The following is a 144,179-nucleotide window of genomic DNA, read 5'->3' as shown; positions in this document are numbered from 1 at the left end:
TTCTCTACCTGGCCATGTTCTATTTCAGTGGAGGTTCTTCAGATCAGCAATTACTCTTCGACAGAGTTTGCAACTATTTCATGCTTCAGTGGTGTTCTTCATTCTCTTATTTTTTGCTCCTATCTTTTGGAACACTCTTGTTTGGAGGCTTCTTAGTCTTTCACTTGAGCTTTCATCTCTTCTTGGAGAGGATTTTTGTTCCCACAAGGTTTTCTCTTTTTTTCTTCACTTTACAGAGATTTTATTGTACTTGGGTACCTCATCAGGCCTAGTTATCGGGACCCATTGTTGTTTTCCTGCATTTTTTACATGTTTTTTTAGTCCTTAGTTGTTTTTTAGCTACTCCCTAAGTTCATATTAAGGGGGGTTGTTGGAGTTATCTTTTATTGGCTAATAATTATTTATTTAATTATTGGTCTATTATACTCCATGCTTAAGCTAAACTTAGGAATCTTATAATTCTTTAGGGTTTTCACCTTTAGGGTTTTGAGTATCCTTTTATAAGGATTATCTCTTTGTGTTTTCATAACAACTATAATTATTGAATTGCATTCTTATTGCACAATCAATATGACTCCTCTTTTTCGGAGCTCTAAATTCTAGTCTCCATAGCCTTTTTGCTTCTCTCCTTCTATGACAGGTTTGCATGCAAGTGATCTTTGGGAGTTGTAGAGTTGATTTTTCCTCAACTCCAATAAAATCTCACACCCTTTCCAAGAGGTTGGAAAGTGTGAGAAGAGTCTACTTAGGAAAGGGATTCAAACTTAGGATTTTGATCACCCACTCTCCATGTTTTTGATACTTAGAATTCTTGTTGGAAGTTTTGGTTTTTGAGTTGCATTTCTAAGCTTTGGAAATAAAAGAATATTGGATTGGGCAACTCTCCTTCAACCTTTCCTCATTCCATTTGCAAGATTAAGGTTGGTAGTATTTCTTCCTTGCATATTGTATTTTATTGTCATTGTGAAGGAAAGATTGTATGTGCATTTTGCTTGTTGTTTATATAGATTGGGAAGTTCAGTTTTGGAGTTCTTCCTTGTGTTATTTTTATGTGTTGTATGGTTTATTTATTTTGGGTGTTTCAAGGCCATACTCACCCTTGGAAGGGTAGAGTAGCCTTGGGGGTGAAGGTTTGCTTGACAACCTATGAGTGTAGAGACTCTCTTTTTGGAAGAGAGAGATACACAAGGGTTATGGGACCCTTGTTGCATTATTTTTTTATGCTTGTGCAAAGGGGTTCATAAGGGGAGATATGGGCTTGTATGCCATGGGGGACATAAGGTTTGTTTGGGGTCAAGTATGTGACTTGAGATGGTTATATCTTTGGTAGCCTTGTGAAGGCATTTGTTCCTCTATCATGCAGATCTCCTCTAGGTAATTGGTCCACCTTCACCCCTCAAAGTAAGTCACTTAGTGACATTGTAAATCCTTGGGTTGGGAGTTCATGTGTTGCTTGAGTTCTTCTTTCTTTCATGGATAAGTTTGTTTGTAACCCGTTTAGATTTGGCTCTCCTAGCTTGAGGGTGGCTTCATGTAAGCCTAGGTTGGGAGGTGAGCCTCCATGGTCATATTCCAAGCTTTAATTGCAGGTTTCTTGTTGAAGTAGGAGAAGAGATAAATGATGTTATCCTTGTGGCAAACTTGAAGAAATGTGTTCTACATATGTATTGTTGATGAGTACCATTTGTGCATCTTGAAGAATTCTGAAAATAAGAGTTGTATTAAGGCTAATATTCTTGCCTTTATTGTGTACAAAAAAAGAGACTTGAAAGTTTATCCTTCTATCATTCATTGTTGTAAAATGAAAATAGAAAAGGAAAAAAAGTGTATTACTTTCATTGGTTAGTTTATTCTAAAACTTTTAAAATAGTTAGGGATGTATTTATGTTTTCAGTTGTAATTCTATGTTGAAGGAAGGAAATAAAATATTCGAAGATTTCTTTCATCAAAAGAAAGAGAAGCATTCAAGTTCCATTTTCTATTTGTTATTGTGAAGTTCTGTTATGAATGTTGGATTAATTGCTAATATGAAATTTGTTGTAGATTTATTCTTGCAAAAAGAATAAGGAAAAAGGAAAAGGGTTTAGATTCAATATATTTCTGTAATAAGATTTTAGTTTTCTAATATTAGTATTAGCTTTTAAAAAAAAAATTATATCAACTCTACTACTACATACTTATTTCTAGCTAGTATGGGAAGGAAAATAACTATTTGTTGAACTTTATAATTCATTTGAAGGCTTAGTGATTTTCTGATCTACATTAAAATATTAGTTTATTTCATCACTAGAAATTTAAAGAAAGTTAGATTTTCACATCTAGGTTATAATAATTTATTTTTTTTCAAAATAGAGAAAAAGAAATGGGAGAATATTTATATTCAAATACATTCCTAGTCATTACATTCTACTTGTTGTCTCTGTTTAAGAAAGAAACCATAGAAGATAACTTTATTTTATAAATCAATTGTTGTGCAAATAATTACATAAATACAAGAACATCATTTAAGCCTAGTTATGGAAATCTATTACCTGGTAATATTTTGAAAGCCCATTAAAACATCTTATATTAAACATTTATTCATTTTTATTCATATATGGAAAAATAAGTAAATGTTGCTAATAAATAAATTAGGCTTGCTCTCTGCAAATGTATCTAGAAACACACACACACACACACACACACACACACACACACACACACACACACACACACACACACACATGCATCATTTAAATAAAAATCTGGTTTGAAGCATTTTTTTAAAGCAAAAAAATAAAATAATAAAATATGGGTTTTGACACAAGGAATGGGGGAGTTGAGTGCTCTAGCCCACCCCCTGCTGTCGTGTGGTTTCCACGCGGTGGAGGTGCGTCCACCACAGTGAGCGGTGTGGCCCGCCACTGTGGGTATCCACAGTGGGGCTCAGTCACCACCTCCACTCTTTCTCTCCGCTGTTCCGCACACCCTGAGTCGCCATGAAAAAAAAATGCCCTGCAACAAAATAATAAACCCTAACTTAGTTAAGGTCATAAAGAAAGGAATGGATAAGTTTGGTGTTTATTAAATTTAAAAAAAAAAAAGAAAAAGGGGAAACTCTAAACAGGGTGAACCTACATGACTTTTAAATATAATTTAAAAATGGGGTTTCTTTTTGCAATTTTTTTGAAATAAAGTTATGAAAGGCTTTTTTTTTTAATGTTAATTTGGAATACATATTGGAAATGTTGATGAATATAAATGAATCCTTAAGGGGAGGGTATTTAAACAAGATGATTAGTTTAATTATATAAATTCTATTATACGTGACCATTTGAAAACTTTAAGGGGAAATAAGCTTCCATTAAAGCAAGATATATTTAATAGGATATATTATTAACAAAATGATTATTATAATGTCTTTTGGACCTTTATATTCAATCGCCCAAATTAATTAATATTAATACAATGAATTTGTATTACTATTAAATTCATGAATTTGTAATTATTCTAATATTGTAGGAAAATATTATTAACCTATAATGTAATCAAAGATTGAAGAATTTATTGGGCAAATTAATGAAGATCAAAGTTAAGGTAACTTTATTGGAATATTTTTAATCAACTTAAATTGACTATGGTAATCAACAGTAAAATTTTTAGAGATTAAAATATAATTTATTAGGAATTATATTTAAGAGAAAATTAAATGGTTCTGACGCAAAAATAAAATAAAATATATATAATAAATTGTAATGACCCTAAGGGGGTTATGTTATTAAATTTCAGAGTGGGTATATAATAATATCAAGTAATTTAATAAATTCCTTCCATCAAAAGGGTAATTGTTTTAATTGGAATGATTAAACCTATTAGGGGTGGTCTCTCTAGTTAAACCTTAAGGACTACGCCATATCGAGGGATGTTGGTGAATTATCCTAGGGGTGGAAATTACCCTGTTTGGATACATAAGCTCATGATACCCCTCGCTTTTAATTAATTTAATCTGGTTACCGTTGCGATTAGTTCATCTAGATAACACTTTTGTTTCATTTAGTGGAACATAGTGAAAAATATTATCTCAACTTTACGTGATCACTTGATATTATGCCCTCTATAAAAAAAAATTGTTGTTGTGTTTTTGCCCAAAAGTTTGGGCATGACAACATGTTTTAATAAAGTTAAAATTGATCATTCCGGTAGAACATTGATTCACCCCCCCTCTCAGTGTTCTTGGATTCCAACAAGTTCTGCCTCGTGCTATTTTGGCTACCAAAATTTCTTTTCAGTAGATTTAAACTCAATTGTTGGCCCTAAATGAATTGTTGCATAACACCACTCATTGTGATTGTGATCTTTATTCTCACCAAGGCCTATCTTTCTCACATTCATAGCTCGTCAAAAACTACTTGCCTAGTCCTTCCATGCTCTGAAGGGTGGTCTTCGCTCCCTATTATGGTATCCTTCAATCCTCTGCCCTCTGTAATTCTAGTTCGACCATGATCTTCTATGTCACCTAAACCGTAGATCCACCATTTCCTTCTACTTTTTGTCTTATCAGTTAATGTGTTGATTTCTAACAAATTGATGACTATCCCTTTTAACTACATCTATTAACATATTGCATGCACATAGATTATTAAATATTTATGATTTTTCATGATTCAACTCAAAATTTATGAAGTAATGATTGTTCTATGTGTATGCTTATGATTTCTTAGTGCATATTATGTATTCATTGAATTATTTGTGTATGGATATCACCACATGGGATGATTCTCAAGATATAGACAATTATTTTACTCATTTGATGACTTACTTTTATATAATATTATTTGCATTAGTGTGTAATTACCAAGACATCAAGAGGATGTCTCCTCCTATTGAGGAAGGATTTCACATCTCCATTTTTGTTTGCATAAACATAGAATTGAAAATGGATGAAAGCATTGAAAATTTGCATTATGTTATTTGATTCATTCATAAATGTGTCTATGTGTGTGAATGATACTTGAATTATTTAGGAAAATGCATGAAATTGAGATTTAAATGATGATGAATTATGATGTTGCAAGTATTTTCAATTATGATTATGGTTTTATGGACTAAAGTATTAAAAAAAAATTGAGTGCAAATGATTGTAATCAATAGGCTGAAGGTGCTCTTTATTATTCTTTCATTTATTAAACCAAATAAAAAATCTTGTTTAACATTGGCAAGCTATATGAGTAAGAATATATTTTTTTTATCCAACACTATTCTTTTCACATTTTTGTGGAACTAAAGGTCAAAGATTAACTTGATTTGTCATTCATATGTTTTCTAACACATCAGTGTAATGGTGAAAAATTAGGGTTTCCACCACAAGAAAGATAAAAACCTCTAATTTTTACTTAGGGACCATTACATTAAAAAGGGTGTAAATCTAATGGATCTAGCCACAAACCAATAAGGATAAAGGCTAAGAATTCTATTGGATATATTGGATTTGATTGGATTGTCCTCTTTTAAGTTGAATTGTGAAAATGCTGAAATTAGGGTAAATTTGTTGGAATTGATATAAAAATGCATGAGCAGTAAGCTGCAATTGTCAGATCGAGCCACAAACTTGGATCTAAGAGTTGTAAGAGTATTCAAACTTGTTTCTAGAAGGAGCTCCTGATTTGTCAAGACTGGGATGGTGGTCACTCTAGTCCTCCATACTTTTCTCACTCCAATGGAGGATTGATTTGTTACTGTAAATAAAGCTAATTTTGAAGATCGTAGCTTCGTATATGCTCCTGGTCATAGTAGAGAAAGGAAATAAGTTGGGAATAGGGGTTTGCCTTAGGTCAAACCTTGGTTTTTAAATTAACCATGAAATAGAAATGAAATACAATTGAATTGCAGTAATGGAAATATTCTCCTTTTTAGGGAGATGCTAAATAATGACTGAAAATACAAATGCTATACCTCCTTGTGAAGTTTTGTTTGTCTACACATGGAATTAGGGTTTCCTGAAGTCTTTAATAGCATAGAGCATGAATACCAACTCCAATGATTGAAAGAAAACTGATTTCTTGCTCACTATCTTGAATGCTTGAATTAGTATGTATGTATTCCCAATTGTGTTGAACGGTATCAAAATGAGAGGGGTAGACCTCCTTTTATATTGGCTTGTCGAAAAACAACTTAATTTTCCAACATGAGCCGACATGGAGTCCAAATTCCCAGCCAAATATTGTGACCATTAAGGGGCCAAAAATTGGGTCATTATTAGGAGAACTAGGGCATTGGGTGCTCTAGTCTTGAGGGGACCAAGGTGCCACACCCTACCAAAACTTGAGGGCAGGATGAAGTGTGAGGTGAAAATTGTGACAAAATTGCATAGTATGAATAGAATAAGGTCCTAGTCAGGCCTCAGAACAAGATTGCCAAGGTGAGGGCCCAAATGTGGAAAAAATTGTAAGGGAGTACAATTTAGGATGCTGCATTTAGCCCCCATTTTAGTGAGAGTATGAGACTAAGAATATTCTTGATAAAGTATAAAGGTTCTCATTGAAAGACATTTATCAAGATACTAAGGAGGCAAGACATACCAAGCCCCTAGTGGACTTTAGGCATCTTGCTACTTCAAGATCAAGACTAAAGGGACATCATAAGAAAGAGAAAGAAAAGATAACCATGACTTCTTAGCCTAGTAAGGTTCACTTACTATGAGTCAAGAAAATAAAAATACCAAAATTATGAAGCAAAAGGCTAAATTTGCAAAGTAAGTTGAGTATAGAGATGTGAAAAAGAGGGAAACATTGAGCGAAGTGTATGCCCCCACGTTAAAGTTATTGTGTACACCTTATTGGGAGCAATTTATTTAAGGTAGTATGCATTCATCCAAAAGAGAAGCACATTATCACATTTATATACCCCCAAGAAGAATACATCAAAGGATAATGATCACAAAACACAAAGCACATAAGAGTTCTACTTAACTCTGGGGTCGATACGCTCTTATGATAAATAATATATATCATGTATATATTTGCATTGAATTGTACTCATCCCCCAAAGAAACTAGAACCAAAATAGAAGAAGGGCACATGTGTCTTTTGAGTCAACATGGGAGAGACCAAAAGAGATCTCAATGCTTTGTATCATCCTTAAGTAAACACTAGGGACAACAAATAGAAGAATTTAGAAACAAATAGAAGAAGGTTACAACAAGAAAGAGAGAGAGAGAGAGAGAGAGAGAGAGAGAGAGAGAGAGAGAGAGAGAGAGAGAGAGAGAGAGAGAGAGAGAGTCTATGACACAAATGAAGATAATCAAGCAATTCATCCACCTCCCAATCTTGCTCAACATTATTTTGGGAAGATAGACAATATGAAAGAGGAGAGATTTCAAACACGGTAGATGGAGTTACCACAAGTTCCAAACAAGGACCATGTAGTAATGATAGATCACTTTGTTTGTTACTAGGAACTAGGATTAATGATTGTGAAAATTGTTTAGATAGATCATTTTCAACATCGACATATTCATTTTCATCATTTAAATCATTAGCATCAACATTGTTAGGAGGAACATTATTTTCATCCCTCTTCATCAATATTAGTAAAAAATAGGATCTTTAATACGAATATAACATGAACCATCATCTTTATTAAGCATTTTACATCTTGGAGATTTAGGCTGAACTTCCTTCCTAGGGTTAGGCAAAGGCTGAATGAATGGGATCATATCAACATTTGGAGTCTTTGGGGAGGCAATGGGTTGAGAAGTAATTTCATGAGCCTTAGCATGACATCTCCATCGATGTTCTCTCATGCAACGGTTTCTTTTAGTTTTAGCTGAAGGTTGTGAAGGTTTAGGATCAATAAGCATAGGCTTCTTCTCTTCCTTTAAAGAATGATGCATGGGAGAAGTTTTCTAGGTTGAAAGATAGGAGCTTCTAGATGCTTCCCTTTGTAAGATGTAGGAGACAAAACCATAGCATATAGAGGAGGAATAAAAGGTGTAGGAAGAAGACCAGGTCCATCATGAGGAGGAGGAATAGGTCTACCATGAAGAAGAGGAATGGGATTAGGATCTCTAGGCTTACTCAAGGATAGAATCATATCATTATTCCACTTTTGATAAGATTGAAAAAGAGTATCACTTCGAGGCTTAAGAGGTTCAAATTGTTTAGACAAAAAATAATCAAGATTAACATGTCCATGTCTCATAGTGGGTTGGTGCATGCTATGATTAATTATTATGATTTTGTCATTAAGAAGAAATTTAACACACTAATGAATAGTAGAAGGAATAAATTTCATGGAAGAGATCCAAGGATGTCCCAACTTCACACAAAATTAATTCGATGTAGGAATGATAACAAAATTGACATCTAGAGACTTAGTACCAACCTCAATGGGAAGAGAAAAATAACCAATAGTGGGACAAGAGAAACCATTAAAGATCTTAATTACCGCATCAGATTTATCATATGTTACTTGATGCAATTGTAAGGCATAAATATATTCTTTAGTTATCACATTCACCATACATGTTGGATCAATGAGCACCCCTCATGAGAGCATGTCTTTGATCCTCACAATTATATATAGTGGGCCATAAGATGCTTCAATAGTCTTGCTAGGATCAAAGGTAATACATAAATCCATAGGAAGTGTAGGTTTATCAATAAGATTCACCATATTATTAGACTCAAGGCCAATATCATTAGGATAAAAGGCTAGATGCTTGGACTCAATCACATTAGTAGAATGAGAAGGCAAACGATTAGTAAAGATTTGGTGGTTTTTATTTGGAGGAGCTATGGAGTTATTTCCTTTGTCATTGACACCAGCTATAGATATGGTATTGTTATCAATAAGGTCTTGAATTCTACTCTGTAGGGAATAACACTTTTTGGTGTCATGATGGGGTTGATGATGATATTGGCAAAAAGCTTTGGAATCATGATAAGGTGGAAAAGGTTTGGATGTGTCAATTGGTTTGATAGGAGGAAGTTTCAACACATTTTTATTCAATAATTGTGGCATAATTCTATGCAAAGATTAAGAAAGAGGAGTAAATTATTTTCTAAAATACTTGGATAAAGGAGGCACACTTGTTGTTGTAGCTGCTACCTGGGTATTGCTGTTTTGATGGATCTTGATGAATCCTTTGTTTGGTTAAAACTTTACAAGAGGTTGTTGAGCACTTTCATTCTTATCAATCGGAGCCATAGAAGGAGATTTCAAATTGACTTACTTGAAGATGATAGTTATAAAAAACTGTGCACAACTATGTAAAGGAAGTAAACTCAGAAAAGAGAAGCCTATCCCTAATGTATTTTTGCAAATTAGAAATATTTTTTTGTTTTTAACATCTTGATTAGGCATGTGATAAGAAATTTGAGAATACAAATGCTTATATCTACCAATTAAATCAATCACTTTTTCTTTAACACCTTGCTTACAATGCATCAAATCAATCAAAGTAATCTTACAACCAATATTATTGTGAAATTGTTGAATGAAAGCATTAGCCAATTTTTGAAATGATGTAATAGAATAAGGATGTAGAGAACAATACCATTGCAAAACTTTATCCCTAAATGTTCTAGTAAACAATTTAGCCAAAAGTCTTTGATCATAAGCAAAATCATTACACAAAGTTTGAAATGCTTTACATGAGTCAAAGGATCACCTTTTCCATTATAAAGTTTCAATCAAGGGACTTCCACATGTTTCAGGGTGACAACATGAAAAATATCATTAGATAATGGGCTCGCTAAATAAAATGTGGTCACATTAAACTTTGATTGGTTCATGGAAGCTATTTGTTGTTGCAAGGATGACACAGTTTGAGCTAGGCTATTGATAGTTTCTTCGGTGGATGGGTTGAAATTAGACATGTTGGATTGGGATGGAGGACTAACATTGTTAAATGAAGGCAGAGGTTGAGAATAAGGAGGCGAGACACTATGATAGGTAGGTATGCGAGATGATTAGGTGACGAATGGAAGACTCACAGAAGGAGTTATGAAAGAATTTTGATTAGCAATGTTTCCCCCTTGAATAAAATGTGTAGGATTAACATTTTGTGTGGAAGTAGCCATGATTTTGGATGTGAAAGTAGGCATACTAGTTGTAGACACCTAAAACTTGCACAACTAATTAAATGAATTTATATTTGTTTAATTACCCTAATCCACCTATTGACTAAACTAAGGTTTAATCAATATCCCTTTTCTTCTAATCAACCATTAATCAAATTAAAGATTTAATTAATTCCCCCTTTCTTCTATCTAAGCCATTTTAATTAAATTCAACATTTAATTAAATATCCCCTTTTAGCCATTTTAATTAAATTCAACATTTAATTAAATATCTCCTTCTAGCCATTTTAATCAAATTCAACAGTTAATTAAATATCCCCTTCTAGCCATTTTAATCAAATTAAACATTTAATTAAAATCCCCTTTCCATTTTAATTAAATTCAACATTTAATTTAAATCCCCTTTCCCATTTAATTAAATTTACATTTAATTAAAAATCCCTATTTTCCTCACCCCACTTGCATTTTACAACATATGAAAGTTGCATCTCCTTTTAGCTAAAATAAATCTTTTATTTTATCTAAAAAATCCTATTTTCCTCCACCCACTTACATTTTCCTACAAATGAAAGTTGCACCACAATTTTAAATAAATAAATTATTTATTTAAAATCCTATTTATCCCCACCCACTTGAAACCTTTAATGGCTTCCTTCTAGAGTCTTATCAAACCTTTAATGGTTTCCCTTGAAGTCTTCTTAAGCCTTTAATGGTTTCCCTCAAAGTCTTCAAGCATTTAATGCTTTATCCCCCTTTTTCTCATTAAAAATAAATTAAGATTTATTTAAATAAAATCCAAAATTCACATTCATATTTAAATAAATTAATATTTATTTAAATATTTATCCAAATGCAAGTTGCATTCATTTTAGTTGAAATAAATCATTTTATTTTAATTAAAAATTCATATTTCTCCCACTTGCATTCTCCTACATTTTCCAATAACTTCCTTAGCATTCTTCTAGAACCTTTCAAAACCCACTTAATTAGTCTAATTCTTCTATCATGGTCATATCCCTAAATTTTGGGGAAGTCACTTCTAATTTTGGAAGAAAGTCTTCTAAATGCATTTAAAGTTTTATCTTTTCAACAAACTAACTTTTTTGAGTTCCCCAAATTTGTAGGACTCTCACAAAAGTCTTGAAGGTTATCTAACTTCCAACAAGATAACCTCCAAGGTCTCCAAAGAGCTTTTAATGCTCTTGCAAAACTTCACATTTTCAACACATTGAGCTTTGCACAAGATTTTGTCCATTGGACAATATCTTTATTCATTTGGATAGAAGCTTTATTCCATGAATTTTCCCACATGGGATTAATCATTAAGTCTTCTAAAGCATTTAATTCCTCCTCCCTCTCCTCTCAAGCAATCTCATGGTGACACTTGTCAACATGGGATTGGGTTGAAAATCTCACATGGATTGATAACTTTCAATCTTGACCCTCCTTAAGCCAATTCAATCTTGGCCATCCAATTCTCCAATTCTTCTTTAAATAGAGCCCATTTCACCATCAATTAATATCTCAATCTTGTGCATCTAAATTATAGTCATTTTGTAGGTTAAGGAGCTCATCTTGTCATCTTCAAGCATTCAAGCCATCTTCAAGCATCCAAGCCATTTAGCATTAGCATTAGTGTTTTAGCTTCATTTTAGCATATCATCTAGTTAATTGTATATCATCTCATAGTATTGTATACATCTTTTTAATGAACTCATCTAGCATCATCTAATCTTCAATTTGGAATAAATTTAACATCTTAATCATCTAGTCTTGCATCTCGCATCCTATCTTCATCCATTATCTCATCTTAGCTAAGATCTTAGTTGCATCCATTTTGATCTTAGCACATCACTAAAATCTCATTCTCTAGGTTGTCATCTAAGAGATGAAGTGCTCTTCCAAGTGAGGGCCACCTTGAATCTTGAAGATATTTAGAGATAGAGGACAATGAGGTGATTTTAGGAGTTTTAAATTCACTAACTTTTGTATGATTTATAACTATAATGCAATGCTTCATTGGTGTGTTTGAAGTGTTTTTCTTCTTGCAGGTTGAAGACCACTTTTTTGGCATACACTAGTGATAGAAGTAGTCATAGGAATAGAAAGATTAAATTCACTAGGAGATTGAGTGTAATCAAGGACTTGGGCACAACTTTTCTAAGGCATGATATTAGTGTCAACAATATGAGCAAGGCCATGCAACAAATCAATGCCAACTTTATCACTTTGAACCATTGTTTTTAATCCTTCAATAAATTAGATAGCCTCACTTTCCAGGTACTATTGACTCATCCACTATTGAAGATTTTCAAATTCATTCTCAATCTTCTCTAACTAGTCAATAGAAACCCTAGTTAGTGATTCACCCTCATCATGAGAATTATGTCAAGAATGGGGATAAATAACATTAGTTATTGGAATAGAAAAACCACCCATATTCTCATGAAATAAGTTAACTATACAAATTAGGCTCAATATCCTCAGTAATTAAACCTTGGGAAGCCTTAATTCTACAACTTCTTCTCACAAGAATGTTATAAGTAGGACTAATGGTATTAAAACTCATGCACAAAGGAGAGAAATTTGAATTTAAAATTGCATAAACACTTAGATCTACGAACATAAATTAGAATTACAAGTATAAGGAGTTGGGTTTACCAAAATGTCAAGGTGAAAAATTAGGGTTTCCACCACAAGAATGATGAAAACCTCTAATTTTTACCTAGTGACCATTACATTAAAAGAGGTGTAAATATAATGGATCTAGCCACAAGCCAACAAGGATAAGGGCTGAGAATTCTACTGCATTCATTGGATTTTATTGGACTTCCCTCTTTTAAGTTGAATTGTGAAAATGTTGAAATTAGGGTAAATATGTTGGAATTGATGTAAAAATGCATGAAAAGTAAGCTACAGTCATTAGATAGAGCCACAAACCTGGATATGAGAATTGTAAGATTATTCAAACCTGTTCCTAGGAGGAGCTCCTGATTTGTTGAGATCGGGATGGTGGTCGCTCTAGTCCTCCACACTTTTCACACTCCATTGGGAGATTGATTCATCATTATAAATAAAGCCAATTTTGAAGATCATAGCTCCGTACTTGTTCCTGCACATAGTAGAGAAAGGAAATAGGCTGGGAATAGGGGTTTTCCTTAGGTCAAACTCTAGTTTTGGAATTAACCATAAAATAAAAATTAAATACAATTGAATTGTAGTAATGGAAATGTTATCCTTTTGAGGGAGATGTTGAATAATGATTGAAATCATAAATGCTATACTTCATTATGAAGTTTTGTTTGTCTCCACATGGAATTAGGGTTTGATGAAGTCTTTAATAACATAGAACATGAATGCCAACTCCAATGCTTGAATCTTGACTTTATCTCTGCTCCAATGCTTGAAAGAAGACTAATTACTTGCTGACTTGATTGAATGCTTGAATTAATGTGTATGTGTGCCCAATTATGTTGAAAGGTATCAAAATGAGAGGGGTAAACCTCCTTTTATACTTTCTCATCAAAAAACCACTTAATTTTCCAACATGAGCTAACACAAAGTCTAGATTCCCACCCAAATTTTGCGACTATTAAGGGGCCCAAAATTGGGTCCTAATTGTAAGGACAAGGGTGTTGGGTGCTCTAGTCTTGAGGGGACCAAGGAGACACACCCTAATCTTTCCTAATCAAAGACCAAAAATTGAAGGTAGGATGAAGTGTGAGGTGAAAATGGTGGCAAAATTGCATAGTATGAGCAGAATCAGGTCCTAGTCAGGCCTTAGAGCACAAATGCCAAGGTGGGGCCCCAAATGTGGGCAAAATTGTAAGGGAGTAAAATTTAGGATGCTATAACTAGTAACAAGTCAACTTAGACTTTCTTGGAAAAAATAAAGAGTGCTTAATTTGATCAAATCTTCTCTTAATTTGTTGTTCTATACTAATAAAATCATTTATTTTTGGGAACTAATCAATTGTTAACAAAATTTGATTAAGAACAATCCAAATCAATCCATCTTTATGAAATTATAAACCCTAAGTCAATGTAATAATAGAGGAGACTCTTTTTATTAAAGGTCTCCATAGGGAAAGGTATGATGATTCTAAGGCTACCATCTATACTCATGATGATCTTTCTCATCCTCCTTTGGGATTGTCATGATTTCATAATCCAACTTATTTAGGGTGAAAGTAGGAATTCCTTGGCTAGTTTCCATGGATGTTGTCACTTTTGTTGTCCACAAATGTTTGAACTTTCCTAATGATGGCATTGCGAATCCAAGATACTAGATACAAACCTCTAGTTTCATGTGGGGGCTTCTCTCTTGTTCATTTCTAGCCTGCTTTGGTTGGACCTATGCTACCTTATGGTGACTTGTTATATAATAAATATTATAAATATAAGACGAGGTAATCAACATCTAAATCAATCATACCTCCTTATGAAACTCTTCCTTTTTGGTTTTCTATTGTGCAATGGTTTGTTTAATTCTCTACTCTTTCATCAAGGGCTAATGATAGGCCCACTCCCTCGAGTATAACTCCTCATTATTCTAAGACCTCATAACCTTGATTGGTGCAACCTATTGTTAAACATGCAACAAGACTAAGAGGTGGGGGCGGATCTATCTAGAGTAAATCTTTTAAATATTTTCAATCACAAATGATTATTAATTAACTCTAATCAACTAAGCACCAACAAAAGATGAAACATAAAATACCAAACACACGAACAAAAAAATTTACATGGAAAACCCAATATGGGAAAAACCATGGTGAGAATAATACTCACAATATGAATAATTGAATAAAATATTTTAGGTACAAGGCCAAGGAAGCTCATTGCTCCTAATTTTCACTTGCAAGCTAAGGCACACAATCTTAGGGCCAGATACAATATATGTGCATTACTGCGATGCATGATCTCAAGGAAAGATACAAGTTTGCACAAGCTACCAAAAGGACTCATTGTCTTCGGACATGCACAAAGAAAAGATGAATTGAATTGAGTAGGATCTCCTGATCATAAACACACCTCAAATTGATATTTGCATTTATGCTTTCACACATATACTTCTACACCACCCTCAATTATTCCACACATCTTCACACCTATATATATCAACTTATTCACTAAAACACTCAACTAGGTTGGCCATAAATAGAATAAAAATAAATTACACAAAGTCGGCCACTATGAGCAACTGTGAAAAATATGGTCCATTCTAGGAGATAAAGGGGAACCAAATACATTACAACATTTCTTTATAAGTCAATTCCAATGAACCACACACACCAACACATACTCCAAATTTGGCATCAAATGTAACATGTACATAGATAATAAAGTGTTAACCTATTGGACCAAAAATATTATCCAATGCAAATAACTTTATGTGGATCTTCACATGCCATGGTAAGACCCATAACAACACCTTAACTCAACATCCAATGCATATTTGCACTAAAAGAGTATGATCAAAATAAGAGAAACCAACCTTGTCGGCCAAAGACCAACACAATAGACAAAGCCAAATGATAGAACATAACTTCACTTATGGAGCAAACCAACACTTGAATTTTAAATTAGAACACTATACAAAAAACATGAACATGTCCTCCAAGATACAACACTTGAACTAACACTGCGGAGCATTCTCCAACCCAATCCTGATAGACAACCTCACTGTCAGTGAATTGCAACAACCGGCTTTAACACCTGAACTACTAGGGACCGGAAAACACAATAGTGCAACATACAAAAAGCATAGGCGTTAAATCTAGAACTAAAAGACATCATCTTCAAAAGTGGATGAATGCATAGCATTCTCCCATAATAACTTTAAATACTCCTTCCTAGATATTTCAACTTCCAATACTATCATCTTCCATAAACACCACATACTCATTCAATATCACCACCAGACATCACAACAACATTCAAACATTCATTTTCGGACCATACATATCAAGAAACAATTAAATTGACAAAAATGATCACAACTGTACTGAACAATTACAACTTCCTCTTCACCTTTTTCATCAATACACACAAGTGTGACATCAATGACAACACCATGCAAACTACCAAAAATCTCACATGACAACAAGTTTGACATCAATGACAACACATACTCATGTTTTCAACACATGTTCCTTCCACTGTGCCTAATGTAGGAAAGGGAAAGGCACTCATATTGTCAATGTCAAAATCCTATTTTTATGAGCTTCCCATTCTTCCCAATATCACTCATCCTATTTTTTATGGCAAGGGTAAGCATGTTGTTTGGGTAGTCCTTCACATGCAACACCTACATCTTAACCTTTGAGGGTTGCATCTATTCCTCTACCTTCTCTAAAATTAAGAGAAAAGTTTCTTGTGGTCAAGGCTATGGACCCTATGTCTGTAGCACCTACTATTTCATCTATAGAATCTCCTCTTAGATCGATGATGCTTATGAAGATGGGTTCACCTATGTAGTAGGAGGTTATGTAGTCTTCTTAAATTTCCATTCCTAGTCCTCATCTACTTCAAACTTAGCGTGTGCATGAATATAATAAACATCAATGTGCAATGTCTTAGGAATGGGAGGTTGCATTGAAGACCAAGGAGGAGTCTTCTATTTCAAATCTTGAGTCTTCTTCTTCCATTCTTGTTCCAATTTTTGCTGCTCCTAACTCTGCTTCTACTTTTTTCTTGCTTTTGGCTAGATTGGGATATGCTAATGAACTTCACCCAAAGAGGGTACGATCATTCATTTCTCCCTCCCTAAAGCCACCTCTTATCACTTCTTTTCCCAATATTCCTCCATTTGTGCAACTCATATACATGTTTCATATGAAAGTTGTATCTAGTGCCGCTTTGTTCACTCCATCTTCTCCACATCTTCATCTTAGATTCTCTGGGATCCTTTAGCCTACCATGGTTGATGCAAGGATTTCATATCAATTGCCTAAGTATAATTTTGAGTAGGGCCCCATCCCTAAGTTCCATCATAAGAAATCTGTTCTTTTGGATCCTCTTTCTTCTTTTGTGCTTATGGTTGAGGATGCTCTTCCTTCTCTGGATTTCATTACCACCCCTCTCACGGAGGTTGGCATTACAATTTCTATTTCATAGCTATCATTTAAGTTACCTCACACATATTCTAAGAAGTGTATATTTAATTATTTGGAGGATATTCCAGCATTGTTAACTATATTTACAAGATCGTTGACCATTTAATCATAGGAACTTGTGGATGGGAATGTTTAAGTAGCCTCATCCCGAGCTTTGTTACAGGTGAGATGCCTGGTACCACTTTAGTTGTTATCCCTTTGTAAGTTTGACCTCTTTCTCCCTATGATCAAGATTGGGAGGAGGGTTATGATTTGTTGGAGGTGATTGAGTAGAGCAATTCCTCTTGATGTTTTTTGATTAGAGTTTTTGTGTTTGTTTGTGTTCCCCTGTACTCACTTGTGTATGTCTGTGCTCTCTCCTGCAAGATTTTAGAGACCCTCATAAGTACTTGGATATAGGGGAGAAAATATATCATACATTTACTCTATTTGTGTCATCATTCTTCTCTTTGTCGTACTTTGATCTTTGACATTCAGGGATGATGAAAGTGTCGGGGCATTTATGACTCTTCATTTTGACCCAAACATTTATTTGTATTTTGTCTTCATGTGCTCCTTCTTCATGATCTGAATAATTTGGGAATATGAAGACAATTCATGTTGGCAAGAGACACTGCATAGGTCATCCGGTGTTGTCATTGACGGAAACCCAAGTCAGTGTACCCATCCGTGTTGTTGTATTAGATCATAGTGAAAGTCAAATTGGAGATTTGTTCAAGTCCAACAAGCTTAGAACAGAATATCTACCAGAGTTCAGTATTTTGGCTAGTATTTCTTCTCAGGTTAATATTTTATATTGTGGATTTGAAAGAAAGGTTGGTAGATGTCTGGAGTACCTTATTCTAAGATTTTAACCTCCAGTGATGATTGGTATGCAAGTTAGAAGATCTGATATATCAGTTTTGGGATTGACAGTTCAGGATGGCCGACTTTCTTGGATAATCCTTATGCGGATTATGTGGAATGATTTTGGTGATTTTTTTTGTGATCGAGAATATTTAGCCGACATATGTGGTAGCGTGTGCTTGATTGTTTTGGTCCGCATTAGTATTTGGGTTCGGATTTTGCTGCCAATTTATACATGTTTGAATAAAGTGTGAAATGTTCTTGAACTGACATGTAGCTGATATGATTTCTTGTTGTGGATATATTAGAGTAATGGTTTTGATCATTTTGGAAGTGTGGAAAGTGTTAGTGATCACTTGTGCATATTTTCACATGTGTAGGTTAGAGATTGGTGCTCCGTATTATAGCAGAATAGGTAAATAGAGCAGGATAAGATAAAGTATGAAAAGTGTGCTTAATGTGCTTAATTGGAACTATAATCAGGCATTTGTAGATGATATTCTTAGTTCATTCACTTTAGTGATCTATTTTAATTCATTTGTAGGTAGTGAGCCTCTCTTTCTTGAGCAGTGAGCTCTAGGTGGTGTGCTTGAATGCATGTGCATTCTCCTGTTGTAATATTTCTATACTTTTGCAAAGTATATTTATATTGTGAGTTCATCCCTACTTTGGTTTTTCCCTTGACCGGGTTTCCACATATAAAAATCTTGGTATTATGGTGTTGTGGTTGTTTTTTTTGTGTTCTTGCATCTTTCTTTTGATTAAATGCATAAGTGCTTGAAAGAACAAATTAAAGTTAAAATTTGTTGAACACTAATTCACCCCCCCCTCTTAGTGTTCCTTGATTCCAACAATTGGTATCAGAGCCTGGTTTCTTGGAATAAGTTTAACAGCTTGAGGAAGATTCAAGAAGGTGGCTCAATGGATTTTGGTGGTCTTCATCAACAACTCCTATTTGTGTTAGAAGATCTTGATCAATCCAAAGTTGAAGTTCGAGAAGGAGACAAACCTTAAGGATGCTGAAAATTTCATTCAATCATTGAAAGAGCAACAGAATAAGTCCGGGGAAAAGATAAAGTAACTTTGTGATTAGCTAAATTAGAAACAAAGCAAAAGCATGGATGATGGTCACCTGAGTCAAGCCTTGAAGGAGAAGAATGAAGAATGTGAGAAGCTTGCAAAAGACAATGCAGTCCTGAAACATGAGATGAAATCTATAATGATGGGGTTGACCAAGGAAATTGAGGGAAGGAAGAAGAATGAAGAGATTCTTAATCAATCCTTGAAAGTTGAATTTGATGAATGCTACAGACTTGATTGTGAGGTTGGCCATCTAAAGCTTGAACTGCAACAATCCAAACACCATGAGGAAGAGCTTGAAAGGCAAATAGTATCTCTTAGGGATGAACTTGTAACAACAAATTAGTACAAGGAGAAGTTAAAGATTAGCTCATCTAAACTTGATGTGCTACTTGAAAGATAGAGGAAGGAAGATAACAATCATGGTCTTGGATCTGAGAAAGGTGAAAGCTCCAAATCTAGTCAAAGCAGTCCTAAGTCAAAAATACAGAAGAACAAAGCTAGAAGGTCTTTGGTAAGGCAACCTAATGCTCAAAAGTTCAATGGTAATTGCTTTGTTTGCAATAAATTTAGTCATAAAGATAGTCAATGCAGAAGTAGAATGAATCGAAATGGTCCATCATTCTCTGGTCAATGTTTCAATGGCAATAAGTATGGACATAAATCAAGTTAATGCAAAAGTATGATGAATAACTCTTTGAATAGAAGGAATATTAGATGTTATGCATGTGGTAGGTCTGAACACATTGATAATCAGTGAAAATCAAGAGAAAAACAAGGGAATTACTGGTCTGGATAGAGAAATGTCGTGTACTACAATTGCAACAAATTCGGTCGCATTGCTAGATTCTACAGAAGCAAGAATGAGAATATGAAGGATTTGACAGACAAGAATAAGAGTGTGTAGATAGATGATAAAGGAAAAGGGAAAATAGATGAGATCACAAATCAAATGAAGAAGACATGGGTGAAGAAGAGTGATACTGATGCAGGAAAGGTCTGCACTAGAACCTGATGCTGGAAATTCCTCCGGGAATCGATTTAAGGCTTCTGGCCTAGGGGGATTTTTCAAGAAAATCCTATTCTCCCCTACCAGCAATTGGTGCCAACATCCGGTAGATTTTCAGAAGTTGCATTAGGTTATTTCAGATGATTTAGAAGGATTTCCAAAAGAGATTGAGAGATATCGAAGATCTGTAGATGAATTTTGTGGAGTAGTCTGAGAAAGAAGGGTTTCCAGAAGGTTTAGGGAAAGTACATTTATTACATCATAAAGTTAAGTATGCGAATAATAAAAGGTAACTTTACCTTCTCATTTATCACTTTTCATGCCAAGAGAAGAGGATAAGTGAGCTCTGCAAGTGAATTTCTGTATGATCGAAGTGTGAAAGACAATTCCATGTGAAACCCTAATCCGACGTGAAAGGTATTTCTTTGTGAATCTTGTGAATTTAAAATTTATGAGAATGGATAATCCTTTAGTTGTTGATATTATAGAGAGATCCCGCCCCAAATTCAAAAAGCACCCATTCAAATTTGTATAAGATGATCCGCTAGGTGCATTTTCCTCGATCTTGTATGGTGTTCTTAATGTCGAGGATATTAGGGCTTATATTCATTTTAATCTTGAGGAGTTAGGAGGCTCTCAGATGTTGAATTTGTATTCCAATTAGTTATTAGGAGAAAATTTTAGAGGGAAACCAAAATTTAAGGTTTTGGAGGAGAAGAACTTTGTGCTGGTCATTAGGTTTCCAGTGTTTGAAGAGAATGAGTGGGTCCAGTATGTATTGAGCCAAATTCATGTCGAATTCATGTTGTTAAGAAAGCCATTTAATATCAGAAAGGATACAATTAGGGTTGTAATAGGTTTGAACTCATCTGGTGGTTTGCCCATGCTCTGATTTGTGAAGAATAAAATGGTTACCAATGCAACCGGCTCCAAATTTGACAAGAGAGCTATGACTATCAATGACATTATCGAGCTAGATATGAATTTTGCCTCTATGGTTGTCAGATACAAGGTCTATCACTCTAGCTGAGATATTTTTGTATCCGGTACTACTATTTGTGTTACATATCAAATTTGTGTGAGTTGTTGCGGAGCCAGCTAATGGAGAATCTGACATCAATAAAGGATAAGAAGAATACATTCAAATATGGTACTTTGATTTTATGCTTATTCTTCTATTTCATGAATGAAGTTCTGGGTATTGGTAATGTGCAATGGGCTAGTGATAGACTAGTGGCAGTCCAAATTAGAGAGCTTCTATATAACATTGGAGATAGTAAAGATTGGAGAACTGCTCTTTGGGGTTATTTCAAGAATTTTGAAAGTATGATGTAGGCCAGGGAAAGGATCCCTAGATTGGTTGTTGAGAAGTACCAAGACTCAATTTGTTTCATGGTTGGCATTGATCAATTCTTGATGGAAGCAGTGGAGCCTAGGACAGTTTGGATCATGCCCATGGAGTATGAGGTTGATGAGAAGATATTGGAGATGTATGCTCAACATTTATTGAGTAAGCCTATTGACACCTCAGAAGAGAGATTTGGTACATTTACTGAGAAGGATTTGCAATTGCATGCTCATTTCAAGAAGCTTGAGATAGTGAGGAAGGTGAGAAAACAAGTAGAGCGTTATGCAGAAAGCATTGGGATTATGGCATAAGCAGTTAGGGAAGCAAGGAAGAGGACAATGTAAGTTTTAGAGGAGAAGCCATTCAAGGAATCTAGTCCAACAACCTCCTCTCCCAGATTAAGACAAACTAGAAGCTCTGCACCCTCATCTAGTTCTCTCAAGCCAGCCAGCTTTGTGAAATCTCAAGCTAAATCATCTGACAAAGATGGAAAGAGGAAGAAAGCTAACAGCTCAAGGGTATATGTCAAGGATGATGAAGAGACTAAATCTGATGAAGTTGTGATGGAACTAAATTCCAAGAGCACTAAAGCATCTAAAGTTTCTAAGGACAAGCCCTCCAATGAAGAGAAAGAAAGCAAGAAAATAAAGATTGACTCAGACAAATCCAGTATGTCAGTAGATGAAGTGGAGAAAGCTTTGACTATGCAAGGTAATCTAAAACCACTTTCTAAGTTTTATGATAAGTTTGATGATGCCGATAAAAGGATTCTTGAAGAAGCCACTGTAAAATATTTGAACAAATTTAATAGGGCTCTTGTAGAGATAATGTCAGAAATTCCTAAAAGTTAATATGATGTTTTGGAGATGAGGAGAGTGAGTTCTCAAGCTAAGGATACTAGACTAAGAGATATTATCTTAGTCAATCTATGTTTGATGATATATGTGGAAGAAATGAATAAGATCTTCAAGGTAGCCAAAAAGGAGTTTAGAAGAAAAATAAGAATAAATAAGCTTATGATTGGGGAGTTAGATATAGTGATTAAAGGGACATAGAAGATCCTTAAGTCAGTTTTGGAGAGGAACAGATTTGATGGTGTCTCAAAAGAAACTCAAGGTGGTGGTGATTCATCTACTTCGGAAGTCCAAGATGTGCACTCTAAAGTTGAATAGGCTCCAGTAGGTGGTGAAGAGTTGAAAATGGATGTAGTTGAGGATACTCAGAATCCCCTGGATCACCCAAAAGTTGAAATATTTGTGGATATTGACACTCCAAAAGAAGAAGCAGAGAAGGTGACTGAAGAGAAGAAAGATGAGATCAAAGCATTTGTTGTGGAAGCAAGAGACATTGTAGGGGCAGTGAAGGAATTTTTGGAGAAGGACAAGCATGAATTGTTTGATCCTAAATTGGTTCAAGGTCCTATCAATCTGGCCACTTTTTCACCCATTCAAAAGTTGTAACTAGCATCACTTGCTTAGGCTAAGGCAAGGGAAGAGATGCTAAAATCTCACATTAAGGACAATGAATTGCCTAGTCTTGAATCTGGTGTCTTAAAGAAGATCATACCTTCATTTGTCAAGGACTCATTTGATACTCCCTTTGGTCAATTAAAGAGATTAATCGACTCAGTAAGAACTCACTTTAAATCTTTAGAGAAGTCAACAAAAGTCAAGGTCTAGAATGAGTTTCATGCAAAAAGATTCAATAAGTTGAAGGAAATGATTGCAAATGATAGAATTTTGTTAGACACTTGTGTTAAGAGTATTCAAGATGTCTTATCTGAAGGAGGTAGCGTCTACAAATCATTCTTATCATTGTCTATATTTTCTAAGGATATTGAGAAGCAGATTGAGGAGCATGAGAAACAATTAGCAGATATTTATCTATCCTTTAATTCTTTGACTATCTCAATGGCTAGTCAAGAAGGTCAAGTCATATCCTTGCTTGAAAAGATTAAGAGCTTAATGCATGATAAGGTCAAGGTTGTTGGTAGAGTTGGTGAGCTTCGAGGTCTAATTCATCCTAAGATGGAAACAATGCTCAATTATTTGAATGAAGCTCAAGATGCAATGGTTATCAAAGAATTGGGAGATCTTTAGATGCTAGAGATGCAAGCATATCATTTTAGCAGTCACATTTCAATTTTGGAGAATCTCAAGAAAGGTTGGGACAGTGATTTGAGTTTATTGAAAAATATTTTTGCAAATGTATTTAAGTTCATGTAAGTTAGAGGAATTTGTTTGTACATATGCAAATTGATCGTAAGATTTTTGTACAATTTTTGGTTTGCAGAACCCTTCCTTTGCCATTGATGTCAAAGGGGGAGTGTAGGGAAGTGAAAAATGGAATATTCATATTGGGGGGAGTTTGGATTTTTGGGTTTTTGAGTTTTGCAATGTATATTCATTCTAACACTTAGTCATTTTTCACTAAGTGTTACCATCAATGCCAAAGGGGGAGATTGTGGGCAAGAGACACTGCACAGGTCATCTGGTGGTGTCATTGATGGTAACCCAAGTCATTGTACCCATCTATGTTGTTTTATTAGGTCATACCGAAAGTCAAATTAGAGATTTGTTCAAGTCGGACAAGCTTAAAATAGAGTATCTGATAGAGTTTAATATTTAGGCTAGTATTTCTTCTCAAGTTAATATTTTATGTTGCGGATCTGAAGGAAGGTCCATAGATGTCTGGATTACCTTATTCAAATATTTTAGCCTCCGATGATGATTGGTATGCAAGTTAGAAGACTCAATATATTGTTTTTTGGTTTGACAGTTCAGTATGACCGACTTGCTTGGATAATCCTTATGTGGATTATGTGGAATGATTTTGGTGATTGTTTTTCTGATCGAGGAGCATGTGCTTGATTTTTTGGGTCTGCATTAGTATTTGGGTTTAGATTTTGCCACTTGTTTGTACACATTTGAAGAAAGTGTGAAATTTTCTTGAGTCGACATGTAGCCGATATGATTTCTTGTTGTAGATATATTAGAGCAATGGTTTTGATCATTTTAGAAGGGTGGAAAGTGTTAGTGATCACTTGTGCACAGTTTCACGTATGCAGGTTAGAGATTGGTGCTCCGAATTATAGCAGAACAATGAAACAGAACAACATAAGAAGGGTATGAAAAGTGTGCTTAATGTGCTTAACCAAAACTATAATCAGACATTTGTAGATGCTATTCTTAGTTCATTCACTTAAGTGATCTATTGTAACTCATTTGTAGGCAGTGAGCTCTAGGCAGTGTACCTGAATGCATGTGCATTCCCCTATTGTAGTATTAATATGCTTCCGCAAAGTATATTTATATTGTGGGTTCATCCCCACTGTGGTTTTTCCCTTGACCGGGTTTCCATGTATAAAAATATTGGTTCTATGGTGTTGTGGTTGTTTGTTTTGTGTTCTTGCATCTTTCTTTTGATTAAATGCATTAAGTGGTTGAAAGATTAGATTAAAGTTAAAATTTGCAAAGCACTAATTCACCCCCCCCTCCCCTCTTTGTGTTCCTTGATTCCAACAATTCATACATAGCTACATACAAATGCTATTGGTATGAATCATATTGATCTTGAATACTAGGATACCCTTATCTCTTTATGTTTTTATTGATGTTGTGGGTTCTATGTGCTATTTGTTGTAGGGTAACATTCCATGGATTCATCTCACTATGTTTTCATGACACATCATCTCTTCCCCTTAAAATAACTTGTTATGCACAATGGTTCCCAATCTTAATGTGATATGGAATCTTCAATCAATTACCTCAAAATATTAACACTAATTTAAAACAATATGGCCCACTTCTAGGTTGTTAGGACTCAAACTTATAGTGTTATTTTTAGTGTTCTCCTTGGTGTTTTGTGTGTTTGTTGACCTTTTGGTTTTTTGAGGTTGTCTATACTTGCATACCTTCCTTACTATTTATGATAGTTGGCTTATGTCCCTGTTAGAATTTCACCTAAGTGTTGTTTTGTTAGAGTTTTATAGTTTCCAATCCCTTAGTATCATTTCTTTGGCATTATCGAGTTTTAAAGCCCAAAAGTCTATCAAAAGTATAAGTCTTTTGCATGTATTAGATTTTTAGACTTTCTCATCCATCCCCTCTCTTGATGCCCATTCCTTGTAATCTTCACTTTTTAAGCTATAATACCCTGCACTTCAAAAAATTCATTTGTTGTGTAGGGTCAAACCTTTGGCCTTGCCATTTTAATTAGGTTCTTATTTACACCAAACTCTTGAAAGTTTAAAAAGTTTCTTGATTTCTCTATATAACCTATCAAAGTTATACTTTCATCCATTTCATTAACTCAATATTGGGTTGAGCTCTATCCTAACTCCATGATCTCAACATATTGATGCTTTTCTCCTATTGAAGTTCCCTTTTCATCCTTCCCTTATCTCATATCTTCTTTATTATTAATTGTCTATCACCATCAATTCCTCAACACTAAAATCCTTGGCATGTGATATAATTTCCCTTGACTCCTACAATTCCACTATGACTTCCACATATCTTCCTAGATGACACAATGCCAATAATGTATCTTAGTGTTTTGCATCACTAGATTTGACTTGTTGATTCCTAGAAACTACTATTCATTAGAAGGGAATCAATCTAAACATATTTAAGATTGTGAAAATTATGACCATGCTACTATAGTGTGGTGGTTGGCTTTGGACACATCTATGATTTTTGAGGATGCTTAACGATACACTATGTAGAATATTTCATAAATATTGGCTTGAGGAACCTGTTTCATTGATTACATCTATTCAAGAGTAATTTTCTTGCTTAGATTTGGTCACCAAAAAAGGGTTCTATAAATATATGTCCATTTGGCATATTATGATTTGGTCATCAAGCCAAATTTCTAATTAGTATACTCTATAGGTTGTTTTAGGGCTTCAAGCATTGAATATTTGATCTACAAATGAAAGGATAAACCTAGTAAAGATGAGGAAGGGTTGTAATATGGATTTTTTGGCAGTGGTGTGCCTCCATGATTTTTTGTAATGGTTTTAGAAAAAATATAATCACGGTCATATGTTTTCTCTTACTACATTTTCTAGCATGAATGTAATAAGGGTTTTGATGGTAAGTGATAGCATCTATATATTGTAAATAATTTATAATAATCACTCCTTCATTCCATGTGGGTCATTGTAGTTTTGGTTATGGATCACTAAGTATGGCTATCACATGGATGTAATCTTTGATTATTGTGATAAAAAGGATATAGTTTTGTTGATGTTTTATTTTGTGACGTCTCTTTCCTCTTTGTTTTTCTAGATTTTGTTGTCTGATGGAGTAGGAACCAATCCATACTGATGAAGGTCCACTCATGCATCATTTTAGTTTCCTAGTTTCTAGTAGTGTAGGAGTAGGAGCAGTTATGTGCATTTATAATCCCATGCTATAACTAGGGACACATCTTAAGTAAACCTTGACTAAACTCATCTCATTTGGTTCATGTTTGCACATGTTAATAAAATATATAGAGGTTATTGAAACTAGCCTTATTTGACCTAGTGATAAGATTTGGGGTCAAGTATGCAATTAGTTTTTTTAAATACAAATACTTGCTAATGTATATAGATAGGAACACCCTCCTATGTCCAAGCTAAACTCAAAGAGTAAGAGAGAAAAGTCACTCTCATAGAATTGGCCTTAAAATATCCATGGTTTGTGGATGACTTGGCTTTACTTTCATGATCACAAACCTGACCTTGAAAGTGGAATTATCTCAAAAGTGGAGCAATGGTTTTAGACCCAACAAGTAGAATCCAAGCTTGTTCACTTTGTTTGGTGTCTTCTTTACTAAGGCTTCCCAATGGGATCTTGTTTGGGTCATCTTCAAATGACAACTCTCCATTGTCCTTTCTATGACCATTTGGAAACCATCAAGCATATATTCTAGTTTTGTCCTCAAGCACATGCTACTTTTGTGGTGGATATATGTCTTCTTCCAACTATTTAGACTAGAGACGTTCTCCTAGTATTGATATTTGTGGTGATTGGCTTAAAATTAAAGCAAGACACACTCATATTTGACATGCTTTTAGACTGTCCAGAGATACTTTTTTTAATTTAGAAATATATAAATTCTCTTTTTGGGTGTCTTAGTTGTGGATAAATTTTTTTTCATGTATACTAAAGCTCATATCCCATTCTAATATTATGTCATAGATCCAAGTTCAAAGAACATGGTGGCTCTAGAGTTTGCCTATTTGTAGACTTTGATTAATCACTAGACTAATTTCCCTTGTATGGTTTTTCATGTCCGTCCTTGCCTTAGCGATATGGATGCTTCTTTTCCATGAAAGTGTGACTCTTTACCACATGGGGGTCAACATGTCCATAGTCATAACTTTGGGTATGGCAATTGTGACTCCCATCACTCCCCAAATCCTCAACTATGTGGATGGACTCCTTTGCCACAAAGACATTCCTCTACTTCTTATTATGGTCATATTGTCTGCTAAATAATGGAAACTTTCCTTTCTTATAGCTTTACCATTTCACCTATGTATGTTACTACTCAAGAAGGAAAAGATAAAAATAAGATAACTCCACTTTAGTTAGAAGCCCATTATTCACATCAAGAAACTCTTGATGTGTGGGGTCCATCATTTGATTGTGATACCCCTCCTACAAATATAACTTTCACAACTAATAAGGGACCACTTTTTAATACCTAAATATGGCTTTAGTATAGAGTTTTTAAAAATGTGATTATATTTCATTGTCTTTTATAAAAATTGTATATTATATTAATATAAAAATTAAGCTTTAGCTTATCAATGAATCATTGACATTCTCCAACATTCACTCTAAGGCTAGCTAGACTTGCTCAAATATTCGCTTGAATTTTATAAATGAGTGACCATATAAACGCTAATAATATAATGGGAGCTCATTCATCTCATTCCCAACTTATTTTCATATCATTTATTCATTTCATTTGCACTTTTGCCCAATCTTTAATTGTAATTAAATATTGATTTTAACCTCTTAGAAAATTATAGGAGCGAGATGGCGGCCCTGGATGATAGTGGGAGCGGCACTGGCAAATAGAACAGGGTCACCAATCTAAGGTATTCTGGCTCCCAGTCCACGATTCCTAGAGCAATGAAGCGAACATTGCTTTTCCCATTAAGACTGGTAGAATGCAAGCAGTCCAGGAACTGGATAAAGCAAGGGGAACAGATAGGTTTCAGGGCTCTAAATATTCCAATCCAGGGTTAAACCATGGAAATCCCTACTCAAGTGGTAATTTGTGCCCTATTGACCCGTACAAGTGGAAGGCAAATGGTTTTAGTTGGAACAACAAAGGCTAGTTCCACAAGGATAACCATCCTGTATCCGAGGGCCCCAAAACTGGTATCCACCGCCTAATCCTAAAACTTCTGATGCGTCACTCGAGAGAGACATCCCTTATACTGACTCTTTTTTGGCTCCCCTGACTGATCATGGTAATTTCCAGAAATGGAATAGGTGCTTCAGGCAAGGAAACTCTAAGACAAATCAAGAAAGGTTTTGGAGATCTAACTATCGTCCGATTAATCAGAACCCTCAACTAAATCTGGAAAGACGCCCATATTTTCAGAGAGCGGGCTCTCTCTCTCAACGGCCCCGTTTTCATCAATCGGTAAGTAAAACCTCAAGACCCACTATCTTTCTGGATGAGAATAAAATTTATTCTGCTCGGTCAAATTTGCTTGAGTCTTTCCTTTTTATCAAGTGGGGTGGTGGAAAGCGGTTTAAGGACAACTTTGAATCCTAGTGTAGAGCATAGTGGGGAAATGATATTAATATTAATATTCTCCCAAATGATTTCTACATGATTGAATTTATGAATAATAAGGAGCAATGGAAAGCTAAAAACAAAGGTCCATATATCCTAGATGGCATTGAAGTTCACATCATCGATTGGCAGCCCAACTTCAATCCCCGGACATATGTCTTGCCGGATAGCAAGGTATGGATAAGACTGTATAATTGTCCCTCGAATTATTGGCACATTTATGTCATTAAGGACATATGCAAAAAACTTGGCACCTTTCTATCTGCTAATGATATCTTGGAAGATAAACTATGGGGAAGCTTTCTCAAAATTTGTATTAGCACAAATCAAATCAACAAGATCCCTGACGAAGTCAAAATTATTGGGGCTGGAAAGATCTGGATTCAAAAGATTGACATGGAAAATCAGCTGCATATTTTTCCTAAATGCTTCTCCTTGGATCATTCTGGTATTAGTTATGATGTCTTGGCTATGATACAACAAAATTATTCCTGTATGCAATCTCCTATTGAGGATAAACTACAACCGGAACCTCTCATTACCGATGACTCTGGGGATGCCCTTTGCAATGATACTCTTGAGAAGGAGAATGTTACACTAATAGAGGCAACCCCTTTGGTCATAGTCCCCCCCTCCTCTGATCAAAATGAGATCCAAGAAGATCTTCTCACACTACTAGAGAAGACCAAATCCCTACAGGTAGATATTAAATCCAAGACTATGGACTCTCTTCCACCCTCCCCCTTTGTGCCTAGGAATCAATTGGCAATTGAAGATGGAAATCCACCCTCTTAGGATATGGAGAATGACACTATAGGGGTGCTGGGAGGGTAGACTAGATCTTAGATAGGCATTGAATTATAAGATGGCAAAATTGAAACCTCCTCCTCGGAGGGGGAGGAGGACTTTGAACCCGACTCTGAGCTTATAATGGAGGGTTCCTTAAAAGGTTTTGGAAAATCAGATTTGACTATTGATAAACCAAATTTTAAACCAAAAGGTGTGCGGGGGCGCAAGTCCAAAAAAGTCATGCTAGTAGTAGCTGGTGCTACCTGTGGTCAAACCAAACTTAATTTAGGGAAGGGAATTGCCCTTCCCCAGGAGTCATGAGACTCTTATCTTGGAACGTCAGGGGCATCAATGCCCCTGACAAATGGCACTTGATTAAGTGCCAAATTGATGACACCAAAGGAAATATTTGGCTACTACAGGAAACTAAATGGATCACGGCTGAGATTGAGGCCAAAATGAGAGTTTGGAAATAGTGGAATGGGTTTTTTAGGAAATCAGATGGAGCTTCCAATGGCTTGGGAATTATTTGGAACCCCGTAAATGTTAAGATCTCACTTGTGGGAGAAGATAAGTATTGGCAACATTGCTTGGTCACTATTCTTGGACGAAATGAGAACTTCAATCTCTTCAAAGTGTACGGACCTTCTTCCACTGGTGATAAGTGGGTTCTCTGGGATAACAATATTACCGATGGTAGTTGTGTGGTAGCTGGGGATTTTAATGTGATCCTTTTTGGCACTAAGAAAAGTGAGGGCATTCAGAGGACTGGTACGTCCCAAAAAGTCTTCTTGGACTTTGTTGAGAAGAATCACCTCTTAGACATTGTTTCAAAAAATGGAATTTTCACATGGACGAACCGGAGATTGGGCTTCACGAATATTGTTGAATGGCTTGACCGGTTCCTTATTTTTGGTGATTGGATAGGCCAAAATATAGCCTTAGAATCATCAATTCTATCACTCACTAGATCAAATCACTACCCGATCTATCTGGAGATCACCTTGGCTCAAGCGAAGGGGGGTACACCATTCTGGTTTGAGAAAATTTGGCTCAGAGTGGCTAAACTACATGATCTTATAGTGGCTTGGTGGAATGAGCCAGTATTTAGGAATCATTCAAGACTTCTCATTCTCAATAAAAAACTCAAGTATATTAAGGTTAACATCAAGGAATGGAATAATAACCACTTCAAGAATATTCATATGGAGAATTCAAGAATTAAGGTTGAACTGGAAGATTTAACCAATCTATTACATCTTCAGGAATGATTGAGGAGCTATTCATCAAAGAAAATTCTCTCAAATTTGACCTAAATGAAATCCTTAGATGTGAGGAAATCCACTGGTAGCAAAAATCAAGGGAGTTATGGCTAAAGGAAGGAGATAAAAACACCAAATTCTTCCACCGATCAGCCATTGCCAATCATAATAGAAACGGAATATCGGAGATTATGAGATCGGATGGTGTCACTATCAGGAATTACGAGGAAATTATGCAGGAAGTTGTAAGTTTCTCTGACTCTCTACTGAATGGTGACCGTCAGGTCAATCATGAAGCAAGAGCCAGAATTATGAACTCAATCCCATCCATCATTTCTACTAATCAAAATATAGCTCTCTGTACGCCCATTTCTATTGATGAAGTAAGGAAAACCACCCTCCATTTGAAACCGGATAAGAATCCTGGCCCAGATGGCTTCCCTGTCGTGTTCTTCCATCATTACTGGGATATCATTGCTCAAGATTTACACCTTTCTATAGAAGAATCAAGAAATAAGATGACTATGTTAGGGGCCATCAATCACACCTTTTTTACTCTAATTCTGAAGAAGCATAACCCACAACTAATGAGTTACTTCAAGCCTATCGCTCTATGCAATACTATATATAATATTGTAAAAAAGATCATAGCGAATAGATTGAAGCCCCTCCCAATGCACATCATATCAGAGGAACAAAGTGGGTTTGCCCCTGGAAGATCCATTGTAGAAGGTATCATTGTTGCTCATGAAACACTCCACATAGCTAGGAAAACCAAGGACTCCTGTATGATTTTAAAACTGGACATCCTGAAAGCTTATGACATGGTGGATAGGGATTTCTTATGTGATATTCTCATTAAATTTGGCTTCTGCAAGGAATGGCTCACTTGGGTCATGAGTTGTCTCTCTTCCCCCAAATTCTCGGTTCTGGTCAATGGTTCATCCCACAGTTTCTTCTCTTTGACAAGAGGTATTAGACAAGGTGATCCATTATCACGCTTTATGTTTATCATAATGGTTGAATCCTTAGGTAGATCCATAAGAGCTTTCCAGCAAGATGGTCGTTGGGTTGGAGTTAATGTGGCAACAGGGGTTGAAAAAATGACTCATCTTCAGTTTGTTGATGACACCATTCTATTTGGATTGGCCTGTAGGCGGGAATCCAGGTCAATCAAAACTTTCCTTGATGACTATTGTTTGGCTTCTAGACAGAAAATCAATTGGCACAAATCTGAAATGTTTTTCATCAACACTCCACTCAACTTGCAAACGGTATTATCAAGGATTCTCAATCTCATAGTTGCTAATTTTCCAGGGAAATTTCTTGGTACCCCGCTCTTCATTGGTAGTAACATAGCTCACTAATGGAAGCACCTCATTGATAAGTGCAAATCCAAGCTTGCAACTTGGAAAAGCAAATGGTTATCTTCTACTGGGAAACTCAGTATGATAAAGTCAGTCCTTTCAACGCTACCGGTTTTTTCCATGGCTTGCCTACGATTACCGATGGCAATTGAAGAAGAATTGATTTCTCTAATGAGAAAATTCCTTTGGAATGGGTCAGATGATAAAGGTAAATTTGCCCTGATAGCTTGGAAAAGGATCTGTCAACCAAAAATGGCAGGTGGTGCCGATATTCGCCAAATATCAATTATGAATTTCGCAATGGGTGCTAAACTAGTTTGGGAAATCTGTAGCGGCGGAAAGAAAAAATGGGCAAGGCTCCTGAAACATAAATATCTGGACACCCTATAACCTAAGAGGATTATAACTATCAACAACCCTCCCAGGGGTTCGGCTATCTGGAATTTCATTTTGGACAGCAGGGAAATCATAAGTGATCAGGTTACCTAGGAGGTCTGGAATGGCAAGGATGCCTCCTTTTGGTTTGATTCTTGGTCAGGTGAAGCTACTCTATGTCACATCCCCTCTCTACATCTTGTTATGGAGGAAACTTGTCACCTCTGGGGGCATAATATCTGTGATTATGGTTATCCGATCCTAGATAATGGTATTTCTAAATGGAAATGAATCTCCTTGGACGAGTTGGACTTGGATCAGTTTCAAAAGGACTTATTTACTGACATTCTCAACAAAAGGATTATTTTCCCTTCCCCTGATAAGGATATTATTAGGTGGTGTGACTCCTCTGATGGAAAATATAAGGTATGCTTTGGCTACAAGCTGAAAGAAGTAGCTATAGACAAAAAATATTGGCCTGTTAATCTATTTTGGCATCAACACCTCCTTCCCAAAGTGGGTTCCTTTGCCTGGTTGGCCTGCCAGAGGAAAATCTTAACCCAAGAAAGGCTCCATTCAATGGATATCAATGGACCTAGTAGATTTCCTTTATGTCTAGATCAGGAAGAGACTGTTGATCATCTTGTTCTCCATTGCAAATTCTCCAGTCATTGTTGGTGGTATTTCATGGAAAAACTGAGATTATTCGGCCCCTTCCTAGCAGGGATGGACAATTAGTTTTTGCAATGGCCTAAACCGGTAGGAAAGGTGGTTTTCTCTGATTTTCTCTTCATCCTTCCATCACTTCTCATTTGGGAAATTTGGAAAGAAAGGAACCATAGAATCTTCCAAGGTAAAGATATGGGCCTTTAGTCTCTTTGTACAAAAATTGAGAACCACCTGACTGAGCTCTTGAATGTGGCGACCCAATCCAAAACACTTAAGAAAAATTTGTTCATTGACTGGGATTGTAAGATTAAGATGGCTCTTCAAAACCTACTCATCCCTCTGATTTTCAGTCTGGGCTCTCCGGTGGATCAAACCAATCCAAGAGCAAGGGTGATTTGGGATGCACCAGCGGTTGGGTGGAGAAAGGTAAACTTTGATGGTTCTTCAGTAAGCAATCCGGGCCAAAGTGGTATTGGTTGCATTCTGAGGGACTCTAATAGTCGATGTCTAAAAGAAATCTCTAAAAATATTGGAGTGGCTAATAATAATGAAGTGGAATTCAGAGCGACATTTAGAGGTCTTCAGCTAGGGAAGGAGCTTGGGGTGCAGAAAATTCATTTGGAGGGTGACTCATTAAATGTCATTAACGTGATTTGCTGCAATAGCACCCCTTGTTGGCACCTTAACCAGTGGCTTCAACCGATCCTAGTGCTACTAGCTTCCTTTGATGAATTTCGGGTTAGCCATATCTACAGAGAAGGTAATGGTGAAGCCGATAGACTTTCTAAATTGGTTATAATCGTCAGTGACCCCCTCTGAAGATCCATTGATGATGTTTTCTATTGGGCCGATTGACATGCTCTCCTCACTCAGGTTTGGTCCTTTGTAATATGGTGTGTATTGGTAGGTCTCCTGATAGCAGCGCGCTCTCTGTTTCTATCTGCCCCCTCCGGTTGTGAGAAAACTGGTGCTCTGTTCCCCGGTAGCCAAGACTCCCTCTCTCCACCTTTTGGTCTTCGTTTCGGTGGAAAGATCAACCGGCTGCCTTGTTAACTGGTTAAGGTCTCCTCTTAACATCGTGATTTGATGCATTGTCGGCACTATTGATTAGTGCCATCTTTTGGCTCGTGGCTATTTAATACAAGTGTACTTGAGTATGTAGTTATGACTGTATCCTTCAAAATTTGTTTATGATCACTTGATGCTTAAAGTCGGTCGACATCAAGTTGAGGAGGTTTTGAGTAGATGGTTAGTTGGATATCAGCTTCTCAAGTGCGTGGGATTTTATTGGAGATGCAGGTGAAAGGTGTCGTATTCTTTGGTTCGACTCCTTGCTATTTAATAAAGGAATACCCCTTCTTTCCACCATATTCTACTTTCCTCTCTTGGCAACTCGGTATGGAGACCCCAATCCTCCTCGAAGCTACTTGTTGACAGATGGCTTTTTTGGGTGAAATCATGGACAAGTGTCTTCAAGAGGTCCTTTTTTCTCGACATTCTCTCATTCTTCATAGCTTAAAGAGGATCCTGGGAAAGAAATTTCTTATGGCTTACCACAGGTACAGAGCCAATGCTGATATTCCAGCCTTTTTTCTTGCAATATTAATCTATATGGGGACTAGTAAGCAACAAGCAAAACTGCTAACCCAGATGATGCTCAAGCACTGCCTATTGGGAGAAATAGATGTTGTATTGGACAATATTGATGCCAATCTCAGAATTATGCTTCCCCAAAACTACTATATGTCACTTAGCAATGGAGCGGAGGTGATGAAGCTCATGATTGTTAATTCTTTGGATTTTGTATCCTTCCAAGCAATTTGGCTCGTCATCTCTAGGAACATTGAGTTCCTTCTGAAAGAGGCTGGTATACAAAGTGGTTTCACATCGAATTGGAGGGAAAATTTTCTCTATGGTGAAGATTTAGTGGTGACTAATGACCTCGGCATCCTTGAGAATGGTGATCCGGTGGATGGAAACGACTGGGGGTTTGGGTTGGGTGAAGAATGGTATCCAAACGACTACTGACTCCCTAAGGAGAAGGTAGAATCGATAGCTCATTTGAATTGTGGCCCTGAATGTCCCATTGTCTTAGATGCGGCCAATGTGCTCATGGATGATGCTTCTGATGACTCTCTGTGACTCCGGTTGACTCTAAGCCCTCTGGTCTCTCTGCCTTCTGAGATTGTTTGTTTTTGTCTTATGACCTCTGCGTCTGTAAGAGGTCTTTAAGAGGTCGGTATATTGTTGTCCTTGTTGGCATTTTTGATGTTTATGTTGTGATTGTCATTGATGGACACACACTTGCATTGAGATCCTCTTTATATGTATGAGTTAGAGCACAACCGGTATTTGTTCCAACTAGTATGTTGTATTATAGTCTTTAGACTATTGATGTTTTGCAGAATGTGTTTCCCAGTCTGAAGTGGCATGTTGACCTCAAGTTGTATGAGGGATTAAGTGGCATAACACATTTCTACCAGTCTTCATTTTTGTCAAACCGACAACCAGCATTTTGTATGAACCAATAATACTTTGTGATGAGTTACCACCCACCGATTGTTTGACGGTGCCGATACTGTAGCGATGCTTTTTGTGACGTATTACCAAATATGTCCAGGTTCATTGAACCTAGGAAATTGTAATGAAATCCTATTGGACCGACATGAAATCAGTTTCCTTTATAAGGACATCATATCTAGGGTTTTAGGTTGTTGTTGTTGTTGTTATTGTTGTTGCAATAGTTGATATTGTGGCTAGGGTTTAAGGTCGTTGAGGAGTTGGAGAGATTATGAATGTGTAGAAGATTGAAGTAATGCTATAGTGCATTAAGAACAAGCTATCAAGGATCTAACCGAGCAGTCTGTGCTACTAGCTAGATCAAACACTTGTTGATTGCTCACATCTTTGACAAGTCTATAGCCCTTAACTAGGTAGGCCCAAAAGCCTTTTTGTAAATCCTCTAACAAGGTGGTTCACATTTGTGGATCTAAAATCCTCTAGCAAGGTAGTCTTTAATCAGACTTATCTCCTAATAGAGATTGAGATTCCTAACAGGATCTGTTCTGGTAAAGAACATTGTAAGACCTTAACCAGTCTGACCTTAACTGGTCTGGTTCCTATTCTGTAGATAGTTACTTGTGAGTTCCATCTCACCGTGGTTTTTCCCATTTGGGTTTCCACATCAAAATATCTTGTGTTATGATGTTTGTGTTGCTATGGGTGAATGCATTATTAGCTATTTGGTTTGCATGTTTGTTAACTGGTTTGTCTGTTAAACTGTTTTACTAGTTTACTGCTAGTGTTGCAAAGTGTTTAAGTGCAAAGTTTTTTGGCATACTAATTCACCGCCCCCCTCTTAGTATTCATCAATTGGTATCAAAGCCAACCTTTCTATAAGTTTAACCACTTGGAAAAAGATATGGGGGAATACACATTGAGGGAACTTACCCATCAGCTCACTCAGTCTGAGCAAGCCTATGATGATCTTATGGTCAAATACAAGGCATCTCAAGCAAAACGAAGAGAACATGCAGAAAAGCTGATGGAGCTATCTAAAAATAGTTCTTCAGATGAAGTAGACATGGAAGCCCTAATTTCTAAAGTAATTAAGTTTAATGAATCAAACTCCAACCTGAGAAAGGAGTTGGAAGGACTAACTATCTAGATGTGTCAAGAGCTTGAGAACTGGAGAAAAGCTGAAGACCTAGTGAAAGAAAGAGATCATGAGATCTCCAAGCTGAAACAAGAGATGAGTGCCCTAAATGCTCAACTCCATGCAAGCAAGGTGGAAAAGGAAGACATGCAAGGAGAACTAAACACTGCCATCTTTGAGAATGAAAACCTATTGGTAACAAATGCTACTATTTCCAAAGAACTCTCTGAGTCAAAGGAAATACTTGCTAAGTTCAACAAGAGTACTGTCAAGCTAGAGCAAAAGCTTGAATCTACCAAACCGGTCAAGAACACCAGTGGACTTGGTTATTCCGGTCATCAGGAAGGTGAGACCTCTGGTACAAATGTTGGAACATCAAAGAAATAATCAGCATCAAAGGATAAAGGTAAGCAAAAGTTTAAACCTGTTTGTTTCAACTATCTTAAAGAAGGAAATACTGCAAATGTGTGTAGGAGTAAGGCTTACAACAATTTTCCTTATTTCCTAAATGATAAGCCTAGATCCTATAGATTTGATGGTAACTGTTATGCATGCAACAAGTATGGGCATAGAGCATTTGAATGCTGGCCTGTTATGAATAACACTGGAAGATATCCTCAGAGGACCCAAGGTGTTGGTCCTGAACCTTTTGTGAACCAGAATCACAATCGGTTTAATGCCTTCAATCATCAGCTAAGAAACGGTGGTTATCAAGCAGCAACTAGATGGAGAGAAAATTGTATGATCTGTCATGATCATGGTCATAGTGCTGCAACCTGCAGAAGGAAGAAAGAGATTATGAACAATGGACCTTGGAGAGCACCTGGGTTAGTTTGCTATCACTGCAACAAACCGAGTCACACTGTCAGATTTTGTAGATCAAGAAAGAACATATCTGATGATATACCAGTCACTCCAGAAGGAAACATTGATGTTGACACTATTCAAGTGGACATGAACAAAATCTGGAAGGAGAAACCAACAGTGTTACAAGAGGAACCAGTTTTTGCACTTAGTGTGGAAATCATAGAACCGACAGACTAAGCTTCAAAAAGCTTAGGGGGAGCAAACGGAAAAATGTTTTGAACCCCCAGTTCACATCAATAAAAGACCTTAACCGGTATGTTATACCTGTCGTTTGGTAGAAGACTAAAAATGGTATAAAGGCAAAATTAGGGTTTACGCCCTAATGGAGGAGCATTATTGACGGTAGGTGAGGAATATGTTTAAAAGCATTTTTCAAATCATTTCTCACTATCAGTTTTTGAGCGAAGAATTTTTTTTCAAAGAGAAGAGTGACGAAAAGGCGATTTGAGCAGAGATTTTGAGAAATTGAGAAACCACAAAGGAGATTCAAATTCAAACTAGAAACAGTCAAGTGGAGAACACAAAGCGGTGATTCAGCAACCGACAGAGTGTGAAGTGAAGGAGAATCAGCAAGCCCTAATTTCACATGTTTCAAAAGGTATTTCTCGAGTTCTTAATATTTCTATCATGGCTTCCACATCTCATACCAGTTCTAGTTCATCTGTCGAGTCTACAAGTTTTATTCAACGAAAGTCCAAGTATAATGCCCTATCACAAGTTCTGGCTGGTGTGATAGTAGAAGAGGGAATTTCTGACTACATAGATTACAAAATAGAAGACCTAGGGTGTCTAGCTATCCACACCCAGTTAGGTTTATTTTGTGGCAAAGATAAGAAGATCAAACCGGAGTTTAATATTCTGGAGAATAAAAAGATCCACAATGTTGTTTACTTCATGGAAGATTTCACAGAGGATCATATAAGGATCATTCTGAGCAGAGTCCATGGTGATAAGATGTACCTAGAGAGAACACATGACATCACACCGCAAGCAATTCATGCAGTCACCAGATTCTACAACACAAGGGAAGTGCCAACCCTAAGAACGGTAAGCAAAACTGAAATGTCCAAGCTCATCGGTTCAATGAGTGACTCACGTGGCATGACAGTAAATTCTATCAAGGATGATCTGGTTAAGTATGCATGTATGGTGATTGGATACCGGACATTCTCAGCCAGCAGAATTAACTCTGTATTTGTTGTAGTGGTAAATGTTGCTTACCGGATGATAAAGGAGGATGCATCATTTGATCTATGCACCGGTATGCAGAGACAACTCTTGTTGAATCTGAAGGCGATCAAATAGGATAATGCACTTAGGTTCAAGTTTGGATAACTACTGGTTGGGTTGTTCTTCTTCTTTTCCAAGGCTACTTTCTAAGAGTAGGAGATGTCTAATGGTCTGGTGACCAACCAATGACCAAGCAAATCAAGACAAGCATTGAAGCAATTGGAATCGGCTACCTTGATGTTCTAAATAAGTATTTTGATGAGTTCAGAAGGAAAATGAGCCAAAGAGTGAGGATATCAGGTGACATCATCAAGAAATATGAAGACGATATCTGCTTCACCATCCAAGTAGATAAATGCACTATGAGGTGATGTACGATATGTTGGAAGGGTATGCCTCTACCCTTATTGCCTCACCACTTGATCCCAAGGTGAAGAGAGCTGGCACCTACCTAGAGAGGATAACACCGATTGAGGAACCACCAGCAATGAAAGAAAAAGAACCGGTAGTAAAGAAGGCAAAGGCAATGCCTGCAGCATCAACACCGGTTACTACTGCAACTCCAAAAGTGACCAAGCGGTCACCAGCTAAGAAGAAAATGGAAGCTACAGCGGCCAAAGTGTTCCAGAGAAAGAGGAAGACAAGGAACACCTCTCAAGCCTTAGAAGAAACTTTGTCTAATGAAAAGCCAAATGAAACACGTCAAACAAAGAGGAAGACAAAGAATGAACTGGCATCATCTGCACCGATAAATATAGATATATCTTCCTACAAACCTTGGACACATTGTCAAAGAACAATAAAGAATATTAGGAGAAAAATGTTAAATGACTTACTTGAGTGTTTTTATGACTTTAATGAGGATGAAAAGGAAGCGGTTGAAAAGGAAATAATTCATTATTTATGTGTTAATGACTGGTCGCCCTCAGAGATTAAGTCTCAGACACCAGATTCTTTATATATGTCATTAGACAATAGATGGTGCATTTCCATAGAGAAAGAACAAGAAATTAGGGAGAAAGTTTTTGCACAGTACTTTCCTAACCTGTCAAATTCTAAATTGTTTGATGTTATTGACCAAAATAAAGGACTCTTCTTCACTAGAAAAAGAAGACTCTGGTTGTTAGAAGGTAGAGTTGTTGATGTCGAAAAATACACTCATATGTATATGAGAACTGTTGTCCAGACTCACAAAGCACGTCTGGCCAACCGGCAAGCTGAAGAAGAACCGGTTATATCCAAACCGGATGAAGTATTTGATGATGAAGGAAATCTGATTGTAGAACCGATCAACACCATTGATGTCAATGCTCTAGACGTTGAGGATGATAATCAGGAAACACCATCTGAGGCAATAGGATAGAAGCAATAGGCTAAACAGGCTGATAAGCAAGCCGAGGACAGATAGGAAGCAGCAAAGGAAGAGGCAGAGCAGAGGAAAAAGGATGAAGAGGAGAAGAAGAAGAAGAAAGATGAAGAGGAGAAGAAGAAGAAGGATGAAGAGGAGAAGAAGAAGAAAGATGAAGAGGAGAAGAAGAAAAAGGATGAAGAAGAGAAAAAGAAGCAAGAAGATGAAAAGAAAAAGAAAGAAGAAGAAGATAAGGAATAGGAGAAAAAGAAGGAAGCAGAGAGGAAGAAGAAGGAAGAGGAAGATAAGGAACAGGAGAAGAAGAAGGAAGCAGAGAGGAAGAAGAAGGAAGAAGAAGATAAGGAACAGGAGAAGAAGAAGGAAGTAGAAAAGAAAAAGGCTAAGGAGGACAAGGAAGCAGAGAAGAGGAGAGAAGCAAAGAAGAGGAGAGAAGCAGAGAAGAAGAAAGTGGAAGAGGACAAGGTAGGAGAAGCAGAGAAGAGCACCTAGATGGAGACTTTGAAGGCAACCGGGAGTCAAGCCAAATCGGCTGACCTCACCAGTCCTATAGATCTCCAGTCTGCAAGTGAAACGGAGCTAATGCAAAGCATCAAGGTAACTCAAGAGTGCCTTGAAATCATTCGATGGAAGAAGGAGAAGGATGTAATTCAAGCGGTTGTGGATACGCTTACCGGTTTGATACCCGGTACAAATCTTTCAAACACCAATTCATCACTAGCTAGACTTAAGCTCCTATGCACAGTAGTAGATGATCAGGTGTAGAGCCTTGAAGAGGCAACAGAGGGTAATGTGAAGAAGGAGCATCAAAAAACTCTTAATATAGCTCTAGTGAAGAAGTTGAACGAGCTCCGGATTGAATTGAAGAAAGAACAAAAGGATATAAGGGACGCTCTAGATGAGGGGAATCTGCTACTCAGCAAAATTTATCAACCCCATCTGTTTTATGATGATGTGTTAGCTCAAAAGAAAAAACTTGAAAAGGACTTGCAGTCCTACTTGAGCACATTCAAGCCGCCTTATGATTCCTTCACAACTTATGGGCAAACCATTCACCGGTTTCACATCCAGTCAGTAAAAATGGAGCAAGAGATCAACACTTGGTCTAGAGATTTGTAGGAGCTACAATTGGTTCTACTCCCATGATTGCAAATTCTTCAGAAGTGTTATCTGAACTTGGATGCCTTAACTGTTACACAGGAGATGAGTACAATTGATGCCATGGAAGAACAGGTCTCCCAGATGTAGACATAGCAAGAAGTAGCCACCTCCCTACTTGAGTCCTAGTCTTTGTCAATGAAATGATTCTTGTAGGACTTTAAATATGTTTTTGACAAGTATTATTCCTTATTGTCATAAACTTTTATTATTTTAATATCAAATGAAAACAGGGTTGTTTAGCTATACTTTGTCATTGTTGGCAAAGGGGGAGAAGAATTCTATTTGGAGAAGTATCTGGTAATCAAAATTTTGATTATATGCTCTGTATATCTCAATGTTTAAGCTCTATATGCAAAATTGTTATACATTGTATTGTTAAAGGGATAGTGTATATGCTTAAGGGGAGCAATTTTCCTAATGGCATGATTTTGTTGTAAAACACTTAGATGTCAAAATTTTATTTTCCTAAGTGTTGCCATCAATGCCAAAGGGCGAGATTGTTGGCATTTTTGATGTTTATGTTGTGATTGTCATTGATGGACACACACTTGCATTGAGATCCTCTTTATATGTATGAGTTAGAGCACAACCGGTATTTGTTCCAACCGGTATGTTGTATTATAGTCTTTAGTCTATTGATGTTTTGCAGAATGTGTTTCTAGGTATGAAGCGGCATGTTGACCTCAAGTTGTACGAGGGATTAAAGTGACATAACACATTTCTACCAGTCTTCATTTTTGTCAAAGTGGCAACCGACATTTTGTATGAACCGGTAATACTTTGTGATGAGTTACCACCCACCGATTGTTTGACGGGGCCGACACTATAGCGATGCTTTTTGTGACATATTACCAAATATGTCTAGGTTCATTGAACCTAGGAAATTGTAATGAAATCCTATTGGACCGACATGAAATCAATTTCCTTTATAAGGACATCATGTCTAGGGTTTTAGGTTGTTGTAGTTGTTGTTGTTATTATTGTTGTGATAGTTGATATTGCGGCTAGGGTTTAAGGTGGTTGAGGAGTTGGAGAGATTATGAATGTATAGAAGACTAAAGTAATGCTATAGTGCATTAAGAATGAGCTATCAAGGATCTAACCGAGCAGTTTGTGCTACTAGCTAGATCAAACACTTGTTGATTACTCACATCTTTGACAAGTCTGTAGCCCTTAACTAGGTAGGCCCAAAAGCCTTTTTGTAAATCCTCTAACAAGGTTGTTCACATCTATGGATCTAAAATCCTCTAGCAAGGTAGTCTTTAATCGGACTTATCTCTTAACAGAGATTGAGATTCCTAACAAGATCTATTCTGGTAAAGAACATTGTAAGACCTTAACCGATCAGGTTCCTATTCTGCAGATAGTTACTTGTGAGTTCCATCTCACCGTGGTTTTTCCCATTTGGGTTTCCACGTCAAAATATCTTGTGTTATGGTGTTTGTTTTGTTGTGGGTGAATGCATTATTAGCTATTTGGTTTGCATGTTTGTTAACCGGTTTGTGTGTTAAACTGTTTTACCGGTTTACTGCTAGTGTTGCAAAGTGTTTAAGTGCAAAGTTTTTTGGCATACTAATTCACCCCCCCCCTCTTAGTATTCATCAGTCCTCATCCAGTCCTATGTTGATTTCTCTTTTCCATGGATTAGAGCTATGGTAGGGGGTTTTCTTCCTAATTCTTTCCCCCTATTGCTCTTATTGAATTAGGCCTTGTATTCTCCTTCTTTTTTAATACAAGGGTGTTGCCCCTCTACAACTATTTACTTATTGAAAAAAAAATTGTAATTAAATATTAAATGGTATGATGATATTGTAAGTTCATTCTCCTCCATACAAATTTCAGCTTTTAAGGAGTACAAATTCAAGAGTTTGAGTAAGTCATTCAATAGTTTAGTGATTTTATGTTGAATAATTCAAAATTTTCTTTCTTGTAAGATATTCATTTTTAAAAAGCTTCTTTCTTAATAGTTTTTTTTGTTTGAAAAATAATTAATTTTGAATATTGTTTATTTAATAATTAAAGGTTAATTTTGGATAATAAAAATAAATAATATTTAGACGGTAGTATAGATGAGGTATAAAATTATTATTAATTGTTTAATCATTAAATGAGATGATGTTTAAGTAGAATAATAAAGGGCACATCATAAAAGAATAGTCAATGTTTGAAATTAAAATTACTATTCATTTTTTGGCTATTAGATGGAATTATGTTTAAGTATAATGATGAAGAACACATCATAAAAGGACTAGTCAACCTTAGAAAAAAGTTTCAAGGCATAAAATCCTTATCATGAAAAGTTGAAATTACTTTATTTTAATATAATCACAATTTTCATAGGATATTTTGACATAAACATATCAAACGTTAAAGTACCAAAAAATATGTGAATATTTTAATATACTTTTCTATAAACAATTAGAATATTTCTTAAATAGTTACAATAAATTATATTATAATGCTAGCAATTAGTCATTATATAACTTTTATTTTTCTAAGGAATTAAGGTATATATTTCTAAAATTTTCCATCTCACTAGGTTATTTGAATATTTTTTATTTATAGATCCATACAAAGTAATAGGAAGAGGTAGGTTGGATTGGGTTAGGTGCAACAATTAAGACAAGGTATAAACAATATTGTTTAACTTATAATGGAAAAATAATTTTGTTATTTTTATTTAATTCACCATATGCATATGGATATTTAATATGAAAAGTTTGTCTAAGATTCTTAAAAGTCAAGGATGACATTCAATGTTGATGCATTGAAAGGCAAATCTCATGATTATACAACTTAGTATATTATATGAAAATGCCTTGTTATAGTTAATAACACTATATTAAAGTTATTATCATGACCATCATATTAAAAAAAAAATCATTTTTATGGTTGTGATTTTAGATGACAATAAATGAGCATTGTTATTGATGCAAAGACCAAACCATTAGGAAATCATACTAATTTCATGAAAAATAGATGTACATTGAACGCTTGCTTGAAATATTATGTTTAAGGTAGATTCTAAGAGTTGTGTTTTTTTATTTTGTTATTTACAAAAAATGCAGTTTCTATCTTTGACTAGTATTCAAATGAGATTAGTGGTAATATTTGTAACGACGTGGCATATTTAACTATATGGAGATATGATTGAGTTTCAACCATGCTCTCTTTTATATTGTTAACATCTATAGTGGCCTTCTAAAATTATCCATTTTGATTTGTGTATATTTAGTTCAACTATACCATTTTAATTAGAATTTGTGTATGGTTACCTCTTGTAATAGCTAGTATAGGGACAAACTATTGAATTATTCATGTCCTTCTCCTTGGTGAGTCGGAACTTGTGAGATATCAGGAGTGTGTGAGGAAGGGTCTTTAGATTCATGATGTGAAGGTTCCACCCTTGCTCGCTTCCTCCTTATAAGTTATGGACCTAAATCTTCTTCTTCTTCCACTTCTTATGACCAATCCCTTATGACGTTAATTGGGGGGACTCCTTTGTGTTTTTTCAACCTTTTGAATATATTTTTTCCTTCAGTTGATGGAGCCCTGACTTCTTCCTTTTATTTTTCCTTAATAGTCACAGATCTAGTTCTTTGATGAATTGAGGAAGGGGTAGAGACCACAAGAGTACCAGTTTGTTCTTTTCTCTTTCCAGATTGAGGAGGATTGGAGGATAAAGGTGTACCTAATTCTATGCTCTTTTCTTTCATTTATTTGTGCACCTTTGAAGGAAATTGTTCCACATAAGGCCAAGCATGACCTATTGGATTTTGAAGAGGTGAACATTTCCTTGAGGAAAGAGGCACCCATAGTTTTCTTTCCTTTAATAGTTGCAAGTGTCTTCTCCTATGATGGGGTCTCTAATAAAGAAACTAAATGCCTATAATAAGGATTTCCCATCCATTATTTAGTCTAGAACAATACATCATCGGCCCTTAATTCAATATCATCCTATTCTACCAAATAGAGATCAACATTATGAATTGGGATATCATACATTTTCTTTCTCCCATACAAGGAATGTAAAATATTCTTGTCATCAACTGCTTTGATTTGTTCATAAACCCACAAATTTGTAGCATCATATGCTAATTTAAGTTTAATCTACAATAGTCCTTGATTCATAATTCATGATCATCTATGCAATTGGCCCAATGATCTTCAAGATATGGCACATGTGTGAAATGGGAACCCATGACCTTTTTGAATGTGCCTATTGAATCAAATTTATCTCGATCAATCCTTAATAGGTCCAAAGAAAATTTAAGTTGTTCAACTTCTAAATTCTTTGCCACGGGTTCATATCTAAACATGAATGTGCCCCTACACTCATTGGGACCTGGAAGCATGGCTTATGTTTTCTCTTTATCATATTGCGGGCATTTGTCACTAGTCTGCATAGTTCCAATATAATTAGCCTATCACAAGGATATCATGGTAGCGTATAGGGAGGTATAGTACAACTAACAACCCTTATGTATGTAAAATTTTTGAATTGAGTGAAATAACTACCAAAATATTGAATCTCCTTGTCGACTTCAGGGGACAACCTCTTACTAAAGTCTCCCTTGTTTGATCGGATTATTGTAAAGAAAAAGAAGTAATTGACAATATGATGATCCTTTCTACTTCTATCCAATTGAATATGAGGACAATGATGATATATGGGAGTACTTGGAAGGGAGCCTTTTCTTCTCAATATGGGGTAAGTGGCATGAGCTGCAAATAGACATACCACATATGAGGTCATGTAAAACCTTATCTCTGTCTTGACCCGCTGTAGTTGCTCATCCAAATTGTTACTAATCATCTTTCCCCAATAAATATATTTTATCCTAGCTAGGATAGTCTTGATGAATAACAACATACATGGATAAAATTCTTTTGCATCTGGCAGCCCTACCACACTATTGAGGAGTGACATAATCCCTCACATCCATGTGAAAGTAACCTCGATGAAAAATATTGATTTTCTCAAGTTGAATTGGTTTCTTATTCTTTTTCATTAAACTATCATTGATGTAGCTCATAGGATCTCTTTCCTCTCAATAGTATTGCTCTTTGCGAGTGACTATGACATGTGCATTTGAATCATATTTACAGATATGAAAAGCATACTCTATAGCATTAGTAAAAATGTTCAAGAACACATTATCAAGTGGTCCATAGACCCTTCTTTCATCTGAATTTTACTTGTATGAACATGCCATTATCAAGTTATGAGATTGCAAAGCTACCAGGAATCCTTAAGCTTGAACTAGCCTTGAGTGCACTAATGAAGTGGCATAGGTGGTTCTCCCATCTGGCCTAGTCATCCTCTACAAAAATTCATTCAGGACCATGTGGCCAATGTTTGTGTCAGTGATATCTCAATTCGAAGAATGTAATTTTATTGGTGGAAGGTAGGAATAAAATTTGTATTCATTGTGACTACCCTTGATCCATGCATTAGTGATTTTGCACCCAAAAAGTGGTGTTAAGAGCCTTATTATTAAAATCAAACAAAGCACATAACAACTAAAACAATTGGTGAAAACACCTTATTAGATCCCTTGTCAAAACCAGAGATCTGCAAACAATTGGAGGGGATGGGAACATCCCCAATCCTTGTCTTAAGAAAATCTCAAGATCTTTGTGGGTCGGGGAAACCATCATAGCCAATCTTTGATTGCTACCTATAATGAAAATGGTGGGGTCAAGGATGATGACATACCTGATCCCCAATTATGTTGGTGCAAAAGGTAGGGGTTGAGGGTGTTTCCATCCCCGATACCATACTCTGAGATATCGGGGGTTGGGGATGGAAACATCACCAATCCCCAAGCACTAGGGTCAACACTTTAAGAGGTTAGGGGAACTCAATCCCACAACCCTGATAAAAATAATTGAAGATTGATAATCCCTGATCCTTGAAGAGGATTGAGAAACATGAAAAAAGAAAGGAAAAAACCCCTAGTTCGGGGATTGAATTTTGCTAATCCTGAACTAGTTTTAAAAAAGTGGCAAATGCCACAAATAGAAAACAAAGGAATAAAACATAAATGAGTGACAAAAAAAAATAACAAAGAAAAGATGACGCACCATCAAAACCCTAAAAATGACCCTAATAAAGGAAAGGGAACATAAAAAGAATGAGAAAAGAAAACACAATGAACCTACCTCAAACAGTAAAGGGATCAGAGCTAATCATTAACTCACCAATCACTAATCCACCACACAAGCTCAAAACTCAACATAGGAAATCATGAAAGCACTCATAAATAGCCAAGGAATGAAAGCACAAGTGAGCAATTTCTAAGTGCATAAAGGAGCATTAAATGCATCTTCAAGTGATGCATTGTAAATTAGGTAAGGATATCTAACAAAAAAATCATTTTATGAAGGAGATGATAAGGTGAAGCAACTTAAATTGTAGAACTATAGAGGCAAGTTTGAAAACCAAAAGATGAAAGAAGAAAAAACTATTGCTATGTGCTCTAGGTGGATGAGGTTGCAAATTCTATTAGAAGAATAGGTGAAGAATTGAAGGAATTTGTGATTGTGAAGAAGGTTCTTATATCTCTTTCCTCAAGGTATGATTCAAATTTTTCTTCTATTAAAGAAGATGGAGATAAAGATAAGTTTATAATGGATGAATTATTTGACTCTCTATCTGTATAAGCAATGAGGAATATGAACAATGGGAAATCAAAGAAGGAAGTTCCTTACAAGGCATCTAAGAAAGAGAAGATGAAGAATCTCAATCCTAATAATGAAGAAACCAATTTTTTAAGGAAATTGAAGAAAGCCTCTAGCAAGTATAAAGGTAACTTACCTTTCAAATGCTTGAATTGTGGTAAGAAAGGTCACTATGCATCTAAATTTCCTTTTCAAGAAAATGAAATAAATGATAAGTCTAAGAGTCATAAGGAGTACACGTATATAAAGAAGAACTAGAAAAGTTTCTATTCCAAAGATGACAATAGTTATTTAAAGGAATATAATCATTGCACCTCTGAAAGTGAAAGAGAACATCCTATTCATGACTATCTTAGAAAATGACAACAATTCTATAAAGGATAATGATAAAATTATTGATCTTGATGAAGAAGAGTGTGATGTAGATCTAGAAGGAGAACTCAACTCTACCCTAAATGATCTAAAATTAGTGAAGAAAGAAAATTTGATGCAAAACGAAAGGCTTAAAGAATCTAAAAAGTTGATTACTATTCTAAAAATTCAAATAGAGGAAGCAAACAAAATAGAAGAGTTTGTGATAGAAAAATTAAAGGTAAAGGAAAAGGACTGCGAGAACCTTGAATAAAAATAGTATCTTTGAGAAAAAATTTGTAGAAAAAAAATAAGAAACTAGACAAAAGCCTAAGGTTTGAAAAGAGTTGAAATTTTAGATGAGATCATAAATAGTCAAAGGTCACCCTCTATCAAGCCAAGGCTATGATTTGGAAAAGGTTAGAAATAAAAGGTTGTTGCACCTCCTAAGAAGGAAAATGTAGAGAAAGGTAAATCAAGTTCTGGTGCATCCAATAAAACTGAAGACAAGAAGCAAGATGATGGCTTTGTCAAAGTCAACAATTGGAAGAAGAGATTTAGATGAACTGCTTTTGCAAAACAACCATACTTTACTAGGTTCAATTACTCATTCTCTAGCTATTATTTTTCTTGTTATCAATTTGGTCATACAATTATTAATTGTAAACTCAATATGAGAAGAAATGGTTTCTTAAGAAAAACCCATTTGAAATTTTGGTTGATTTCAATATGATATGTTAGAAGTGCAACGATTTTGGGGTCAAGACAAAATTTTGTAGACGTTTCTTTGTGAAGCTTCCTAGACAAAAAGGTGAAAAAATATTTTCTTCCAAGGAAAAATAAGAAATTGGATATTACTACAAATCAAAAGAAAGAACCTAAGAATGAATAGAAAGTGAAGAAAGAATATCAAAAGGTAGAGAATTATTTCCTTCTACAAGCTTAATTTCATGCACAAGATGAAAGAAGTAAAATGTATATTGAGAGTGGTTGCTCAAACCACATGACAAGGGAAAAGAGAAATTTTCTATTTCTAAAGGAAACTAGTGGAGGAATAACAAGGTTTGGAAGCAATGATACTGTGAAAATAGTAGGAAAAGGCTCTATTAATTTGGACAATGGTAAGACAAAGATATAAAATGTTTCATACATTGAAGGACTTAAGAATAATATACTAAGTGTCAACCAGATGTGTGATCAAGGATATAATGTCATATTTCATAACAAAGGATGTGAAGTTAGCAAGGAAAGTTCTGGAAATTTGATAGCAAATGCATATAGAATTGACAACAACCTATATATCCTTAATGAGATAAATTGACATAATTTTTGCATGAGTTAGACAAATGAGAGTTGGTTGTGGCATAAAAGAATGAATCATGTCAATGTTGACACTATCTTGTGAAGATAAGTTCTAAGCATGTTGTAAGAGGTATGGCTAAAATTGTGAAACCCTCAAGCACCTTTTTCAAATAGTGTCAACAAGAAAAGTAGACAAGAGCAAGCTTAAAATCAAAGGAGTATCTAATGTATGTAAGCTTCCAGATTTGATTCATGTTTACCTATGTGGATCAATAAAATACAAGAATTTTGCAAGATAAAAGGTATTTCATGTTACTTATTGATGATTTTTGTATAATGACATGGGTAACTTTTTTGAAAGAAAAGTCTAAATCTTTTGAAAGATTCAAGATTTCTAAATGTATGTAGAAAATGAAATTGGCACTAAGATTAAACACTAAGGTTTAATAGAGGTGGTGAGTTTACCTCTAATGAGTTTGAGGAGTTCTATGAAAAACATGACATAAGGAGAATACTCTTGCAATGACTCCTCATTAAAATATAGTTGATAGGAAGAACATAATAGTTCAAGAGATGGTAAGGATAATTTTAAATGAAGCCAAATTAATAAACAAGTATTGGAAAGAAGTAGTTGATACTATTGTCTGTATTATTAATAGAGCATGAATAAGAGTGAATGTAATAAATAATCCATATGAGTTATGGAATGACATACCTACATTTTTCAAATATTTTAGAATCTTTGGAAGTAGATGTTACATAAGAAGAGATGAAGAAAATTTGGGTAAGTTTGACTCAAGGACTGATGAAGGAATATTTCTTGGCTACTCAACAAAAAGCAAAGCATATAGATGCTAAATCAAGAGACTGCAAAAGATAGTTAAAAGTGTGAGGAAGTTAAGTAGTGAAACAACTTCCTACATTAACCTTGAGAGTAGGGTAATGCAAAAAAAATTACAGATTGTTATAGCAGCTACAAAAACTTAACAAAAATAGACACAATAACATGCATGCCATAACACAATGATTTACATGGGGAAAACCCTTTTGGGAGAAAAACCCACACTCCAAAAGCAACTCAATATATTATTCAACAATCAATTATAGATTACAATATACTTGTAGAGAAAGCTCTTCATAGGAGTACCATGAATCAGAGATTCAAAGGTAACTCAATAGCCATAAGACTCTTACACACAACCTCTATCTCATACACATCATATACAGGAGATAAAATACAAGAAACCGTCAAACGGTATTACAAAACCATGGGCTAAAACCACCCAATAAGGTATGCCTAACCTTATCTCCAATCTAGATGCCTTATGACGTCTTAAAAAACACATCAACATGTGTCCCTCCCTTTTACAACTCATTAATGTGTCCGGTGTATTTTATATTTCCTATTTCAGGAGTACAAACTTCCGGAGGCCATAGCTTGACAACCGTGTGTCCTATTGCCGAACCGTTTAAAGCACTGAAAATCTCATGAAGTACTCTATTACCTTGTAAATGCTACACCATTTACACCCACTTTTCAAGGTATTTCAGGGCCTCTAAAGACCTTAAAATTAAATTTAAACCTTTCATTTCACCCCTCCAAAACAGAAATTTTAATATCTTCAAAACTAGCTATGATCTTGCAATGCAACTTTACTAGAATGCTTATCTAGCCAACCAGAAGCTTCAGGGAGAATTTCACACCATTTCATTCCCAAACAAAAAAAATTACTATAAATAGTAACCTCATGTAAATGTAAGGTTGAGATGTTACTACTTATTTAGTTGTCATTAGTTTTTATATTCAAAGTCATACTATATACTCAAGTCGGTTAACACTACCGAATCATGCAGTCGGTATACACAGAGAAGTCGGTATGCACAGTCTAGTCGATTATAGAAGAAAGCAGTCACAGAATGCAATACACACCGAGCTGTCTACCGAGTATCTTTTTATGTCTACCGAGAAGCAAAGATGACACACCGAGTTGATAAACACCGAGTGAAATGTGTTAACAAATTCAATGAACCTGGACATGCATATGAAAACGTGTTACAAGATCGAGGCACATCTAATTGTTATTACATTGGAAATTGCACTAGAAGATTGTGTATGATTTTGAGATCAATCTAACCAATGAAATATTTTGTATCGTTACTCATTCAAGGAATCTTGCTTGTAAGATCAAAGCAATGAATTGGATCACCATCTTAAGAGATCTATTTATACAACATGAGTTAAAGGTGTATGTATGAGTGTAAGAAGACTGTTACAGAGACACATAGGTCACCGATAAGTTTTTCAGAGAACAGTCGAAGAACAGAGTAAACAGAAGGGTTTACTGAGTTACTATATTGGTTACCGAGGTATGCTATAAGCAAGGTAATCTATTCTAAGCACATAGAATCTGCTATAACATTTCATATGTAAAGTTACTGATATTTGTAATGATTTTATTGTAATATTGTGAAGTTGTAAGAGAAACCTTTAATAGGGTAAAAGACTCTAATCAAGTCTATAAATTGTAAAGCCTCTAACCAGGTGCAGCATTTAGATTAAATGTTGTAAAATCCTTTAGCAAGGTAGATCTAACAGATCTTGTTACTCCTAATAGGGTAAGCTATCAGAAAGAGCTAATATGTAGCTCTAACCGAGCACTCTTTATTATTGCAGTAGTGAAATTGTGGGTGCCATCCCCACCACAGTTTTTCTCTCTAACCAAGAGTTTCTGCGTAGCCAAAATATATGTGTTATGGAGTGAATCATGTATGATTGTTATCTATTTATTTTAACTTTATTTTATGTTACTGCACTATTCTGTTTATCCATAACAGTAAAGTTATTATTCAAGAAAATTTTTGGAGTACTAATTCACCCCTCCCCTCTCAGTACATTAGCTTTCCATATTGGGCCTAACAGTTGGTATCAGAGCTTGAATCTTGGAAAAGGGTTTAACTACCTAAAGAGAAAGTCTTATCAATGGAAGGCTACAAACAATCTCAGAGGATTGTGTATCTACAAGAAGAGTTGGATCATGCTAATCAAGTGATTGCAGACATGCAAAGGCAAATGCAAAAATCTTTGAAAGTAATAAGAAGATTATCTAATGATTTGCAGGACTCTCAAGAGTTAGTGGAACAAATTGAGACATCATCTGAGAATAGTATATCTGAAGAGACTGAAGAAATGATTGGAGTATTGAAAGAAAAGAACAAGGCATTGGCTGATCAACTAAAAGCAATGAAAAGAGAACATGAACATTTTAGCATACAAATGACTGAAAATCTAGATGCATTAAGGACAGCTAAGGATAAAACAAGAGATCTAGAAAGAGAGAAACAACAACTTGAAGTCTTAGTATCTGATAAAAATGATGAAATCATAAGGTTGACTGGGATTCAACAAAATATGATAGATCAACTAGGTTATGCACATCATGAAGCAATTTTGAATGGTGAAAATCAAGCATTGAAACTTGAAGTATCAAGGTTGACCAATGAACTTGAAACAGAGAAGAAATCCAAAGAAACATTGAAGAAGAGTTATGAAGCATCAAAGATGTTGGATGAGCAACTGAATACAAGAAGACCCAATAGAGATACAAGACTCAGTTACAAAGGAAAAGACTCTACCGAGAAAGGAATTCATACTACCGAGAGAGGAGAATCATCAAAGCAAGCTGGAAATAGGAATAACATCAAAAGAAAGAATCCTATTTGCTACTACTGTGGAAATCAAGGTCATACAGCCAACGTGTGCCAAATTAGAAAAGGTAAGCAACCGAATGTCACTAAGTCCAATGATTATTGTTACAATTGCAATAAATATGGTCACACATCTAATCAATGTAGGACAAAATCTGTTAACAATTATCAGAAGGCAAAATTCAAAGGGTTTTGTAGAAACTGCAATAGATATGGACATAGTACTGAGAAGTGTTGGCTTAAACAAAAGAACTACATGTGGTCTAGACACTGAGCAAACACTAGAGGTTACCGAACTCACACAGATCCTTATCGACAATATGCAGCAATACCATGGGATTACAATACAAGGATATGGTGTGAATGTTGTGGAAGATATGGACATATTAGTGCTAACTGTTTTATAAGGTTTGGAATGAACAACCGAAGATCATGGAGAAATCCTGGTATGGCATGTTTTCATTGTCACAAAGTTGGACATTTAGCTGGAGATTGCAGAGATCAACCTAGAAAAGACACTGAAGAAATAGAAGGCAAATTATAAATGATTTGGAAAAAGAAGGAAATTGTGTCAAATGAAGAAAGCACCTTACCTACCAAGTTAGGTGGACCTATTCCAAATTAATCAGTAAAGGTATGAAGGGACTGCATTCTCTGAAGGTTAAAATTATAATAGTTCCTATTCTATTATGTACTAAATTCAAAATCTGCATAGTTAAGATGCATTAGTAAGTTTGAAATTCTATCAAAAGTACTATACAGGAAACCTGTCAAGTCAGTGAATACAAGAAGCCTATCAAGTCGGTAAATGAAGGAAATTTGGTTACTCGGTTAAAATGAAAAAAAGAGAGTAAATCGGTTAAAGGTGAACCGAGTGCATTTAATGTTTTTGACCTAACCCACACAGAGCCCGATAAGGTATTATGTGTACTTAAAAGTATTTTCACAATCATTTACACTTACCAAGTTTTTGAAAGAGCAGAGCAGAGTGAATCAAGGTGACCAAACCTCATTCAAAGCGAATCCAAGGTATTTACATCAAATCTCATCACATTGTTAAGCTAGCTTACCGATCTTATCAAATTGTTATTATCTGCTGAGTGTGAAGTGTCTACCATTTGTAAACCGTCAAACCCTAAGGATAGTTTGCTAAGTTTTTACCTGAAATCTTCAATGGCGCCCAAGATCCAAGATCCCATAGTTGTCAAGAATGTAGAGAAGCCCTCACTGAAATACTCTTTGACTCCTAAAGTGGCCTCTGAATCGGATGACAAAACCGCCTTTTCACTCATCCCAAATTGAGTCTTGTTAGTTGAAGATGTGAGATTCTTCACCAAATGTCATGTTGAAGAACTCGGTCATGTTGAAATAAGAGACACCTATGATAAACTATGTACTGATGGTGCATTAAACAGTAAGTATAAACACATCAAAATCAAAGGATTGACTGAAGCCCTAACCTACCCTCGTGTGTTCAAGCCCCAATGGGTCAAGTTTGTTCTAAGCAGAGTTCATGATGATTTCATGTGGCTGGAAGAGCAACCATTTAAAATCACCAAGGAAATCATTCATGTGATCACCGGTTACCCTATCTATGATCATGCACGAGCTCAAAAGATGATATCACAGAAGGAATTGATCAGTTTAACCATAGTTGAATATGATTATAGAGGACTGAAACTGAACAATGTCATTGATGTAGAACTTAAGTTTGCCATTAGAGTAATTGGTTACTATTTCTTCCAATCTACAAGGGAAAACAGTGTACCCTGTGCAACAGTTGACTTAGCTTATAAAATTGTGAAAAAGGGAATGAAAGTTTATTTATGTGAAGTGTTACTGAAGAACCTGTTTGAGAATTTGAACACAATAAGGAAGCCGAAGAAGAACAACTCGGAAAATACACTAAAGTTTGGTTCACTTCTTGTATGCATGTTTTTCTACTTTGAAAAATTCTTTCCATCAGTCGGTAAAGTAGTTTGGGAGCTACACCGACCAATCACCCATCAGATTAATGACTTCATCAAGAAGCTAGGTGATAATTTCAATGATATAATGGATGATTACTTTAGTATATTTCAAGAGAAAATGCACAACAGGTACTGGATTCCACCCCAGCTAGTGGAGAAATATAAAGATGACATATGCTTTGAGGTAGACACTGATTACTGTTATGTGAATGTTGTAGAACCAAGAACTCAATCTTTGCCACCTATGGGTTATGAGATTGACTTTGACATCACACAATAGCAAATTGATGAACTTCTTACATTACCAAGGCATGTTATGGAGCTGAGGTATGGAACCTATGAAGAAGTGAAGGGAAAATAAAAATGAGCATTGCGGTACCCAAACCTACAAGAAAAGCAACAAAGATGATAAAGGTTTTAACAGAGAAATTCGGAGAAGATTCTTCCTCCACACTTGTCAAAGGCACTCTTGCCATCACTGAAGAGGAATCAGAAGCTCAAGAGGCAGCCATAACACTGAGCATCGAATTGCCTAAGGGTAAAGTGTTAAAAAGAAAGAAATAGGACACTACAAAGGCCCTACCGACTCCTCCAACAAAGAGACCTAATACAAGAGCATCTACAGCATCACCGAGTAAGAAGCAAAAGAGTGTTACTACTCCCAAGGTAACAAAGACATACAAGAAATCTACTCGGAGACTCATTTTGGCAAAAGAGTCTACTGATACAGAATCCGAAGATGTAAACAAATTCCAGATTGTCAAGAGCAAGAAGGTAAATATACATAGTGTTGAAAACTTATGTGCCAATCTAAAAGAATATGGCGGATTTGGTTCTTTTAGATATGTCAAGTATGAAACTAGAAATAATGATGAGAAGACAAATTGAAGAAGTTGTCATCTGCACACTTCTAAAGTTTCGGCTAGCTCCATTAGAACTAGTAAAGTCACTTCCAAATGAACTTTACTTGCATATTGATAATAGGTGGAAATATGCAATGAACTCAGAGAAACAAATCAGAGAAAGAAGTCTAGTCCATCTATTTCCTGATATGTCTTTAGTAGAAATAAAGGAACATTTGTCAGTGTTCAATTCAAAATTTCTTGTCAAACAGAGAGCCTTAAAACTAATGAATGGGCTATATATTGACATAGAAAATGAAACAAAAGCAAAATGGTAGGAAATCTTCAAAATCAAAGATGTCGGTGAACAATCTATAGTTGAAATCATTGATGTCATCGAGCATGATCCTGATGTCACCAAGCAAGGTCCTGATGCTACCGAACAAGACCCTGCTGACACTATTCAAATTGATGAAGATGTCATGGATACAGAGGAACAGGAGCAGGAAATGATAGAAGGCACTACATATGCAAAACTTGTATCTAGTGAATCCATTTTAGAACAAGTTCAGCCTTATCCACTGATCAATCAACCTATCTCTACCAAATCTCATCAAGATACAACACAAGGCACCGAAGGTCACAAGTCTACAACAGGAGAAGATACTACTCTAGAACAAACCTCTCAAGCACCTTCGAGCACTGAAAATGTAGCAACTGAGACACCCAGTACTGAGACACCAAAAGACACCACAGTGGCTACAGGAACCACCCAAAGTGTTGCCTCTATCGAGCAACCTACCAAGGGTCAGCAAGCCTCTCAAGCTATTGTCTTGGTCCAATTGTCCAAAGGTAAAGAGAAGAAGGTGAAAAAGCATAGTTTCAAAGTTGATTTATCTAAACCGATAGTGTTGCCCAATGTGGATATATCAAAATTAAAGGGGCAAGAACTCATTGATTTCGGTGAACTATGAAAAGCAAAGGCCGAACAAGAAAAATAGATGGCCATACAAAAGAAGAATAAAGTACTTCAGAAGGTGAAGACACTGCTATCTGATATGCTACCTATAGCTACAGTGTCAACTAATGCAGCCATCCACATTCAACTGGATGAACTCCTTAATCAAATCGAAACATCTGGAGTTGATGCATCTAAGTATTTGGGCAAGCTAAAAGACAAGGAGCTTACTGCAAAAATGATAGAAGAGGTACAGAAAGCTCTAGCTATTAGAAAAGTCAAACTTGTCAAATTCATTGTTGAGTTGTCCCCTCAACTCAAGCACATTCTTTATTTATTTCAGAAACTCTATACATTTTCTTTATTCATTAAAGATATCAAGAATAAAACTAATGCAATTGAGAAAGAGATCACTGATCTATCAAATAAGTTGACCCCAGAGCCCAATTCAGTTCAAAACTTTTATACCAAGCTTCAACAACTCATGGCTCAACAATTGGAACTAAGAAATGAAGAACACAAGATTAGGATGGATATAATGACACTCCAGACATTATTCCTTCCTCATCTTTCATCAGTTCAAGAATAGATTAACCGAGCCACACACCTAACTACTACACAAGAGGGAAGCACTCTTGATGGCTTAATATCACTATTGGTTGATATTCAAGCACAAAATTCTTTAATGGAAAGTGTAAAAGATGCACTCTTTGTCACTCTCACCAATGCCCAGAACAAGTATAAATCTATTTTTGACCAACTACCGCCCTCGGACGGAAATTAAGTTTTTGATGTTTGTCAAAAAGGGGGAGTAATATGATAGTCTTGAGTGTGATACTATATTTGGGGAGTGATACAGTTTTGGTGATACAGTTTTGCTATAGTATTCAGAGTATTGTATATAGGGGGATTATACCGAGCAGATTATGCAGAGTATCCAAGGACAGTAAGCAGAGCACACAAGCACATAACCGAGCATGGAAAATCAGAGTTATGTATAGTATAATGATAAGGGGAGTATATCTGAATATACTATTTCATTGACTATTGTATATACTATCAAGTATAGTCATTTTGCAAAGTATATAGATTTTTGAGTTATGACTTTGAAAGTAGTTTTTGTCAAACATCTCAACTAATGTCAAAAGGGGAGATTGTTACTACTTATCAAGTTGTCATTAGTTTTTATATTCAAAGTCATACTATATAATCTAGTCGGTTAACACTACTGAATTATGCAGTTGGTATACACAAAGAAGTTGGTATGCACAGTCTAGTCGGTTACAAAAGAAAGCAGTCACAGAACGCAGTACACACCGAGCTATCTACCAAGCATCTTTTTATGTCTACTGAGCAGCAAAGATGACACACTGAGTTGATATACACCAAGTGAAACATGTTACTAGATTCATTGAACCTGGACATGCATATGAAAACATGTTACAAGATCGAGGCACATCTAACCGTTATTACATTGGAAATTGCACTAGAAGATTGTGTATGATTTTGAGATCAATCTAACCAATGAAATATTTTGTATCATTACTCATTCAAGGAATCTTGTTTGTAAGATCAAAGCAATGAATTGGATCACCATCTTAAGAGATCTATTTATACAGCATGAGTTAAAGGTGTATGTATGAGTGTAAGAAGACTGTTACAGAGACACATAGGTCATCGATAAGGTTTTCAGAGAACAATCGAAGAACAAAGTAAACAGAAGGGTTTACCGAGTTACTATATGGGTTACCGAGGTATGCTATAAGCAAGGTAATCTATTCTAAGCACATAGAATCTGCTATAACATTTCATATGTAAAGTTACTGATATTTGTAATGATTTTATTGTAATATTGTGAAGTTGTAAGAGAAACCTTTAATAGGGTGAAAGACTCTAATCAAGTCTATAAATTGTAAAGCCTCTTACTAGGTGCAACATTTAGATTAAATGTTGTAAAATCCTTTAGCAAGGTAGATCTAACAGATCTTGTTACTCCTAACAGGGTAAGCTATCAGAAAGAGCTAATATGTAGCTCTAACCGAGCACTCTTTATTATTGCAGTAGTGAAATTGTGGGTGCCATCCCCACCGCAGTTTTTCTCTCTAACCAAGAGTTTCTGTGTAACCAAAATATATGTGTTATGGAGTGAATCATGTATGATTGTTATCTATTTGTTTTAACTTTATTTTATGTTACTGCACTATTCTGTTTATGCATAATAGTAAAGTTATTATTCAAGAAAAGTTTTGGAGTATTGATTCACCCCTCCCCTCTCATTACATTAGCTTTCCATATTGGGCCTAACATGAGACACCATTTTCCCAACATTATCCTACTTGTCAAACACCTTGCAAGAGAAAAAAGAGTATCAACACAATAAATCAATTGCTAGGGGCCATGAGGCCCATATACTCCAAACACCATCTAAAATTGTTTGTGCTCACAACCTTAGTTAAAGAACATACAACATTCATCAAAGTCTCTACCTTAACCAAATTCACCTTGCCATCTTCGACCATATCTCTGATAAAATGATATTGAACATCAATATGTTTGGTCCAGGCATGAAATGTCAGATTCTTAGCTAGGCAGATCGCACTCTGACTATCACAATAAACTATTATTGTACCTTGTTTTATTCTAATATCTGAACATAATCTCTTAATCCAAAAGGCCTCTTTACAAACATGAGTAGCTACCATATACTCTTCTTATATAGTGGACAAATCAACCACAACTTGTTGCTTACTCATCTAACTAATTGCACCACCAAATAAGTAAACACATAAGCACTAGTGGATATTTTTCTATCATTATCACATGCCCAGTCTAAATCCACATAACCATGAATATCAAGGGAATTCATGTCTCCAACCAAATTACTGTGATAAAACAAAGAATAATTTGAGGTACACTTCAAATATCTGAAGACCCTTTTGACTACATCCCAATGAACCCTACCGGGATTAGACATATATCTAGAAAGAACTCCCACTACTTGGGCAATGTCTAGTCTAGTATAGACCATAACATACATCAAACTTCCAACTTCACTCTAGTAATTCACTTTCCTCATGTCTTCCATCTCTAATGGGGATGTAGGACAATCTGAAATAGATAATTTTGTTCCAACTGCAAAAGGAACATATAATGGTCTATAATCTTGCATGTTGAACCTCCACAAAACTGAATTTGACATACTTACTCTAACCTAGCCATATCTTTCTGTTCACTCTATCTCTTATAATTTCTATCCCAAGAATGTGCTTTGCTACACCAAGATCTTTCATTTCAAATTTAGCAGAGAGATGAGACTTTAGTTTTGAAATCATACCTTTCCCTTTGATAAACTTATAAGGCACTAAGGAGGGGGGGTGAATCAGTGCAAGCAAAAACAACAACAAAAATCTGATCGCACTTAAAGCTTAATAAACATAAAATAAATATCACCACATAGGCTAACACCCAATATATCAAGCTCCACATAGAACAAATATTTATACGTGGAAAACCAAAAGGGAAAAACCATGGTGGGAGTTAGTACCCACAAGATTCAATATATGCAGAATAGAAATCTTTGACAAGGTCTTACAAATATGTCCGGTTAGGAGCAAACCCTGTTAGGAGTCACCCAGTTATGGGATTTACCTCAGCCCTATTAGAATCTTTTTCATATTAGGAGAAACCTCACAAGAGGATTTAGACTCAAGTTAATGAGCTACCCTGTTAAGGGATTTACAATTTTAGGCCTGTTAGGACCTACCCAGTTAGGGGATTTGACTGCTGCAACTGTTAGGAAAACAATAGTAAAATGATCTGCATGCAGCACCTTTGTTCTTGATAAGATCCACTTCAATTCCACTCAATACATCAACAACACATCACTAGAGAGCTTCTCAGATTACTGCACAATCAAACTCTCAATATTTGCTCACGATCTCATACTACATCTCATAACTCATCATACTTTTTATAAGCATCAAGTTAGTCAGCTAAAAAACATGGAACAATTTCATAGGTTCAATGAATCTGGACAATCTTACACTTCACGCTTTACTGATGTCGGCCACCAACATAACAATTGAAAAATAAAACTTTGTGTACCGTTTTACCGATCTTAGTGACTTTGTTCTACCAGTTAGTTGTTCTTCATGATTGGCTGCTTTGTACAACATAACTCGCTCATCCTATTGAATCTTCCACTATGGTGTTGAATATACCTACAAGTACTTTTCTCTGACACTCTTGCAAAACCACATCACCTAACTCTTCATTGATCGCTCATACCAGTTGCTTTGAATACAACTCTGTTCATGTTTAGCGGTTGAAGTCCTATTTGTCGGTTCATTGATAAACTGTCTCCTCTATCGGTTGGCCTAAAAGACTTAGATGACTATCAAAACATAGTTGCCATCAATGACAACATAAAACAAGTCATCAATCAACCTATTACATCAAAACATCATCATCAAGCCAACAATCTCCCCCTTTGGCATTGATGGCAACGCTTACGAATTTTTTTTCTAAGTGTGCAATACAAAAATTGACTCAACTCATGACACATACCCCCCCTTAAAAATTGCATGCTATTACAAAATTTATAAACATATATACTACTATTCCCCATTACAATTCAAAATTTTACCTCATACTAGACTACTCCCCCTTTGACAGCAATGGCAAAGGTAAGCAAATACATGAAAGATAAATGCAATATACATCAAAAATTTCATTATCATATACAAATATTAAAGTTCAAAATGTTTTACAATACCATCTTAGAAAATGCATCTCCAAAATGAGATTGTAACTGCTTCAAATCATTGTGTCAGGTTTCCAAAAGAATGTCGATTATCTCAACATGTGTTCTTATCTAGAAATGCAGCTCCTCAATGGCATCAATTGTACTCATCTTAGGTGTCGCTAGAATAGCTTCAGCTTCCTTTTAACCTCTCTACAATATTTCAACCTTAGGGATCAAAAGTGTTTGGAGTTCTTGCAGTGACTTAGTCCTTTTGACCTGTTCATTCTCATAAGTTTTTAGCTTATGTTGAAGTTCAACAATTGATCTACCATAAATTATAGCATAATCATTTAGGGGAATAAATGATTCACTTAGAACTTCATGTTTCCTTTTCATCAGATCATCATAAAATAATGAAAACTTTGCAACAATGGAAAGGATTTTACCTCCGCTTTCAATTACATCTTTAATATGATATTTATTAACTGTCAAAGCAACTTTGTCTTTATCAATATCATTCATCAACTTCTCTATTCTCTTCTTCTTAAATTCCTTTTCCACATTCAAATAAGTTGCATCTTCAAAACTTTTCATCTATTCACCAATATCAACAACCAATTGACCTAACATATCAATCGGTGTAGACAGTCTATTAGTGTCCGTCTCTGGTAATAGATTAGACAAAATCTCAACTGCGCATTGTATAGTTTGAGATTCCTTTTGTTGTTCCTTCATTCTTTTCTTCTTAGCTCTATATTGCATGGTATTTGCAATCTCCATTAGTTTTGTTGAACTCAATGCATCCATATTGATGGGTCCTTGTATACTTAATGCATCATCGTCCTCATCATCATCAATTTTCTACTTAGAGGTAAGTGATAGAGATATCACTTTAGGTTCTGGTTTCAATTCTTCCTCTTCTTTCTTCTCTTATGTCTTCTCCTTGTCCATTACTGGTGGTGTCTGTGTATCAACTATGTCAGTGATTACCAATGGTTCTTGAACACTCTATTGCTCTTCATCTTTCTCTTGTCCCTATTGTTCATTCATCTGAACACCTTCATCATGCATATCCTTAGTGTGATCTTTATTTTCCTCCTCAATAACGGTTACCTTAACTTCTGTATCATCATCTAGAATTATAACTATTTTAGCTTGTACATTTATCAGTTCTATCTTTTCTTCTTCATCTATCGGTTGGTTTCCCATAACAATCTCATCAGGTGAAAAATCATCAATATCTATATCATCTAGGAGATCTTCTACCTTAATCTTCTTTGGTTTCTCTTCTTCCTCATTAGGTATCAACCTCAAAAATTTCTTTAGAATTTTCTCAGTCTCAACATGTACCGACTGAGATTCACCAGCTAATAATTTTGTCAAGCTTTTCTTAGATCTAAAAGATGATTTATCCTTTGCAAGAATTTCATCTATCTCCTCCGTTGTGGCTTCAAGTTGCAAGTTTTTAAGAATAAATTCAATAAATTCTCTATCATGTTTTATCGCTTCTTGCCATCTAGCATCAAGCTTATCATACGAAGAATTTAAAATCTTCCCTTGCAATTCAATTAGGGCTTTACTATATTTATTTATCATAAAAATAACTACATCCTCTATCCACCTTTTTTCATTCTCACTAAACTTATCATATAGTTTATCCAAACCCTTAATAAAAACCATATTCCTTAATATGTATTAACATCTTTTCAAAAGGTGTAAGCTTATTTACTAGTTTCTTGATGGATTTGATAGTAGATGCTCCTACAACCTTTGAATTTTTTCCACTAGCTCTCAGAGCTTTCTTCTCACCTTCTGATTCATTCTTCTTCATCATCAGTTGTCGGTTTCTTTGCTTGCTCCTTTTTCCTCTTCCCTGTAGTTATAGGTTCTTTAGGTGCAAGGGGCTCAATGACTTTACCTTTTCTCTTGAATTGTATCTTGGAAGGTTTCTCCTTCTTAACCTCAACAATTCTTGTCTGCATACCAGTGCTAGTACCGGTTGGGGCACTACATGCTCCTACTTGTTTAGCTTCATATTTTACTCTATCCTCTTCTATTTTCGCTCTCTGAGTGTTTTCAAGAATGTAAAGTGAAAAAAATATTCAAAAATTCCATTTATTTGCTCAATACCTATCACATTAAATGTTATTCCCAATTGTATAAACAAATAAACCCTAAAACACAATTCAATATACTACTAGTTCTCATATCACATCAAAACCTACTAGTTTGATCATAAAATCACTTGACTATCATAATGCATCATGATATGCGGATTTATCTTACCGCACACCATATAGGGGGGGTCTAGAAATGGATCTGACATTAAGCTCCCCCTAAGCCTTTTAACAACTTAGTTTGTCGGTGATGAGTTCTCCACACTAGGTGAAGAATTAGGATCTTCCAATGGTTTCTCATCACTCTTCTTTTTTCAAATCTTGTTCATCTCTACTCTGGTCTCTTCCACATCAACTTTCTTCTTCCCTTTTTGGTCAACAGATTGATTTATCAATTGACTCATTTTAGCTCTGCAAAACTTTGCAAGGTGTCCCGGTTGGTGACAATGAAAACATGCCATACTAGATGCTCTCTAGGGTCCAGCATTGCCTCTACCAGTCCTTCTGTAATTCATAGCTACATGACCACAGTTATGACAGATTGTGCAAATCACATTCATTCTCTTTCCCATCTCATGGGGACTAGACTGGTTAGCATAGGATCTCTGCCAATTTGCATTTCTCCGGTCATTAAAATTTCTTTGCCAATCTCCACTAGATCTCTAATTCATGTGGGGTGTCAGATTATTTTCTCCATACTTGCATTCAACAAATCTATGCCCATACATGTTGCAAGTGTAACAATATCCATTAAAGGTTCTAGGTTTGTATCCTTGATAGGCATTAGGTGTATAACCATCAAAAGAATTAGATCTACAAACATTAGCAGTATGTCTTGGCTTATGACAATAAAAGCATACTGGTTTGTAGGGTTTATTGCCTGTGGATTTCTGGATCTTAGGTGCAGATTTACCTTCTTTAATGTTGTCCTTTGTACCAGAAGGTTTACCTTTCTCAAAAGTAGTGTATCCAAAGCCTTGTGTCCACCTTTCATCCTTTGTGATTGAATCTGTTCATCAAGCATAATAGAGCTCTTGTTGAACTTTGCAAGTGTTTCATTAGCATCAACAAGTTCCTTTGTAAGATCTTCATTCTTTTTCTTTAGACTTTCTCTTAGAGACATTACCAAGTCTAGATCAGCCTTTATTTCTTCTTTTTCTTCTTGTTCCTCATGAAGATGAGCATACAAAGTTCCAACCTCCTAGTTCAGCTTAAATATCTCATGTTCTTTTTCTCTGATCTTGTCTTCATCTTTTCTCCTTGCTTCAAGCTCTTGACTCGTCGTGATGGTTAGGGCTTCCAACTCTCTCCTCAAGTTTGCATTCTCATAATTTAGTTTTTCAACTTCAGTAACCAATGCATCCATGTTTTCTTCATTAGAAGAACTATTTTTCAGTAAACTCCATCAATTGTTCTACAATATTTCTTCTCTTAGAAAGTGAGGTTGTATACTTGTCTATCAATGTATCTAGGGCTTCTTCTGATTCTGCAAGTCAGTTAGATAGCTCTCTATAACTCAAATCCCTTGTGTCTTCCTTAGGGATCTTTCCCAAGTGGTTAAGCCTTAAGAGAATTAGGCTCTGGTACCAATTGATAAACTTATAAGGCACTAAAAGGGGAGGGTGAATCACTGCAAGAAAAAACAACAACAAAAATCTGATGACCACTTTAAATAACTTAAATCTTAATAAACATAAAAGAAATATCACCACATAAGCTAACACCCAATATATCAAGCTCCACATAACAGAAATATTTATACGTGGAAACCCAAAAGGGAAAAGCCACAGTGGGAGTTAGTACCCACAAGATTCACTATCTGCAAAATAGAAATATTTGACCGGTTAAGGTCTTACAAATATGCCTGGTTAGGAGCAGACCCTATTAAGAGTCACACGGTTAAGGGATTTACCTTAGACCTGTTAGAAGCTTTTCCCTATTAGGAGAAACCTCGCAAGAGGATTTAAACTCAATTTAATGAGCTACCCTATTAGGGGATTTACAATTTTAGGCCTGTTAGGACCTACCTGGTTAGGGGATCTGACTACTGCAATTGTTAGGAAAACAACAGTAAAATGACATGCATGTAGCACCTTTGTTCTTGATAAGATCCACTTCATTTCCACTCAATACATCAACAACACATCAATACAGAGCTTCTTAGATTACCGCACAATCAAACTCTCAATATTCGCTCACAATCTCATACTACATCTCATAACTCATCACACTTTTTATAAGCATCAACTTGTTGGTATTATGGATGCGTTGCACTAGTTTTGTCATTGATGTCAACACTTTTCAACACTTATCCTTGTGGAGATTCTTGGTTATGTTCACCGACATGTTCAGTGACTCATGTACAGTCACCGGTATCTGGTTCACCGGCAGGTTATATTGTTCATCAACACTAAGGATGACTTGAAGATTACTTGATTATGTCAAAGACATTGTTTGGACACTTTGTTTTGGTGATTTGTTCATTGATCTAATCGGGTTTGCATATTTGTTGTTACTGGCAAATAGGTCTAGGTTATGGACTGGCAAGGATTATCTATTCCAGATCAGCATGACATGCTATGAAGATGATTTGTTATTATTGTAAATGCATTGAGCCGACATGATGCATAGCATATTGATTCATTTGTAATTGATTTTATTGTAATATCTTCAGTGAGTCGACCTACACATTTGGTCTTAGGTTTTGGTATATATGTAAGATCTCCTTTGTGAGATTAGTGTGAGAGTGGAAGAGGAATATAATAAGGTATATGTGAATATAAGTAGAGCTATACACGCAAACATCACTCAAGATTCAAGGAGGTTTTGAAGAAGGCAAATCAGAGCTTAACCGGTACTAAATCTAGCATATGAAGATGCTACTTTGAGCAATACATTATCATTGGATTTAACCATCCAATTGTAGTCAGTGTGACTCCCATTTTGTGATTGAGCAGTGAGCTCTAGGCAGTTGACTTTTCTACATGTGCAGACTCCATATTGTACACACATACTATCTGCAGTAGTATCATTTGATTGTGGGTAAGGTTTCCCACCATGGTTTTTCCCCTTACAGGATTTCCATGTACAAATATTTGTGTTATGTGTTGTGGATGTTATTTGTCTTTTTGTTTCATGCATTAAACTTTATCGGCATTACAATTAACTATCAAAACTGTTTACCAGCATAAAGTTTGGTTTACCGGTATTATGAATTAAGTTTGGATAAGTTATATTTGGTTTGAAATTAATTGACAACTGATTCACCCCTCCCCTCTCAGTTGTCTCTGGGATCTAACAATTGGTATCAGAGCCTAGTCCTCTTTTGCAGAAGTTTAATAGCTTGAGGAGATTCTATGGGAACTAACTATTTCAGGAAGGACAGTCCAAAACTTGATAGAACCAACTATGGTATATGAAAAATCAGAATGGAGACACATCTGAATTGCATTGGAAAATACATATGGGATGTTACAAGGAATGGCTATGTTGGTCCTACTCAAGGTCAAACAAATCCACCAACCTTGGCTAAAGATGAGGAGAATGATTGCAAAGCAAGAGAAGCACTTTTGAGCACATTGTCAGATCAGCAAATAATGGGATTATCAGACCGATCTACTGCTAAAGCTATTTGGGACAAATTGGAAACATTGAATCAAGGTGATACCATAGTCAAAATTGCAAAGTTGGAATGCTTCTGAGTTAGGTATGAAAATCTGAAAATGGAAGAAGGTGAAAGGATTTATACTTTTATGGAAAGAGTGAATGAAAAAATTTTGGGTATACAATGTTGTGGAGGATCCTTAAGTGAAGATGAAATTGTATTTAAAGTTTTAAGAGCTTTGCCATCGGCATATAAAATAAAAGTAACTGCTATAAATGAATTAAGAACAATGCCTAATGCATCAGTATCTAGAGACACTTTGGTTGGAAAACTTTCAGCTTTTGAACTTGAGGAATTTGGTCATGTTGCTACAATTAAGACAGATTTAGCTTTCAAGGCATCATCATCATCTAAAAAATTTGATTAGAAAGCATTTTATGCAAGAGAACTTGAAGAAATGATAAGGGAGAATGAAGAATTGGAAGAGCTTGAAGCACTATTTGCAAGGAAAATGCCTAAAGGTCCAGTTGGAAGTAAGTATGAAGGTAAAGCACCATTCAAATGTTTTAACTGCAATAAAATTGGTCATATGGCATCTAGGTGTCTTGATGGACATGCAAGATTGAAAGAGGAAGCTAAAAAAACATATAAGCCTAACCCTGAATATCAGAGATACATATTTAAGAAGAATAGAGACAAATCATGCTACTATTCTGATGAAGGAGTTACTGATGATTTTGATGAAGAACTGATGGACAATGGATGGGTTGTTGTTGCTATAACAGAAGATCAACTGACACCTACTATTCAACTGATAGAGCAGGCCCTAGTAGCTAAAATTGAAGATAAGGATGAATGGATCATTGATTCTGGATGTTCACATCATATGATTGGTGATAAAAGTAAATTCTTAACCTTTCAGGAATACAATGGAGGTCTAGTAATATTTGGGGATGATAAAGCTTGTTTGACCAAAGGAAAAGGCACTATATCTTTTGATGGTAAACACAATACTGATATTGTTTACTATATTGAAGGTTTGAAACCTAATCTTTTGAGTGTTGGTCAATTAGTTGAAAAAATATTTCAATTACAATTCAAGAATTGAAAATGCACAATCATGAACTGAACTGGCTTGGAAATTGCAACCGGTAATCAAACTAGAGGTAATATCTTTCATTTGAATAACAATGAAAAAAGCATGCTTGATTGCACATATTGATGAAAGTTGGTTATGGCATAAGAGACTTTGTCATGTAAATTTTGATTGCATTGTGAAAATCAGTACAACTAAGGTAGTAAGGGATTTACCTAAGATTGTTAAACCTCACAATCCGGTATGTAAGGAATGTCAATTTGGAAAGAAAGTTAGAGAAACTTTTAAGAGTATTCCAGAAAAATTCAATAATGTTCTTGACTTAATTCACACTGATTTATGTGGTCCAGCAAGAACTAGAAGCTTACAAGGAGATAGATATTTTATGCTAATCATTGATGACTATTCTAGAATGTGTTGGGTTACTTTTCTCTGGGAGAAATCAGAAGCTTTTGGGAAATTCAAACTATTCAAAGTGATGGTAGAGAATGAAACCAATAATAAAATTAAATCTTTGAGATTTGATCAAGGAGGTGAATTCACATCTAAGGAATTTAATACATTCTGTGAAGTGAATGGAATCAGAAGACAACTATCAGCGCCTCGGACACCCCAACAAAATGGAGTTGTGGAAAGAAAGAATAGAACCATTCTAGATGCAACTAGAAGTATGTTATTAGAAGAAAATCTACCTCATATATATTGGAGAGATGTAGTGAGTACAACGGTTTACACATTCAACAAAGTTCACATCAAAGGTGAAACTGGTAAGACCCCTCATGAACTATGGTTTGGTAATACTCCTACTCTTAAATATTTTAAAATATTTGGAAGTAAATGTTATATTAGGAGAGATGAGTACATTGGAAAATTTGATCCTAGAAGTGATGAAGGAATATTTCTTGGTTATTCATCTGAGAGCAAGGCATATAGATATTTTAATAAGAGATTGTAGAAAATCGTTGAGAGTGCAAATGTGAAGATTGTTGAACGGTTTAGAGGTAATTCAAGGTACATGGACTCTGAACCGGCAATAGAGATAATATAAAATGAACCTACAATAAGTACATTGGTACAAAATGTTGATCCAGTCACACCGGCATCATCTGAAAATTCCACAGTGATTGAAGAACAACAAGAAGTAAAAACACCCCGGTATGTAAGATTGAACCACTCTAAAAGTCAGATAATTGGGAACAAATATCAAGGTGTTATGACTAGAGGAAGACTAGAAAATGAAAAGGTATGTTTAATTTCTCAAATTGAACTAGCATCAATTAATGAGGCATGTGAAGATAAACATTGGATTAAAGCTATGGAAGATGAATTGGAACAAATTGAAAAGAATAACACATGGACATTGGTTCCCCAGCCTGAAAACAAAAATGTAATTGGAACTAAATGGGTATTCAGAAATAAACTCAATGAAGATGGTAAGGTAATCAGAAACAAAGCAAGATTAGTGTGTAAGGGATATACACAAAAAGAAGGAATTGATTATAATCAAACCTTTGCACCGGTAGCTAGAATTGAGGCAGTCAGATTATTCTTAGCTTTTGGAGCACACAAGAACTATAAAGTATATCAAATGGATGTTAAATGTGCATTTTTGAATGGTGATCTTGAAGAGGAAGTTTACATTGAACAACCTGATGGATTTCATTAACAAATGACAAAGATATGGTTTTTTAGGTTAAGGAAAGCTTTATATGGATTAAAGCAAGCCCCTAGAGCTAGGTATGCTAGATTGGACAAATATCTTTTGAAGATTGGTTACAACAAAGGTAATGCTGAAAACAACTTATATTACAAAGTGACTAATGATGACATCTTGGTTATAGAAGTTTTTGTTGATGATATAATTTTTGGAGGAGAAGATGGATTATGTAAAGACTTTTCTAATAAGATGCAGGAAGAATTTGAAATGTCTATGATTGGGGAGATAAAAATCTTTTTAGGATTACAGACTTCACAAATTGATAAAGGTATATTCATATGTCAATCAAAGTACTTGAAGGAATTACTAAAGAAATTTGGCATGGAAAACTCTAAACTGGTAAGTACACCTATGACTACAATTGACAAACTATCATTGAAGGATGAATCAACACCTATTAATCCAACAAGATACAAGTCTATGATAGGATGTTTACTGTATGTAACACAAACAAGACCTGATATTATGAATACAGTATGTATTGTTTCAAGATTTCAAAGTAATCCTAAAGAAAATCATGAGCCAACAGTAAAAAGGATTTTCCGGTATCTACAAAGCACAACAAATCTTGGTTTATGGTATCCTAGCAATGAAAATTTTGATTTATGTGCATACATAGATGCAAATTGGGCAGGAGATGTAGATGACAGAAAGAGAACCACCGATGGAGCATTCTTTCTTGGTAGCAGATTAATTTCTTGGTTGAGCAAGAAACAAAGTTGCACATCTTTATCAACAGCGGAATCAGAATATGTTGCAACAACAACTAATTGTACCCACGTATTATGGATTAAGCAAATGTTGAAGGACATAAAGGTAGAATGCAAAGAGCCTATAACCATTTACTGTGATAATATGGCAGTAATTGATATATCTAAGAATTCGGTATTTCACTCAAAAAATTAACATGTTTCTATCAAATTCAATTTTTTAAAAGAGAATGTTGAAGAAAAAGAAGTGAAATTGGTTTATGTGAATACTAAAGAGAAGATTGCAGATATTTTTACTAAGCCTTTGCCTAAGGAAACTTTTGAATATCTCAGAGAGTAGCTTGGGGTTGTACCCCCACCGGTAGAGACTTAGACATTTTATGCTTGGCATCAAACCAACATAATTAATAGAGAAATCTTTTTCCTGGCTTTGATAAGGAGAGCTACTTCTCAGGGGGAGTAGTTCGATAAATTGATAAGTTGGTATTTTGTAATAAATGTTTGAATCTGGTTTTTGTATTGCTTTGGCATTTGATGTCAAAGGGGGAGAGATATCTATGGAAAAACACATTATCTTTTGGGGAGACATTATTCATTTGGGGAGAGATTGTTACTCTTTGTATTTGTATTTGTATTTTGATCTCTGGTTAATGATCTTTTTGGGAGATTGTTGGATTTTGGTTTTTGGCATCTCTGTTTTGGCACTTAGATGGTTTTTCCATCTTGTGTTGCCATCAATGCCAAAGGGGGATATTGTTGGTATTATGGATGTTTTGCACTGGTTTTGTCATTGATGTCAACACTTGTCAACACATATCCTTGTAGATATTCTTGGTTATGTTCACTGGCATGTTCAGTGACTCATGCACAGTCCCCAGTATCTAGTTCACCGGCAGGTTATATTGTTCACCGACACTAAGGATGACTTGAAGATTACTTGGTTATGTCAAAGACATTGTTTGGACACTTTTTTTGGTGATTTGGTCATTGATCTAATCGGGTTTGCATATTTGTTGTTACCGGCAAATAAGTCTAGGTTATGGACCGGCAAGCGTTATCTATTCCAGATCAGCATGGCACGCTATGAAGATGATTTTTTATTATTGTAAATGCACTAAGCCAACATGATGCATTGCATATTGATTCATTTGTAATTGATTTTATTGTAATATCTTTAGTGAGCTGACCTACACATTTGGTCTTAGGTTTTGATATATATGTAAGATCTCATTTGTGAGATTAGTGTGAGAGTGGAAGAGGAATATAATAAGGTATATGCAAATATAAGCAGAGATATACATGCAGACATCATTCAAGATTCAAGGAGGTTTTGAAGAAAGCAAATCAAAGCTTAACCAGTACTAAATCCAACATATGAAGATGCTATTTTGAGCAGTACATTATCATTGGATTTAACCATCCAATTGTAGTTAGTGTGACTCCTATTTTGTGATTGAGCAGTGAGATCTAGGCAGTTGGCTTTTCTACATGTGCAGACTCCATATTCTACACACATACTATCTGCAGTAGTATCATTTGATTGTGGGTAAGGTTTCCCATCGTGGTTTTTTCCCTTACAGGGTTTCCACATACAAATATCTGTGTTATGTGTTGTGGATGTTATTTGTCTTTTTGTTTCATGCATTAAACTTTACCGGCATTACAATTAATTGTCAAAACTATTTATCGGCATAAAGTTTGGTTTACTAGTATTATGCATTAAGTTTGGATAAGTTATATTTGGTTTGAAATTAATTGACAACTGATTCACCCCCCCCCTCTCTGTTGTCTCCAAGACCTAACACAACTTAGTTGACTAACAACCTTGGAACAATTTCCTAGGTTCAATGAATATGTACAATATTACACTTCACGCTTTACTTATGTCGGCCACTGACTTAACAACTCAAAAATAAAACATTATGCATATCGATTTACTGATCTTAGTGACTTTGTTCTACCGATTAGTTGTTCTTCATGATTGATAGCTCTATACAACATAAATCACTCATCCTATTGAAAATGTCACTGTGGTGTTGAATATACCTGAAAGTACCTATCTCCAACACTCCTAGAAAACCACATCACGTAATGCTTCATTGATCGCTCATATCGATTGCTTTGAATACAACTCTGTTCATGTTTACCGGTTGAAGTTCTATTTGTCAGTTCACTGATAAACTATCTCCTCTACCGGTTATGCTTTATCGGCTAGCCAAAAAGACTTAGATGACTATCAAAACATGTTTTCCATCAATGACAACATAAAACAAGTCATCAATAAACCTATTACATCAAAACATCATCATCAAGCCAACACCCTTTACCAATGAATAATATATCATCAACGTATAATGTAATGTATAGGAAATGATCACCATCAGATTTATAATACACATAGTGATCCTATTTAGAATGATCAAATCCCAAACAACACATATGTATCAAATTTTTGGTACCACGTCCTAGGACTCTGTTTGAGGCCATACAAAGATTTCTTTAATTTACAAACCAAATTACTATTACCTTTCACCACATTTCTCTGGTTGTGTCATATAAATATCCTCCTCCAAATCACCATGAAGGAAAGCAGTTTTCACATCCATTTGTTCAACCTCTTAAATCATAAGCAGAAATAATAGAAAGAAAAAATCTAATGGATGTCATTTTTGCAACAGGAGAAAATATCTCACCATAATCAACACCCTCAACCTGAGAGTAGCCTTTTGCAACCAACCTTTCTTTATACTTCTCAATACTTCCATCTAAACCAATCTTTGTTTTGAACACCCATTTACAACCAATAGGCTTCCGTCCTTCAGGCACTAGTACAAGATCTCGTGTATCATTATTTTTCAAAGTTGCCATTTCTTCTTCCATCACAATCTTCCAGGATTGTACATCATTCATTCCTAATGCCTCTTCTACAGATCTAGGTTCATCCATATTAGTATTCAATTAAAAAATACATCTCCAATCATCAGGTGAATGTCTTTTAGGTGGTTGTCTATGTCTTGTAGACCTTCGAACAAGCTGAGTTAGAAGTTCTTCCTCCTCTTCTAAATATTCAAAGCTAGATGAGATCTCCTCAAATTCTTGCCTATCAAGTGTTCTCGATTTAACTCTTTCAAGTGTAGAAGGGAATTGAATCACATCTTTTTGTTTTGTCTATTCTGGATGCAATGTAATAGAAGAATACTTAATTTATCTAAAAATAACACTTCTACTACTATGAATTACCCTTTGTGCAACAAGATCCCAAAGTTTGTACCTTTTCACACTATAACTGTAATCTATGAAGATACATTTCATAGCCTTGTTCTCCAACTTTGTTCGCTTCTTCTTTGGCACATGTGCATATGCCTCACAACCAAAAACTCTAAGATGTCTCAATGAAGGCTTGTGATTTGGCCATGCTTCCATAGGTGTTTTATAAACAAGAGATGATGTAGGAGACCTGTTAATCAAGTAGCAAGCAGTGGCAACAACTTCAGCCCAAAAAAATTGTTCTAGACTAGCAGCACTCAACATACTCCTAGCTTTCTCCATTAGTGTCTTGTTCATTCTTTTTATAATTGCATTATGTTGTGGAGAATATAGAGTTATCTTTTTTTTGTTAATACCACAATCTTTAAATAATCTATCAAAATCATTAGAGAAAAATTCACTACCATTATCAATCCTCAAACGCTTAATTTTCTTTCCAGTCTGCAATTCAGCTTGTGATAACCCCTACGGTATCACCGATGTAAATTTATTAAATAATATTAATATACTAAGAGGAAATTAATCATTAAATATGGATTAACTAAATAAGGTTAACATAAATAAATGATTAAAATATTAATATATTTAATATATATAAAATAATAAAGGAAAATTATTATTAAACAAATGAATAAATTGGTAATGCATTTAATATAATAAATAATAAAGAAAAGTATTATAAAGTAAATGGTTAAAATACCATAAAGTATATATATATTATTAAATTAAAATACTAAAATGACATTAACTACGACCCCCCCCCAAACGAAGTGATGCGACGGGCTGCAACTACCATCGCATCCCTTCGCGCAGAAAGGGACCTATTGGGGGATGCAACCTTTCCCCTCAACGGGGTATATAGAAAGTGCATCAGTGAAAGGGAGGGAATAGAGGAGAGGTGGTCAGGAAAAAAAGGACACGGGAAAACTGCGAACAACAAAAGTCAAATTGTGGATTGGAAGCTACTACTACGGGTTGCAAACAGGTAAGTGGTTTCGCAAAGTGTGTATATGTGTTAAGTAATGAATATTTTAATATATATGTTAATGAATATGTGTGAATATGTTAATGGATATGTGTAAACATATGTTGATAAATATGTGCAAATATATGTTAATGAATATATATTAATGAATAGTTCAGAATATACGTTAATGAATAACTGTGAATATATGATAATGGATATTTTTGAATATATGTTAATGAATATTCCTGAAAACATGTTAATGAATAGTTTTCTGAATATAGGTTATGGAATTCATGTTAAGTTAGGAATGGAATTGAAAATGATAATGAATTGTAAAATGTAATGTAAAAATGTGATTATATGATGGAGGCTATAGGGAGGAAATTCCCTTAGCCTAATGGAGGGATTATGATACTCCTTGGTAGGTAGTATATACTGAATATCTATATGCATATATGTATGGCTTGGTTGACAAAGTTCATCTAAGAAGAGATGGATCTGTTCGGTCCTCTCTGGTAGACTTGGATGATGGGACGCATCGTCCAAGGCAAGGAATTGATCAAATATGATGGTCTTCCTTGGTATGGCTTGGATGTAAGAAGTTACATCCAAGACAGGAATCGAATTAACCTTTGATTTCCTGGATGGCTTGGGTGTAAGAAGTTACATCCAAGACAGGAATCGAATTAACCTTTGATTTCCTGGATCGCTTGGAACCAAAATGGGTTCCAAGAAGGCGAGCTTCACAGCCACCTAAGGACATATCTCCATATGGCGTTCATATCCTTTTTATTGGATAAGAATTGTGATTGGTGTTAATTAAGTAATTTAAGTTAAATTGCAAATTAGATTTTATATATATATATATATATATATATATATATATATATATATATATATATATATATATATATATATATATATATATTTGTAGTATTCTAGAAGAGAGACACACTCGAATCACATCGATAACAAATGGTCTCCTCAAAGTTCTATACAAACAATTCCCAAATTTCTTCCTAGAGAGGAACATGTGGGGATGAAGAGGAACCAACCACACTTGGGGTGGAAGAAATCGCCCAAATTTATGCTAGATTAGAGCCAGAAGTTCAGAGGGTCATTTCCTTCAGGGACTTCTGTGAGTCCAAGACTAATGAAGGTAGAAGGAGAAAACCTATGGGTAAAGACCTCAAAGCTAAAGTCAACAAAATGTCCCCACCATGCTTTGCTGGGTCAGGGAAAGATATCGCCCAAGCTTGGGTACAAAAACTAGATACATACCTTTCTTACAGCCCCATGATCAAAGGAGATGCTATAAAATTTGCCATACTCCATTTAACTGGAACAGCCCATAATCGGTGGCATAACGGTCTCATTACCCTAGGACACAAAAATGTCTCCACCTACAATGAGTTTACCCAAAAGATCATCAACCGATTTGACCAAAAAGACTCTGAATGGTACTTCCAAAAGTTAACCCACCTTAAGTAATCAGAAACCATTGAAGACTATATAGACCAATTCCAAAACCTATCAGTAATGGTCCCTGACCTATCCCAGAGAAGGCTTACTTACATGTTTTTAGAAGGCTTGAAAGACCCCATTAAAAAATTTGTAAAACCCTTGGAACCACAGAATTTAGTAGAGGCCATTAAGAAAACTAGGATGGTCAAATTTAGTGCTCCCAAGAACACCTCAACCAAAACACCGCATAGGAATGAGGGACACCAGAGAGACCATCGGGAAAGGCCCTGTCACTTTTGCAAGAAACCTTGGAGTCTGAATCACCAATGTAAGGAGAGAGAGGAACTCATGGAGAAAGGGTTATGTTTCAAATACAAGGTCCCATGGAGGAAAGGCCATGAATGTAAAAGAGGATAGTTAAATAACATAGAAGAAATACGCGATAAGGAAAGACCCTATAAAAGGGCCAGGTTTGAAAACAACAAACCAAGCACCTTGGCAGTCATCACTCAAGGAAGTGAGAACAAATGCTTTCAAAGGGATTATTAAAGGACAGAAAGTAATTGCTTTGGTAGACATAGGAGCCTCATGTGACTTCATTAGCAAACACTTAGCAACAAAGAGAAGATTAAAAACTCAAGAGTTTGGAGGGTTTGAAGTGATCATGGGCAACGGAGTCATAGACAGATGCACTAAAATTATACCTCAATTAGAAGTCACCCTGGGGGGGCATACAATTAAGAGGAACTTCTTTGTGGTGAACCTAGATAATGACATCATTTTGGGAATGCCATGGATAAACTCATTGGGATGGTTCACCATGGATAGTCCAAATTGGGAGATATGCTTCCAACATGGAGGGAGAGAGATAGCATTAAAAGGAATTCTCAGTGGCTCTCCAAAAGTAGTATCACATAATAAAGTGGAGAAAATCCTTAGGCATCATTAAGGAGAGTGAGTCACCTAATGTATGGTCTTGGATAAATCTTCGATCGAACGTCAAATTGTTCATAGTGATATACAACTCATCCTTAGGAGACACAAAAAAGTCTTCGAAGACATTCCCCCGGGCTTACCCCCAAAAAGGGGATTTGAACACCCCATCGAATTAGAAGAAGGAGCAAAATCGGCCATTACCACTCCCTACCACCACCCCCATAAATTCAAAGAGGAGATTGAAAAAACCATAAAAGAATTATTAGAAATGGGACACATCCAACCAAGCAGCAACCCCTTTGCTTCATCAATGTTATTGGTCAAGAAGAAAGATGGGACAATGAGGATGTGCATAGATTATCACGCCCTGAATAAAAAGACCATAAAAAATAGATACCTTATTCTGAGAATTAATGAACTAATGGATGAACTACATGGAGCAAACTATTTCTCTAAAATTGATCTAAAGTCAGGATACCATCAGATTAGAATGAGGGAAGAGGATATTCCCAAAACAACATTCAGATGTCACTATGGACAATTCGAGTTTTTGGTTCTACCATTCGGTCTCACTAATGCCCCAGCCACCTTTCAATCATGCATGAATCATACATTCAGGCAGCAGTTGAGGAAATTTCTTCTAATATTCTTTGATGATATACTTATTTATAGCAAGGCATGGGAAGAACATCTCTGGCACATTGAGGAGGTATTAAATATTCTTGACTCTGAATCCTTATATGCTAAAGTCTCCAAGTGCAAATTTGGGATGAAAGAAGTCATCTACCTAGGACACAAAATTAGTGAGGCAGGAGTAAGTTTGGATGAGGAAAAAATCAAGGCCATCAAGGAATGGCCCACCCCTAGAACCTTAACACAATTAAGGGGATTTGTGGGACTATGCAGCTACTATAGACGTTTTGTAAAAGGGTTTTCCAAGATAGCAGCAACCCTCACCAACCTAACTAAGAAATGAGCCTTCACGTGGAATGACCAAGCCCAATAGGCTTTTCAACAACTTAAAATAACCATGAGCTCATGTCCAGTATTGGCCATTCCTGACTTCTCTATACCTTTTGAACTGCAATGTGATGCATTCGGGGAGGGAATCAGGGTAGTCCTCACGCAAAAGAAACACCCCCTAGATTTTGAGAGTCATAAACTTACCGAAGAGAAAGACACTACTCTATCTATGACAAATAAATGTTAGCCATAATGCACGCCTTGGTCAAATTTTGCCAATACCTCATTTGTGGGAAGTTTGGTGTGAAAACCGATCATAATAGTCTACACTTCTTCTTGAGCCAAAAGGACCTTAATGATAGGCAACAAAAATGGGTGAGAAAAATACAAGCCTATGACTTTGATATAGAGTATGTAAAAGGGGTGAATAATAGAGCAGCAGATGCATTATCTTGAAGAGCCCACCTCAATGCCCTTACCAACATCTCAAGGGACTGGAAGAAAGAAATCCTTAATGAATATAACCAAGATCCACAAGCAAAGGAAATCTTGGAGGGAAACCTTCCCAATGAAGATTTTAAAATTAGGGGAGACCTCATCTTGTACAAGGGAAGGGTATACTTGACCCCTCAAACCAAATTCAAAAACAAGATCTTAAAGGAATTCTATGATAACCCCCTAGCAGGACATCAAGGATACTATAAAACTTATAAAAAAATAAGGGAAAAATATGCATGGAAAGACCAAAAGAGAGATGTCCAAGAATATGTACAAGAGTCCCTAACTTGTCAATGCAATAAAATTGAACTCACTCATCCAGCTAGATTGCTTCAACCATTACCTATTCCCAATCAAAAGAGGGAGAGCATTACTATGGATTTCATAACAAGGTTGCCAAGGACACAAGGAAAGGATAGCCTTTTTGTGGTGGTAGACAGACTCACGAAGTATGCCCATTTCCTTGCAGTCTCCACATAACACAAAGCCTACCAAATAGCCAATCTATTCTTCAGCGAAATTTTCAAACTCCATGGACTCCCTCTAAATATTGTTAGTGATAGAGATAACAAGTTTACTAGCCAATTTTGGTAGGAACTCTTTAGAATGGCAGGAACAGTCTTGACCCCTAGTACCAGTTACCATCCTCAAACTGATGGGCAAAAATAAATAGTAAACAAATGGATAGAGGGCTACCTAAGAAATTATGTTACAAGGCAACAAACGGCTTGGGTCAAGTGGTTACACCTAGGAGAACATTGTTACAACATGACACACCACATGTCAATAGGGATGAGCCCTTTCCAAGCCTTGTACGGCTATGAGGCCACAAGCTTTGGAGAGATAATAACCCAAGAAATAAAAGTACCAAGAGCACAAGATTTTGTTCAATAGAGTAGGGATATCCTAAAGACCTTAAAAGAGAACTTACAACAAGCCTAAAATCAACAAAAGATCTATGCAGACAGGAAGCATACAAAAAGGACATTTGAGGCCAGAGATATGGTATTTTTGAGGCTGCAACCATATAAACAATCTTCCCTCAAGAAGAATGGGGCTAAAAAATTGAAACCCCGATTCTATGGACCCTACAAGGTAATTCGAAGGATTGGGGAAGTAGCTTATGAAATAGAACTCCCCAAAGACAGTAAAATACATAATGTGTTCCATGTCTCCTGACTCAAAAAGGTTCTTGGGAAACATTTGGCTCTGATGAATGCTAAGAGGGAGGGGTGAATTAGTATGCCTAAACACTTAACCAAACTCTTAAACAATTTTCCAGCAGACTGGTGTAGTAGCTTACACAATAAACTGGTTAAAACATAAATAAGCCAAATAGAAAATAAAGCATTCACCCATAAAAGCACAATCACCATAACACAAGATATTTTGATGTGGAAACCCAAATGGGAAAAACCACGGTGAGTAAAACTCACAAGTCAACTATCTGCAGAATAGTAACCAGACCGGTTAAGGTCTTACAATGTGCTTCACCAGAACAGATCCTGTTAGGAATCCAGATCTCTATTAAGAGATAAGTCTTGTTAAAGACTACCCTGTTAAAGGATTTCAGATCCACGATTGTGAACCACCTTGTTAGAGGATTTACAATAGGCTTGGCTAGGCCTACCCGGTTAAGGGTTTCAGAATTTTTGAAGATATTAGTAATCAACAAGTGAATGATCTAGATAGTAGCATAGAATGCTTGGTTAGATCCCCGATAACTCCTTGTTAATGCATTCAAGCATTACTTTAGTCTTCTATGCTTTGCACTCTCAATCTCAGTCATGAGATACCTTTCCTCTCAAAGACTCGCACATATCAACTTTTGTTCTTCTTCTAAAACCCTAGACATAATGTCCTTAAATAGGAACTTGATTTCATGTCAATCCAATAGGATTAGATTACAATTTCCTAGGTATAGTGCATCTAGACACATTTGGTAACACGACACAAAAACATCGCTAAAGTGTTGGTGGATGATAACTCATCACACATTACATTAGACTAGAATCATTAAAATTTGCAAATTTAAATCAATGTATATCTATTTCTTTTAAATACCATGTTGCTAAAATTAGAGATAGACTATTTAATTTTATATTTATTTCCTGCAATAAATAAAAGGAAAAATGACAGAATTTAATAGACTTTAACAGCCAATACATTAGACTAGAATCATTTAAATTAACCTTAGAGATAGACATGATAAATCTATTAAAGCAGGATTGGTATTTGGGAATAAATAATTAGGACTAATGCTTAATTTTCTCTTACTAACATGCAAGCTTTCTACTTTACTCATTTCCATTATTTCAATATGCATAAGGAGATAAAATGAACTTTTATTTTCAAAATAACATAAATACAACAACATTATTTCAATAGCTATAGGAACATATTTCCAAACATAAACATCTAAAGATGAGGATGCTACTTGGGAAAAAGAGGAAGATCTAAAGATGCTTGAGGACAAGCAAAATTGAGATGGAGGGACTGTGATAACCCCTACGGTATCACCAATGTAAATTTATTAAATAATATTAATATACTAAGAGGAAATTAATCATTAAATATGGATTAATTAAATAAGGTTAACATAAATAAATGATTAAAATATTAATAGATTTAATATATATAAAATAATAAAGGAAAAGTATTATTAAACAATGATTAAATTGGTAATGCATTTAATATATTAAATAATAAAGAAAAGTATTATAAAGTAAATGGTTAAAGTGTTAATGGATTTAATAAAGTAAATGATATTATAAAGTAAATGGTTAAAATACCATAAAGTATATAATATATATATATATATATTATTAAATTAAAATACTAAAATGACATTAACTACGACCCCCCCCCCCCACAACACGAAGTGATGTGATGGTAGTCGTGTAATACCCTAAAAATGGTCATCTAAACCATGAGCCCCTAATCTCGACAACATCACCAAGGTCCTAACCAAAGGCAATTAAATAAATCTTGAGCACACAATTAATTCTAAAATCATCAATATCACATGGAAAATTAGTCAACCAATATTAATTAAATATTTATTTAATTAATTAAATCATTCCAAGTAAATCATTTCAAACAATTATCTTATTTATTTTATTAAATATCTTAGCATATTTAATTAAATAAATCAATTTGCCATCAAATCTTCAAAAAAGGAAATAAATCAAAAAGGAATTAATTGACCAAAAAAGAATTAAAATTTGAAAGAAGAAATCAATTGGAGATAATCTTGAAAAACATATTAAAAATTGATAAAGAATCTCAAAGAAAGCAATTAAAACAATTAAAAACTAAAATTGAATGAAATAGAGAATAAATCAGTTTTTTCTAATTTTATCTTAATTTTAGTTCAATTTCCTTTAAAACTGAGAAAAGCATCCAATCACATCAATTCACCTGGATTGTGCTTCCTCTTGGAAAATCTTGACCGCTCATCATCATTTGATCTCAGTCGTTGGTTTCTTTCTGAATTTTCTATAAATTTAGGCTCTCATCTCTCATTCAAAAAAAAACTGGAGAATATATTGTTATTATGTTGTTTTTGCTCTAGGTTCATTGAGAATTTGCATTGAGATATTGCATAATAGTTTTTGATTAATGAAAAAGCAGGTTTTGAAGGGACCCCGAAACCCTTTACAAGCTTAAAATAGCAAAGCAGCAAGAAACAGAGAGAAACAGAACATAAGGAAAAAAACCAGCAAAAAACCAAGAAAAGCCAGCAAAAGCCCCTGAAAGCCAGCAGGCCATCTAGGAATCAGATTTTATCCAAGGCTTTAGCCAGGGTGCTGCTTATTTCTTGCAGCTCTTTGATGTTGTCTTTGAGGTTGGGGGGGTCCTTAGCTGCGGCAACCACAGCTTTCTTGACACTAGCCCTGGTTCTCTTAGCAGTTTCGCCCACCAAGTAGCATCACCAGCACTTCCAATCTGGATGGTCTCCTCCTCCAGGTCAAGGTCGATGACCAATTTAGGAGAGTGGTCAAAGACCTTAGCAATGTCTTCCAAATTTTTGGTGACAGCAGAAAGGATGCTTGGGATAATTCCCATCAGATTTTTCATCGCTTCTTTTCCCTCTTCCAACGATTTTACCTTGTTCTCCATTTCCTGCTTCCAGTTAGCATGCTCTTTGTTTTCATCCTCCCTTTTTTTGTCCGAGTTTATGCCATGCTTCTCTAGGTTTTTTAAGGTTTCGTAAGTCCGCCTGTCGAAATTCATTCTGGCCTCCGACAGCTTCTTGAGATTATCTAGGATAAGCCCCTCGCCAGCACTGTCCTTATCCTTGTTATCCCCTTCCTCAACCAGGTTCTTCTCAGAGCATTTGTTAGTTTCCTTCTCAGAATTGACTTCTATTTCCTCAATATCCTTGGGAGTCGTATCCTCCATCACATTGCTATTGTCCTTGCTAGGGTGATCACTAGGAATGGGGCTTTCTTGACCAGGCTCAAAATCTCCGCTTTCTTCCTCGTTGCCCAGTTCCTCTTCCTTCCAGTTGTCTTCTCCATTAGAGTCATTTGTCTCCATACCACTGCTTTCCTTGACAATGTCCTTAGTTTCTAGCCTGGGGAGCTTTTCCTTTTTTGGCTGGATGACGCCTTCTCTTTGCTGGTATCCCCCTCTTCCATCCTCCTTTTACCAGGGGAGGCCGAAATCCACTTATTTTCCTATAGAGCGAGGGTTTTGCAATGCTCATAGATGAGCAGCAGGAGCCCACAGTGGAGAATCGAGCTAGAAGGGTTTGTCATGTGCTTGTTCAGGGACCTGGCAAGGGATCGAAAAAGGTAGTAGGGCAAAGACACTTTTTTGTCGTGTCTGAAATGGTTCAGGAGCATGAAGTGGTAAGTGTGGGCCCTGGAGTAGCAGCCTTCAACTGTAATATACTCCATGATAGCGTTCAGGACCTAGCCCCATAACTTCTTGATGTTAGCAGCATCATAGTAGCCCCCAGTAGCCTTGCCAATTTTGGCTTGCTCTTTCTCTTTGCACGGGAACAAGGACACATCATTGTTGGAGACCTTGAGGTCTCGAAAGAAGTTGAGCCTGGAGTGGGGCATACCAGTTACAGTAGAAATAAGCCCAACATCCAGTTTAAATTTAACTCCGTAAAGCTTAAAAGAACCATTAGACCAGTGTTCAAAAATCTTGGAAACAACGAGGTTGACCCTACCTTTGTCATAGTCCTCAAGCTTTTCCATGAAGCTGGTGAGATGGCCCTTCTCCAACTTTGCCCAGACTTTAGGCATAGCTTTCCAGGTCGATGTGTTATCAGGCTCTTCACATCTAAGATATCCTCCCATTTTTGGATGCAGGGTGTCGACTCTGTTTCTCTGCAAATTAAGAATTTATTTCCCTTTGCAATTCAAAATATTGCCCTGAATAACCCACAAAGCATGCGGCAAATTTTTGGAAATAGTGGGAGATCTACTACGGTGCCAAGTAATGATGGCCTTACCAGCATGGTGCAAGTGGTACCTTTTACTTGTCATGATTTAATTTTCCTTCTCTCCCTGTATAACAGTCCTTTTTGAGGATCTCTTTAATGTTTGAGTTGAGGTCCTCCTCGTGCCAAATCATTTGAACGTCAAAGTTAACTCCTTCATTTGCTAAACAGTCGGCAACACTGTTTTGCTCTCTGTAGGCATGTCGAATAATAATTTCTTTGAAACTGGCGATAATCTCTCTAGCTTTCATGATGATATTCTCAATGGACCAAGAAGGCTCCAATTCCCCTTTTAAGCACTTAATGATGTTAAGAGAGTCCCCCTCAAGCCAAATTTTATCATGATTGAGATTTTTGGCTATGATTAAAGTATGCAGGGCAGCAGAGGCTTCGGCAAAATGGCTAGATTGATTTCCCAGAGGACCGGCAACCGCCTTAAGGCAGCTTCCAGCAAAATTCCTGATTATGCCCCCATATCCAGCTTTACCTGGATTTCCTTTAGAGGCCCCATTGAAGTTGGCCTTTATCCATCCTTGTGGGGGGAAACACCAAACAAGGCCTTCTCTGCCTTTCTCCTTGCTAGAAGTGGTGGTGGAAAGGTTCCATTTGTCTTTGAAATCCTCTTTTGCAGCAATTCCCTAATCAGTACCATAGACGCATTCAAAAATACTCCTATAAATCTTGTCAGCAACCACTTCAGGAGTAGCCCTTTTATCTCTGAAAATCCTGTTGTTTCATTCTTTCCAAATATTCTAGATGATAATTGGCAAAGTAAGTTTCCAAATCTCCACAATTTTAGGATTAGAGTTGGGACAATGCCATTGGAGCCAAGTATCAGCGAGAGAATTCGAGAAGACCCAACTTAGGTTCCACCTGGTCAGGATGATCTTCCATATGTCATGGCTAAAGGAGCACTGATTGAGAATGTGGCAAGCTATCTCTTCTTCCCTGCAGCAAAGAGTACACATGTTAGGAAAAATGATACCTCTTTTATGAAGATTATCCAGGGTTAAAATTTTATTTTGGATGAAGATCCAAAAGAAGATGTTGATTTTGGGAACTAAATTCTTATTCCAAACTTTGGCCCAGATGGGGGTGGCTTCCTCCAAAACATTATGAATGGCAACAGCAGAGGAAACAGAGTATTTCCCATCCATAGTTTTCCCCCATATGAAAATGTCCTCTTTGTTGTCTGTAGGGATTTTAGCAAAAAGAGCAATCTGAAGGAGCTTGAGATCCGGACTCTGCTGGCTAAAGTCAATCCAGTTCCTATTGATCCAGTAATCTCTAACCATTTCTCCATACCTGCATTTGAAGTTGTCTTTCCAATCTTTGATGATAGGGATTTCCTCAAGAGGTTTATCCAGGATCCATCTGTCTTCCCAAAATCTAATTTTCCTCCCATTCCCAAGGTTCCAGGTTTTGCCAGCAGTTGTCCAGCCTTTAGCAGATTGCACTGCATTCCAAATCACAGATCCGTCAATAGAGAAAGAATTGTCAAAGAATTCCTCCTCAGAGGATTGCATATAGAGGTATTTGTTTTTCCAAATAGAGTTCCATTCTCTTTCCTCTCCTTTGAATCTCCAGATTTGTTTGGCTAGTAAAGCTTTATTCATGGAGCTAATACTTCTTAAGCCCAGCCCACCTAAGGCCTTAGGGGTGCAAATGTTATTCCAGGCTATAAGGGGGATTATGTTTTTTGCTTCCACTCCCGACCAGAGGAACTTTTTTTGGATTCTTTCAATAGCTTCTGCAAACTTAGAGGGGATTTTGAACAAGCTAAGAGCATACGCTGGAAGATTTTGGAGAGTGGCTTTGAGTAGAGTAAATTTACCAGCCTGACTAAGGACAGCCCCTTTCCATCTAGCAAGTTTCAAGTTGAGTCTGTCAATTAACTTATTCCAGAAGGAATCCTCAGGCTTGAGATAGAGAGGAAGCCCCAAATAGGTTGAAGGAAACTCAGAAATGTTACAACCAAGAATCCTACCAATTATAATTTGCCTTTGAGCCAGGGTGTTAATGAAGAACAGAGAGCTTTTATCCCAGTTGATTTTTTGACCAGAGGCCGATTCATAGGTATTCAGAATAATTTTCATATTTTTGGCTTCCAAGATGGTGGCTTTCCCCATGGTGATGGAGTCATCAACAAATTGTTCATGAGAGCAAACGGCATTGGAGGAAGAAGGTCTCGGGCCTTTAATATTGCCTTCTTCCACATTTTTAAGGATGAATCTTCCAAGGCATTCAACAAGAATAGTAAACAGAATGGGGGAGATGGGGTCTCCCTGTCTAAGACCTCTGGAGCTTTTAAAGAAGTTAGACAGGGAGCCATTGACAATAACAGCAGAGGAGGAAGTTCCCATGAGTTGAGAATAGAGCTGAATAACTTTGTCACCAAAACCAAACGATTCCATAATCCTGAGGAGAAACTACCAGTTTACTCTATCAAAAGCTTTAGCCATGTCTAACTTAAGGAAGAATCCCTATTTGCTCGCCACTGTCAGGGAGTGGATATTTTCATGAACAGAGATGATGGAGTCCAAAATCTATCTTTCGAGAACAAAGCCATTCTATTAGATAGAGATAATCCTTGGGAGAACATCAAGCAACCTAGAAGTCAAAACTTTGGAAAGGATCTTGTAAACAGAGTTGCAGAGGCTGATGGGTCTAAACTTGTTGAGAGAATCAGCTCTGGGAGTCTTCGGGATAAGATCTATGAAAGTCGCATTCAATTCCTTAAGAAGTCTTCTGGAGCCAAAGAATTCCTTAACACCATTGCAAATGTCCCCCTCCACTATGTGCCAAAATTTTTGGAAGAAAAACATGGGAAAGTCATCCGGGCCAAGGGATTTATCACCTTGAAAGGAAAACATCGACTTTCTGATTTCAAGATTAGAAAGAATATGATATAAGAGGCGATTGTCAACTTCCAAAAGAATAGAAGGAATGGCTTGTAAGAGAGTGTCTTTCTTGGTGAGATCTAGGTTGTCCACATCACCCAACAAGGTGCTGAAATGCTCGAGAGCTTCCTTTCTGATATTGCAATCCTCAGTTAGAATTCCTTTATTGCAAGTGAGTCTAGATATTCTATTGGTTGCCCAGTGCTTAAGGGCAGTTAAGTGAAAGAAGTGGGTGTTTTTATCACCTTCCTTCAGGAACAGAGCTCTAGATCTTTGTCTCCAGAAAGTCTCTTCATTAGAAATGATGGAGTGGTATTTAGTAAGCAGGTCATTTTCAGCCGTTTTGAGATCTTCGGACAACCCCATCTCTTGGATACTATCCTGAACAAGTTTTAGGTCAGCTTTTACTTGAGTTTTGTTCTTGAATATGTGCCCAAAGATCTCCTTGTTCCAAATTTTGATTTTGGCTTTAATGATGTTGAGTTTTTTAGCAATTCTGAAGAGAGCCTTAGCCTCCACTTCAGAATTCCACCATTCAGAAATGCAGGCTTCTAGAGAAGGGTGGGAAAGCCAAGCTTTTTCAAATCTGAAAGGGAAATTTCTCTTAACCGAAAAGGAGTTGGCAGAAAAGGAGATTGGGAAATGATCTGAACCGATTTTGATAATAGAACCAAGGGAACAACTATACTTAGAAAGCCAGTCAGAGGAAATTAAGGATCTGTCAAGCCTGACTTGAATCAAATCACCTCTAGTTCTTCTATTAGTCCAGGTGTAATTGATGCCCTGGAGATCAACATCAATGAGAGCTTGATCATTAATGAAGTCCATAAGGTCTTGTTTTCCATCAAGATGAAGGGGGATTCCTCCCATCTTATCTTCGTCTCTGAGCAAGGTATTGAAGTCTCCCATGATAATCCAGCTTTGATCAGCAAACTGGAGTCTGTCAACTACCAGGCTTTTCTAGAATTCAGCTCTCCCAGATTTGGAGTTAGGAACGTAGACGTTAGATAACACCTAGACAAAGTTTTCCTTAATATGCTCAAGCAAAACTGAGTTCCTATTAAAGGCAGAGATGATTTCCTTTCCTGTTATAGTATTTTTGTTCCAAAAAATCGCAGTTCCTCTAGAGGTCCCCTCCGAGTTAGTTCCTATGACTCTGTTTTCTTTGAAAATTCTGATCCTTTCAACTTTTTCTTTAGACATCTTGGTTTCCTGAACAAGGACCACATCTGGTTTATGATCTCTGATGACATTTCGTAACACATCTTGCTTATGGGGGCATTTAGCCCTCTGATATTCCAGGATATAATCTTCATATTTTAACTGGGGATAGGGCTGACTTGATGGAGCACTGTGTTCCATCAGCACAGTTCTTCTAGCTTTCCTATTCCCTTTGATGTTTTAGGGATGGCCTTCCCTACTTTTTATTTTGGTTTCCAACATCTGCCTTTTTCTTAATCTTTCTTCTAGTTGAGATTCCTTCCTTGAGATCCTTCTTGTTCAATTTTCCTTCTCTCGACCCAGAAATTCAGAGGGTTTCATCCAGCAAAATCACTCTTTAGGGAGGGGTTTTGCAAAGGAGAGGCTTGGGGCTTCCATTGGTTAAGAGAAATAAGGGCTTAGAATCAGAGGGGTCTTGGGCTTCATTAAAGTCATTAAAGATTGAGTTAGCCGATTTAGGGAGAGAAGAGGCTGGAGATGGATCTTCCTTCTCCTAGCAAGTTGATCCATCCTTCTAGTCCAGAATGGATTCATTCTTCTCCTGGATAATAGTTTCATTCTCTTGGGCCACTGGGCTTCCTTTGTTGATCAACTCCATACTTGGCTCTGCTTCTATGAGTCTCTTTGGAAGTTCATTGGAGAAAACACAATCCTGTTTGTCATTGCTGCTACTCCCGGTCCTCTTGGCTTCATTCATATGTTCTGTTGCATCCTGTATTTGATTGCTTTCGGATATTGACGGGTTAACTTTTTTGTTTGTCATTTGCCAAATCTTTTGTTCTTAGGAATACTATCCGACTTAGGTTCCTTGCCTTTTTTGAGTGGACAGGATTTTGCCCAGTGCCCCAATTTTTTGCAGAGGAAACAGGCAAAAGGAAGAGATTCATATTCAATAGCTTGGGACCATTTTCCTAGTTTAGAAATGATATCTATGGATTGAGGCATATCTGTCGATTGGTTAACATTTATGCAAATGCGAGCAAAGACTAACCTTGATTTAGCCACTGTCATTGGGTTAATCAATAAGAGTTCTCTAAAGGATTTCGCAATGCCCTTGAAAATTTCCTCGTTCCAGTATTCAAGTGGGAGACCCGGGAGGCATGTCCAAACTGGCGAAGAAACGAAGAAGGATTTATCCAGGACTAGATTCAGAGCCCATTTCTGGAGAGCTAGGGAAGACTTGCCGAACATCCAGGGACCTTCACAGAGAGCTTTGTTCATGTCTTCTTTGAAGTTGAAGGTGAAGGAAAAAAACCCTCTAGGCAGCCCCGCCACTTCCACTTGACCTTCTACCATCCATTTTCTCCTTATGAAATTTCTAATATCATCAATGTTGGGCCTCAAGCCAAAGAATCATCCCACTAAGGTCATCGATAGGCCAGCTACAGTCAAATCGACCACTTTGTCCAGGATAGAAATAGCAACCAGACTAGAGACGGGGTTTGAAATGTTCATAACTTCCGGAAGCCCAGATTTAACCTGTGGCTTCACTCCAAAGAGCGAGGACCATTTTTTCCATTTTCCTCTATCGTGTGGGTCCCCAGGGATCAAATCTTTATCTTTTCCTAGTTTTGTTGTTTCCTTGTCCTCTATTGACCCCTAAGATGTCTAACCTCTTGCCTGCAAGCCAGATTCAATTCCAGGGGAACAGCAGATTCCAGGAATTCTGCCGTTCCCAGAAATTCCGCCATTTCCCAATTTGAAATTTGGGATTCCCGCTCCTTTTCACTCCGCTCCATGTTGTGTGATAGTGATGTTTTGCATAATAGTTATTTCATATTGCTTAAATCATTTATCTTAAATATTCATATATTGCTTAAATCATGTTAGATTAACCTTGCATATCTAGCTTAAATCTTGCATCCACTTAGCTCATATTCATGCTCATATGGATTTAAAAATACTTCGTTTAGGTGTTGTCTAGTCACTAGATAGCTAAGCAATCTGAGAGCAATCTAAACTCGCATCTACTAGAAGGTAATAGGTCTCTTTGTAATGGTTTATTATTCATTGATTATTTAATTACTAATCATGTATCTAATGACTTAATTGAAGTGTTGTGTATTCCAGATATAGATGCAGGTCCACTTTTCACACACATTTTTGGCACCCACCGTGGTGCAAAAAACTAATTTTTCGGCCTCAAAATCATTTTTTAATCCTGTAGGTTTCGTCTATACAATCTCTACGAAATATCATACAAGTAGTATCACTGCATCGTACGACATTATATTGAAGCCTATCATTCATCGTCTGACATTATATTGAAGCCTGTTATTTATCATACGAATCAGAAAATGGTGTCATACGACATATTGTTCTGATTATCTAATTTTATCTTCTGTCGTCCTATGCTCAGTTCTAACTCGTACGATAAAATCCTTTTGTCCTTTCATTCTATGATAATTGTCGTACGATTCTGTTTTCTGTTGGGTTAAAGCAAGTTTCAATTTTTAGGGTTTTTCTTGAATTAAATTTTGATGATACTGACGCTAATATTGGATCATCTTTTGTCTGCCTAATGTTTTCATAGCTTAACCAATTTCTTGTAGGACGCTTGTCAAAGAATTTATCAATCAAACATATGCCTGTCAAAGAATGAAAAAAACATGACTACTGATACGTTGTTTTTGTAGGTTGCCTAAAGAGAATCAACTAAACATCATGTATCCTTTAATTTTTAGGCACCTAACTTGCTATCTAGTTAATGAACAAATCTGTCTTTTGTGTTTTTAGAAAATTCTGAGAGGTAGGAGAGTATGCTCTTGTCTTTTTTTAGAAAATCAAAAATCTAGACCCTTGAGGCATTTTCTTTGTTTGAGATTTGTACATCTTTAGTAGGCCTGCCCCCCCGAGGAGCTTAAAAACTCTTAAAGTCGTTATGGCTGGTGTGAGGGGAACAACCTAAGTGGGAATGGCTAAATGCCAAGTACTCCAACCCACTATAAAATAAACATGATTTGATAAATTAATTCAATGGCAGTGCTCGGGAATAGCTCTCCTCAGTACCTTCGGGTATATTGAACCTTGGTTTTCAAGGCTAGGAGACCTCTTAATTGAGTTTATACCTCAACGTGCCAAACGGACCCCTTACTAGATCCAATTAAAATTAGAAGCTACCCGATTCACCTCCGAAAGGTTGATAATCTTTGTGCAAGAGAGATAGTAACTCTCCCAAGACACTTGCCATATCGTGTCCCCATTAGCATTTGGAGTCGGATAATACGGCCTTGAGAATCCATTACGTGAGACTTAGCGGTCATATTCTGATTAGCTATTAGGTGTGTACATAAGTCAACAAGCAAAGGTTTTCTTCTTTAAGCCAACTTCCATAGGTTTTGCATGTTGTGATTGGAGTTACTATTCATACTACGTTTTTTCTGTGTTTTCATCCCTCAAACTAAAACTGGAGAAAACAAATCTACAACTTAGTGATAAACTTTGTCTGTGTCAGAACTAGTCCACCCTAAGTTGAAATTTTGTCCAAAACTAGTCTATCCTGGTAAAAAAAAAAAATCAGTACATCTCAGAATTGGTTGTACTCAGTTGTCATACTCAGCTATTGAAAAACTCAAAATTTTTGTCTCTGTCCTGTTAACAGTCGTACGACCCTGATTATTTGTCGTACTGCACCATATCCTATGTCGTATGAGTCTACTATTTTTTCGTCCGAGCTCAATCCTTTGTCATATGAAACCCAACAATCTGTTGTTTAAAGCTACATCATGTGTCGTACGAGATAGAACTACACTGAATCCTTTGTCGTTCGGGACATGCCCATTTGTCGTATGGTACTAGGAAGTAACTCATACGAAACATAACTATTATTTTCATGAAGCTGTTAAACTGTCATATGGTCTTAGAAAATTTGTCGTACGAGTCTCTGATTTTGCCAATCCAGAATAGTCAAACCTGCCTAAAACAGTCTACGGCGAACATAAAACTAGTCATCATTCCTCTGAGCATAAAACAACCTTGATAGTGTACCCCTTCCATTGCATTGCACAATTTTGTCGATCATCTTTAAGCTAGTTCAAACAACATCTTATCAAACCTAAGTTAACTTAGATAACATCTTAGATGGGATAGATCATTCCTGAAACTAGACCAGATCTTAGTAACTTCTCTCAATCACTATGTTAAACGAACTACTAGCTACAATTTGATCTTGACTTCTGCAACACATTTAGCTCTCGGTCATGTCAGTTACAAATGTCTGTTCAAACCAGAAACTCTTGCAGCAAAATAGACAAAGAAAAAGACACACCCTTTTCGTCAAACGACAATCCATTCTTTGTAGAAAACCTCTTTCCAAATAAACCATCCTCGTCACAAATACCAGTTTACGATCTACCAATCTTTGGTCAGCCCCTATCTCCCACCATGTCTGGGGAAAGATAAGAAAGAGAAGCTAGTAAATGAGACACTCACAACAACTTTAGCAATCATGCCACTGACGGTGATTCCTCATCAATTGAATCTGAGCTTCCTGAGCCTCCTGAGGCCAAAATACATAAATGTCAAAATGATAAAGAATTCTGAAAAATGATGAAGGTCATCATGGCTAGGCAAAAAGAAGACTATTTCCTATAATTAGCAAAGCAAGGTGCCAAAATCCCTACTAGTTATTGTAAAGCGAAAAATCGAACCCTAGGTGTTCCCCCACTCCAAGGAGAGAGAAAGGAGGTCACTAGGATTGACGGTTTTCACTTAGGAGAGACTTTACATTCAAAAGAGGGGTTGAAACTCACAAGATCCAATCCCACACAATGCAAGATTGAATTCTAAATGAGTTTCAAGGGTTGAGACATCAAGGATACCCTCTTTTGTAAAGAATGTAGATAGAAGGATTGAACTAGGAGTGTATGTAAAAGTAAGAAAGATTCGCTTGTAGACAGAGATAGGGACACAGGATGAAGCTACAGACTTGAAATTGGTAGTAAAATGTTGAGACGATACTATCCTGCGAGTTTGAATGAAATTTGATGGGACGATGGTGCTCGGAGTGCACACGGTCCTCCGAAAAATCCGCGAAACGAAGGGGGATCTGTTCGTCTCTGCACAAGGATTCTAGATCTTCAATTACAGCCGCGTACCTGCAACCTACACATAGAAAAGAGAGGACAATTGGGGGGTTAGGGATTAGGGGTTTACCTTCAGGTCAAACCCCGGTTTTGGAATTAACCAAGAAATGAGAATGTTGTAAATGTAAATGTTTGTAATGTAATCAAGTATTGATACCTTGTTGTAAGAATGTTTGTATTCTTACATGCGAAGGTGTAATGATGTTGTATGTTGTATGTTGTATGTTGTATGTTGATCTCCTCTTCAATGGTTGAATCCTTGTCTTGAATGCAACACCTAGCCTTGAATGGAGACTTAGAATGCTCAATTGCTTGAAGGAATGTTTGAATGCTTGAATGTTTGAATGTTTGAATATCGCTTCCGCCTCTTGCACACATATGTTTTTCGCCCCCTTTTTCTTTTTTTCTCCCCTTTTCTGGGAGGGGAAATGTAGTTTATATACTTGTCAATTAGGGTTAGGAGAATGATTTTTCCGACCTTAGGCCAACCTAGGAGCATTATTTTCCAATTTGCAAACTTGAAGACCTGATGCCCAACAAGAGACCGGGCCCAAAATAGGGCCAGGGACTAGGGCGCTGGGCGCCGTGGTCCTGAGGGACCAAGGCGCTAGGTTCCATGGTCCTGAAGGACCAGGGCGCTAGACGCCATGGTCCAGAAGGACCAGCGCACTGGGCACCATGGTCCAGAAGGACCAGCGCGCTGGGTGCCATGGTCCCACCTCCCGGGACAGCAGGGTGCAAGGAGGATCAGGCCAAGGTGCAGAAAGATGCAGTTTTTGATGTCGTAAATAGGTTTCGGGGTCTCCATTCAGGTTCAACATTGCACCACCATCGTGAAGACCCAAATGCAGTCAAAATTTCAAGTGTCACAATTTTACGATGCTACATTTAGCCCCCACTTTAGCGGGAGTATAAGCGTACGCCCATACTTCCGGTAAAGTACAAGGAAACAACATTGAAAGACTTTCACCACATCAAGGAGGCAAGATACACCAAGCCCCCAGTGGACTAAGGATCTTACAACTTCAATTGACAAAGTAAAAGGGAAGATCATGAGGGAGAACCATGACTGTCAGTAGTAAGGTTCCCTCAATATGAGTCATGCAAGAAAAATACCAAAAATTTTCAAGGCAAAGCTAAGTTCGCCAAGAAATTTTCAAGTATCTTGAAGAGATATGAATAGAGTGTATGCCCCCTACGTTAAAGCGATCGCACATGCCTCATCGGGGGTGATTACTTTAAGGTAGTGATACACATAAGAAATGAGAAGGGAAAGGAGCATGTTATCACAAAGATTTAGCCCCCAAGTGTGAGATAAACCCAAGGATAATAGACACAAAACACAAAGCATGAGGTGACTTCTCTTTCCTTGGGGTCAGTATGTTGTATGATAATTCATGTATATCATATGTATGTATGCATAATTGTTCTTCATTCCCTAATCAAGGAAGGTCACCTAGAAGAAGGGAACACATGTGTCTGTTGAGTCAACATGAGAGAGACCAAAAGAGATCTCAATGCTTTGCATCGTCCTCAAGTAGACAACACTAAGGACAACAAATAGAAGAATGAGAATAACACATAGAAGAAGTAACAAAAGAGATCAAGAGAGGAGGAGAGAGTCTGCTATGCTAATGAACTAGTCTAGCACGTCATCCACCCCCCGATCTTGCTGATCAATATTTCGGGAAGGCAAGAAACACGCTAGAGGAGGAACATTCAACACAGCAGATGGAGCTATCACAAGATCCAAACAAGGGCTATGTTCATGTTCCAAGCCACGTTGTTCTTGTCTAGGGGCTAGGATAAGTGCTTTAGAAAATTCGTTAGATAAATGGTTATCAATATCAACATATTCATATTCACTATCAGAAGAAAGAGGAGTAACATTTTCATCATGAATAACATTTTCATCTATATCATCATCAAGATTTATAAAAATAGGATTTTTAACTCGCACAAGATCAAAACCATCATGCATCTTATGTTTAGGAGATTTTGGCTCAATTTTTGGCTGAGGAGAAAATGGAATAATACTAGCTAAAGGTGTCTTTGGGGATTGCAAAGTTTGGGAAATAGTTGCATGAGCTCTAAGACGACGCTTTTGTCGGCGTTCGCGCGCAGAACGATTTCGTCTAGTCTTAGTAGGAAGTTGAGAAGATTGAGGAGGAGGAATGTTCTCATCCTTATCACTTGGGTGTTTAGGTTGTGGTCTCTTAGGTTGAATAATAGGAGAAGAGGAAGGTCTCTTCTCTCTATAAGAGGAAGGAGGAGGAACTGCTCCATATAAAGGAGGAATATCTAGTTTAGGAAGGAGACCAAGTCCATCATGATGAGGAGGTATAGGTCTACCTTTAGAAAGTTTATTAGTCATAGACATAGTCACATTCATAGGGATGGGTTGGGAATCTTCTTGAGGAAAGACGTTAGTTTTATCTTTCAAAGGAAGAACTTCCTTCTCAAGAATGATAGGAATATCAAGTTTGGGTGTTCTAGGTTCACTTAGAGATAGGATCATATCTTTTTTCCACTTTTGATAAGATTTGAAAAGATGATCACTTCGCGGTGGAAGAGATTGAAATTGTTTAGGCCAAAAATAATCAATAGGAATGCTAGAAGTTCTTTCAGCTGGTTTAAAGAGACTATGATTGACAATAACAACTTCACCATTATGGGAAAATTTCAAACACTTGTGAATAGGAGAAGCAATAGCTTTCATGGAAGATAGCCAAGGATAGCCTAGCTTCACACGAAATTGTTCAGATGATGGAATAATAGCAAATCTCACATCAAGGGATTTGTTATGGACCTCAATAGGTAATGTAATAGAACCAATTCCAGGAGAAGAAAATGCATCAAATAGTTTCACAACCACATTTGTTTTGTCATAGATCACTTGATTCAATTGCAAAGTAAAAAGAAATTCTTCAGTAATGACATTAACCATACAAGAAGGATCAATAAGCACTCCATGGCAAGGTGTATTCTTGACTTAAGCAACTATATATAAAGGACCATCAGGTGCCCTAATAGTTTCACTGGAATCAAATGTGATGGAAGGTTCTTTAGGGATTTTCTACTGCTCCACAAAGTTAATCACATTCAGAGTCATAGACACAAGACTATCAAGTGAGAAAGAGGAATCATTAGTCTCAATTACATTAGAGGTATGAGAAGGTAATGGATCAGTAAAAATCTTAAGATTTTGGTTAGGAGGAGCTACAGATGTGTTGCCTTTATCATTCACACCTGAAACAAAGATAGTATTATTATCAATCAAATCTTGAATTTTACCCTTTAAAGCAAAACATTTTTCAATATCATGCCCAAGTTGACGATGAAATTGACAAAAAGATTTGTTATCAAAATAGGGTGAATTAATCTTTGCAGGATCTATTTGCTTTATAGGAGGAAGAGTAAGCACATTTTGTTCCAATAACTTATTCATAATACTATGCAATGATTCATTCAAAGGAGTAAACTTTCTTTCTTTCTTGAAAAACTTAGAAATAGGAGGCACACCTGATGCTGCATTCACATTGTTGTTGGTGATGTTTTCATTGAACTTAATGAACTCTCTGTTCAGTTTAAACTTCCCAAATGGTTGTTGACTACTATCACCCTTATCACTCGGAGCCATAGGACTTGCTTGTTCCATTTGACTCACAGTCAGTTGATAATTGTGAAGAGTTGTGCACAACTGTTGGAAAGAAGTAAACTCAGAAAACATAAGTTTTTCTCTAATAGCTTTTTGTAAATTAGAAATAAAGATTCTTTGAATATCATTGTTAGGTACTAGAAAAGAAATTTGAGCACATAAATGCTTATATCTATTAATGAAATCAGTCATTTTTTCTTTAACACCTTGTTTATAATGCATTAAATCAATCAAAGTAACTTTAGGACTTATATTGTTTTGAAATTGTTGAATAAAAGCATTTGCAAGTTGTTGGAAAGAAGTAATAGAATAGGAAGGCAACGAGCAATACCATTGTAGAGCCTTATCTCTTAATGTTCTAGTAAACAGTTTTGCAAGCAACCTTTGGTCATGAGCAAAATTGGTACATATTGTTTGAAAGGTCTTAACATGTGTTAGAGGATCACCTTTACCATTATAAAGTTCCAACTGCGGGATTTCAACATGCTTAGGGGGGATATCTCAAACAATGTCAAGAGAAAGTGGGCTCGCAACATCAAATGTGGGCACACTAAACTTAGATTGATTCATAGAGGCAATTTGTTGCTGTAAAGAAGAGACAGTTTGTGCAAGATTGTTAATGGTCACTTCAGTCAAAGAGTTCATATTAGACATGTTAGATTGTGATGGAGGTATTATGTTATTGAAAGAAGGTATTGATTGAGAGTAAGGTGGCGGGACACTATGATAGTTAGTCATAGGAGATGATTGAAAAGAAGGAACACTACAAGGAGGAATCGAATGGTTAAATGAATTGCCCCCTTGCATCATGTTCATTTGTGAAGATGTACTAGGGACACTCATTGAAGGAATGAATGAAGAAGTCAAATTGAATGAAGGAAGAGGGTTGATTGAAGAAGAAGGATTGCCCCCATGATTGGTGATCATAGGTGGAATGTTTGGTATTGAAGTAGTCATTACGTTTGATGTAAAAGTAGGTATACTAGCAATAGAAGTTGTCAAAGGGGTAGAATGATTGACTTGAGTAGGAGGTTGTGTATAACCTAAAGTTTTGGCACAACTCTTCATAGGCATCACATTCGAATCCACAATGTGTGTAATACTACGTAAAATAACAATTCCATTCTTATCACTTTGAACCATACGTTTTAGACCCTCAATTAATGAAAGAGCTTGACTATCGGGGTATTCTTGAGACATCCATTACTGAAAATCATCAAATTGGTTATCCAATTTCGAAAGTTGTTCTACAGAAACCTCATGGAGAGATTCTTGATCATTAAGAGGATTAGAGGAATTACCCATGTCCTCGTTAAAAGGGCCATTCAAATTAGGTTCCATCTCCTCGGTAATTAAACCTTGGAAAGACTTAATTCTAAGGCTTCGTCTAACGGGAATAGTGTAAGTAGGGCTTATTGTTGTAAAACTCATGCACTAGAGAGAGAGAGAAGATTTTGAATTTTGAAAATAAAGTTGGCGAAATTGAACAATGAGATAATGATTATCCAATTTGAACTTTGTGAAAGAAGAGGGAAACACAACTTCCAAGAAAGGTAGGCACAATTGAAAATTAGGGCCAAGGGGGTAGCACTTAATTTTAATTGTTATCTTGAAAATTGAGATCTTGAATATTGAATTTATTTTCGAATTTAGAGGTAGCAAATTTCAATAAAATCAGCCAATCTCCTAGATTTAAGTTGTTAAATGCAATCATGACAATCTCCCGAAGTTTCAGAAAAAATGTCGGGGACCGTGGCGAACGGAGTGCACACGATCCTCGCAACTTTTTTCAAAATTTTCAGGGATGAAAGCTATGATGATTTTAAAGCTAATCTAAAAAAATTGAGTGATTTTACGATCTGTAGATAGGCCAAATTAAAGTTGCAATCTCAAAATTGAACCCCACCAAGATTGTTGAAAAATGCAAAATTTGAATCTTGAAAAAGAGAGGGAAACTGAAATATTGAATTTTATGATTTTAGAGGGAATACTGAAAGCAATGCAAGCTTTGAAATTTAAAAGTTGACTCAATTTCAGGCAAAATTCAATTTTGAAAGTGGAAATCAAGGTTGTTGCAATTAAACACTTAATTTCAAAAGTCACAAATTGCAACAAATTTGAATAAAGCACTGAAAATTCGAATGAATGCCAACACACTTTTCAGATTTAGGACTATAAGAAACACAATTTTGACACAAATTTCAATTTCAACAATTTTTGAATGATTACAAGCCTTAATCCAAGAAATCACTAGACCAACTTTGACTTTAATTTTGAAAGTGTTAGAATTGATGAAATCAGCCCAGATTCTGGATTCTAGCAGAAAAATACAGTAAGATCTAGCTCCTGAAATTTCAGAAAAAAATGTCAGGGACGATGGCGCTCGGAGTGCACACGGTCCTCGCAACTTTTTTCAAAATTTTCAAGGATGAGAGATATTGTGATTTTGTTACGGAATCCAAAGTTACAGCCGATTTGGAGGTGTTTTGATCAGTGAAATCGTCGGTCAAAGGTTGAATCAAGAGGGTTTTAAAAATTAGGGTTTTGACACTTAACCACTTAATTTTCAGAATTAAAGCACAAATATGATTTGACAATTTGCAATAGAAGGGTAGATTTGAAACAAGCATTAACAATTAAACATTTCACAAGCTCAAAGAAAATTTAGGGTTTTTATGCAATTAACCTCTAAAATTTGCAAAAGATCAAACATGGAAATGTAATTAAGGAAGCAAAAAAAAAAATTCAGATCTAACCATGAATAATCAAAATTAGGATGTTCACGTCGGGTTCACCAAAATGTAAAGCGGAAAATCGAACCCTAGGTGTTCCCCCACTCCAAGGAGAGAGAAAGGAGGTCACTAGGATTGATGGTTTTCACTTAGGAGAGACTTTACATTCAAAAGAGGGGTTGAAACTCACAAGATCCAATCCCACACAATGCAAGATTGAATTCTAAATGAGTTTCAAGGGTTGAGACATCAAGGATACCCTCTTTTGTAAAGAATGTAGATAGAAGGATTGAACTAGGAGTGTATATAAAAGTAAGAAAGATTCGCTTGTAGACGGAGATAGGGACACGAGATGAAGCTATGGACTTGAAATTGGCAGTAAAATGTCGAGACGATGCTGTCCTACAAGTTTGAGCGAAAGTTGACGGGACGATGGTGCCCGGAGTGCACACGGTCCTCCGAAAAATCCGCGAAACGAAGGGGGATCTGTTCGTCTCTGCACAAGGATTCTAGATCTTCAATTACAGCCGCGTACCTGCAACCTACACACAGAAAAGAGAGGACAATTGGGGGGTTAGGGATTAGGGGTTTGCCTTCAGGTCAAACCCCAGTTTTGGAATTAACCAAGAAATGAGAATGTTGTAAATGTAAATGTTTGTAATGTAATCAAGTATTGATACCTTGTTGTAAGAATGTTTGTATTCTTACATGCGAAGGTGTAATGATGTTGTATGTTGTATGTTGTATGTTGATCTCCTCTTCAATGGTTGAATCCTTGTCTTGAATGCAACACCTAGCCTTGAATGGAGACTTAGAATGCTCAATTTCTTGAAGGAATGCTTGAATGCTTGAATGTTTGAATGTTTGAATATCGCTTCTGCCTCTTGCACACATATGTTTTTCGCCCCCTTTTTCTTTTTTTCTCCCCTTTTCTGGGAGGGGAAATGTAGTTTATATACTTGTCAATTAGGGTTAGGAGACTGATTTTTCCGACCTTAGGCCGACCTAGGAGCATTATTTTCCAATTTGCAAACTTGAAGACCCGATGCCCAACAAGAGACCAGGCCCAAAATAGGGCCAGAGACCAGGGCACTGGGTGCCATGGTCCTGAGGGACCAGGGCGCTAGGCACCATGGTCCTGAAGGACCAGGGCACTGGGTGCCATGGTCCCACCTCCTGGGACAGCAGGGTGCAAGGAGGATCAGCCCAAGGTGCAGAAAGATGCAGTTTTTGATGTCGTAAACAGGTTTCGGGGTCTCCATTTAGGTTCAACATTGCGTCGCCATCGTGAAGACCCAAATACAGTTGAAATTGCAAGTGTCACAATTTTACGACGCTACAGTTATAATGTGGAGGCCCTCGTCACTAAAGAGGAAGAGACACCATGGGGAAAGATAAACAAACAAATGCAAACATTACAAACCGAGGTCACAAAACTAAAAAACAAAGATAAAACACCAAAACAATATTCTTTGGACACAATATGCCTATTCCCATTTGACAAAAACCTTTACATGCCTCCATTTCCCTCAAGAGTAGAAATGCCTAAGTTCGATAAATATGATGGGAATACGGACCCCCAAGATCATATCAGAGAATTATGTGCTTTATGTATGGAGTTCATGCATAACCAAATGTATCTCGTGCGCCTTTTCCCAAGAAGTTTATGGGGGCAAGCTATGGAATGGTTATCAAGTCTACCCATGGCAATAAAAAATTTTGAAGAATTAATCCAACTATTCCTATAGCAATACTCCTACAACATTTGTTACCCAGTCACTATGATAGAACTTTGCAATACCAAACAAAAAATAGGAGAACCCTTTCTCACTTTCTCCAACGATGGAGAAAGATGTTCTCTAGATATTCACGGACTATCCCAAACCTTGAGAAAATGGATATCTTTGTCAACAACTTAATCTCTGAATTGAAGTACATTGTCCAGATGAAAGTACATCCTTTATTCAACAAAATGATAGATAATGCCCTCAGAATGGAAGATGTGCTTATAAAAAAGGGAGATATATCGCTTTGGAAAGAAACATCACAAGGTTCTAGTTCTAAAGAAAAGAGTAAATATTGAAAATACGACAAAGATAACAACAAGAACGTTGTTAGTGAGGGAGTGGTAGATACTATCTAAGCAAAAACAAAATCCACAATATTTAACTTGGCCAGTGGCACGCAAGCACTCAAGGCAACTGAAACTGCGGCAAAAAATCCTTCAAAGAAAGTAAGAGAATGGTTAAAAAAAAAGCCTTGGCTCTCAAAACCTAAGCATGATTTTACTCCTCTAGATGAATCATATGAATCATCTTTTAAAACCTTATTGGCAAATAATCTAATAACATTGCCAGACAATTCTAGACCATATGACCCAGAAATTAGACCCAAATGGTGGAGAGAAAATGAATACTATGAATACCATCAAAACAAGGGACATAACATAAACAACTGCATGAAACTCCGACATGAAATCCAAGATCTCATTGACGCAGGCAAGATCGTTGTTGGAAATCACGCGACTAAAGTTGATCATAAGGTCTTTAAAGATCCCTTACCGACTTATGAACAAGGAGATTCCTCAAAATCCAAGGGAGGAGCTAGAGTCAATTATACCTACGCTAACAATGATAATGTGATCAACATGATTGAATCTGCTCAACCTGAATATTGCAATGTCATCATAATCCAAGATCAACAAAATCTAGCACAAACTGCTAATGTTGTGACTCGCGCTCAAAGGAAGATTACTCTCCCAGGAGCTAGTTCCTCAACTTTCGATCAAACAACATCAAATCTACCAAATAGACAAACAGATACAATCATGGCCAAATCAAAACAGCTCGCTTTATCATCTTCTCCTGGTTATAGTATTGTCAAACAATTGAAGAGAACCAATGCTCAAATCTCCATTTTGCAACTGCTTAAGATCTCTTCTGCTCATAGAGAGGTCCTGGACAAGGCTCTACTTACCACCAATGTCCCTAAAGATTTAGATGTAGATCAGTTTCAATCTATGGTGGGCCACCTGACTTCACCTCATTATCTCATTTTCTCTAAAGAAGATGATAACTCACTGAGTCGCCCACATAACCAGCCATTACACATTGAAGTCATGATCCATAAACATCGAGTTAAACATGTTTTGATAGATGGAGGCGTTGGGTTGAATATCTCTACCTACAATCTACTGACACAACTGGGATTTTTTGCAAACATTATTGATCCAACAAAGAAAATAACAATCAAGGCTTATGATGAAGAAGAAAAAACCTCTAAGGGTCTAGTACGATTACCGATCATGGTAGGACCTATAGAAAGAGTTGTCATTTTTCAAGTTCTGGATCTTCATCTTTCATACAACATCTTACTGGGCAGGCCATGGATTCATGAAATGAAAGCAGTACCATCTACGTATCATCAATGCTTGAAATTTCCTTATAATGGAGTTGAAGTCAGTATTCCTGTCGATACAAGCTATACCTACAATGCATTAACGCAGAGTGCTGATGTTTTTGTTCCTCATAATAGAGCAGCCTCTACAGCTGAAAGTTCGGAATCTTTGCTGAAAGATTTAGAAAAGAAATTGAAAATCACAAACACTGGCATAGATGGCTACAAAATAGAGCCTATACTCTCACTAATGTCTCTTCCTCCATCACCAAGACAGTCGAGAAAACCATCAGAGGTTATGAAGCCACAAACTTCAACTCCAAAAGTCATTTATGATGGTATCTTTATATAGTCTTCTCCTCTTGTAGGTGAAATAGAAGAGGATGATGTTCTCAAATCACTTTTCAAAGAAGATAGTGCAAACAAAGAAATACGAAACTGTGAGATTTCCCCGACACAATATGGTCCAAGCTATAAGATGCTTCAACGCATGGGATATTTAGGTACCGGTCCTCTCGGCAAGCGTCAAAAAGGTATTGTTGAACCTATTCAGTTATATCAGCTATAATACCATAGGAAGTAGAAGTCCCAGAGGATATGAGAGACGAAGTATACAGAATCAGAGAATTGTTTGCACCGCTGAATATTTCGGTCACATATACTGGCAGAAGATGATTCAGAAACTGATTAAAATGAGTATGAATGGGGTCTTGACCATCTCTCAGATACATCTACTATAGAAACCCCTGAAGAATCCAGTGATATCACAGATGATGCACAAGAGTTGATATGCCTAAAGATGCAAAAGGAAATGGAAGAATTCAAACTAAAAAGATAAGAAGACTATGAACAACAACTGGAGGAAGAACGAACACAAGCAATTTCTTCACCTACCAACTCTCCCTCTAATGAGATAAGACAAATCGGGTACGGAACTACAAAAGAAGAATTAGAAGCTACAGAAATAGAACCAGTCATCAATCCAGAGGAAGCTGAATGGAACAGATGATAGGGATTAATAGAACCATCAGGGTTATGTCCACAAGTGTGTAAAATACAAGTACTCAATGAACCAAATCACGAAGGAACTTGTAGCATCAAAGATGTGGGTATGGATACTATAAATACTTTTACTAAGTCACTTGAAGATGAGTCAAAAACTTCATCTTATGACTCTGATAACTCAGACAAGAGCTCTATTTATAACAACAATTATTCAACAACACATTAGGACTACTTTGTCATGAATGTTGAGATACCGCTTGCTGAACCTGTTACTGTCACACCACGGTATGTAGTCCAGTCTGAAGTTGGTGACGATACTAGAAGTAGGTCAGTTGGGTTAGGTCCACTAAATACTAACATGAATTTTGATAATCATGTCGTGACTCTTCCTGGTCTCGAGACACATATGCAAGGTACTCTTCTGGAACTCGACTGGTCGGTCCGAAGCCATGATGATAGTATCATGAACTCCCTCAATCTTGTTCCAACCTTATCCTTAATACATCCTGAACTGATTGATTGTACTCTTTATAACCAACCCTTGAATGTACCTACTTTTTCCAATGACTATACGTTAGCCTATTATCTCAATGCAATTGAACCTATGAACTCTTCCACCAGTGAATAGAGTGAAAACAGGACTAAAACAGATATCAAGTATCTTAGTCACAAAAATAAGAAAAATAAAAATAAAAGACCTGATGGCGACAACCACATTGTGGCGATGTCAGAATCTTAAAAAGAGAAAATAAAGGACGTACCTAAAGGTGAAAACCTCTCTGAGACGCCTAAAGGTGAGCTACTTGATATACTGCCAAGTCATTTCCAGGAAAGGTCTTCCATATTGATCGAGCCAACTCATCCATTGAACATTGGGAGTCAAGAGATACCACACATCAGTCATCTTGCTCAATCACTATCAGCAGAAGAGTTAAGAGATTTCAGCAACCTTTTTTTAGAAAAGAAGATCAACTTTGCATGGACATACTCAAATATGCGAGGACTAGATCCTGATCTCATCATGTATCATCTCTCTATTACACCAGGAGTTAAACCAGTCAAGCAAACACTCCATAAGATGCATCCTTATGTGGCACTGCTAGTCAAAGTTGAACTAGAGAGATTGATAAAAGCTAGATTTATCAGAGCTATAGACTACACAAAATGGATATCAAACATAGTACCTGTATCAAAGGCAGACAAATCTATTAGAGTTTGCACAGACTTCAGGGATCTCAACAAAGCATGTCCGAAAGACGATTTTCCATTGCCCAACATTGACATGATAGTAGATATGACTGCTGGATATGAGATGTATTCATTAATGGATGGATTCTCTAGTTACAATTAGATCAAGATAGCACCTGAAGATCAAGAAAAGACAGCTTTCACGTGTGCATGGGGAACCTTCTACTGGAATGTTATGTCATTTGGGCTAAAGAATGCAGGAGCAACTTACCAAAGAGCTATAACCACTATCTTCCATGATATGATGCATAAAAACATGGAAGATTATGTTGATGACACCCTGGTAAAGACTATGAAGAGATCTATGCATATTCAAGAACTAGGCCTCATACTCGATAGAATGGAAAGATTCAAGCTTCGATTAAATCCTAAAAAGTGTGCATTTGGGGTAACATCAGGAAAATTGCTTGGTTACATAATTTCAAAAAAAGGAATTGAGGTTGACCCTGAAAAGGTCCAAGCTATAATGGAAATGCCTCCACCCAAGAATATCAGTCAAATGAGAATTTTATAGGGTCGTCTTCAGTTAATAAGGCATTTTATATCTTAGCTAGCAGACAAAGCTCAACCCTTCACAAAGGTATTAAGGAAAGGAATTCAATACAACTGGGATAAAGATTGTGAACAACATTTATAACAAATCAAAGAATATCTTTCTAATCCACCCATATTAATGCCACCGATTCAAGGTAAGTCATTTATTCTATACATATCAGCTACAGATACTTCACTAGGGGCACTTCTGGCACAACAAGATGACAATAAAAAGGAATGAGTTATCTATTACATCAGTAGAACATTGGTGTTGTATGAAATGAACTACACTATAATAGAGAAATCATGCTTGGCATTGGTCCTTGCATCACAAAAATTAAGGCACTATATGTTAGCACATTCTATTAAGCTAGTAGCCAAGATTGATCCGCTCAAATATCTTCTTAGTAAAGTAACGCTTACAGGAAGACTGGCCAAATGGGTCATGGTTCTTACAGAATTTGATATTGAATATGTGGAACGTAAAGCCATGAAAGGACAGATTATTGCAGACCAACTTGTTGATGCTCCACTTACAGACAGTCAACCTCTGCATATAGAATTCCCAGATGAATCAATCATGCACCTTACTGAACAATCATGGAAGATGTTCTTTGATGGGTCTTTCACTCAACATGGTTCTGGTGTCGGAATGCTTTTTATTACTCCTCAAAAATATTCAATTCCGAAAGCTTAAAATATTCTCTTCCCTTGCACAAACAACATTACAGAATATGAAGCTTTGGTAAACGGGATCAAGCTGGCTATCGAGTGGAAGATTGTTGAATTACGCATCTATGGAGATTCTCAACTCATTATCAACCAAATCAATGATCTATATTAGACAAGAGATGAGAAAATGATTCCTTATAAGAGAATGGTGGATGATCTCAAGAAATATTTTACCTTCGTATCACTTCAATAGATCCCCACAACAACAAATAGAGTAGCAGATGCAATGGCCACCTTGGCATCTATACCATAGCTACAGGAATCTAATTTTCGCTTTGAATTCCTAGTGGAAGAGTTACATTATCTTGCCTATAATTCTCCCAAGTCCCAAATGGTCTGTTCTATTATTGGACATGACTCATCTCGTTATAGCCACATTTACTCTTACCTGTGTGACCAAGTTGTCCCTACTAATCTTTCCTGAAATGAAAAAAGGAACCTAATCTGAAATGCGTCACGGTACGTCATCATTGCTAACGACCTATTCAGGTGAATTTTAGATAATACTTTTCTTAGATGTCTAGAAACTGAGGAGTCCCAATGTGCATTATCTGAGGTTCATGAAGGTGTTTGTGGATCCCATTCAAACGGTCTAACTTTAGCATGAAAACTACTAAGGGTTGGCTACTACTGGCCAGACATGGAGAAAGAATCTATAAAATTTGCTAAAACCTATGAAAAGTGCCAACTGCATGGGCACCTTATCCATGCTCCAGCAAGGGATCTCATACCCTTTGTGACACACTGGCCCTTTCAATAGTGAGAATTTGATCTAATTGGCCAAATATATCCTGCATCATCTAACAGACACAAATTTATTATCACTGCCACTGAGTACTTCACTAAGTGGGTAGAAGCGGTTTCGCTCATCAAAGAAATTGGCAAACAAGTAGCTCTACTTATTCTTAATTATATCATCTGCAGGTATGGTATACCTTCATCCATTATAACTGACAATGGAGGATAGTTCAAGAACAAAGATCTAAACGAACTCTATGAGAAATTCAAAATAAAAAAACACCGGTCATCAGTATATTACCCTCAAGGTAATGGACAAGCAGAGGCATCTAACAAAAACCTATTGACTATCTTACACAGAACAATGAACAAATCTGGGAAGGATTGGCATCTGCAGCTCAATCCTGCATTGTGGGCTTATACAACAAGTATCAGAACACCCACTAGGGCTACACCTTTTTCATTGGTGTATGGGTCCGAAGCAGTATTACCTATTGAGGTGGAAATACCATCTCTAAGAGTTTCTTTGCAAGGTCTTGTTACTGATGAAGACTATAGAATATCTAGATTGCAAGAGCTTGAATTGCTGGATGAGCGTCGGCAAGTGGCGTTTGATCATCTCAGAGTGTATCAAAAGTGAATATCTAGAGGATATAACAAGAAGGTTTGACAAAGAGAATTTCAGGTTGGTGACCTAGTTCTAAGAGAAAATCCTAAAAATCAACAGTTTCAAGACAACAAAGGGAAGTTCGAACCCAACTAGCTGGGTCCCTATATCGTTACTGCAGCTTTTGGCTCTGGTGCCTATCAACTCTCAACATCGAAAGGATAATAGCTCCACGAACCGATCAACACCATCCATCTGAAGAAATTCTTCACCTAAATATTCCAGCAACCTATACAACTAAAAATTCCTGAAGAAATCCTAAAAATCAGAAAAAGTCTTGAAGAAATCCTAGAAATTAGAAAAAGTCCTGAAGAAATCTTTAAAAAATAGAAAAAGTCTAGAAGAAATCCGGAAAATCAGAAAAAGTCCTGAAAAAATCCTAAAAATCAGAAAAAGTCCTAAAGAAATCCTAAAAAATCAGAAAAAGTCTTGAAGAAATTCAAAAAAAAAAGAAAAGAAGAAAAAGAAAAAGGAAAAAAAAAAAGGAAAAAAGAGACAAAATGCCTTGGTGAAAACCTGGTAAACAGACACCTTGGTAAAAATAAATAAAAATGAATCTCTGCCAAGCAGGTGAAAACCTGGCAAACAGACGCCTCTTGTACTCAAGCTCTCCATCTATCAACGCAACATTGGCATTCCCGCTTTCATGCATCCTTTCTTTCGCTTGTACATATTTTAGTCACTTTTGTGACATCTTGGTTGGAACCCTCATGGCTTGAAACTGATCAATGTCCTAGTCTTAGGTTAATCAACAAAGCACATTACATGTCCTAAGTAGTATCAACCAAGTCATCTTTATGTCAGTGATACCCGGTCGTCCACTCTGAGTCAATCACCTGTCTCCTGACTACTGAAGAGTTTTATCACTGAGTAAACAAGCAAAACAACATAACTGAAAATAATCACTGAACAGTTTGAGCTATGCATGAAAATTTTCTTTGTGTGTTGTCTTTTATTGAATTTTGATTATTATCTCTTTGAGTAACTTGAGGAAGTCTATCTTGACTAAAAGGAGAAAGGATTGGGGGCATAATATCTTCATTGTTTTCTACTTGTAGGAATGATTCCGATGATCTGAAAACATCTAATCAGCTGGGTGTCTGTGATAAGTGCCTTCACATTCAGGTGAAATCGCCACACATACCTCGACTCCACTTATTTGAATGCTACAAGGAGGTACCCATCATTTCTTTGTTTGTTTTAAGGGAATTCCTTTATTGTGCAATCTGGGTCCATGCGTAATCTGTCCAAGGATATGAACAAAAAAAAGGGTCATTGTGGACAAGATAATTAATATTGCACATGAAAAACAAGGAACTCTAAATCTGCCTATTATGGTTGTAAAATGCTCAATGATGAATCTCAAGCCTTTTTTAAATCCAGTGACTAGGTTTAGGATTACATCTCATTTTGTATATCATCTTGCATTTCATTCTGCATTTTGTGAATTTAAAGTGATTTCAGTATGGTAACAATGATCTCTTTATCTTCTGCATGAGAGTTGGAAGCATCATCATTTCTTAGCTAAGTGGTCTATTTTCATCATTTCTCCGATCGAGTACTTGTGTTTTGAGATGTTAGTTGCATACATAACGATCTTATATAGATTCATACATTTCATTATCACTTATTTGCATTCATCTTATTGCATAGAAAAATGAAAAAATTGCATTACTCATTACTCATTCACATTCATTTATTTGCATATGAAAAGAAAGAAAAATAGACATCCATGATCATTTGCATTACATACATTCATGCTAAATCAGAAATGCATACATATAGAATAAAGAATATAGAAAGCATCTCATAAACGAATCAACACAAGTACAATGAAGTCAAATCAGATCTCATATATATATCGTATAAAGTCTCAAAGTACAAAATGATGTCAAATGACATATACAAACTCCCATCAAAGCAAGAATCGTATAGGCTACAAAAAAATGGATATGTCTACAAAAAGAATCTCTAGCTCTTAGCCTCTCCCTCATCTCCTGGTGGATGAGGTGGAGCCTGCTAACCAAGATCCTAATGAGGTGCCCGAGCACCCTCCGACCATGCCATATACTGCGAGTATGGGACAACCTACTACGTAACTGGAACTGCTACACTGTATGTTGCAACATAGTATGCCGCCCTACTCATCTGGTGAAGGACCTCCTACTGCAAAGCCTATATCTCTGCTCTCATCTCTATGACCTGACAGTCGCACACAACCCTAAGCTCTGTTAGCTATCAGTTTCACTCCGCCAGCTGCGTCTGAGCCACTGTCAACTATGACTGTAGCTCCGTTAAATGTGCCCCCATCGACCGTCCAGTATCCATCCCCTACTCTCTCACAAGCTCTCCACCCACATCTCCACCTCCATCTCCACACTGCTCCTCTCGTCATTGACGAACCTATCTCAGAGCTTCTGGCTCCTCCTCAGCTCCGCCCAATCTCATGCCTATGCCCCCAAGAGACCCACCCTCACCCCTCTACTGTCCTACATCCTACTAGCACCAAGATCACCACCTGTCCACCTCAGAGCCTTAGCTCTCCATCCCTGTCTCTATCCCTGGCCCTATCCCGGTGCGGGGGCATCATCCTCAACATCCTCTATATGAGGCGTCTGCTCAGCTGGATCTATGAATCTAAGAAATGGATGTTGCTAGAACCAATCTCTGAACTGGGGCAATACCCCCGCATCTACAACATCATCTAGATAGTCCCATCTCAGTCGTTGTAGACTAGTCAGCTCCTGCATACTCAAGGCATATGATAACCTCGGTGACCATCCCTTCCTCTCCTCATCGACATATCTCGTGTATACTATGTACTCCTACAAGATCCCCTGAGGCCTACCATACTACCTCATCACTCGAGATACTACAAATCACTCCACTATAGTCTGTGATCTGCCGATAAGTGGGTGTGTAACAAAAATTTCTCGACGTAACAATCGCCAATCATCCCATGGCTCTAGGCCCCTGTACGGTCTCCATACTATGGCTATCAAGTCATCAAGTTGTCGCCACCAAAAATCGGTCTTGCCCAGATGGGGCTATGTAACATAACCGACATACCTATATATAATCGGTTGCCCAAGCTCTCTACTATCATCTACTATAGGCTGACAAGCTGGGAGGTGCTCCCAAGCCCAAACCTCTAAAATAAATACACCTGCAACCATGCTCCTGCCATCCCTATATACAATCTCATGCATCTCGCGATACATGTGGGCCAATATACAAGAACCCTAGCCAAGCCTCTGAGGGGTCTCCATCAATCTCATCAGCATCCTCCCCATCCACACTGGAAAACCTGCTGCCCTCTATCTGGCATCAGAAAACAACCAATAAATCCTGCTAGAACACAGGCCAGCAAAAACTCCTCGCTATATCTGCTCATCATCACGTTACAACTAATGGAACGGGTCAAAATTTCTATAACCCTGAGTACATGTCTAACTGCCTGTAGTCCAGGTAATAGTGTTGCATCATAATCTACCTTATCCCTAACAAAAGGGATATGAAGGATCATATATACATCCTCGAGAGTGATGGTCATCTCCCCCACTGGCAAATGAAACGTGTTATGCTCTGAATGGAAATGCTCAACCAATGTTGTGAGCATACCGTGATTCACACGAATATCTAGTAAACCAAGAGATGAGACAAACCGCACAAATCAATATAGCCTGATCAACCTCTAATAACTGTCATATTAATGTCATGGTGGGAGGATAAATGCATCTAAAAAGCACAGGAGGTAATCGAACCTGCAAAAACACAACAACGAAACATCAGAAAACATTCCAAATGAGCCTACAAGAGAAATAAAACATCACGCAAATCCAACTAAGTCAAGTGCAAAATCAAAATTTCAAGTTTAGACCTTCAAAAATGCTCACTGTTTCCCAAACGACAAAACACAGAAGGGCAACATTTCGTACGAGTCAGGATTGACCTCTGTACAACAAAACATCCCCATACGGAAAAATATCAGACATCACATGACAAAATGGTCTTTTAACAATCATGTCGTACGATACATGGGTAGGGCCCGAATGACAAATCTAATGGTCTCAAACGACAAAAAAAAATTCAACAGTTTGTCATACGAGACAGGATCCTATCTCGCACGATAAAACGTGAAACCAGACTTCAAACATGCCAAAAACATGAAAAATGAACAATAAAATTCAAAATTGAAAACATAAAGAGGCTTAAGATTGACCACTTACCGTTGGCTCATAGTTTCGGGGTCAATTATGTCGTCTCTGACGCTCGAATCAATGCTCACAAGTAGGGACCACCATTTTTCTCACATAAGGCTTTTTGAATTTTTAAACTTTGGAGGGTTAAAGTGAATTGAAAATGACACTTTTGTCCCATATATAGCCAAAACCCTAATTTTTCAACTTGCTTCGATGAACATGAAAATTGTACCCTTAGCTAATTTGCCCATTGTGACTCCATTTTCGAGATCGAAATCGAAATTCGAGATCATCTTGCTAGTCAATTTCACAAAAATTTGGACCACTTAGCACTTTTCATCAAAAGCTCATTCTCTCTTCTAATTGCACTCAATTTCTCATGAATCAACGTTGAATCTCAATTTAATTTCTACAAATAAACTTTGTGCTCAATTTCTTATCAATCAACGCAAAATTTTCACAAATTCCTTTGAATCAATTTGTGCCCAAACAATTATCATCACTAAAAATTGCCTATCATCATGTACCCTTGCTATCTTTCGATTTCACTCCCGAGGGGGCATACTTGTGACCTTATGACCTCGCATCTTCAATGTCGAGAAAATTTTCAAAAGTCAAGGAAAAATCTTTTTCAACTAAAGAAAATCAATCAAATTCTTATCGCTAGGGGCATCTCAACTTCATCTCTTTATATCAAGTTGATATTTCTCATTCATCTCAATCAAATTCTTATCGCTAGGGGCATATCAGTTTCATCGCTTCATATCAAGTTGATATTTGTCTTCGTCTGAATCAATCTCTTAGCGTTAATCAGTTTCATCGCTTTTCATCAAGTTGATTATTCGTTTAAACTCAATCAAGGGTTTAAAGAGTTTCTTTGATCACACTCAATCTAAGCAGTTGTTCAGTTTCATCGCATTGAATCAAGCTGGACAGTTTATCTTCGCTCATCATATCTTGATCAATCAAGTTCAGGATCGATTTTTATCTTCACTCACTGTGTCTAGTTCAATCAAGTTCTAGATCATTAAGATCCGCTTCTTGATCAATCAAGTTCAAGTTCGGTATCTTTTGTTTTCTATCGTTCCTAAGTTCAATCAAGTTCGAGATCGGTATCGCTTTAATCAGACTTCATTCAGCTTCATCACTTCGAATCAAGCTAAAAACCCTCACTTTCATCTAGTTCGTGATCAATCAAGTTCAGAACTGGTATCTCCTAGACATCACATATCCTTTGAACCAATGCGCTGCTCGCACATTAATTCAAAGAGGGGCAAATGTAATACCCTAAAAATGGTCATCTAAACAATGAGCCCCTAATCTCGACAATATCACCAATGTCCTAACCAAAGGCAATTAAATAAATCTTGAGCACACAATTAATTCTAAAATCATCAATGTTACATGGCAAATTAGTCAACCAATATTAATTAAATATTTAATTAATTAATTAAATCATTCCAAGTAAATCATTTCAAACAATTATCTTATTTATTTTATTAAATATCCTAACATATTTAATTAAATAAATCAATTTGCCATCAAATCTTCAAAAAAGGAAATAAATCAAAAAGGAATTAATTGACCAAAAAAGAATTAAAATTTGAGAAAAGAAATCAATTGGAGATTATCTTGAAAAACAAATTAAAAAATGATAAAGAATCTTAGAGAAAGCAATTAAAACAATTAAAAATTAAAATTGAATGAGATAGAGAATAAATCATTTTTTCTGATTTTATCTTAATTTTAGTTCAATTTCTTTTAAAACTGAGAAAAGCATCCAATCACATCAATTCACCTGGATTGTGTTTCCTCTTGGAAAATCTTGACCACTCATCATCATTTGATCTCATCTGTTGGTTTCTTTCTGAATTTTCTATAAATTCAAGCTCTCATCTCTCATTCAAAAAAATCCTAGAGAATATATTGTTATTATGTTGTTTTTGCTCTAGGTTCATTGAGAATTTGCATATTAGTTGTTTCATATTGCTTAAATCATTTATCTTAAATATTCATATATTGATTAAATCATGTTAGATTAACCTTGCATATCTAGCTTAAATCTTCCATCCACTTAGCTCATATTCATGCTCATATAGATTTAAAAATCCTTCGTTTAGGTGTTGTCTAGTCACTGGATAGCTAAGCAATCTGAGAGAAATATAAACTCGCATCTACTAGAAGGCAATAGGTCGCTTTGTAATGGTTTATTATTCATTGATTATTGATTTACTAACCATACATCTAAGGACTTAATTGAAGTGTTGTGTATTCCAGATATAGATACAGGTCCACTTTTCACACACACAAGTCACAGCCTGGGCTGTGACTAACATCGCATCCCTTCACATCGAAAGGGACCCATGGACGGATGCAACCTTTCCCCTCCATGCGGTATATAAAAAGTGCATCAGCACAAGGGAGGGAATAGAGTAAAGGTGGTCTGGAAAAAAAGGTAAGTGGTTTCGCAGAGTGTGTATATGTGTTAAGTAATGAATATTTTAATATATATGTTAATGAATGATTTTTATATGTTAATGAATACGTATAAATATGTTAATGAATATGTGTGAATATGTTAATGGATATATGTAAACATATGTTGATAAATATGTGTAGATATATGTTAATAAATATATATTAATGAATAGTTCGGAATATACTTTAATGAATAACTGTGAATATATGATAATGGATATTTTCAAATATATGTTAATGAATATTCCTGAAAACATGTTAATGAATAGTTTTCTGAATATATGTTATGGAATTCATGTTAAGTTAGGAATGGAATCGAAAATGATAATGAATTGTAAAATGTAATGTAAAAATGTGATTATATGATGGAGGCTATAAGGAGGAAATTCCCTTAGCCTAATGGAGGGATTATGATAATCCCTCGTAGGCAGTATATACTGAATATCTATATGCATATATGTATGGCTTGGTTGAAAAAGTTCATCCAAGAAGAGACGGATCTGGTTGGTCTTCTCTAGTAGACTTGGATGATGGGATGCATCATCCAAGGCAAGGAATTGATCAGATATGATGGTCTTCCTTGGTATGGCTTGGATGTAAGAAATTACATCCAAGACAGGAATCAAATTAACATTCGATTTCTTAGATGGATTGGGTGTAAGAAGTTACATCCAAGACAGGAATCAAATTAACCTTCTATTTCCTGGATGGCTTGGAACCAAGATGGGTTCCAAGAAGGCGAGCTTCACAGCCGCCTAAGGACATATCTCCATATAGCGTTCGTATCCTTTTTATTAGATAAGAATTGTGATTAGTGTTAATTGAGTAATTTAAGTTAAATTGCAAATTAGATTTTATATATATATATATATATATATATATATATATATATATATATATATATATATATATATATATATATATATTTGTAGTATTCTAACAATCTATTTTGCAGTACAGTGATCTCTAACTAGTAGGGACATTACACAACCATTACTTTAAATTGTTTAAAACGGCTGAAAATTGCAGATTTACTCTTTAGAAAGTATACCCATGTCCTTCTACTAAATTCATCAATAAATCAAACATAATATGTGGATTTTATAATAGAAGGAACATCTACAGGACCAAACACATAAGAGTAAATAAGATCCAAACACCACAAGATTTATGAGAACTCGAGTAAAACTGAGCACAGTTTTGTTTTTCATAAATGAAATGCTCACATAAATCAAAGTCAAGATTACAATCATTCAAACCTTCAACAAGGTTTTTTTTTTCAAGGTCCTTAGACCCTTTTCTCCAATGTGGCCAAGTTTTTGGTGCCATAGCATAGTCTTCTCTCCAGGTAATTTTGCTTCAGAAGAAAGAGCACCCTTAGGGACCCAAAAGCCATGTCCATCTGCTGAAGGTGCAAACCCTCAAGTCTTTTGACAAAGTATCTACAAATTTGCTATTTACAAAAGTGTTATTACACTCAATAGTGTATGCCTCTAGCTAATACAAAGTGTCAAACCTAACACCTTTAGCAATCACCATAACACCCTTAATCATCTTACATCATGCATTAAAAAAGACTACCTGCACACCCGCATCTACCAATTTGCTCACAGATTAAAAAAAAAATTAATCCAGGGATATACAACACACCGCTAATCCTTTTTATTTCTACCATCAGGAAACTTGATCCTAACTTTACCTCAACCAACAATGTCTAAATGTGAATCATCACCCAAGTACACCTTACCTCCATTAAATTCTTCATATTCAAAAAACCAATCTTTATTGGAATTCATATGAAAAGCTTGAGTCAATTAACCATGCATCATTACCTGCATGAGTAGCCAAAGCTCCAATGAATGCATCACCATATTCCTTCTCGGACTCTGAATCAAAATCAAACTTCTTCTTTTTCTTCTTCTTTTCTTCTTTGCAGTCCTAATGGATGTGACCTGGTTTACAGCAATTCTAGCATATGACTTTGGACTTTCCAGGAGATTTTGATCTCCCTTTGGATTTGGACTTATTGTGCTTCTTATTCTTCTTGCCTTTATCCTTAGGTCTTCCTCGAATAGTTAGGGCTTCCTTCAAACTAATGGATACCTTCCTTCGCATCTATTCACCAAGTAGGGCACCCACCACATCGTCAGACTTCAAAACAATAGAAGTACTTCCAATAGCCATAACAAGAGAATCCCATGAATTAGGCAAAGAAAAAAGCAAGATTTGACATTTCTCCTCTTCATCCATCTTAACACCAACAAATACTAATTGAGCCACCAACATATTAAATGCTTCCAAGTGGTATGCAATTCATCCACCCTCTTCCATCTTTAAGGAATACAATTTCTTCAAAAAAAAATATGTTTCAATAAGAATTTTGCTTGATACATTTCACCAAGCTTAGTCCATAACTTCTTTGCAGTGTTCTTTTCATGAAAATTGATTAGAACAAATTCTGATAGGCACAATCTAATTAGACCCTTGGATTTTTGGTCCATGACATCATACCGAGAAATCGCAGTCGGATCTACAGGTCTTGAGACATTTGCATCAATAACATACCACAGATCTCGATCTATTAGTAGATCTTACATCTTCAACTTCCACATCTCAAAATTACATCCATTAAATTTCTCCACCTCTATTCTCCTTGATGAACTTGCTATTTGAAAATTCCTACAACAAGATCAAAAAGTGTCTTCTGCACAAGCTCCCATTCAAAACTGGATTAGTTCAAAAAACCCAACAACTCACAACTGAAACCAAAGGTGATTAGGCTCTGATACCACTTGTAAGGAAGTTAAGTAGTGGAACAACTTCCTACACTAATAGAGGAGGGTAATGCAAAAACTTTTACAGATCATTGCAAAAGTTACAGAAACTTAACAGAAATAGACACAATAATATGCATACCACAACACGGTGATTTATGTGGGGAAAACCCTTTTGGGAGAAAAACACCACACTCCAAAAGAAACTCAATATTTTATTCAGCAATCAATAATAGATTACAATATACTTGTAGAGAAATCTCTTCGCAGGAGTACCACTAATAAGATATTCAGAGGTAACTCAATAGCCATAAGACTCTTACACACAACCTCTATCTCACGCACATCATATATAGGAGATAAAATACAAGAAACTATAAAATGGTATTACAAACCATGGGCTAAAACCACCCAATAAGGTATGCCTGACCTTATCTGCAATCTAGATGCCTTATGACGTGTTAAAACACACATCAACACGTGTCCCTCCCTTTTACAGCTCATGTATGTGTCCAATGTATTTTATATTTCCTATTTCAGGAATACAAACTTTTAGAGGCCATAACTTGAGAACCATGTGTCCTATTGACAAACTATTTGAAGCGCTGGAAAGCTCGTGAAGTCCTCTATTGCCTTGTAAATTCCACACCATTTATACCCACTTTTCAGGGCATTTCAAGGCCTCTAAAGTCCTCAAAATTAAATTCAAACATTTCATTTCACCCCTCCAAAACGGAAAATTTAATATCTTCAAAACAAGTTGTGATCTTGCGATGTAACTTTACCAGAATGCTTGTGTAGCCCGCCAAAAGCTTCAGAGATAATTTTGCACCATTTCATGCCCAAACGGAAAAATTTACTATAAATAGTAGCCTCATGTAAATGCAAGGTTGAGACACCATTTTCCCAACAAAAAGGGCAAATGTAAAAGTGGGTGAGGCACAACATTAGGAGTTGACATTAGATAAGCAAGACATTGATTTAGATGAGTCTGAACTCATTAATGAATTAAAAACTAAAGAAGAGTCTAAAATGAAATATACAAAGACACCTACAAGGTATGTTAAGAGAGATCACTCTGAAGATTGAATTCTTAGTGACAAGAATAAGGGACTACAAACAAGAAGGCTAGAAAAGACATCACAAAGTGCAATTTTTTCTATGTTATCCATGATAGAGCCTAAGGAATTTTCAAAGGCAAGAAAAGACAAAAGTTGGATTGATGAAATGTAAGAAGAGTTAGATTGAAAATAACAAGACCTGGGAGCTTGTACCAAGATCTAAAGGCAAGAATGTCATTAGCACAAAATGGGTATTCAGAAACAAATTAAATGAGGATAGAAAGGTGATTAGAAATAAGGAAATATTGGTCTACAAAGGATATGCTGAAGTAGAAGGCATTGATTTTGAAGAAACCTTTTTCTTTGGTTGCTAGACTAGAAGCAATCCGAATATTTTTAAAATTCTAGGTCTATGAGAACTTCAAAGTCTATCAGATGGACATCAAGTGAGCATTACTAAATGAAAATGTTGAAGAAGAGGTATACATTAAGAAACCTGAAGGACTTCAACTAATAGAGAATAAGGAATTTTTGTGCAAACTGAAGAAGGAACTATATGGACTTAAATATTCCCCTAGGGCCTAGTATGCTAGATTGGACAAGGACCCAAAACAATAAGGATTTAAAAGAGGTATTGTTGATAACAATTTGTACATCAAATCAAAAGGTGGTGATTCGTTGATTATTGTTGTTTAGGTTGATGACAATACCTTTGGTGGAAGTAATAGCATAATGTGCAAATAATTTGCATAAAAATTGAAGAAAGAGTTTGAAATGTCTATGTTAGGTGAGTATCATTTTTACTTGGTTTGCAAATTGCTCGATCTTGTAAAGGAATTTTTATTTCTCAAACAAAGTATGTAAAAGAGATGTTGAATAAGTTCAAGATGAAATATTGCAAGCCAGTTAGTACACCTATGGTGAATAGATGTAAGATGAGTAAGGATGTTGAATCTCCTCTAGTTAATCAAACTCTATATAGACCTATGATTGGAAGTTTATTGTATCTAACTACATCTCAACCTAAAATAATGCAAGTAGTATGTATGGTAGCAATATTTGAAGTATCTCCGAAGAAGACACATGTGAAGGTAGTAAAGAGATTTTTTAGATATTTGGAGAGTACAATTGATTATAGTCTATGGTATCCTAGGATTGATGATTTCAATCTAACTACATATACGAATGTTGATTGGGAAGGATGTATTGATGACTTGAAAAAAAGCCAATGGTGGATCATTTTTTCTTGGAGATAGAATAGTCTCATGGCTAAGCAAGAAACAAGACTTAGTGTCATCATCTAGAATAGAGGCATAATACACTGCATCTGTGTCATGTTGCACTCAAGTGATATGGATGAGACAAACCTTGAAGGATATTATGGTGGATTATGATAAATCTATCTCTATTCTTTGTGATAATACAAGTGGAGTCAATATTTCAAAAAATCCCATGATGCATTAAAAACTAAGCACATATCAATCAAATATAGTTTTTTAAGGGAGAAAGTTGCCGATCAAGAAGTCATATTGGAGTATGTGGATGCAAAGGATCAAATTGCAAACATTTTTATGAAACCCTCACTTAAGGAGATATTTGAGTACCTCAAGTAGAAGCTAGAAGTGTTAGCTCCTTCTTCCTATCTCTAATTGATTGGATGAAGCATTGGTCTAGGAGGAGTGTGTCAAAGCATTATTATTCATCCCTAGAGTTTTCCCTTTATCATTGATGTCAAATGGGGAGAGAGAAAAGGGGAGAGTAGAGAAACGGGGAGAGATAAAATGGGAGAGTACAGAAAGGGGGAGATAGTTGGATCAGGATCCATTTGAGGGATTAGTAATGTTCAAGGGAGAAATAAAGCCAAACAATATCTTTGTTTGTCAAATATGTTTTGATATTGTTCAAGTTATGTTTCCATCAAAGAAAAAGGGGAAAGTTGTTGGCAATTGTTGTTGTCATTGATGTCAATACTACAAAGCCATAAGGAGATTATTGCATGTAGTCGTCATTGTTGCTCGACAATAATTGTGATCACTGCAAAGCATTCCAAGTTGTTTAAGTTGATATTACAAAATGTTGACAATATTGTCATACAAAGTTTCAAATGTTATCTTTTCCTACTTTTATCTATGAAGTGAAATTTCTTGATCTCATCGTTGCAAGCTACAAGCATGGTTATGTAGGGAATTCAAGTACAAAATTTTGGTATTGCCATATCATTCTTTTTGGTCATGTTTGACAATGGAAATTATATTTATTTTATTCTAACTTGATTAGGCTTTCCACATTGCCCAAATCATAAGACCATAATTTCCTATTTTGGGTTCATTTGTTTGTGGGTCAATGAACAATACACACAAGTTGGATTTCAATAATTTTATTTTATTTATTCATTCAATAATTTGTTAGCATAATATTGTATTGATTCTTACCCCTTGCTTGACCAACTATTAATTTGACCACTCATAGAATCAATGTGAGAGATGATAGATTCCAATGAAGTGGCAAGAGTAGATCAATAGGAGGTCATTCTTGATGTGTCTATCAACTTTTTAATTATTGTGTCAAGTTTTTCTTGTTGTTTTCTATTCCCACTATTATGTTTTCATGTGTCCCAGAAGGATTTTGAGGAATTTTCAGAGGGGTTTTTGTGGTTATTCTTCACTAGGGTTTTCATGAATTAGGTATTGAGGGTTTTCTTCAATTAATGGGGGATTTTGAATTCTTATAAATTAAAAACAATCACTCAAAGTCATTTATGTATCTATTTAATCACATTTGTACACTAAAAAACAAAGAAAACCTACCTCCTTGACTTTGAGGATGGTATGACAGCATTTAGCACCAATCTAAGGGTGAATTTATGATGATATGGCATTTTTAGAATGCAAGCGCACTCCTTCAATGTTGTAGTTTATGTTAGGCAAGACACGTGGTTCAAATGAGCTTGGACACTTGTTGTTTTCTTTTTTATGCCTAACAAAAATAAGAGAACATTATAACACACTTGTATTATGGCTTAGATGGGGCCCAGAAGTGGTGTGGCCACTTTTTGGTCCCCTATATTCGTACATATATCCATTTACATAGAGAAAATGGGAAATTATTTGAATAAAGATCCTTTATGGGTTTTAGGCCTTGATTAAGTCTAAATTACTAGATGTTGTGGATAAGACAATGACTCTTATATTGCTAAATATGTGGATTGACGAATTTAGATTTTTTCCCTCTATTTTGGTAGATCCATTAATCAAAGATAAAAAATTAAGTTTTATCATTATTAATATAGATTTGGATGAAAATTTATTATTAAAAGTAAAGTTGGGCACATTCACTAAAAAATGGAAAATCATTTGATGCAATATTCAATGAGAAAATAAAATGTGAAATACTAATGTAAGAGTTGGTGTTCATCTTTTGACTAATCAGGAATGGGATTACTAGAATGAGGCAGACACTCTTAAAATTATTTTGTTATTTTGAGGAAAAATTTTGATCCCTTGTTAAAATAGTATAAAGTTATACATTTTCCAATGTAAAAATAAGTAGCAACAACATTTTAGGTAATTTTAGATACACCTTTGGACTCGTTCAAAAGTTATCTAAAAAGTGAAATAGGTGGGACTATACAAATTTTGATGTACCATGCATTCAAATTTTAAAACAATGGGGATATATTCAAGCATTCATTCAAGTTGATGTAATTTTTATTTAATTTTTTAAACTATGCCTGATAAAAAATTTAACATGACCAGTGACGCTGGCACGACACGCCCTCCAACTCCACGTGAACAATTTTGACCTGGAGCTATGAACCAGTGAGGCCACAAACGGGGGACCTCATCCCCACACTTCATTTGTTCAAATATATGATCACAATGACCCAGCAAAGGCACAAGGCCTTGCGAGCACAGTGGTCCAACAGGGATTTAAACCTTGGTGGTCACATCACCAATGAAGTGTTTTAACCGTGACACTACATGTCCGAAGATAAGTTGATGTGAAATTATAGTTAAGCCATTAGTTCATTAAATTTTGAATGTTCTCAAAAGGTTTTTATACTAAAGTATCAAGGTAAAGTGGTTTCTAGTTCTTTCAATGCCTCTAACATCAATGATTCAAACCTAGTAAAGATTAAATGGGATATTAAGGAGATAATGAGAATTTGAACAAGTCACATGTGGGTGGTCATATGTCCCTTAGGAAGATGTTTAAGAACATGGAAGAGACATTTTAATGGTGAATTCTTGTCATCTCAAGGTTACAACAGATCAATAAGATGTTACGAAGAGATTCACTAAGGTTGATGCAACCGAGGAATATTAGGTGCATGTTACCCAACATCATGTTTAGAAGATTGAGAAACTAGTTTAATAAATTTATCACTACTTAAATATTGATCTTCATAACATTTGGAAGATAAAATATTTTCTAACATTTGGTATTCATGAAGGGATTTGTTGTAATATATCTTATAATATGAAGATAATTATTTTTAAAATATTAACCATCCAACAGAGATGGACATTTTTCTCTTGTTTTGGATTAAGACAAAAACAGATTTTGAAGGGACTTGAAACCCTTTACAAAAGAAGATCCATTTAGACTTAACAAGACATTAATCCCAAACCAATAACTACAATAAAACAACCCCATAGAAGACAAATACAAAGTAATACCGATGGGGCAGAGACAAAGCGAACTAGGGAAAGAGTTCCCAAAAACAAAGACATGGGTTTTAATAGAAGGCTCACACAACCTGAACCAAAACTAGAGAAAGACCAGAAAATCCAGCCAAGGCTCCCCCAATCAAAAACCATCAAAATTTACACTTTGCACTACTCTTGTGGGAATGAAAAGTCATATCAAAAGAGGGTTTTGAAGGCTTAGCATTATTTCCCTTAATAGTAATCCAACCCTCTATTGGCATTGGGTTGTCATTGATGTCAACCGGTATGAGAGATGTATGTGCAACACTGTCAAGGAGAAGTACAGGTTGAGATATCTTTGATATCACCTTGTGTTGCAGAACATCAGTTAGGTAAGGAAGATGACCTTGGGAGTCACCAGTACACAAGTTGGTGTCTGACTTGTAAGGTGATCAATACTGGTATGGTGCATCACCGGTAAGGAAAGGATATCAACCGGTAAGTGATGTGTTGACATGGGGAAGTCAGATTAACCAAGTGAGTGGTTGTCAGCCTGCAAAGGTCATGACTACTGTACAAGCAGGATGAGTAAGGTGTCACTCCTCCAACAAGTGGAACTTATCTCCTATCATGCATGGTGTGCATCATAGTTTTATGAGATAAGGTAAATGAGGCAAAGGCAAGTACTTGAAGGCTCACACCGGATCTACCGGTGAAACAAATGGAATGCCTTAAGTGCATGAGATCAGGGTTATGTACTGGACCGACAAAGAAGGCATGTTGAGATGTCGGTACAGAAGAAGAGTGAAGTGTTTTTCATCCTGACAAACTGGCTGAGATAAGGTCTGGAATGATCAAGGAGAAGAAAAGGCTGAGCAGATGCAAACAAAGGAATGTGGCCTGACTGAAGATGGAGTCTGGTGAAGGTTGATGACATGGTGTCATCATGAGTGCTTACCGGTATGTATGTTCACCAGTAATATGGCCAAAGTGCAGATGCAGAAGACTTCCCACTTTGTGGGAATGTACATGCTTTAATAGACATGTTTGAAGACCAGTTTAGGTGTCCCACCAGTAGTTCAGCAAAGTGCAAACATGATGAGTTAACCAGTAGAATGTGAGATACCGACAGGGTTAGCAAACTGGCAGAAAAGAGGAACCGGTAGAGTGTTTGGTCAATGATCCTATCTAGACCGACATGAAGAGTCAAGCTGGCAGATGGTCGACATGAATGCCACATGGAGTCAAGTTGGTGAACCTGCATTCGGATGAAGGAGGAATGTACACCAATGGAGTAGTTGCAGAGTTGGTCGACGTTAATGGAAGATACCACAAATCACGGGACGTGTTGCAGAGTTCTTGCAGAAGTTTGCAGCTCGAGGTCTGGAGGACAACTACGAGCCAGCTAAGAGTGATTGAGAAGATCGAGGTGGATGAAGGAAACAACGAGATAGATCTTAGTGTTTGACCAAGAGATCAGTCGATAGGGTAAAAGCATATCGCCAAAGATAGAAGGTGTGATAAAGAAGGCATGGTAATAGCATCAATGTACAGTTGGCCGTCAGGGAGATCAGATCGAGCAAGATCTGATTGGATTTGGTTTTCCTCGAGGATGCTGAGGAAACCCTAACCGCCTAGATTTTGAATTTACTTTTGGCAAGAAAACCAGGTTATAAATAAGGAAGCCAAACTCATTGAAGGTTGTTGTTGAAGAGAAGAGGAAAGTGCTACTACGAAGTGATTGAGTGTTACTTCTGCATGTGAGAGAAAATCTGCCAAGTGCTCAACGTGTATCTGAAAAAAAAGAGAGAGTGAAGAGAAGAACTAGTAGTGGTTATACCGGCAGAGCAGAAGTGAAGAGAGTTGCAAAGAAGGCAGATAGTGGACCGGTGGAGTATAGCGCCGGTAAAGTGCAAAGCAGTAAGGAGGAGATCCAGCAAAGAAGAAGAAGAGGAGAGGTATACCAGTAGGGTTTTCTAGTAGTAGAGCAGCAGGTGAGAGAAGTAGAAGTCTAAGTCGGTGTAGCGGAGCAGGTATCTCATCAGCAGAGTAAGGTAAATGAAATGGTTACAAGACTCACTTGTAACAAGGCAACTACTTTTGTAATTGATGTTTTTATTGTGAACATCGAGTTGTAGCTCGGTGCAGGGGTTGTAGCTCCTTTGGGTTGTATCCCATAAACAAGTTAGGGGTTGGTGCTCCTTGGGTTGGTGCCCTAAATAAGGGGTTGTAGCTCCTTGGGTTGGTGCCCTAAACATTATAACAGAGTTTTTCATTGTGAGGCTGGATTGGAGCAGTAGACTCCAGCAGCATTGATTACCGATGTTTTTCCCATCTTGGGTTTTCCTCATATAGCTAGTGTTATGAGATGTCATTTGTGTGTGAGTGTATTTGTGTTGGTCTCCCCACTAATCGGTAAGTTTGCATTATGTTATATCCCATAACCAGTATACTCACATAGGATAGTTAAAGGGAAAAGTTTGAGAACCACTGATTCACCTCCCTGTCAGTGGTGCATTGTGTCTAACAATTGGTATCAGAGCATAGGTTCCCAGCTAGATGAGCTTTCTCTAGCTTGGGTAGATTCTGACTTAAGGACACAATGGTTTGTTTAGTGTCAATCCCTGCTCCTGTGTTTGATGGTTCAAACTATTCTATTTAGAGTTGGAGAATGGAAGTCTTCTTATCCTCTCTAGGGTTTGATATATGGATGTTGGTTATCAATGGTCTCCCTAGGAATGCTAGTCCTCCCACTGGATCTAAAGAAGAAAGAAGTTGCTTGTGCAATAAAGAAGCCATGAAGGCTATATTCAGTGGGATCGCCGATGATGTCTCCTCACAAGTGGATAAATGTAAATCTGCAAAGAGTCTATGGGATAGACTAAGGAAGCTCTATGTAAATGAACCCTGTACTACTGGATTAGTGTGTGGAAGTGAGAAGAACAATACTACAAATGTTGAAGGCAGATCCACTAGTAGTCGCAACATTGATGAAGAAGGAACCCATCTCCTCATGGCTCAAGGATCTGAAGTTGAGGTGCACACATCTGAAAGTGATAAGTCAAATGGATCCCACCAACAAGATGTGTTTGGCAGTGATGATGAGGAAGAAGGAGACAAGACAGATGGATCTAGACATCAAGATCTATTTGATAGTGAAGGAGAAGAAGAAGAAGAAGAAGATGCAGAAGTAGATCTTGAGTGTGAACTGGTAAGTTCTCTAGAAGAGCTTCAAAATGTTAGAAATTATTTTAAAAACTACAAAAGATTAGTTCATGAGGATTGCAGTCAGTTGAGAACCTATCTTGATGTGTCAAACCAAAAGGTTGGCTTATTGACCTCTCAACTAGAAGAGACAAAAAGATTGACTGATGATTTGAAATCAGTCTTGGACTCCAAGGAAAGTGAAAGGGAGAGCTTGAGAAATGAATACAAGCTATTCAAGAACGTTTCTATAGTAAAGAAAAGCCAACTGACAAAATTCCTTGAAGAATCTGAGAAATGCATCTCAGAGTTGAAGTCTCGAGCAAAGAACACCAAGGAGTGACGGTGTGAAGATCTAGCATCTATGCTAGAAGTAAAGACTGAAGAATATCTGTAGTTGGTTGGAGAAATGGAGATTCTCCGAAATGACCTTGAGAAGTGTCAGGATGAGCTCAAGGTAAGAACTTAATTTGATGGCAGCAGTGATGCCTTTGACAAGATGTTGAAGAAGCAAAAGCATGCCAAGGACACTGAAGGGTTAGGAACTGGTGTCGATGAATGCTCCACCAACAAGAATGTCCCCCACAATGACATTCAGTTTGCCTCCTCAAATGGAGAAAACAAGGGACAAACCTTCACAGTGAGAAATACTCCCTAGAAGAAGGTTGATCTAGACACAACTGCAAAGGACTTGCAGATAGAAAAGAAGATTGGTATTGCAAGAAGAAGGAACAATACAGATCTCAAAGGTAAAGGGAAGATGGGAGAAGACAGCTTCACAGGAAACAAAAAAATGAGAAGACAACAAAGAGGACCCCCTATTGGCAGAGGACAAGGAAATGCTACCAGCCACAGGGCAAAGCAAGTGTGGAAGAAGAAGAGACTGGATGGAAGAGCTGCACAGAATGGAAAATCAAGGATCCACTCTCAAAGAAGAAGAAATGGAGATGCAAAACTGGTAAGATCCCCCCATGCATGGAAAAATAAATTTGTAAGTCATATGCCATCCTTTACTGGTTACTGCTTTCAATGTAATGTTTATGGCCATAGGGCAGGGGAATGTAGAAAGAGATCTAGAAAAGATAATGTAGGATCTCATAGAAATCATGCATATGAGCAAAATGTATCCAGGAGTAGATACATGCATGTCCCCTCTCCCGGTTATGCAAATGTTGTTTGTCATAACTGCAATGTTTTTTGCCATAGAGAGTTTGAGTGTAGGAAGAGGAACCTGCAGTCACATGGATGCCGATATAACAACTATGCTCTATAGAAAAGTGGATTTAGAGCATTTGGAAGTCAGAAACCTGCATGGAAATAAAGGAGAAATGTCCTTGCAAGAGCAAGAGGTCCAACGGTTTTGGTTGCCAGTCACGGCAACATGACCAGAAGGAGATGGTCAAATTGGTATGTCAAGAGATTCCCCAAACATGAAGTTGGGATGGATGTTATGTGCTACTATAGCAATAGTTCCGGCTATAATGAAGAATCGGGAAATAGAAAGACCCATCAGCAGAAGAAGGAAAGACCTACTCCCAAGCTTGAAAATGGGAAGAAGGATGAGGCCAAGTAGGTATGGAGGAAGAAGATCATGGACCAGAACTGTGCACCCATTGTACAGGGGATATCTTCTAGGGCCTAAAGGAGATGCAAGATATTAGGGGGAGTAGCACATTGAATTTATCTCTCACCCCCTTAGTGAAGAAGGCAACATGGAAGAACATGTTGTTGATGATATGAAGGATGGAAATGATATGATAAGTGTGTGTAGAGGTTGCCTTAACTACACATCTACAAATCAGTGTTGGATCACACTATTGCATGTGTCAATAAGTGGAGGTTAATAATTGGTATCAGATGTCAACCGGTATATGGAGGAAATTGGAGCCCCCGGATTAGGCTCCACTGGAGATAAGGACCTGAGATGTATGACTTAGGGAGAGTTCAAGTCACTATGATGCAAAGTCGAGATGCTTGGACTTGGAAGAGTAAGTGCACTGACTGCCCAAAACTACAGATGCAAAAGTTACAGTAGGAATACCTAGGAGAATTTCATTGCAAGGGGTATCTACCTATCATGTGGTTGGTTGTATTCATAGTACAACCACATTTGATTCCTAAAAGAATTTTGGGATCAATCAAGAAGTGATGCAAGTTGACCAATAATTGAGTAGTTTAACAAATGATATATAATTTGCATGCTCAATTAGTGTCAATTGATGGTTGATTCCTCCATCTCAAGAGCTGTGACTTGAGAAAATGCAACAAATGTAACAATTGGTATCAAAGGAGGATGTATCCAATGAAGACAAAGGGGGAGAAGAATTATGTTAGACCCTAGCAAATACAAGGAGGAATGGTACCTTGACACTGCCCTTTGCCATTGTTGTCAAAGGGGGAGAAATATTCTATAGTATATTGCATACTACATGTGCTGAGAACCCATAAATCAGTGAAAGGGAGAGATGGATTATGTAGTATGTCGGATACTACATGAGTTGACATCAATGCCAAAGGGGGAGATTGTTGGCATTGGGTTGTCATTGATGTCAACCAGTATGGGATGACTACTAGTATGAGATATGTATGTGCAACACTATCAAGGAGGAGTATAGGTTGAGATATCTTTGATATCACCTTGTGTTGCAGAACATTGGTTAGGTAAGGAAGATGACCCCGGGAGTCACCGGTACACAAGTTGGTGCCTGACTTGTAAAGTGATCGGTACTGGTATAGTGCATCACCGGTAAGGAAAGGATGTCAACTAGTAAGTGATGTGTTGACATGGGGGATTCAGATCAACCAAGTCAGTGGTTGTCAGCCTACAAAGGTCATGACCAGTGTACAAGCAAGATGAGTAACGTGCCACTCCTTCGATAAGTGGAACTTATCTCCTATCATGCATGGTGTGCATCATAGTTTTATGAGATAAGGTAAATGAGGCAAAGGCAAGTACTTGAAGGCTCACACTGGATCCACCGGTGAAACAAAAGGAATGCCTTAAGTGCATGAGATCAGGGTTATGTACTGGACCAACAAAGAAGGCATGATGAGATGTTGATACATAAGAAGAGTGATGTTTTTGTTATCCTGACAAACTGGCTGAGATAAGGTCTGAAATGATCAAGGAGAAGGCAAGGTTGAGAAGATGCAAACAGAGGAATGTGGTCTGACTGAAGATGGAGTCTGGTGAAGGTTGATGACATGGTGTCATCAAGAGTGCTTACCAGTATGTATGTTCACCGATAATATGGCCGAGGTGTAAATGCAAAAGATTTCCCACTTTGTGGGAATGTACATGCTTTAATAGACATGTCTGAAGACCGGTTTAGGTGTCCCACCAACAATTCAACAAAGTGCAGACATGATGAGTTAACCGATAGAATGTGAGATACTGGTAGGGTTAGCAAATCGGCAAAAAAGAGGAATCGGTAGAGTGTTTGGTCGGTGATCCTATCTAGACTAACATGAAGAGTCAAGCTGGCAGATGGTCGACATGGATGCCACATGGAGTCAAGGTGGAGAACCTGCGTTTGGATGAAGGAGGAATGTACACCAACGGAGTACTTGCAGAGTTGGTCGACATTAATGGAAGATCCCACAAATCATCGGATGTGTTGCAGAGTCCTTGCAGAGGTTTGTGGCTCGAGGTCTGGAGGACAAATATGAGCCAGCTAAGAGTGATCGAGAAGATCGAGGCGAATGAAGGAAACGGCAAGATAGATCTTGGTGTTTGACCAAGAGATCAGTCAATAGGGTAAAAACAGATCGCCAAAGATAGAAGGCATGATCAAGAAGGCAAGTTAATAGCAGAGATGTACAGTTGGCCATTAGGGAGATCAGATTGAGCAAGATTTGATTGGATTTGGTTTGCCTCAAGGATGATGAGGAAACCCTAACCGCCTAGATTTTGAATTGACTTTTGGCGGGAAAACCAGGTTATAATAAGGAAGCCAAACTCATTGAAGGTTTTTGCTGAAGAGAAGAGGATAGTGCTACTACGAAGTGATTGAGTGTTACTTTTGCATGTGAGAGAAAATCCACCAGGTGCTCAACGTGTATCTGAAAAAAAGAGGGAGAGTGAAGAGAAAAATTGGTAGTGGTTATACCAGCAGAGCAGAAGTGAAGAGAGTTGCAGAGAAGGCAAACAATGGACTGGTAGAGTATAGCATCGATAAAGTACAGAGCAGTGAGGAGGAGATCCAACAAAGAAGAAGAAGAGGAGAGGTATATAGGTAGGGTTTGCTAGAAGTAGAGCACAGGTGAGAACAACAGAAGTCTGAGTCGGTGTAGCAGAGAAGGTATCTCATTGGTAGAGTAAGGTAAATGAAATTGTTACAAGACTCACTTGTAACAAGACGTCTACTTTTGTAATTGATGTTTTTATTGTAAACACTGAGTTGTATCTTGGTGCAGGGGTGTAGCTCCTTTGGTTTGTAGCCCATAAACAAGTTAGGGGTTGGTTCTCCTTGGGTTGGTGCCCTAAATCAAGGGTTGTAGCTCCTTGGGTTGGTTCCCTAAATCAGGGGTTGTAGCTCCTTGGGTTGGTTCCCTAAATCAAGGGTTGTAGCTCCTTGGGTTGGTGCCCTAAACATTGTAACCGAGTTTTTCATTGTGAGGTCGGATTGGAGCAGTAGACTCGAGCAGCATTGCTCATCGAGGTTTTTCCCATCTTGGGTTTTCCTCGTATATGCTAGTGTTATGAGATGTCCTTTGTGTGTGAGTGTATTTGTGTTGGTCTCCCCACTAACCGGTAAGTCTGCATTATGTTAGATCCCATAACCAGTATACTCACATAGGATAGTTAAAGGGAAAAGTTTGAGAACCACTGATTAACCCCCCTCTCAGTGGTGTATTATGTCTAACACCCTCCTCCACCTGAGTTGCCTTGTCATGCCAAGCCAACAAAATTCCACCATCAAGCGGAGAAGGAGAACCAATAGAAAGAGTAAACACCCTATAAGAGGAATAAAAATATTTCCTCCCAACATCAGAAGATTCTCCAAGATTGATAGCAGGAACGCTATCACAAGACAAAGCAACCTGGGGCACAATCCCACTCACTTTTGGGGAAACACTGGTGTACAATCTTCTCTGCATCAACATTCCCTCCCTTTCAAATATCCAAAGATGTCGCATCAACATTCACCGGAGGAGATGTCGCAACACCCTGTGAATCTGAAGCAACCACTTGAGAAAAACTCCTAGGTTGCTCAATTTTTTTCTCAATCGTATAGTGTTGTTCAGAAGCCCCTTTCCACCACGAAGCCGCCATAGTCTTTTTCTCTAATCCGCATTGTGCAGCCGCATGACTTGTTTTAAAACATCTTCTACACTGAAAAGGTAACCCCTCATAGTCCAAAGATTTAACCCAACAACCCATAGAAGATTTGAGCACAATCTCAGCAGGCAACCCTTTTGAAACATCCATATCAACCAGAATATAGGCAAAAGTGGAGTGAAGAATATCAGAATATTTGTCATCCACCATAAAAATATCACCAAGGGCATCACCCACTTCCTCCAAAAGAGGATCAACTCAAAGATGAAGGGGAAGATTAGGTAGCCAAACCCAAATCGGTAACTTGTTAAAAGATTCAGAAGAGGGATTAAAATCCTCAGGCCCAGGTTCATCAGCATGAATTTGTCCTCCCGGCTAAAATAATGATCACATAAAATAATATCTCTATCCTTAGCAATTTCAAACTTAGTTATGAAAAATCCTTTAGCCATAGGATATATTTGAATTTTACCAATAATGAGAGGCTCCCAATGTTCTAAGATCCAGGCATGCAACTGAGGGAGGCTAGGCCAAAAACCTCTAAACCGGCAGATAACACCATGAGTAGAAAAAATAGAAACATTGTAGTCTATTTCCTCTTCCGTCTCCACTTTCAGCCTAAAAGTGATAGCATTAGAGATGGGAATAAACCCTCTGTCAAACTTCTGTCTCTTCAACCCTTACTGAAAACATGCTTTCGAATCCAACTGCCTCTGCCTAGCAGACAGAGCCGCACTAGAGGCATAGGGTCAGGACGAATAAAGATTCACAGCCAACCCAAAGGGCAAAGGAAGCATGCAAGCTTCCCACGCTGGACGATAAGCCACCAAGATTCACAGCAGGACTGATAAGGGCAGAGGGACTCGAAGTGCCAAACACAGAATTTGAAATCGCCCCAAGGGCAGGATTACTCGAAGCAGCCATTCACTTTAATGACATTTTTCTCTTGTTATAAATAGAATAAATATTCATTATTTTAGTTTATTGATGTATTAGGTATACTATGCCATTCAACCTAGAAGTGAGGTTTAGGGAGTCAAATGTTGTTTCTCATTTTTATGACATTTAATCTTTTAAAATGAAGTTTGTAAACCTTTTAAAATAAAATATATGATAAATTATTTACATATAGTTATTCATTACTTGCATAGTGTTTCAAGAGATCTACATATCTCTTAAGAGTATATGTGTTAATTTGTTGTTTTGATTAATTATTTTTCTATCATATTAAAGTTCAAATCCTTGTTATCTAACACATGGAGCATTATTAATTGCTAATAGATTTTGAAGGATTTGTGTGAAACCATGGTTTATCCCATTCTAAGAATATAAACTCTTAAATAAATATTGAATCAAATTTACATCATCTAAGCCTTAAGGTTCACATATTATTTTCATTAAATTTATAGTTCTGTCTCATAAGGAATAATGCATTAGTCCCAAGTAGATCAAATTTTACGTCAAACAATATCTTTCTCTTTGTAATTTATGTTACCATAAATCTACTAGTTACTTTTAAGGGTATAATTAATTATTATAAGAATGTTATTTTCAAGATTATTTTTTTCATACACTTGTAGGTTGTCAATTTATATCTTCACAAACACATCTAACCATAAAACCCATGAAGAATAGCATAAGGAGCTATTAGTAACAAAATATTGGATTGTCTCCATCTCATTCAAGGTTTCATATATTCAAAATATGATTTTAAAATATTTATATTGTGTTGTAAGATGTAAGCGATCACCCTCCCAAGCCTATGAATTGGCTTGATCTGTCTATATTTCGATTGTAAGGATATCCTAGTATTTTAACCCAATTCTTATTTCTTGGGGCTAAAGTATTGGGAATTAAGGTGTCTCAACCTTAACAATTCATAAGTATTTATTCATTATTAGTTTATATTTCCTAGGGTTATTTGGCATTTATGTTATTATATGTTTTTGCTCCATAAAAGGAGGCGTGATATTTTGAGTTGACACTTTTGCCACATGTTGGTGCCTTTAAAAGTAAGTTATTTGTTGTCAACAGATGTCCATCAATTGGTCTAACGTGGAAATCCTATTTTTAAGGATGTTATGATAGATTCTATGAGAACTGTAAGGGCTAAAAATAGGGGAGATCATTTTGGATGTGAGAATCATTTATGAAACATGTAAGAGAATCTTTGCATAAGTTGTTGATATTCTATGACACATGTAAGAGTATGTCCTATTTTTCAGGGATTTTTATGACAACTTGTAAGGGGATATAATGTGTTGTAAGAGACTATGTTTGACATGTAGGGGTCATATGAATTTTTACCATGATATTTTGGAACCTTGTTTTTAGCCATTGTAATCTTTTATGGTGGTATTTTGAGCCCCCATGAATCTATATATTGAGGAGTTGAAATGTAGATAATATGAGATGTTTTACGGGTACACATATGTTGTTGGATTTGATGCAAGATTGAGGAAATTTAATGTATTGTAATCTCTTTGAACAATAATACATAATTTTCCTATTTTCTTGGTGGATTTTTTTACTGAAAAGGGTTATCTTCACGTAAATTTGTATGTTATGTGTAAAAATCTTGAGTAGCATCATTTTTTTACAGTTTTAATCATTTCTCCATTAATTTTTACCAAGCTTATATTTTAGATTTCTAAGTTATATCAGATTTCCATATCAAAGTGGTTGCCTTCATTTCTAACATAAAGCTCATTTAGAGTTTATTTTTAGAGCACTAACAAGTGGAATTGGAAAATAGGATACCAAGTCTAGGGGTCTAAAGATTAAAGATGGAAATAAAGTGACAATAAATATGATGTAGATTTGGAGGAAAAGTAAAAATAAATGATTACATAAAAATATGAAAAAACGATGTTAGAAAAATTAAAAATGAGATTGATTAGATTACTAGCCTATGCACACATGGATATTAAAAATTAAGCATATAGAAATTCCAAGTTTGCCAAATGAAAGATATAAAATTTTACAAAGTAAAGAAAGGAAAACATAACACTTTAATCCTTGTAAGTGAACAAATAACATATAAATTAAGAATAATTACAAATATCAAATACTCAATCCTTATTTTGACCATACTAATCAAACATGAGAGATAGGAATTAAAAATGTAAAAGTAAAAATGATTATAGGGGAAAAACTCAAAAGTGAAATTCACACACATGGATATTTCCACATCTATGACTAAAAATGGGCTATAAAAAATTGTAAGTGACTAAAAGTTAAATTTTAAAGAAAACTAATGATTTTTGTGGAAGTGGGTTGTCGCTACTATTTTAGGGAGGTAATATTGCTCTATAAATTGCATTGCAACTATGCTAGAGGTACACATATGAACTTGGGGGTGACCCATGTAATACAGCGGTTAAAACACTTGTTTGGTGAAATTGCCACCAAGGCTCAAATCCTCATTGGGCTTGTAGTGTTTGACATCTTAAAAAGTGCTCATTACCAAGCTAAAAAAAGTTAAGTATGCATATGAGCATCATCCTGATAATTATGTAAATTTTTAGGGACTTTCTCCTTTAGTCTAAGATTTTTTCCCACCCCACAATCAACATATGTGCATTTCCCAAATAAACTATATTTTAATATCAACCCAAAGTCAAGATGTTTAGATATCTTGACCAACTTGTTCATATAAAAAGTGACAAAAATGTCTCTAATGAGTATGTGCAAGGATAAAATATTTCAAACCAAAAGGAAATTGCAATAAAAACCCAACAACACTCAAGTTAAGGTGAAAGGAGCTACATGACAAAATCCATCAAAAATGGAATATTTCAATCTCTCATTGCATGGATTTGCCCAAAGTTGTTTGATTACAATGTGTGCTCACAAAATTTTGATAGCATAATGACATTATTGGTTTGGATTCATGATATATGAAAATGGCTAAGTGTTGGATTAATATGAGGAGAGAGGAATGAAGGAGATGTTTCCAAATGGAAACATGGGAGAGCATGAGAGGGAGATTCTACCCTTAGAGTGTGGACAATATCTTCCCATAAAGGCATTTCTTTTTTTCACACTCCAAAGGTAGGGGAATGGGAGAAAAAAGGAATTTTTATTTTTTTTGATGTGACCTTTGAGGAGGGCCCATGTGGGATTTCTTCTCAAAGGAGAAGGCATTTAACGTTGAGAGGAGTAAAAGGGTATACATTTATCACAAGAAGTTGACCCCTCTTTAATCTAATGATTAGGGAATGTGCAAGTGATTAGGAGGGAATTAGGATTAGAATTAGATATTAAGTGGGAAAAGTTGAAGGATTTGTTGTTTGGAGAGAGAAGAGGGAGATTTAAATGAATTTAAATTAAATTCGTTTTGGAGGCAAGGGGATTAGAAATTAAACTAAATAAATTGAAATATTTATTTAATTTAATAGATGAAAGGATTAAATGTGAGATAAACGTAGGTAAATTAATTTCCTTTGGGATAAGAAGGGAAATAAAAGAATAGGTTAACTAATTAAATATTAGTAAATTATTTAAGTAATGAAGATAATGAGAATAAACAAATATTGTAGATAAATCGACTAAATGATAGTGGTTAATTTTAAGTGTCTAAATTGAGCTATCAAAAAATATTTGATTGACACCTCAAGAAGTCTATAATACCAATCCAAGGAAATGCCCTCCAAAGTTTTTGAAAATATTTTGGTGATCACCCCATCCCAAGGGATGAGTTACGGTGTTGTTATAGGGCTAAGAATGATGAGGCAATTCATATAAAGTCATAAAATGTTGAGGGGAAGTGTAATTCATGCTTAATGGGTTGTAAGTTGGACCTACTAGATCATTGTTGGATTACCATATGAAAATGTACAATTTTTTTACAATAACCATGGATACCCCAAAAGATTATTATAAGTCAATTTTTTCTAGGAATTAAATGGAACAAGTATCCAATGTGCACGGACCAACCTAAATTTGATAGTAGTGCCCATATGTAAGACCTATGCATGCTATCACATTCTTTAATAGTGAGATCTAAAAATTACATTTATAGACATCACTAGTACTAAAATTCAAAACTAAGCTTTATTACTAAATGAAGTATCATTAATCTTATGAGGACACGTGTCATGGGTACCACTAATATATACAAATTCTAGTAGCATTCTAGCATACTAATATTAAAGAAATAATGATATTGAAATAATAGAATAACTACACAAGGACGAGACACTAATATACTTGAGTAAATCTCTTTTTAAAAAAAAATCTAGTCTCTAAAGTATTAAAATTATGTGCCTTCCTAGGATATCAACAATCTAAATCAAGGAGCAAACGATGTAAGATAAAACCTTTTTTAGCAATAGTGGGCAAACCATTGTTGCATTCCTCACAAGATGATATAGTATCAAATGAGATACTTACACCCTACTCCATGCTCCCTAGGGTCTTCTCCTAAGAAAGAAACTTATGCCTCTAGATGCACACTTAATTTCACTCACAATGAGTATGTACAAGATGATGATCAACCAAAAGGTAATGCTATAACCTCCATCCCAAGCCTTCAATTTATAGGCTCTTGCCTCTAGATTCACACACTTAATTTCACTTGCAATGAGTATGTACAAGATGATGATCAACCAAAAGGTAATGCTATGACCTCCATCCCAAGCCTTAAATTTATAGGAACAAGAGCATCATGACCGAAGACATACTAATTTTGTGAAAGGAAGTTAGATGAAATTTCCTACTTAATCTATGAAGAAAGTAGTGCTATAAAGAAAAGATACAACAATTTCATATTATTACACATGTTATTTATGAGAGGTTGAGGTTTTTATAGTGGTTCTCATATAACATTTATAAGGTTCTAAATATAAGATTTAAACTTTGTAATATAAATATGCATATGACATTATAATTATATATAATTAATAAATTGATAAATTAATATATGAAACTCTAAGGTTTTGTTTCTATAATTAATTAAATAATGACACATTTATTTGTGCAAGGCCATTGTCAAGGGACGTGTCTATTCTGGCTCCAAAATGATAGTACGGATTGACTAACACGTGTGTTAGTCGCACGTTTTACACCGTTGATTTTGCAATTAACGGCTGCAATTGACTAACCTGTCGCTAACACGCTGTACGAAAAATTCGTTTTGGAACCAGAATAGACACAGCCATTGCCAAGAGGAAAAGGAAGGGATTGTGAAACCCTGCATTCTTGTTTCTGTAATTATTTAAAAAGATTTAGAATTTACTAATAATTTATAATTTCTTCCATATACTTCAATGCACATAATTTTTTCACAATATGTTTTACATAAATTAAATAATGCTCTTTCTTTTTCAGGTAAATGAAAAATAGGAGAAACATAATTGTAAAAATAAAAAGGCAGAGCCATATTGTTGGGTTTTGGATACCCTATGTTCTGATTGATCTTAATGAAAAAAAGTCTGCAAGTTGGTTGTATGCATGGCAAACAATTGAGTGTACATTATGGCATCAAGTGTTATAGCATTCCAGCAGTTAATGTTCAGTTAATGTTAAAAGCGTTTTATTTAATGCCTATGTCTAGTCTTTTGCTATTATCTCAAATCCTTGCTTGAAAATGTTTGGCGTATAAGAAAGTCTGTTTCTCCAGTACTAGAGGGGATACCAGTGGCCATCCAAGCGACCATGTCAAAATAAGCAAATTGGTGGACTACCCGTGGTAGAAGACCAACCAAATTGCAAGATTAACCCTAATTGGTAGTGGCTACATAAAGAGATCCCACTGCAGGTTTCCTTTTTTCAAGCTCACAGCTACTTGTAACAATACTATGCACATCATGGTTAGATGAACCAGCATTAACCATCACCACAAATAGTGTGCATCACAACAAACCAGATATAACCAGGAGCCTGCATATACACACAAGGTCTTGGATTCACAAGACTGCTATCATATCATATGTTGTCTTTTGTGTGTATGATACCCTATACTTGTTTGGTTTTGAGAGTCTTGCTGAAATTTTCTGTTTTTTTTTTTAATTCTTAGAGCAGTCGTCGCAGAGACATTTCCTCAAACAGTTCACAGGCCTCCCAAACAAACTCATTCCGTGTTTATCCTGCTATTAATGAAAGTTCACGAGATCAAATTTCTTTGAGGCATTTTGTCAAACAATTCACGTGCCATGTGTATGCTTCCACATTTCGGAAACATTTATACGAGGGTGTTTGCTAGTACATCTGATATAATTCTCCTTTCATTGTACTTTGATGGATTTTTACACCCAGTTTCAAAGTCTTGCTTTGGCAGAGGCTGGAAGTAGACTGGAAAAGCTGAATGGATTAGTTTGGACACCTATTCGTTGAGTCAAGGTCATATCGTTAATGCCTCGTAGGTGTATTTTTGTCAAACACTTGTCGTGCTTCCACTAAACTTTTCCACCTTCATACATTTTTTATAAGCTTTGGGGAATGGCGCCTATTTTTAGCAACAGATTTCTTGCTTGGCATGTACCAAACATATTTTCTTGGGTAATATCATTCCCTGTAATCACTGACATGTGATCAGTGGTGCTGATTTCGAAATCTCAGGATTTTTGAGGAGGCGTCTATTCTGACTCTAAAACAGCAGTATAGATTGGTTGTGTGTTTTACACCGTCGATTTTATAATAAACGGTTGCGATTGACTAACACAAGGCTATCACGCTGTAGGGAAGGTACATTTTAGAACCAGAATAGCCATGGCCAATCTTGGATTAGTTTTAAGAAAAAACATTGTTTATTATGCCATGGCTTATTATTAGGTTTTCAATTGTTCCAGTTCTTATGGCGCTATATTTTTTCTCAAGTCAACGAATTATGTAGAAGGGATTGGCTTGTGCTTAGCATGTGAAGAAAACCTAAAAGACAACAGTATAACCAATTCTGTCATTAGCCCTTGAATGGTCTGACGGAGAGGTGAAACCGATCTTTCAGTTGCCTTCAGTGGAAGGTTTCCAACCTTGCAATTATATATAGGATGGTGTAAAATGCATTAATCTTTTCTTGAGAAACTGAATCGAAGACCAGCATGCCAATTAAACCATGGGTGAAAGAGCTATATAATGCTTTTTCTGTTGTAGGTGCTGCCATTTGAGAAAACTGTTCGTTACAGTAGTGGAATCCAAATTTAGAGCAACAGATATGGACTTGTCTGATAAATGTAACCCACCATAAAACCTAATTGAATCTAGGACGGAGACTGTTATAAGATCATATACTTCTCTGCACACGTGTAATGTTGAATATCATATGAGCAAGACCTTGAGTGAAGTTAGACTTCTCTATTTGGGTTAAACCTCATTGTTGTGATTATGGGCTTTAAAGTTTTTATCTTGTGTTAGGTTTGTCATGGCTTTCACTTATGTTTGAATATGGGTACATGGCACAATATGATATTATTGTCATGATTTGGAATTTTAGGAATCTTTTTAGAAGTTTAGTGGTCATGAGTTATTGTTTGGGAGTTTCAAATTTGAAAAATAGATATAAAGAGATGTTTTATGAGAATGAGTTATTATTATTAAAAATTATAAAACATATATGGGTAGTTAAAAAGAATAAAAAATTAAAGAATTTGGTTGATTATTCTCTTTTTAAAGAAAAAGAGTATTATGAATGGAAGTGGTTTGATCATCTTGAGTGAGAGTTTCACCAATAGTTTCACCCACTTCTGTAAGGAGGAATTGATAGTGAACTATTGTGTGAATGTGTTGAGGTAGCAAATGTTGATGAGTGAATGTGTTGAGGTAGGGGATGTGGATGAGTGAATCATTGAAATGGGGTGGTTGTTTGATGATCATTGTTGATGTGATAGGATGTTGCTATCAACTCTTGCAGTTAGTTGTGATTTATGCTTTTAGTTTCTTGGATTATGTATGTGTCTTTTCTAGTGTCTCTAAGAAAGTGATTTAGGAAAACACCTTTTATTTGAAATATTCTTATTATGCAATATTTTTTTTGGTTATGTTCTATTTCTTTCAAGATCTAAGCTTTCTCTTAGGCCATCTCTTTAGTGGGAGTCTCCTAAGCTAGTAGACACTCTTAGATTTCACATTAAACTACTTTAGTCCAATCTTCTCTTACTCCAACACGAGCATGAATGTCAAATGAGACAAGAAGAAGACACAGAGAGATGCAATTAATGTTTTTGTTGATCATTTGTCAAGTTGGTTGAATTATTGAGCTTGCTTGCTTTTTGTTTGTTGAGTTTGTTGTTGGTTTTTGTGTGCCTCGTGTTGTGATCGATGGCTCACTTTTTCTTTGTTTCCACCTTTTTTGAGTTTTGATGATATGTTTCTAATTGCAATTAAACTATATCCATGTAAAAGTAAGCTATTTTGTGTTTTTATGTTTTTCTAAATTCTATATGTTCTGATTAATTACTTACACAAAATGAATACACACAAAATAATGTAATTACAAATAGATTTTTCTAAATGTAACCAATTATTTTATTTTTGCATTTCACTTTCCTGGTGAGATTTATGAAAATGAATACAAATGCAACTACTTCAAATTTGAGTCTATTGAGAAACAAGAAAAACTACTAAAATATAACCCAAAAGATATAAGTGATTGCTACTTTTCCTAGGCAAAGAGAGGTTTCCTAATTACTAATTAAATGAAAATATTCTTCAAAAACAAATGAAATTGAATAAAGGAGCATGTATAAAAAAGAAGTTTTTGAGAAGCTTTTGATGTTGTTCGATTGGCTTACGCCCTCACAAGGTCTAACTCCCTCCTTCTATAATGGTGGGGTTACCTTCCTTGATGATAGGGACAAGGAGATATTGGCTCTAGAAAAATTTAATATTACCTAAAAGGTAAGGGAAGATTTGAAGCTTCTAAGAAAAAAATGAAAATGGACACAAAGTCTAATATGAGCATAATAATATTGGTAGGGATTACTGGTGTAGGATCAATTATTAGAGAGGAAGAGAATGTGAGCCTTATGAAAATAAAAACCTATAATGTAAAGTGTACAACCTCCCTCAAAATCATAAGAAGGGCAGTACTTACAGTGGAGAAACTTCATAAGTGGGATTGATTACAATTTCACTAGAGAGTTGATAAGGAGTGGACTAAAGAGTTGATTGAGATTCAAGAGGATAGGAGAATTAGTTAAGGGGGCTGAGGGCTAGGTAAGATTGAAAATAAATCTCAATCACAAGCAAAAATAATGGAGAAATGGTCATAATTGAAACAAAAACATGTTTCCAAAAATGATAAGGTCACCCCTTTGCCAAGGTTGATTACCTAAGTGACCCTACAACTTAATTTAAGTTGCTTGGGTGACCTTGTAGTTGAAGGTCTACAAAAGGTCATTAGAGGTGTGTAGATACTCAAAAACGTAGTTTGAGGGTTGAACAATATGGAGAAGAGGTTAAGAAGAATGAGGCAATTGCCAAAAAGTTACACAATGTTGATAGCAAGTGTAATTCATGCCTCATGCGAATTGGACATGCTAGATCATTGTGCCATATGAAAGTGTAAAATTTTGTTATAGTAACCATGAACACCCAAAAAGAATATTATAAATCAATTTATTTCTAGACATCAAATGATACAAGTATCCAATGTGCACGGGCTAACCTAAATTGGATAATGGTACGCATATGTAAGATCTATGCATGTTATCACATCCTCTAATATTAAGGTCTAATTGTCACATCTATCGAAGTCACTAGTACAAATTCAAAACTAAGCTTTATTACTAAAAGAAATCATTAATCCTATGAAGACATATTTCATGGGTGTCACTAATCTATTCCAATTCTAGTATCATTCTAGCATAACAAAACTAAAGAAATATTAATACTGAAAGAATGGAACAATCACACAAGAAAGAGACATTAATATACTCTAGTTAAACTTTTTGAAAAACCTAGTCTCTAAAATATTAAAATTTGAGCCTTTGTAGGACTAGAACAACACCATAAATCAATGAGGAAACTATTTAAGATATGACCTTTAGCAATATTGTGCAACCATTGTTGCATTTCTCACAAGATTGATCCAATATAAAATGAGATCCATATCCCCCACTAACTCATGTCCCTAGATTTACACACCAAATTTTCTCATAATGAGTATGCACAAGATGACGATCAACCAAAAGGCAATCATTTAAGCTCCATCTAAAGCCTTTCAATCATAGAAAAGAGAGCAACATGAATGAAGAAATACTCATTTCTTGAAAGAAAGTAGATGAAATTTTCTACTTAATCTATGAAGAAAGT

This window comes from Cryptomeria japonica, chromosome 5, assembly GCF_030272615.1.
Source record: "Cryptomeria japonica chromosome 5, Sugi_1.0, whole genome shotgun sequence".
Taxonomy (NCBI): Eukaryota; Viridiplantae; Streptophyta; class Pinopsida; order Cupressales; family Cupressaceae; genus Cryptomeria; species Cryptomeria japonica.
This window is presented reverse-complemented; position numbering follows the sequence as displayed.